Consider the following 121,896-nt stretch of genomic DNA (forward strand, 5'->3'; position numbering starts at 1 on the left):
TAAAATAGAAAATAATTTATCTAATTTTACAGGAGTATATAATTAAAAGAATAAAATAAAAAAGTTTGTAATTACTTTGCTATAACCAACTATAAAGAAAAACCAAACAACAGAACACTACTTGCATACATATAATATGTGTATGTATATATGTATATCAGAATTAAATAGAAGAAACATTAAAAATGTACAATTCGAACATTATGAAGGTAATTAAAAAATTGGTTCATATCAAAATAAAGAAAAGAAAGTTAAAAGTTTAAATAGAAAGAAAAGTTATTAAGAGTAGCTCTAAGAAATTTTTTAATTTTATTACAAAAATTTTTGATTAACGATCTTGAAAAATTAAATTTCGAAATTTTAGTATATGATATAGAAAAATTAAATAGAAAATAAGTATATTTTAGTTTTTTTAAAAGTAATTGGTATTGTTGGTTTTAAATGAATTCAAATGAAAGTTATTGATATTTTTTCTACTAGCAATATTTAATTTTATTAATTTTAGTTTATTTAAGCATACAATTGAATTAAAAACTATTAAAATTTTGCTACTCGTATTATATCATTCAAAGTTTATTTAAACGAAATAAATAGAATACACATAATCTGGCCCTGCTTATACTTATATTTTCTTTGATAAACAAAAATATATCGGAAACTTGCAAAATAATTAACAAATATTACAATAAATTGGCCCCTATTCCTAGTAAGAAATACTCGGAAAGTAGTAAATGCATGAAATAATATTAAAACATTTGCATTGCTTCTAAAAAGAGTCAGCTGATTACAATTGTAATTAAAAGTTGAATTAAAATTATTAAATCATAATACAATTGCTGACTAACATATTTTGATATGTGTGATATTAATTTTATTTATCTGATATTTTACACAATTATTTTTCATAAATCCATACTTTCAAAATTTAATCAGAAATATTAAATAATCATAAACGGAATCCGAGCCGATGGCATTTTTAATTAAAATAATTGAATAATATCATAAAAAAATCAAGTAATAGGGCCCATATTCTAATAAAATTTATTTGTATAGTTACATAAATTCTTATGTACAATAACTGTTATACAAATTTAAAAATAATTTTCTTATTCATATTATACCTGAAAAATTTTAAATACGCCACCAATAAACTATTAAAGTGTTAATTGGGAAAACATTTGTGTGGATATTAACAGAGGTGACACACTCGTCTGACTATCTTTTCTCGTTTTTTCAAAATTAAAATTAATTCTATTAATTATGAATATTTTGTGAAGAGCTATTTCAACAATGATAAGAATTTGTCCTATTTTTTCGAAAGCAAAGATTAAATTTATTTATTTATCGGTCTCTAATTTGTTAACTAAGTTAAAATTCTTCTCTAATAATATTATAATCCTTTATATCATTGTCTACATTTTCTTTCGAAAAGAAAATTAACAAAAAGAAGAACACAGGAGTGCTGGGCTGTTGTAAAAATTTTCTTTTATCGTTCATTTCTTTTTCTTCCTTTATTTTTTCCTTATATAAATTTCTTTTTCTACTTAATTTTTTTCTTTTTATTTAATCATGCCTTGTAATGGTTAATGGGAAACAATATTTGCCTTCATTTTTCTTTATATACCTACTGTACTACTTGGTAATTTTTATTTTTATTGTACTTTCTTATATAGTTTATTCTATAATTGTTTTTCTGTTTGTTTTCTTTTCTCATTTCTTTTATTTTTTATATCGTTTGTGCAAAATCACGCCTACCATTTTGCTGACACTCTAAATTAATTTTTATTGGTGGAATGATGTTTTATAAATTACAATGTAGTTAAAGTAGCTGCTAAAATCATCATCAATATCATCACTATTTAAAATGTTTGAATTTATTATGTATACAGTGTCGCATCTATCATATATGCACAGTAAGCCAGAAAACATATTCGCAATGAATGCCAGACAACAGGGCCAATATTAAAACTTAAAAAAAGGGCTAAATAAACATTTTTTCTAATTTAATTACCTGTTGTCCATAAATTGCATATTGTTAATTTATGTTTTTTGAAAACCTAGGGCGTCGAACAAGTCGAAGAAACGGACCTGTATGTATATAAGTGTAGATGTGTGTAATGTTGTTATGCATATATGATGGCGTGTGTATAAGAAATGATAACGATTTTTATCAAAATTTAATGTTTATTAAAGGATCTATACAGAGAAAAGATTTTTACTTGATGTTGAATCTTTAAAATTTGATGCCTTTCCAGTTCCTCTTTCTTTAGATGGAAAAATAATAATTATTTCAATGAAATTTTAATTTTTATGTTATTTTTTGACTAACAAAGTATTTGTGTTGCAGCCTTTTCTCTATTGAATGTTGTGTGTGTACATTGCAGAAGAAGAAGAAGTAGAGTAAAAAGCAACAATAAAAATAAAACAAAATTTTGGAAAAGTTGTAACAAACAAAATAAAATAAACAAAAATAATAAAAAAAAATTGTAAACATTTTATGAATTTTAGGAATTTTTATTTAAACTGAACTTTTTATTCTTGTTCATCCCAGACTCAACTCCGGCAAAAATAACAAAGAAATTCTTAAACGAAAAATGAGTTTAAATTCATGATGATATAAAATAAAACAAAAAAAAAAAAATAAAATTTCTGCACTTCTTTGCTCTTCTTTAATGCGTTTTCCTTTTTAGAATTATTAGAGAATGAAAATTGGCATGATTTTCGTAATTGTTTTTCCTCTTTTAAATTTTTTTTTGTTGTAAGTAGGTTTTACTTTATTGCATTGTTTAGCATTTTTATTAAAAAAAATTTAAAAGAAAATTAAAATAAAAATTTTTTGTGTATACTCGTACCTACATATAATGTAGAGGTATGCGAAATTAATAAAATAAACGGTGACAGTTCAAATAGCAACTAAAATTTTATTTTTTCGCAAACAGATGACAGATTAATACAGAAAGTTTAAATGTGTAAACGTTTTGAAGAAAACAAAAATTTCTTTTTCATGAAATTGTTGGCAGAAATTTAAAAAGTGTAAAAGTGTTGATAGAATACCTAATACTTGCAAGTTTTTCTCCTTAGCCGCCTCAAGATGCTTTAAACTTATCATTGATTTTTAATTCGAGCCAACTTATATTTTAATTTTCGCTAATTCCCAACTGATCGTTTATTAAATTAAAATGTTCTTAAACAAAATTTACTTTTGAGATTTTTTAAATAATTTCAAATTTTCCATTATTATTCCTGGTTTTGTTGTTAATGCTTCTAAAAATATAACTGAATTTTTGTAGCAAAATTTCCTGGCTGGGGACTCTTAATTCTCATTCAGTTAATTTCGATATTAATTCGCTTTCTATTATATAATTGTAAATAATACAAAAATTAATTTATTTTGATTAATAGGACCTCACGGCATTTTTGAATATTTGAAAAATATAACATCACCACCCACAACTGCTTTTTCAACCAATAACATCAAAATCATGATAACTCAAAATTTTTAATAAATGCAGTATAGCCCACTTAAAAGAATCTTCACTTTGCCATTCATTATGTTTCTCATTTACATACTATTAATTTAAACTGATTGTGAATTTTATTTTACTTAATTTTAATTCGGTTTTTGTCCAGGCTTATATGAGAGTGAATTTCTGTATAGCGTTAAGATTTTTGTTATTCACAATTATTGCCGCTTTTAAAATGTTTTTTCTTATAAGTTTTTATTGACTTTTGTGAATGAAAAAGTGTTTACTTAAAGTAGGGGTTTCTTATAAGTGAGTTATACTGTATTCACTTATTCAGCAAATAAATGTAAGGTAATAATCATAACTAAGAATTTAGGTATTCTTAATAATAAAATGATTGAATAAATAAATTATATTTTTAACACTAAGAAAATTAGTTATCCTTTGGATAGTGTTAATCATTCTCTAATAAACTTTTATATTTTTGTTAAAAAGTAAAGTTAATTATAGAATTCTACTCAATGTGAATCCTTAATCTAACCAGTTTTCGTTCTCTGAATTATATAATGTTTTTTAATTATTCATATATTGTATAACACTTACAAAATAAACTTGTGTATTTCTATGTCATTTTTAAATCCATTAACTCTATGTGTATATAAAATCTCTTAGAAAATTTCAATTATAAATTTTTATTTTAATTAAATTTATCAGGAATTAAAATTAATTATTAAAAAGTTTGGTTAAAATTTTCTTAGAAATTTTTTTTTAAACTAAAAGCATCTTCTTAAATAAATATTATACACACTTTGCCTATACTCTTTTCTTATGCTACGAGAGAAAATTATTATTGTATTCTAAAATGAGAATTATTTTTTAAGAGAAAAATTTTTTTTTAAATTTTCAAAAGAAACCAAAATTCTCTTGGGGGGAGAATTCATTTGCTTTTTATTATTTTTTTCTTCATTTCTATTTAGGAAAAATAAATATTATAATTAAAATTCAGTGAAAAAAATTTTTTTTTTTGGGATTTTAAATAACAAGAAATTTATTTGAATTTTAAAAATAATTAAAAGGTGGAATATTTAATTTAATTTTATTTTAATATGATTTGAAATAAAATAGAATTTTATATAAAAATGAAATGAAAACAAAGTATAACACAATTTTTTTTTCAACAGTTTATGGAATCCTTTTAATTATAAAAATTAGTTTTTCTGTGTGAAACTGAAATTTTCATATTGAATGTACATATTTGAGTGTACATTTGTACGAGTACATACATACATACTATGTGCATAGTTATATACAATTAATTTGTGTTGTATTAAAGGTCAAAACAGTAACCATAGTACTTATACTTAAACACTACAATAATATAACCTGTTATAATGTAATAAAAACAATTAGTTTAATGTAGGAGAAAGAGTATATCGTAAAGGTTATTAAATTATAGTAAAATTCCAGTTTTCAGGAAGAAGCGAAATAATTGGAGCCTACGTTTTGTTTTCATTTTAATTCTCTCTAGTAAACATTTTTATATAAAAGACATAATATTATTATGTAGCAGGTGTTAGAATAGCTACAATTTGTTAGAGTAGTTACAAAAATAGGTTGCAATAAATGTTCTATAAATATCCTCTTAGACATTGAACTACCAGAAAGCTACGAGTATTAGAGAATAAAATTTTAAAGAACATTCTAAACTTACCTTCATTATTTAATACCTATAACTTGTATTCTTTGAATTGCGTTTTACCTGTAAATGGAATACACCAATTTCAACAAATTATGGGTATACATACAAAAATTTGAAATAATTGAATAGCCATACAAATATTACTTCTATATTATTACAAGATTCAATCATGAGTTTAACACTCGATTTAGAAATAGTGTACGTATTGCGAGGAATCACACTTTATTATCCTCTCATAGAATTTCTGTTAGGGGGTCGAGATTGTGTTATAATTAGCTATACCTGAAAATATAAAAAAATTTACTTAATATAAAGGGCGCAGGAACAAAATTTTATGATTTATATAAAATGGAACTAATACTAAATAGAAAAGAAGTCAAAATACAGGTTCATTCAGAATTGTTTTTTTTAAACTTGAGTTTTTTCCATTTTAAATTTATTAAAATGATATTCGACTTTTTCTTTTTTATAAAAGAAAATATAACATTTTAAATAATATTATGAAAATTAACATTAAATCCTTTTTTTTTTCTATTTTTACTTACATTTTTATCTTACCATATAATTATGATCCTTTAAAAACATAAAAATACGTCATGAAAACAAAAAAAAAAAATCAAATAAAAATAAGAAATCTAACCTAAAATAATAAATTTTTATCTATTCCCATGCACAGAAAAAAATGAAATCACAATTGTTGTATGGGTACATATAAATATGTTTAATTTTATAGTATAATATATTATATAATAAAATCTTCATACACTTTAGTATATATAGACATTTTAGTTTTTTTTTTTTGTATATAAGCTTGTATTTGCATATTCATTAAATTAAAAATATTATATTATTTTTCTCTCTGTGTATATATGCGTATGTGAATGCATACATTATGTTTTTTATAACTTTTATATAATATACATTGTATATATATATGTGTATATTGTAAAATTATATGGTAATAAGTGTGTCAATTAAATGTTATTATATAGTTTATAGTGTAGTATAATAGTAATTATTATAGCAGCTAATGAGGTGGTACTTATCGTAATAAAAATAACTGCCGAAGCATAACGAAATTATCTAGTCAAGCATAAAAATTAACGGTATACACAAGTTTAATTGTTTCTATTCTAATTATATATATATATGTATATGTGAGCATGTGTATATATATTTTAATTATATTATCATAATTATACGATATGAACATATATTATAATACGGAGCAGTACCCATCTGAAAAAAAAAAAAAAATAGTAGAGAAATATGAGGTTTCTGGGAAATAGAAGTAGGAGAGAAATAGAATGAATTTGAAAGAAGCACATTTTTTATTAGATACGAAATAGTTTTTTTTTTGTTGGTTGTTTAATAAAACAACATAAAATGTACAATTTTTAATTAAAATATTGGACTAGATTTTGAAAGCAGTACTAGATTCAAATAGATTTTTAGTCATGTTGCAATTTCAAGCAGCTTAAAGAGGAATGAAAGTAAATAAAAAATAAGAGATTGTGGTTGAGTGTTTCAGTTGTACAATACTGTCTCCGTGAAAATGTACAAAAAGAATTAACAACATAATCTAGTACATTCCCTAAGCTTTTAATGTGTTTGCATGTAAAATAAAAACTAGTGTTTGAAAATTGTAAAGAGTAATTAATTAATCAATATAAATCCTTTTGTTTTTTTACTTTTTTGTATTTTTTTACTGGACCCGGTAGTATTATTTCCAAATCTCATTTACTGCCTTTTATTTTGTATAAAGAAACAGAAATCATGGATAAATAAATTCAGCCAATTATTATGTATTTGAGAATTGAAAATTTAAATGAATATTTGAATTGGAGCTCATTTACAGTCAGTTAATCATGAAAAATCATTGATATTAATTTTAAATTTAAAACCTTTTTAAAATTAAAGGGAAACGTCTAAAACATTATTTCGTGTATTACAATTTATTTTGTAAATTATTGTAAAGTCTAGTGTTAATATTTATAATAATTGGCACCCTATATATAATACGGTATATTGTATACTGCTTCCCTATACATTCATAAAATTTATATATATATTTTGTATATCTCAATAATTTTCGTATTTAAAATACACAAAAAAAAATTTTTAATATAATAATAATAATATATGAACAGAACATAAAAGTTTAATGTGTTATATGTATATATAAATACGAGTAGTAATATGTATAAAAAAAATATTATGCGTACCTGTGATATATAAAAATTTAATTTATTACACTTTATATTTTTATTATTTAAAATTTATTGTAGCTTTATAATGTTTCGTTTCTACTCTGTTGGTATATTTATGAATGTATACTTTTATGCGTACAATTTCTATATATATGTATATAATAATTCATGGGCAATTTATAGTTATACAGTATGTGCATTTAATGAAGACACTTTATTATATTATTTATTTTGATAACCATTTTCTTTTATATACATAATATTATGTATTTCATATACTAATAATTTTAAATTTTGGTACAATAATTTTTATTACATATAAATTAACACATCTGTTAAATATATGTATATGTATAAAAGTTTTAAGAACATAATTTATTTTAATATTTCAATTTATTTTATTTTATATTTAATGCATAGACTAAATCTAATGAGCCTAATTTTAAAATTTTGAAAGAAAGCCATGACACGTTCAATTTTTATTTATATAACACTTAAAAAGAGTAATATTCTTAAATGATGTTATTAAATTTGCCTATAACTCAGTGATAAATGAATTTGTTCGAACTCCACACATTTCGAACAGTTTTTTTTTCTTTTGAACAGACAAAATTGAACAATTTAATGTAGTTGTTTTCTTAATCGTTTTAGATAAGTTAATAATTTTTTTTGAAGTTGGAACTAGATCAGAAAATACTACCAATATAATTTCGAAAAATTAAAATATTACAATTTCTATATGATCCAAATTGACATTCGAAATGTGTCTGTTCTTATTAGATTTTTTTTTTTCAAAATTTACCTGGTTCAGCGTTACATCTGAAAATTAATCTTAAAGTTGGCCTTAAACTTGTAAAAGTTTAATAGTATGTACTTAATTTTGTGTATTTAAATATAATTTTTGTATAACACTTCATATAAATTTTGTTTTCTATTGTATTATAGGTTCTTTGTATTATGTTATGTAGTAACTTTTATTGTATAATTTGCAAAAATTATTTACAAAAAATTTTAAATATAAAATATTTTATATAATGCATTTATTTTTTTTTGCTTTTCTGCCATAAAATTTCTAAGTTAATGTTTGTTCATATATTAAATTTGAATATACAATGTCTGTATGTATGGGTAACGACTTCCTATATGAAATTGCAAATGCAATGAACGTAATGTAAATTTTGAAACTAAATAACTACAAGTAGTAAGTAAAAGAGTTTTTGTTGAAATTTTTTTTATTCAATAAATTCATACTTTTAATATATTGCATATTTCATGATTTTTTTGGGAATTTTCGCTCAGCTTTATTAAATAATTTTGATCGTAATTTAGATTGAATTGCCACAAGTAACGCCGCTTGAAATCATTTTAACTTAACGCAACTTTAATATTCTGCCCAATATTATACAAAGTAAGCATTTACATCGGTCGTCAGAAAGTTTAGTTTATAAAAAAAAAAACTAAATTTTAAAACATAAAAATATTTTCCAACTTTTTCTATTCTGTGTTTTCCAATTGAGGGGGAGAGATGGGGTAATTTTTGGGAAATCACGTTGAACGCCGAATAAGTTAGAACCGGAACTGTTGGGATATAAATAATATAATATAAATGTTATCTGAATTCTATGAAAACCATAATGATTTTACGAAGAAACCAGATAACAATGGAACTATCAATTATAAAAAGATTAAAATTCTTCATAATGGAAGTTAAGAAGGGTTTATTTTGAATTTTGTAGTCATAAATGTATATACACCACTACCACAACTAGTTTCTTATTTGAGTAAATTTATTAAACTTATAGAATTCAATTTTGAAAGTCAAGGATTCATCTATCATGGTCAACTGAAAGTTGATCAGAAAATTAAATAGAAAATTGAGCGAAATTAAGAATTCTTTAAAATTTGCTTATTTTCTCTATTGAGTTTTTCTATATAATTTGAAAACAATTATTGAATGCAATTCTTTTCACTTGCTAGTTTTGATACGAAAATCTTATCGTAATGCAATATTCTACAAATTCCACTGTAATCACGTAATTTTAATTTATTTTGTTTATATTTACTATTGTCATATCAGCATTTTTCCACGTTTTCAAAAAAAAAAAAAAAAATGAAATGATGTTCAGCGTGACGACACCATTAAAGTGATATGAAAAACGTTTAGTCAGTGGGAATATAGAAAACAAAAAGTGCTTCTACAATCTTTTGTTTATAACTGTATTACATATAATATGTATTTGATAAACCATATAACATGCTTATATGTTTGTTCCATAATGTTATTATTTTCTGTGTCAGACTTTGATATACTTACATATATATTATATGCTTATACATGTAAATTGTATTATAACAATCAATTGAATTTTAGTTTGAAACCTCTTTTTTTTTAAATTTTTCTAAACGATACAAGAGTTTTTGAACAAAAAAAAAAAATTTTTATTGAACAACATTATCTATATTAGAATAGAAAAGAAAAGCCATACAATATTCATTGTGTATGTTTAAATGTATGTCATTTTATGTGTATATAAGTAGACACTTGTGCATTGATGCAAAGAAAGGAAAAATGCAATCAATTCAATTAGTATTAAAATAAATCGCCTGCACTGTATATCCCCCACATTATAGAATATTTTATATGTGTATGCGTATTTAAGCATCTATATGTATATATATTTATTATTATTACAATTATTGTATGTATATGTATATAAGTATGTATTTAAATTCTATTGTTATTTTTATACAAAAAGAAAGCAGAAGAAAAAAACACTTAATTTGTTCACAATGCTCAACAAGACAAATCAATATAAAAATCAATGTTTTTTTTTACAAACACGCGTAGCCTACATAAGTATGTATAAATGTAATTTGAAGCGTTTTTGATGTGTAAGACATAAAATTTTCTTTTTGTATTGTTCGGGCTTTTAAAATTCAATTTCTCATACATTTGTATTATACTTGATACAATAGAGATCTTAATCTAATTTTCTAATTTTTTGTTCTACATGTTATTAATTTTGTAAAGCGACACCGGGTTGTAAGGGACGAGATATTCAATTTAGGAATATTAGAGTACAAAAATGTAATGTTGCTTTAAAATTTGAAAATTTGAACAAGAATTTATGCCACGGTTGACTAAATTAATGAAACGTACCACTATAGAAATGTTTAGGAAAGGCAAATAATTTTCCATTACATTTTGTTTTTTGGAGGTCAAATGTTTCTGAATTATTCAGTAAAATCGTATGTTTAATGGTGTCCACTTATATTTTAAAAAAATTTCCTAATTTTCCTTAAATTATTTTTATTGACCTATACTTATACAAGAACCTTGTATATGAATATCGTACAATTGAAGAACCTAGGAATTTCCTGTAAAAGTAGAATTCATTATGAATGCTTATTTTTTCCACTTCAAATAATTGGATTAAAAAGGAACATTTCTTCACAAACGTTATACAAAAAACTGTATAACAGATTTGAGTTTTTAAGCAAAGAACACTTTAGTTTCACCTATATAAGTTAAATATACATCTGTGTTATATAACCCTAACTATAAAGAGATAAAAATTGAGCCACTCTATATACGAGTATTATAATTCAATTCAAATATAACACAATGACTACAATACAAAATGACTAATTATTTTTATACAATATGACATCATTTTTTGATTATTGTAACTTAAAACTTGATATCATCACTCTAATTGGGAATTTACCATTTGTTCTTTTTATTTTTATAAAATTATTTTTTTCTGTACAACTTATTCAATTTGTTATTATTATAATGATGGCTGCCAATTTCATTATAAATAATAATAATTATGAAGATAACCATAAAAATTACTTTGATTTTTTAATAAAACTTTAATAAGTTGTGACATTAATAATACTGATTCAATGCTAAGTATACATATATCGAAGTTAGAAAATATACCAGTTATTATGGCACATTATAATTCGTAATGTGATTGTATGTGGTTTTTGTAAGCTTTAGATTTAAGAATTCTGAATTATTTTGTTTTTCTTAAAGAATATTATAATAAGACTATAGAAGTCTCCCTCAACTATAAAATCTCGTTATTTTACACGGTCCACACTAACAATTTTTAAAATTTTTGGAAAAAACGCTATGCAAAAACAATGAATACAAATTTTTTTCAAAATAAGAAATTTGCATATTCATTGTTGAGGCACACACGTATAACAATTTAATATACTAATATTTTGATTAAGGATGTGTGTAAAATATATACCAAAATACTGTTATATTGCTTGATAAATACTGAAATTTGAATCAATTAATAAATATGATGTCTGATTGAACTTATCAAAATTAAAGAGTAAATATTTTTTGAATCAAAAATCAATTCATTTTTGATTAAAATGTTATTGTTATAATTAGCACAGATTTCTGAACAGATATTTAAATTTTTACATGTTATTACATAGTAATAGCGTAATCGTATATATATATCTTGTAGATGGTTTTAAATATGTAAAAAAGTAAATAATTGATTTCAATTACAAAATTTATAATTCTAATTAATACATGAATGCTATTCATTACTGAATTTTATTTCAATTATTAAAATTTTTTACTGTACATAATATGTGTATATTCTATATAATTATACCAGCGGGAGTTCTTTACCAAAAATTTATAATATTTTATAGTAACTTTTATAATTAAATTATTTATTTTATTTTTATTTTTTAATTAAATGATATTTTAGTCTACTAATTAGCTTATTTTAATAATTGTTATATTCTATTTAATTCACATTATTTTTTTTATATAATAATAAATAGCTTTAATTTTAATTATACATAAATGATGCATATAATATACTTATAAATTAGTTGTATGCAAAATTGCATAAATATATTCATACATATTTAATATTAATTAGTATTATATAGATAGTTTAATTCGTAAGCTATAATATGTATAAGTATTTATATATCAACTTATTATAAGTAATACAGATATTTCTAATTGGTCGATAGCGAATTATGTATACGAACAAATTTTATATTATTTTTAAAATTATAGTGATAATTTTAATATGGAAAAAAAAAATGAAAATTGTGGTTTTAAAGTCTAAATTTAATTTTAATCTAAATTAAATATTTTAATTTTTAATTATAATATTATAATCGATTTTAATATATTATGATAATTGTTTTTAAGAATATTGTGTCGTTTTAAATTGCAATATTTTTTGTAATATGCATTTTTTTGTATACAATTATTGAAAAATTTTTCTAGAATTCAGATTATACTCAGAATAGAATAGTCAAGCATATTTTGGGACTTCACACTCGTCATAATACTTACGATATTTATTATTCTCATGGGTTGCTATCAATGAGAGCTATTCAACGTTATCAGGTATTGGTTGGTATCTATTGAATAATTAACAATTTCGGTCATAGTAATGTAGATTCTGTTAGGAGATTAAGTCATAATTTTAAAACCGATCTACCATTAAATTGTTACTTTTTTATTGATTGCTTTGTACCAAAAGCCAAATTTAAGTCTGCATTAAAATTACATTTACTCTCTTCTGATTAGCTGGACAATGTACTTTACAGTGTATAATTTTTGAATATATTATAGGGGTTATTACTACATATAAGTTATTTATTATATTACTTCTTTCAATCGTTTTTTTAAATTGAAATATTAGTTTTTAAAATGTCTAATGAATGACTGAAACGAACAAGACCTCTTGAATTACCCTCGAGTTCTGTGACAGCACTTTTGTGTCTTCGTTCACTGAATATAGATACAAATAATACGTTAGAACAAAACTAACCCATCCAGGTGCGTTTTAGGTTGGGTTAAAGTCCCCCACTATTGATAGATCTGTTTTGACTTTAAATTATTTATTTTAATTAATTATATAAATAACCATCATCGTTCATCACATTTAAAATTAAGTAAATTTTACAATGTGATGATCCTCTATGAGTGCTAAATGAATACCATATACCTACAACAATTTAATAATTTTTTATGATGTGTATTCAAAAAAAAAATGCTTATTTTTTAAATAATCTTTTATAAAATAATTCATATAAAATTTTCATTGAAATTTTGTCAAGGTATCGAAATAAAATTTTGTATATATTTGCGTATTTTTACGTAATATTATTAAAAAATAAAAAATATTTTCTTCACATCAAATTAATAATAGGCCGTATAAATAAAAGCACGAATGTATATGCATGCCTGTATATTAAATTGATCATACAAAGGGATGTGCGTACAATAATGGTATACAATAATTTTGCACTCACATAACGTATATACATATACATATACCTATAAATATATATATGTATATATTTATCTTTAATATTATGTATGATTAAAATAAAACATAATACAAAGCATTTTTTCGTAACTACTCGTATATTCATAAGCACACTATCATTATATTATTAATATCAGTATTAAATTATAAAATTTCAACCTTGTAAAAATTTTTGATCCCATCAGCAAATTTCAAAATTACTAATGAATCTCTTAAATACACTATATGTATATTGTGATAATAACAACCCATGTATGTATATTCTATTATTAAGTATAGTATAATGATGTCGCGTAAATTGATCTCATATTATTTAATAACACTTGTTAAAAAATGATATGTGAACATAAAAAATATAATAGATGATAGATATGTTTGTGTATATATGAAATTATGAAGATTGTATATTACAATGGTATATTATGAAAGTATTATCAACGTGATATATAAGAAATTATAACACTGTTAACTATAAGATATGCTTAAGAAATTTAAATTAGAAAATTTTTTTTTTACATTTATTTCTTTCTGAGTTCTTAATTTGACAGAACGTATTAAAAATTTCGTACAATATTTAAATGTTACTGTTTTCGGATAAAAGTATAAAGTCTCTCTCTTCTATTTGAATGTATGGTCATGTTGGAAACCAACCAAATAATATTATTTCGTTTGAGACTTTAAAAGTGACATATTGGTAATCGGAATAGAAAAATGGAGTTAATTGAAAATATTTACTAAATTTTTAATTTTATGTAATACGAGCAGTTAGTTTAGGTATTCAAGAATTCGTGGTAGTTTTCACTTCTTCACTGATTATTGACAAGTTCTATTTATTTACTGTTAAAAGAAGTTTTGTTCAAAATGTTAAAATAATTTATTTGAAAAATTGATTGACGACCAGCAATACAATTTCATTTAACCCATAAGTGTCTTTGTTACGTTAGACAAATAGTTTCAAAATAAATTTACAAAAACATTAATAAAAGAAGTGTGCCTATTAAATCACAATTATGTATTTAAAACATGATTTAATTATGCATTCTAGGCATACTTTACCAAGAAACTCATGCCATATTTATTTATATGTACATACATACATATAAATGTAAACACTTACTTTTGCATTTTTAATTATTATACTCTTATAATAAGCACAATGTAATTTTACACTCTTTTAAACGTAAACGAATGTCAAATTTAATTTTATCAAACTACAATTTTTTTGCCCCTATTGAAGAAATTTTTGCATTTACATACATAAATAAAACACCCACATGTACATATGTAAGTGTCTAGATACAATATGTAGATACATAGGCATACAGAAGTGTGCAGATTTGTTTATAAATGCAAAACATTTTAAAATTACTGGCATGGCAGACGCTTACAAAGGAGATTCACTTAAAAAAATTGTCAACTACTCAAATTTTTTTTTTCAGCTTATTTGCTGTTTTTCTTTTGATTGCTGTTATTTACTGTAATATTTTAATATATTTACAAAAAAAAAAAAAAAAAATTCAAATCAAGGTCGATTTTTAATCGGAGTATTTGGAATCCAAAAAAGTCACAAAAAAAAATTTTTTTTTTCTTTCATTTTGTTTCTTTTGTTTACTTTTGTTTTTTTTTTTTTTTCTTCTTTTCATATCTACACTTTGATTTTTATAATTTTTTGCAATTTATACATTTATGACATACTTTTTAGTTAAATTATTCATTTTCTTATATTTTGTTTTCTCTTTGTATATTTGTTTACTTTTTAATATGTTGTCAGGGCTAACCAGCCGTGTAATATGTTATTTTTGTGCATTGATGTGCACAGCAGCAAAATGTGTATACATATATAATATGAAATTACTATTGTAGTATGACCTTTAACTCTTCTTCATTAAAATTAAGTAATATATGTACATACGTAATGTTGTACACAATAAAAATGGTCAATTCAGCATAAAGCGATCTTTTATCTTATAACACGAAAATAAAATGTAAAAACGACAAAAAAAAATTAGCACCCTATCTTATTTTTACTAACATATGAATTTTTACATCAGCTCTTAAATAATAAACAATAAATATCTTTTCCTAATTGGTAAATTTAGAACAGTGTTTTCCAAAACGCCTAGTCAATTAAAATTATATTTGATTGATATTTAGCTAAAATTTAATTTGGGCTGAATTGGCATTTGCAGTTATAACAAAGATCTGCAATGGAAGATCATATTTTTATTCTATTATATTCAAAACTTCAGTTAGTAGAGAACTCCATTAGTAAAGAATATAAATCAAATTTTTTAACACCAGATTTTTTTAGTAGAACTTTTTTAGTAATTCAATTGCAGTGCAGTTTTAATCCATAAGATCTCGCAGTCAGAACTGCAAACGCGAATTCAACCTCGTCGGTCTTGTGCAGTGATTATTCATAAATTTCTCTTTAATACATTATGTATATTCATAGTTTCATGTTATAAGATGCACTTGACATGTCAGGGATATACTAAAAGATTGCCTACTTTACGTAATATGTGAAATAATTAGCCAAATACAAACTACTCGTAAGTAGTAGACATTAATAATAATAAGAAATGAATAACCATGATAAAATTTTATGAATGATAACAACTATTTCCAGTTAAAAAAACCAAAAACAATAAGACTACAAAATAAAATTCATAAATTTTATAAATGAATCTAATAATAACTTTTATCGTATAATAAACAACAAAAACATATGCAAACAAACAAATTAAAAAAAAAAAAAACTTTTTTTGTCTGATTTATGTAAAAAAAAATTTCGATGCATGCATAATTAATAAATTGTATTGCAAGCTTACGTGTGTGTGTGTGTTTTGTTTGAATGTCCATTTTGTACCCATTATCGTGCGAGCTTTTATAATTAAGACTCTTTTTTTTTTTGAGGTTATTCATCTGTTTAGAGTTTATAGTTTTTTGTATTTAACTGTTTTTTTTTTATTTGGCATTTTTTTTTCTATAAAATTATAAATTTATAGTATAATAAAAGTATTTAATATTGATTTTTATGATTTTTGGAGTCGAAACAAAAAATTTTTTTTTCTTTTTTTTTTCTTAATTTTTGTCATTTAATCAGCGACGGATCTACCATATGTATATGCAAAGTAGTAAGTATTTGCAATGACAGTCAGAAAATAAGGACCCATTTAAACTTTGTATTTACAGTTTACAATTAAATTGACAACATGTCCATGGACATACAAACATTGGAAAACAAAAAGCTGAACGTTTTATTCCAGGTTTGAATTCTATTGCATTTTGCATGATAAAGTTATAGGAAAGTGATTAATCATGCGCAACATGGAATATTTTATTGCGGTGGGAACAGTTTTTGAAAATCGCTTAGGGCACCGAACAAGTAACAACCGCACCTGCACTTAATATTTATATAAACATACTGTATAATATGTTAACAATAACTAACTCGTATACCAAATACATGCTTTTGTGCCTAAATGCTACTTTTGTACGTATGTATGTATGTGTACATATTTATACATGAAATAAACTTTGATGCATAAATTATTATGAATTTTATTAGTATTTTGATTTTGTTTTTATATTGATCTATATTTTGACAATGAAATTATAAAGAGCCGGTTTTATTATTTATAGTGGTATTGAATTATAAATTTATGGAAAATTTATTGGGAGAATAGGAAAAATATATATAATTGTACATAAATATATACTTATGTATTTGTAAATATGCGTATTTATATGTAATATATTATATGCGTTAAGTTAAATTTGTATTTCAAATCAATTTGTAATTTATTGACACTTTAAGTGATATCTGTCAAATAGAAAGTGGTAGAAAATTGAAGGTTTCGTGTTTTTTTTCCAAATCAAAAAAATATGGGTATACATTTAGGTATATTTGTATCTAGTATATACATATAATAAATATTATAAACCATGTACTTAGTTCATGAAAGATATCAATTTGTTTTTATATGAAATCCGTTTTCGGATTTAGATTCTTCGTGATGTCGTTTCCGAGGCAATAACATATAGTTAAATTGATTAGAAAAAAATTTTATTACCTGTTTTTTCTTTTGGGGGAATTTTTTTTCTCTTATTGGCTTCTGCGTGCTTCAATGAAACTATATGATTTTTGACAAAGATATTCTCTAAACGTGTAGCAATAAATGTTACTATGTACCATGTAAGGGATTCAGGTTCAAACTCTGGTCAGGTTGCTATGAAAATTATACTTAATACCTGTAAAGCTTAAAATGTATACCATATTATAAAATAAATGTTAATACCTACAAAATTAAAAAGTAATTGCCCAACAATTGAATACTTACAAAAGTAAAACAATAAAATATTAAAGATCTTCAATATTTAATATTGAGAAAAGAAAAACACAGCAAGGTGTTTACGGTGTAGATTAAATTAATGACCTCCGAAATTGATGTTTGACTCTAACGTTAAGTGGAATTAGGAGGTCCTAAAAGTTCCAAAAATTTATTCTTTCGATTTTTGAATAATTTGAAGAAATTATTTATACTTAATTCAGAAATTGAATAAATATTTTGATAAAGCGTTTTCCATAAATTCGGTTTGGATGTTCCATTTCTTTTAATTTAAAAACATATTGCAATTAATTCAAAAATATTATGTAATTTAATTGTAAATTTATTATAATCTGAAATTTTGCTGTTGTATGATTTTAAGGTGTATTGAAAATTCAATAAGAAAACACACAAATATGTACATGAATTTGAATGTAGACCAAATTTTTGCTTTATTAAAACATTATTGTATTATTTTTAAGAATTTAACTTAAGTATCTAACTGTAAATTCGAAGGATGAATTCTTGCAGCAGATAAATTTTTGCATATTTGTCATATCACAAATTTATCAGGAATAATATTAGCGAAATAATTACAAAATGATTGTAATAAAAAAATTTTATATCATTTTATTTTAAACTTAACTGTTATACATTTGTATGTATACCATTATATCAACAAAAAAATATAACTTTAACAAAAAAGGGAACAACATTAAATTTTCAAGAAAATTTTTATGTTTTTGATCCTTGTGAAAAATTATAATTTTTATTTTAAAGAGAAACAAAATAAAATGAAAACTAGTATGAATAATTGTTTATTACTAATGAAAAGAACATTCCAGTTTTATTAAACTTGTTTTTTTCTTACATATACGAAACAAAAGCAATAACAAAAGAAGAAAAAATTAAAACTTAAGAAGAGTGTATAAAATTGCATTTTTATTAAATGCATTTCATTTATCCTACCCTTCACTTTTTTCCCTCTTAATGTTTTTTTTTCCATTTTTTTTTTAACAACACGCCAATTATTTTACGACAGCAAAGTATACAATTTTTTTTTTATGATCTTTTGTATTCTTTTTCTATGTTCTTATCGTATTAAAACCCTCAACATTGTAGTGGATTTTTATATAGGTGAAGATGCTCTTTTATTATAATGGACCTCCCTTGAGGTCTCTCAGCTTTGTTAATGTCCAATTTTACTGAAAAATACAAAAAGAAAAAAATATAAGAGAAAACGAATAAAAAAAAACAAAACAAATTTATTATATACGAGTAACATAAAAATATTTTTATATTTTTTTTTTTCTTTTGGCAAATTCATAATTTCCCATAATAAATCAGCATGAGACTTTTAATATTTGAATATTAAGAGAATATTTATGTACGTTTGTATATATGTAGAAAAATATTTATAATTATGTGTGTAAAATGCAAAAAATAATTTAAACTATTGTTCTGTATAACCATAGCCTAGTCACATTGATTAAAACCGTTGTATAACAGTAGCGGAAGAATAAAATTTTTATTGCTAAATTCCTATTTTATTGCCTAATGAGCAAATAAATATTTTTTCAATGTGACAATTTTAAATTCTGGTTTTGAAAATAATAATTCTCATCAATTGATGATAATTTCTATTGAGGTTTAGCACTATGCCATTTTACTAAATTTTTTTTTTGGCAATCCTTAAGTATATTAAGGTATGAATTTAGCTTAAAGAAGTGAAACGATTTTTGGACACTAAGATTAAATTGTTGGAATAACTTAATACTAAAATTAAATTTTTGTCTATCTATGAAAGTGCACGCACGGAAAGAAACTCTCCTAATTTAGAGAATTTCAATTTTAAGAGAGGAAACAAAAGATTTTGTGACGGAGAAACGGAAACGATAATTCAATACGCTTCTTTTTGATTATTTTGCGAGAAAATGGCCGCCTTCCACTTTTGCATTGTATACAGATATTAATTGTTTTGAGTTAGGGAAATTTATGTAAATGCTTTGTGCCTTCAAGTGTGTATGGTAATTTAAAGGTCGTAGAAATTTTAAATAAAGAAATGCAAATACATCTTATGAAATTTCTTAATAATTCCTATGCAGCATGTCACCCGATATTTCACACATTCTCACGTAAATAATATTGTTTTATATAATTTTACCCACTTTGATATTGTTTTGGTTATATGCATGTTTGTAAGTATGCCATTCATAGTCGTTTACAGTTTTCATTTTTCTTTTTTTCAATTTTATTATATTTAATATTTATTATTTTTAATAGATTCCCACTAAGATACTTTTTACTTTAATGTAAAAAAAAATCAAAAAAAAAAATTCTCCACTTGTAGAATGAGTGGCATATTATTGTAGAAAAATTTTTTCTTTTATTCTTTTTTTGTTATTTTTTTTATATTATTTTACTGTTATTTGGATTTTTTCCAATGATCTTTGTTTTTTTTGTTTTTAATTTGTTATTCATTTTACCCATCATTGACATTCGAAATGTTTACGTTGTGTGAACGGTACTACGTTATATACTGTTATACGTGCTTGAATACAATTTTTGTGTGTCTATCGTAAATGTTGAATTTTTAAAAATTTTCGATAACAGCACTTAATGCATTACTTTTATTATTTGAATGATTTTATATAACAATGCATTTATGTTATTTTTTATTATTGCAATTAAGTACTTACTTTATTATGTATATGTACATACACATGTATATTTGTTATTTACATAATACGCACATTGTAAATTGTAGACTGTACAGGTTGCCTCATTTACTTGAATGCCCACATGTCCAGGCACCAATAACAGGTTGAATTTATCCAATTTGTTGGTACTGAAAATTAAATCAGCTCTGTGATGCAGACTAACTCTCCAACATACACACGTTGATTTGTATAATAAATTCATAATATACATATGTTTTGAAATACAATATTTGCTTTTTAATTGATTTAAATTTTTGATTTGAAATCATATATTAAACTTGTACCCAATGAGTTGCAACAAACCGTATGAATTTATTTGTTTACTTGTTGTTATTTTTTTTTTGTTTGTTTGACTTTTGTTGATTGTTGGTTTCATTAAAGACCCGCTAGATGATGTGATATAATATACATAATCCAATAATTTCATCGTCTCAGTGTATTATAACTCCAAATTCAAACATTTTGTTTTATTTTAAGAATTACAATCTTCAATCCTATCACAAATACATGTAAAATATTCATCTAGCCCTTTATCGAACGTTTGTTAGAGATCTTGAATATCAAATTTTTTTTTTTGATCATTTTGTATGGTATTTTATAAAAAATATTTAAATGCAAGCAAGTCAAATTAGAGAAACTGAATTACTACCACAAATTACGGATTATTTTGTTAGAATATTTTATTTAATATTCCTACGTGTACATAAGGAGTGAGTATTATATATATTTATAAATATACATAATTTCTATAATAACGTTCATATTTATATAATATAAGGTATATATACTTAATATGTACATATTTTTGTAAATTTTTTTTATTTATTGCATTTAACTATTTAAGTAAATACAATACCACCATTGTTTGGTTTGAGTCTTGGCTATTATACATTTTTATTTAATTTTTCATTTTATTCTTATTATTTTTGTGTTTATATTTTTGTCTTTTTTCTTCATTTTTTTTTTATTGTTATGACAATTTCAACAAAACTTCTTGATTTTCTACTAAGTTTTCTTTTCTTATTTTTTATGATCCTTTTTATTATTATTATTATTTTTATTGTTATTTTTTTTTTGTGCGAAAAAGTTGTAATAAATCTGATTTTCTCTCTCTCTATTTTTCTAATAAAATAATAAATAAATAATATAAAAAAAGTGGCAGTGAATAGAATGAAATAAAGAATAAAAACTCAACAATTGGGAAGTTTTTTTATTAAGGAACAAAAATAATAAGTAGAATAAAATAAGAATAAGAAAAAGTATAAACGAGAAAAAAAAATTAAACACGAATAACAAAAGAAAGAGCAAAAAAATAAAACCGAAAGGAAACGAAACGAAAGGAAAAGACGAAAAAAAAAAGAAAATTGTATAATCATTTTTCGTTTCTTCTTTTTCTTTATAACCATAATTCCCATAGAAAAATGGCACAAAATGAGAAAAATAAGAAAAAGAAAGAAAATAAGAAAAGAAACGAAACACAATAACTATGTACAAATGCCTTTTTTTATAGTGATTTACAAAAATGTCAAATAGGTCCTGAAATGAATAATTTCAAATCGTTTCGCTATATTTAGAACGAATATTGAAGAAAACAACAAGATCAACAAAAAAAAAAAAAGAAAAAATCTGCTTATTTTTTTTTTTCTAACTTTCTTCATTTTTATTTTTGTGCGAAAAAAGGTTTACGAACAACGTATACGTACTTGCGGCAAATAATAATATTATGGTGGAAATGGTGGAAAAACGGAAGGAAAAATCTGAATGAGAATAGGCAAAAAATGAACAAAAATTCATTGAATGTGCTGTAAAATACGTTTTCTTTTTTTATATTTTGTGTTTATATCCTTTTTATTCTCTTTTGTATATATAGATTTTGGGTATATACGTTGGTTACATATTTATTTATTATGTCCTTTTTTTTCGCTCTTCATCCTTTATTTTTTTTCTTGTTCCTTTCTTGATTTCCAAGTAGCATTATTTTTTTTTTGGTACGTTGTTCTAATGTTTTGTTTTTAGATTTTATTTTGACTTTTTGAATTCAGCGTTAATATATGCACTTGTAAGAATACAAAAGACTGGTAGTACCCTTAAAATTTCCCTCTATATGTATGCAATAATAATCCACAAACATATTTATTTAAATATATTTTTAATGTATATAAACACTTGTTATTATCGCTATTATTATTATTTTGCATTTTTTAAAACCTATTATGGGAAGCAGTTAGTATAGAAGAAATCGCAATAACTTAACCATTACAATTGTAAATATGTGTATGTGTGTATGTATGTTTAAGTATACGTGCACGTATATGTATATATGCGCGAAATAATAATAAAATTTGAGTTACATAAAAATGATTTAAAATCATATAAGTATTATGTGTTTTGCAATAAAATGTAAATTTTTATGACAAAAAAAAATTCTTAAAAAAAAAAATTGCCATTTTCATATTTTCTTTTTTCTACTTTATTTTTAAAGATTTTTTTTAGAATTTGTTCTGATTTTTCCGTATTTTTCCTCATTTCATTTTTTCTTTTTTTTTTTTTTGCAATAAATTCGTAAATCATCAAAATATAATACGAAAAGAATTTCTATTTTTTTTTTTATTATTTATAGGTACGCAATAATAAATGCTAAAGTTATGCTTGTATATATATATGTAGGTTACAATGAATGAGTCGTACACTTGTAAGTATGTATTAGGTATATACAGTACATATTCCATTGTATATACATATATATATATTTTACGTTGAGAAATTAATGCCCTGTCAAATAAATTATGGCGAGAATAAATGGGAATTGTAATAAAAAAATTTGTATAATTTTGTATATGAATAATCTCTATATACAAAATATATATATGTACTTGTATATAATAAAAATTATTGCACGTGTATGGGTATTAATCATATATATTATTATTTTAATAGGTAGTGATTTTTGAATTTTTGAAAATCATCTTAATTGTTGTTGTTATTCTGGGAGCCAAGCTTTTGTAGACATAATGTACTTCGGTTAGTTGAGTCAATTAAAATTGAATGCAATTGTAGATGAGTGCACTATAATTCTGTTATACAAAATATTGGTTAATTATAATTAAATATTTAACTTGAATTTATTAATAATATTATATATGTATTTAATTTTAAAAATAATTAAGTTATTGCTGATAATTCTTAAATCTTAAAGAATAAACGGTTGCGAAAGATGTAGAATAAACAGTTAATTTTCGATAGAAAACTAATTTCGTTTTATAAAATTTTTCAGATTGCGATAATATTTTTGATATTTAATTCTCGCTATGTATTATTTGTTTCATAGTTACACACCAAAAATCGATCAAGATTATCATCTAATATCGTTTCCGAGAATCTCTACTGATATCTTCAGTAATAATTATCAGATGACATTTTACCTACATATTTATGCAACCTGAAATATAGACCAATTATAATACACAGATCCAATATATGAGTCATAGTAGCTATTGTACAAAGCAATAAGCAGATCATTATACCCATGAAAATCATAATAGGTTCAACTATCTATAAAAAAAATATTCTTAGACAACGTTTAGTTATTGTTAGTCATATTAAAAAAAATATTATTAATAAAATTGTCATATCGCAATTTAAATTGGGTAATTTAAAAATATAAAATAATATCTAATATTATTAAAAATGATTTATTCAGTTCATAAACTTTAATATTAAGATATGAAAAGTTAGAAAGCCTTAAAAATTTAAAAATTTTATAGACTTATGTATATGAAATAAAAATTAATGTATAGTAAGAATTAAATAACCCGAAATTTATATACATATATAACAGTTTTCTTTTTATTAATTGACACATTTTAAATTTATAATTTTGCCATATTCAACTATAAAACTTTATGGTATGATATGACTTGGAAATCCTAGCTGTTAATTTTTTGTGTGACTGAGTTTAATATCAATATAATATGAAGTTAATTTGACTATTTTACTATTTTCACATTTATAATAGTTTTTGTCTTGTTAGATTTAACTGTCATATTAAAGCCAATTTAACGCAGTTCGTCATTTAAAATTCTATATGGTGAGCATTTGTTTTACAATGCTGATTCTTATATGTTCTATAATTTTGCAAGATTTTCTATACTGTCTAATTAAATATAATTTTTTTTTTAATAGAAAACTTTTATTATCTTGTTCATTTTAAAAATATATATATATGTAATTAAATTTATATTGATTGAAGAAAATACAATATATTGTCATATAAAATCAGAACGTAATCTAGAATTTCAATATAAATTTTATAGGTAAATGAATGAATATGTATAAGAATATAATGTAGTCAGGACATAAATTTAAATATATATGTACATACTATATGATATTAAATACCAGATGGCGCTTTTTGTTTGGTACGCTTATAAAAATCATATTATATTCAATATTATAGCCTTCAATATTAGAATATTGTAAAATAATACATTGATATTATAGGAAACAGGAAGAATGAAGGACAACGCAGCATATTATTTATATAAAATTCTTTTTTTATTATTATTTGATTTCTTTTTAATGGTTTTTTTGTTTGTTATATTTGTTTCCATTTTATTTTGTTATTTTTTTTTCTATACTTTAATACAAATTTTCTTATTCTGATTACTTATTTGTGATTTTCTTTTATACTATGTCATTATCCTTTTACATTAAAAAATACAATAATAAATAAATATTATGTAAGTTAGGAAAATTAGCTTTATAACAATAAAAAATGTTATACATATGTATATATAAGTATAAACATATAATATATAAGAATTAAACTTTTATTATCGAAATTCTAATAAAGAATAATAACAGAAAAAAAAAAAACATCAAAACTTGATAATGCTAATTATGTTGTTACTTGTTATGGCTGTCTCCTCCCTATTACTTAGAAAATTAGTGTATATAATGTAAGTGTAAATAATGCTGTAATATAAAAAGGTCAAAGTTTGATTAATTTAACAATATATTTCTATTTTTTAATATATTTTAATAATGTTATATAAATGTATTGTATAACAGATATCATATATATGCGCAAACAAAAGCAGAAGAAAATTTTATATAACACGGCAGGATTTTCGAAAAATTCTTAATGAGACAGGACGTGGTAGAACTTTCAAAATTATTTCCTAATGAGGTCACACTAAGATGGGATTCGACTGTAAAATTATTCTTTACCTTATTAATTAAGCGTATATGTACAAGAATATTTTTAATAATACAAGTTTCAATAAGTGAACAAGTCAACTCTATATTATTCCATATATTATTCCAAAAATTAAATCCTTTTAATATATTGTATTTTAAAATGTAAATTTATTCCAAAAATATTAACAATACAACATGAAATGGTCTTGTTCTTTTTTTTTTTGTTTCACCTGAAATTTTAAAATGCTAATAAATTTTATTGTTTAACATAAATGTTCGTACATAATATTATGTCCTTTGTATAATAGTCCACTTAATTTTCCTCTTTTTTAAATAATAGCAGTTAAATAGAGCAATCATAATATTCTATAGAGTATATTTGACATAAAATATATAGGCATGATATTTCAAATTTCCATTGCTAAAAAATATTACACTTAATTAAATATTTTCATGTATGTGTATATGTAGTTGTATCTTGTTCAATAGAGGCTCTTAACATTAATTTTAGTATCATAAATAATAAAGTGATTATTAATATTAATAATGTTTAAAATTCCATAATGTGATATTTTTGTTAATACACTTATATATACATATAAGTATGTTTTATGTAAATTATTATCCACAAATTATGACATCAATAATTATTTTATTATTAATAATAATTATTTATTTATTGTTCTTTTTTGATTGAAAAGACAAGCACTGAAATTATTTTAATTATGACATTGCAAATTATTCATGTACTTAAATCCATGTACTTGGAAGGAAAATATATACATATGTATATATGTATGGTAAAATAAAAAAATTAATTTCCATAAGGGAGATTACGAGTATGTACTGGAACCAGATTTTAAATGTAGAATTTTCAACTGGAATGCATTTCTCCGTTAGAGTGAAATGTAAATAATCTGTTTCTAGAGAGATGTCAGTCTGCAGATCTATGACTCCAATAGTGCATCTCAATTTCGGATATGAAATTTTTGATTCTTTATTCGGTAATATGACAATTTTTGATGAAAATTTATGTCGGATTTAAGATTAGTCATAATATCATAAATTGCTCAAATTTTGTTATATATTAGGGCTCAGAAACTTAGGGTCTAGTTTTTGATTAAAAATTATTAGGATGTAAAATGGAAAATTTTATTTTGCCTTAACCTTGAAATTAATTAACTTTTTATTACAATTCTCATTATTGTATGCAATAATGAAGCTACTCTGATCGCATTCAACTTCCACTGTCAAATTTATTTTTTCTGCATTAGAGAATTGTAATGAAACTACTTTTAATGTGAGATACCAGCCTCTCCGTTTTTTAGCAATACAGGTTGTGTTCCTCAATATTTACCGTAAATTTGATATTTGATCAATATTGATTTGATTATCAGCCGATGTTCGCCAATGTTACATTATTAAGCATATTTAACACAATAACTAAAGGATTTTTGTCTTAATTTTTGTAACACAAAACATTTGTTACACTGTTATAATTTTTTCGCCAGAGATGTAAATTTGTTCGGATATCATGTAAAAGTAATTTGGGAAATAGAAAATGGTCGATAACGTGTTATTCATATCGGATTTTTAATAAAATTTTTTTATCGCTAAATAAAAAATTAACCATAGTTTTTATATTTTGCGAATACTTACATGTATATTTGTTGTACAATATACATATATATACATATTGTATATACATTATACAATATACATATTAAAATACTCGTAATGCTATGTCAATTCTAAATTCGAGCTTGTTTTCGCTCGTGTATATGAAGAAAAAATTAATGGAGTGTAAACTTATCAATAATTGTATGAACCTTTTGAGTACTTATAAAAATTGTTAATGTTTAAAACAACAAGGGAATTGGCTGCTTGCGAAAACATAAACGTTCTTTTACAAACTACATACGTTTTAGATTAAATTTTACAATGATGTTTGCTGCAACTCTATTCCATTTAAATATTTTTTTTTCAAGTAGAATTCAGGTGATAAATTTATGATTTATTATATACAAGGTTATCTTATTGATTTTTTGCTTTTTTTTTTTGTTGTTGTTATATTTTGAAATAAATATTAATGAATGCGTTTATTTAATTTTTGTTATGTCGAATTTCTTGATTGCGTCTGAAAATACAAGCTACAACATTTAATTAAGTTTATATGTATATAACAAGGTAGACATATATTTTATATACTTATATTAATTTTTATTGTATAATATTATAAATGCGGGTAATTAGCATAGCATTTTGTATAACACATAAACAAATAAACTTATTTTAAAGTTTTCATTTAAATTTTTCCAGAAATGTAAGTGTACATACAAAGGCTCTGTTAGTAAAATTAATATTAAGAATTTTCGATTAAAATTTTTAAGTTCTCAAAAAACAAAAAATTATAAACACTAATTAAAATTTTTAAAACAAATATAATTAAAATTTCATTAAATTCATCGTAAAAAATTATTCACATCAAAAAATTAAAATGAAATCAATTAAAATACGGTAGATTTTAATAGAGCGAGATTTTTTATTGTTAGCGTAAGGATGCCAGAAAATTAATATCGGGGAAAGCTCGAATATAACACTATAAATAAAAGATTTAAGATTATGTTTTTCTCCAATTAAATGAAATATTGATGAAAAGAATTCATAAATTTGTTGGAAACTCAATTGTGAATAGTTTGAATGTAGAATGTCAGAAGATTCAAATTTTTGTCAAGCACAAAATGAAATCTGCTTTCAACAGAAATGAAAAATAAATGGCCAGCTTGATTTGTGTGCTATTTGTGTGCTACTGAGGAACTTTTAATATGTTAAACTTCATCAATTTTTAGTATCATTTTTTTTTTAAATATAATTTTAAATTTATTGTTAAGTTTTATTTTTTTGTTTTTTTTTTTCTATATTAAATTAAATTAATTTCATGCTCAATTATTTTAATTTATTCAAGGTTATTCAATGTTCACAAAAATGTTAAATTTATAAAATATAATATAAAAGTCACAAGGACATTTTGTTATATTGAATTTTTTTTTGCTTTTCTTCTTGTGTTATTATACCAAAAACTTTTTTTTTATATATAATTGACTTTTAATGAACTTCTATATTAATATGAAAAGATATAAATAAATAAAAAGCAAAAAAAAAAAGAACAACAACAAACAGAAGAGGAGAGAGAAAAAAAATATTTATGGCATAAAAGACGAATTTTTCTCAATATTTTTTATAACTTTTTTATTTAATGATCTGTGATATTATTTTACTGTTATCTAGTAATGAATTAAAACACAAAACTTTTATATTTAAAAAGAATATTTAAAAACCAAAAATAGTTAAACTAAAATTATAAAAACTTTAATTTAAATTGTGAAAAATTGTTGTGTTGTTCTCTTTTATTCTCCGTTTATAATTTATAAATATTTTTATTAAGTATAACAAATTAAAAATAAAAAAAAAATTCTTCTGGAGAATGAAATGTTTATGTAGGGCATAATATTAAATCCCAACAACAAAACAACTAAATAAATTTGAAAAAAATATAAAATTCAACAAGAAAAATAAATTAAGAAAACAAAAACAATTCCTGCATTTATTGAGAATAACAACAAATAAGTGATAAAAAAAAAAAAAAACAATAGCAACACACATTCTTTACGATTATCATAAAACAAGGACAACAATAATAAAAATTTTTTTACTATGTTTCGAGCATATGGTTCAATACCGAGTTGTGGTGGAAGTATAGGTGGTGGTGTAGGCAGTGGCGGTGGTGGTATTGGTAACATTGGTCTTAATTTAAATGATAGAACAACAAATAGTATTTTAAATAGTTCTATAGATGTTATGCCATGGATAACGGCAGCAACTACAACAACATCATCATCATCATCATCACCATCATCAACATTAATAAATCGATCTAATATTATAACAACAGCATTAAAAAATAATTTAAATGGAAATAATATTGATGGAATTTTTTTAGATCAAAAAAAGAAATCTTCAGCAATAATAAATTCAAGGACATTAACTGGAACAATTACAACCACAAATACAACAACAACAGCAACAGCAATAACAGATCATAATAATAAAAATAGTAATAATTTCAAAAATAATACTAATAACAAAACTAATAATAATAGTAGTACTAATATTACTGGTATTAGCAATAATAATAATAATCATAACAGTAGTAATAATGATATATTAAATGCAGCTATTATTAATTCAGCTGATAATGAAACATCATTATTATTGAGTACATTGGCTAAAGAATTTCAATTTCAATTTAATTGTGATAGTAATTATTGTAAGGAGATAAGTGCTATTATCGATAGTGATATATTTAAGGATGATGCTCTTAAAGGTAAGTGTTGGTTTTTTTTTTATGGTTATATCATTATGACGTTATATATACACATATATAAATAAATAAATAAATATGGAGAAAAATCAAAAAATTTTATTCAAATTTAATTGATTTTTTTTTTTTTGAAAATTTAATAATTATAATTCTATTTATCCGGATTATTCACACATTATAATATTATATTAATTTAGTAAAAATAATATTGAAAATTTAAAGGATTAAATATAACTTTAAATTTTATTTCACTTTTTTTTTTTGTTTTATAAAATTACTTCATGTTTATCAGATAATTTGATATGTTGTTATTTGTTCTGATTGTGCTGTTTTTTTTTTTATATATCATTGATATCCTGGAGTCATTACAATAATATACTTCTCCATATTGTATGAAAATGAATAATGAGTAGACATATACATAGTATACAACAAACAATTGGAATGATGCATTAAATTTGAAATATGAAGGATAATGTTGGAAGGATATATACTTCCAAGGAAAAAAAATTTCATTGTTATGAAAATTATTAGAGAGTAATTTATGTTAAATATTACTGTTACAGCCATATACAGTAGAACTGGGATAAGAGGTACCTGTATAAGAGGAAATTCTTTAAATGAAATTATTTTTTCCGGTTCCTAGAGGAATTGCTATGTTTTCTATAACTGCAATCGATTTCTTGAATTTTCGCTTTATTTCAGTACATTTTTACTTCGATAGGGGGAATATTTTTATGATTATCTCTTTCAGTGCAATTTTTATTTTTATTTTGCTTCTATTTAGTAAAAAATTGCTTCTAAATAGTAAAAAAGTATTCGTGTGAGTTTTGTTTTATTCAGCCAACAAAAAAAAAAAACAAGATATGAAAGGAAAACTGGAATAGGTTTCCTCTATAAGTGAAACAAAACTGTTCGGTCCATTGAAATTAATCTTATCCAGATTCAACTGTACACAAATATTCCGTTGATATATTCATTCCAAACTGTAAATAAACGCTTGTAATTCGTCGTTTGGAACAAGTTTTTGGATTAATGCAAGAAAAATAAAATTTTTAGTAATTGATGCTTTAATTTTAATTATTCGATTTTCGGTTTTTAAATTATGGTAAATTACTTAAATCAATAAATTGCTTAGGTTTCCAATACAACTATCCGATTAGAGGTTCTCTGATTCTCAATTCTTTCTATTATGTAGTTTATGAACAGATTACTAATTCTTGTATGCGTTTCAATTTCGCCGTTCCAAACGAAAAATTTTTGTTAATCTTTAATTTAAATTTCGTCAACAAAAATAGATGTATATAGGAGTACATGGTAGGGCGCCAGTTTTCAAAATAAATTTTAAATTTATTCGAACATAAAATTTTTTTCCCATATCTACTTTATTTTTTTTTTTTATAGAGCATAATTTGACATTTATTCATTTTTATCTGACTTCTAATAAAATTTGTAGAAAAGTTTTCTTGTTCATTATGCGAAGAAAAAACAAAAGGAGCAGATTTTCGCTGAAATAATTTAATATTTTTTTTTTTTATAGTTTTCCAAAAATCATAATTAACTACTTTTGAAAAAGGTATTTATTGGAATGAAATTCTCTCAACTTTTTTTTTGGAAAACTTTTTTTTTTTTATTGTTTTCAGTTAAATTTTCTCATTTTCCAGAAGGTTATAAAAGAAAAAGTTTTTCCTCTGCCAAAAACGAAAAACGAAAAAAAAAAACAGTTTTAGCATAAAAATTAATTAATAGTTAAATAGGTATGGAACACATACACATGCAGAGTATAAAATTAAAATGTCATGAATATGAATGATAATCCCGTTTTAGTAAAGTTTAATTAAAAAAAAAAAAGAAGAAGAGAAGAAAAAGAAAAAAAAAAATTGAATAAAAGTTATTTTGTAATTACTTGCATATTCAAAGTTAAAATTGATTAAATTTAAAGATAAAGTTAAATGAATATTATGTGGCATACATTATAATTATTTGTGTGAGTGGGAATGTGTGGGAATGTAGTACCTTGGAATATAACGAGTATATGTAGGTATCTGTATAAAGTGGTTTGAATTTTAATATAAGAAAAGTACTTGGTTGTTTTTCGGAAACCTTTTTTCATTTTATTCATTTTGGTTTTAATTTTTTTTTTTTTTTTTTGAGTAGGTAATGTTATTTATACTTTTTTGTTTAAAAATAATTTTGAGTTTTACCAGCAAAACCATTTAAACTTTTTATGAAAATTTTTGAAAATTTAGTCATTCCGGTCAAAGAGTTTTTGCTTTTTGTTTTTTGTTTTTGTTAACTTTTATTTTTTATATACGTAAGTTACTAACTTTTTTTTTGTATTACTTATATAAAAATTAAAATTTTATTCCATTTACTTTGAGCGATGTTAAAATAAAATGAGTAGTTTGGAGAAATTCGGATATTTTTGTGGTTTGTAAAATAAATTTTAAAATATGTACGTACTTACATTCTAATGTAATTTCATTATCTAGATTTTAGTAAAATTTTTCTTAAGAGGTTATAATTATGATATTACCTTTGATTCGACTTGCATTCTGGAATCTGAATTCGCTCTTAATCTAAAAAAAATAGGTTTTATGAGTTTTGTAGAATAAAACATTGTCGAATTGAATATATTGGTTTGAAACTTAGAAAATTAGTACTAAACCTAATAGTTTTAAAACTAATTACTTTGAATATAGTGGTTTGAGACTTGGAAAAATTAGTTTTAATTCTAAACTAAATTAGTTTTAATTTAGTTCTAGTCATCTTAATTTGTAAAATTTAAATAAGCCTGGATTGCCATGTGTATAAAAGTGATTTAAAATTTATATGCATAGGTTAAATTTCATTTAAATTCTTTTTATGTCATTCATTACAATTCGTAATATTTTCCAAACATTTAGAAAAAATGAAAGGAATAAATTTATTATGCACTTGAAAATTCATATATTTTTCTAGCTTTTCTTTTAATAATATGAACTGGAAAATTTTTACCGACAACATTGCATACAATACGAGAGGTTATGTGATGGTATTAAATTTCACATATCGAGGAAGCGTAACTAAACTACTTTTAGATAGATGTCTTTTGGTGTAATGATTTTTATGAAAATTTATATTTGTATTTATTCTGAGAATTCTTTCTGGAAATGGATCTTTGCTACAGGTCGATTTTATGCTTTTGATTATATATCTAAGAAAATAATCGGCGTATATTCCTGAAATTTTATACATAAAAGAGCTTCGTCTGATAGTATGAGAAGCCACGTAGCTTTTCAACGAAATCAAGTGATAGAAACTTGAATTTTACTAAGAGTCAAATTTACATTTTTACGAACATAAAGAAAAATAATCAGTCGATTTCCTTGAAAATATTTAAATTCAGAGTGTTGAAATAATGAAATTCTATAACTTTTGGGAATGTACCAGGGTTCGGAAATCGAAATAGTGACCAAATTTACATTTTTCAGCACATCTAAGAAAGTAATTAACGTAATTTTATTGATATTTAATATTTGAATTCTATTGTTATATTTTTCTGTAATGTAAACTAAAAGCTTACAATGCGGTCGGTTATGTGCTGACCACATCAAACTTTTTTTAATAAAATGTAAAATATTTGTACCTATGGAAAAAATGCAATAAATCTGAAAAAAAAAATATTTTTTTCCAAATTTTTGTAGAACACTAAATATTTGGAATGACCCAATTTTATAATAAAACGGAAGAATATAGGTGTATAATAACTTTTCCTGCGTAACTAATAATTAATTGGCTTTAAATATTAATAATAAAATATTTTAATTTTATGTCAATATTTTTTTTTTTTAATTTATGAACTCATAATGGCGCTATGCTGTTTTAGGAAAATGAACAAAATTCTAAATTATATTACTGAAATTGAGTAATTTTTTTGATAATTAATTTGAAAAGAAAAAATAATTAAAAGTTTATAAACCTCTTTAAAACTTTCCCATGTTTTTTTATTGTTTTCCGAGTTAATTATTGTTATTCATCATTATTATTGCTCTCTGAACTCGTTTTTCTTTTCATTAATTTCTATTGAATGATTTTCATCATACACAATTAGTTAATTCCGGTTTTTTTTCCATTAATAACTATTATAATTTTTTTTTATTTAATTTAATTTTTGAATAAAAAATTTTTTATCAGATAAATTTAAATACTTATGGGTAATTATTAATTTTTAAATTAAGTAACATGATATTGTTATAAATTTAAATTAAAGGTTAAAAAGGACGTCTGTGTCATTATTGTAAATTATTTGATTATTTATACAGATATATTGAGGATTTTTTTATATTTGTATCTACTAATTATACACGGACGAACGTGTGTTCGAAGGGTGTTATAAATTTGCTTTACTGTTTATAATACTCAGAAATAATGGTCTGACAAATAGAAATATATAGTGGTGTGCATTTTTGATTAGCTTCAAATTCTGAGTTGATTTCACCATGCCTGATTGAGGCAGTGGTTCGCGTAGGTGTCCTACAATTTTAAAATTTTTTTGGTTATATATCAGAAATTATTGAAGCTATTGGTATCAAAATTTGGCACAAGCAAATATTACATTTTAGCTGTTATGTGGTTCCTTATAGTAGCAGCCATACAACTTCCGTAGTTGTTCGATTATCTCATCTCATACAAATTACAGTTCTGAAAATTTAAATAATAATGGTTCATTATTTTCAGTATATGTCTTTCAGATGCGGTGACTTTATATGTTAACTTCCGTATAAAATAGCACTGTACGTATAAAAGCAGAAGGTCAGGTGAAACAGTATGGACTATTTGTATTATAAAGTTGACACGATTAACCCTATCTATTCTCATTTTTAAATATAAACTAAATATTGTTTTTAGTTTATTTTGCAATTCAAAATTTAAAGCATACGAGTAGAATCTGTTTTATAAACACAAAACTATTTTATGATTCAATCTATTTAATATTGTCAAATAATTTAATTTTAATTTTAAACACAGAAAATTAATTTAAATTTTAATATAAAATTTGTGATAAAAATCTCTGAATCCGTGATTTAACACAAATTTGAGTTCAAAATCTTTGAGTTTTAAATCAAACGATGTAAAGAAATTAAGAGTAAATTTACTTCAATTGGAACTATTTTAACATTGCCGAATTAAAACGATAAAATATTTGCCTAAATTCGAAAATTCTGTAATATTTTTTTTTTTTGGAAAAAATACAGCGGCGACTTTGAATATTTGGTCGAAAGAGACTCATAGTAAATTTTCTTAATCACTTGAAAAAATTAAATAAATTTTTAAATAAAATGCTAACTCTAATGAAAATGCTGAAGTCCAAAAACATATGATTTTAATTAAAGAACTTCATAATTTACCAGATTTTGATCTTCTGAACATTGTAGGAACATACTAAATTTTAGAAGCTGAGTACTAGAAATTATTAAATTTGACTTAACCAACTCTTGCAAAGAATAATAATGTCGTCTTTTAAATTTATTCTATATGAGTAATTCTACCTTTACATTACATTTAAACTTGATGTTCGAATCTATGAGTTGTAAAATAAAGATTATCCTGGATATATTTCAAATTATTGAAATCAAATGAAAATCATTTAAAATTTCAAATTTATTTTATTAATAGTGTAAAATTCTTAATTAATGTTAATATACAATTACTGTTATTTTTTCACGCCTTACTTTGGTTTCTTTCTGAAAAATTTAAAAGTCTAGAAAAATAAAACCAAAAACAAAAAAAAAGAAAAATTATCACATCAAATTATTTTCTCTCTTTAGAGAATTAAGAGAAACTTTATACGAGTACTTGTTTTTTTTTTCTTGTTTTCATTTTTTGTTCTTATGGAAAATCCTTTATTCTTGTATACTCTTTTTATTTATAATTTTTGTTTTTATTTTTTAATTTTATTTAAAAGTAAGGTTATAATTTTTTTTTATTTTTGTTATTATTTTTGTTTTTGCCTTGCTGGGTGTTGGTACATAAATCTGAATTTATAATGAGCTTGTTAGTGTTTTACTTATTTTAACATTTTTTTTTTATGGCTTGTGGGTGAAAAAAGAAAATAAAATTTTTGCACATTGCTCTACATATATTGTATACAATAATGTGTATATACATATTTTAATGTATGTATGTATGTATATAAAATGTGTTAAACGATTTTAACTTGAATTTCTTAAAAACCTATACAATTTTGCACTTGTTGTTTCGTTTTCATTTTATTTTGTTTTCTTTCATTATTTTTTGGGGGTAAAATTTTATTTTAGATTTATTTAATTAATGGAAAAAACTGATTTTTCTTGTTTTCTTGTTGCTTATTTTTCTTTTTGGGAAATGAGATGAAATTTAAAGGATTTATATCTAAAATTATATTATATGTATAATGGTTCAGAATTTAAGTAGTCTGTATGTTGGCAAATAATTTTTGAAAATTTAAAATTGTATAATAAAATTTTTTAAGAAAAAAATTAAAAGTAATTGGGAATGATAAAAATATCTGTCAAATATTAAATATTATAGGTAGAAATGAGTTATATGAGAAATTGCAATAAGAAATTTCCTTGAATCACGCTCGTATTTAATATCTAAATATAAAACAAATGAAAATGTATGGGAAAATATTATATTGAATTAGAAAATTAAATAATAGCAAAATAATATTTAAATTTTTTATGTTAATTCACACAATTGAGTGTTAAGACAAAAAAAAATATTGATTATGAGACAAGTCGCTCGTTCAGAATTTAATAGTTTAATACATGTTTAGTAATTCAATTGAACAATTAGTTATTCGCTATACAAGCAATTTGGGCAATTCGGTCTAATCACTTAAATAAAATTCATTAATTTGTTTTTTAAATTTGTAAACATTACTCTAATTTTTTATATGAGTAGGTAATTCATTATGGTTTTTGTATGTTTGATTGCATAATACGTCGAACCCATTGAATCTTACTTTAAAAGAATTAATTCTGATATTTGTTGCACCCCTAGTAAGGTAGTCAAGCACATAATTATTACGCACAATATTAGTTTTGCTGTTGATATTATTGGTTATGATTAAATGCACTTGATTTGCAGATTTACCTATTACGAGAAGTTTCAATTCTTGTAGTTTAAGTTCTTATCTTATATGCATACAAATTTTTGTTACGCTTTATTTTAATAAAGAAAATGGTTTTTTTTCTTTATTTGAATAAAGAAAATGATTTTTTGAAGTAGGTAATTATTGTTATTAAATTCATGTTTTTACACAAATTATTTCTAGTCTTTGAGGGCTCAATTAAAATTTATCAGCTGCTTATAAGTTTTTGAAGCGTTGAAATAAATTTGAATTGGCACATATTGGTTCTGTAAAAATTTATGAATTTTAATTTCTATAAATAATAACTTTCAGCCATTAAAATTATCAAATTTAAAAATTTCAACAATATTGTATTAAATTTTAAAAAAAATTATATTTAATATATTTGAAAAACAAGTTATTTTTCTAAATCCTGCAGTATAGAAAGGATAAAAATGTTTCTTAAGGTTTTTTAGTTTTTTTTTTTGCTTTTTTCTTTTTTTGAGCAAAGCCGAAAGATATAATCATTTGATTTTTTTTAATAATACCTGCAAAAATTCCATTTATTCTTCATATCTACTTACTTTTTAAATTTTATTAATTTTTTTATCCTTTTTATATTACAAAAGTAAATTCGTACAGAAAAAAGAAAACGAGAAAGTGAAAAGGAATGAAAAGGAAATCGTCTTTGATGTTTTACCGTTATTATTATTACATTTAATTCAATCTTGTGTATTTTATTTTTTTTTTATTTGTGTAACCTTAATATAAAATTTAATGTAACTACTTTCCTTACTTAGAGTTACTTACAAGAAGAAAAATAAATTTTTCATAAACAGAGAGGAAGAGACTGAGAAAAAGAGTATGTGAGATAGGGAGAGAGAAGTAGGCAGCGAAAGAAACTTTATTTGTACGTTTGCTGAATTCATGATTATGAAAAATTTCCCATCTGCTGTACTTGAAAATTTAAAAATTGATTATTAAAAAAGCAAAACCAAAAATAAATATTTTTTTTTTGTAAATAAGAGGAAGTGGTAAAAAAAAAAAACAAATTTTCATTAAAAATTTTTTTCTTTTTCTTTAAAACCATTTTTAACTGTTTATTGTTAAATTTAACACATCCTTATTAAAAATGATTGATGAATATTAAAACGGAAATGATTGTGTTTTTAAATTTTTGCCCTTTTAATTTTATTTTAAATTTAAGAACAAATTTTACAATCCGTAACACGTACTCGTATAATTTAAAATCGCACAAATCATACACCCCTCCCCCTCCCCACAACTCATATAACTCTATATATAGCAAAATTGTTAATATTCTTTACAGATTATGTAATTGAAGGAAGACGGCTTTAGAAATTGATATTTTTTGTAAATTTTGTTCATTTTTCACAATTTCAATGTAAAAATTAGAAAAATAAAAAAAAAACAGAAAATAAAAGATAAATTAAATTCTTATGTAAATTTTTTTTTAAGTGAAAATTCAAAATTAATTTTATTTAGAATTTTTTTTTTTTCTTAAAATTTTTTTATAGAGCAAAATATTTTATGAGTTATTATAAAAGATTTGCATTTAAATTCGAAAATTTGGTTATGTTCTTATTGTGCACGCAGGTATTCTCTCTAAAAATTTGTGAGAAAATTTTAATATTAAAATTAAATAAAAAAAAAAATTTTTGAATTCAATTTATTTATTGAATAAAATGTTTTTTAAATAGTGAGTGAGAGAAATTTTGCAATCAGTGACCTAGAAGTTGAAAATAAGTTTGAATAAATCATAGAGGCTTAATAATTTTTGCAGTAATATCGTGTACGGAAACGGAATACTACGGATGTACGGATATATACGAAATTTTTAATTAATATTTGAGTTTGACATTTGAAAGAGGAATTTTTATTTTAAATTTTAAAGTTAAAACAATCTTGTTTAAACTGGACACTTCTAACTGTACAGTATAATATAAAAGTGTTCAGTGAGATATTAATGAGGATTAAGTGTTGAGTGAGATCTACGTTGCAGTTAATGAAGATTTGTAATTTGTAACAAGGTCTAATATCAATTCAAATAAATTTATATTGAAAATTTTCTATACAGAAAATGGTACATGTAAATCACACACATACACACATTTTGGGCTTTTATATTGGTATCTGAAAAAGAATGTAATTGTTGCGTGAAATTTTCAACACAAATTTTACTTTTTTTTTCTCTAGAAATTTTTCTTAAAATGTACAAAAAATTTCGTGAAAATTTCATAAGGTTAAAATCGTGTTAAAGTCACAATAATTTTTTGTATTATTTTCTCTTGTGTTGCTGTGGCAAAAATCGGTATGTTTTATAAAAATCTCAAAGTCGAATTCAATAATGGTTTTTATGTTGATCTAGGTTATATAAGAATTATGGGTATATCATTGAAAATTTATAAATTTTTTGTTATAAATTATTTAATTTTTATATTGAATTTCTTTGGTATTAAAATTTAAATTATAAATAATTACTTTTTATTTTTACTTTAACAATAATTGACGCCTTAATATTTCTTTTTTCTAGTTATGATTATTCTGACTATGGTATTTGAAAAGAATAAAATAAACTTTAATTGCTTGTTGTTAACATGCTCTTTATTTATCCGTGCAAGGGTTTCATTTTACGCTTGCTTCATTTAATCAACCTCTTTCGTTAATTTTTGAAGATTACAATTATTATGATCTTAGGAAATTATAGTTTTAATTAGAGTTTTATATTCTTAAATAAAACAGCGGGCAGTTGTGATTTGATTTCATACCGAGTATTGTTAATGCTAATATCTTTACAATTAGTCACTGTTTGTTAATTGACGTGGCGGATGCAGCATGTCTACCGCAATCCCAATTAGCGCAAATGTCCTGTTTTGCTACAACTACCCTCCAATCATCTACAATCATTAACATACGATTGCAGACGGCCTATCTTAGCCAATCGATCCTCTTGAGGAATCTATTTAAATCCTCGATGTTAAAATTCAATATGTCGTCCAGCCCCGTCACACAAACTCTGCCCCATGTGACGAGTTTGGCCCCGCCTAGAGATAGTGAAAAATTATCTCCTTCTTAGTCATTCCGAAAGTTCACAGTAATCAATATATGATTGTAGTGCAGTAGTGCAGGTAACAATAATATTTATTGTTACCTGCACTACCACGGTAGACCTTTTATTTTAATGGGGGTGTAAACCCGTTGTAGAGTGACCTCAGTGAATTTTCAAAGCATTTTAAGAACATTTTTCACCTCTTCTTATACTTTATTATTATGTGAACAATAATTTAATTGTGTCTCTCCTGGATTCCTATAGTTAGAAAGGTGACTGTTGTCAATTTCTAAGGAAATTATATTATTAGCATTTTGTTTTTTTTATTCTTTTTTTGTTTAAATGATTAATGGAGGTTTTGGATTTTTTGTTCTTGTTTTTAATTTTCTTAAGAAAAAGACTTGTAGAACCAACCAAAAGGTGTTTTTCTTTGTAAAATAATAAATGAAAGAAAAAAGTAAAAAATAAAAATTAAAACTCAAAATACACAAAAAGAGGAAGCCTTTTGTGCTAATTTTTTTTTCTTAAAAAACTTTTCCTGTTTCGTTTTTTTTTTTTTTGAATTTTTTTTTGCTTTTCTCTTGTTAATTTCTTTTCTTATATTAAAGTAAATTATATTCTTGACTTATGTTCGTACACAAATTTTCCTATGAACCCATAAAAAATTGAAGCAAAAAATGGTTACCATAAAAAAAGAAAAAAAAACAACAAACAAACACAAAAAGACAATAAAAAAAAATTAAAAAAAAAAAATCTTGAAAATTAAGGAATCCATTTATCATTCTCATTCGACCATCCCTTCAAAAAAAAAAAGAAAAAACGAGGAATTCAAGCTTAATGTTGTTTAGGTGAAGGTTACTAAAATTGTCCTTGCAATTCTCTTCCTTTCATTTCTTATGTTCTTGATCTTGTTCTTTGGTTTTCGTTTAACTTTTTAACAGCTTTCCTATACATTTACGTTGTACATTTAAAATATTTTTTTTTTAAATAGGCAAAAATTATCATTCCTTTATAAATTGTTTATTTATTTTAAATTAAATATTTATATACATATATATATATAAATATATAAACCCGAGTGTTTATGGTGAAAAGAAAATGTTGCACATATATTTATATGTATATATATATGAATACATACACATATAATAATATTTATTTATGATTTCATTTAATCAGGATCTAAACGCAAAGTATCAAATACACACTAGAGAGTCCTTTTTTTTATTAGAAAATTCTATCATGTTATTTTATTTAATATAATATATGCATACATTATAGCGCATACGTATGCATACATATTCTACTATAATATAATATATAGTGTTTATAACATTATAGACCTATCTATACTTTGATATTCTGGAGGATAAATTAGAGATGGGAATACATTTTTATGATTTTTCTAACGTTTATATTATATTATTACGGTTTATATTCATATTTGCAATATGAATAAAATGTGTATATATATTTAAATAAATTATAGAGTGTTACATTTCAGGGAAGAATATACAGTGCTAAGGAAAATAATTTTCGAAAGAATTATATCTGGAACCAAAATATGGCTTGCATAAAATAAAAGAACAAAGAGAACAATTTTTGATTTTATGAAAGTATAATTTATTGTTCAAAAAGCTCGTCGCCTTCTTAATAAGACCAACGACGCAAGAATCATCTAGTTCATGGTTATCTACGATATCATGCACAAGCTACATACTTCTCCCAGGACAGGAGCGAAGTAGGATAACAAAACAAATATTTATATTACATGTTCTGATTTTCAATATTGAGCTGTTCAATGACAGCTGTTCAACTTGTTCGGCGACATAGACTCAATCCTAAATATTGTAAATATTACCGATATATATTTATTTGAACAGTATTTGAAGCATGCTGCAACAGTATGGAAAGACCTCCTTTCGGGCCGAAGAGAACTTTCATATAGTTCAGAGTAAAATGATTGTGATTAATACAAGAAACAACAGCTGATGTGTAGATAACATTGAAAAATTATAGTGTCTGATATATAACAGCTTGTGACCGAAAAGAATTTTAAACTTTTTTTACCCAGAATCATTTGGAATGCATCCTTAAATTTTCACATTAAAAAATCATATATAAAAGATTTTTTCAATTCTTATTCGCCGGAACCTTCAAATATCAGTTTTAGCGATCAATGAATTTAATCGGGCAAAATTAATTGAATTGAGAGTTTTATTACCATATATAGGTATATACATAATTGAAGATATAAGAAAATGGAAACACCCTGTTTAAATAATATAAATAAGAAAAAAAATTCATAATATTAGAACAGAATTTTTATAAAATATTAATATTTTATTTGTACACATATTATTATTCGTATATGCGTATGTATATTATATTTGCATTCTACACATATTATGTATAGACATACAATACTATAGTTATACATTATATTCGTATATATCATAGAAAAAGCTTAAATTTTAATATCTTGATTTAGTTTTTGCGTATATATGACAAATTAGAAAGAAAGAATTTTCTTTTCTCTTTTTTTTTTTTTTCCCCCCAAAGTTTTCTTTTCCGTCTTTTCTTCTCTATATATTTATTTTATTGTAATATTTTTCTTTGGTTCAATGTTAGAAATTATACAAATGGGAATTAGAGAAGGTTGAATATGGGCTTTCTTCAATAAATATATACTTATATGTGTGTATATATATTAGGGTATGTACGCCTAAAAGTATGTACAAATATTTATTTATTTTTCTTCCGTTGTCTTTTTTTTTTTCCTTTTTCCTCTCAGCTTTTAATATCCTGATATTTTAGAATAAGAAGAATTAAATTTTCAGTATATAAGAAGGTATTAAGGAATTTAGTACAAATAAAAAATGAATGAAAATAAAAAAAAAACAAGAAACAAAATAAAAACTAAAGTTTATTTTCTACATACGTTATATAGGAAGATGTTGATGTAGACTGTTCTACGTTATGGAGAGGAAAGTTAAGGAAGAAGAGAAGAAAAGAGAGTAAAGGAAAATGTTCTTTATGGTTTTTGTTTGTTTTTTTTTTCATGTTTTTTACGGAAAATTTTATTTTTCTTTTTAACTTATAAATTAGAAAGGAAAATGTTATTATAAGATTGGAAAGATCATAGGAAATGGAATACTCCTTAACATAAAAAAAAGGCAAAGTGAACAGTTGACATTTTGTCTTCATTTTTATTATATTTTTCGTAAAATATAAAATCTTAGCTAAATATAATTTTTTTTTTAAATTTTATTCATATGTGACAATATGTGTTATACAAATTTACACATACATATTTAATATATAATTATACATTCTTATACAAATAATTTAACTAATATTTTAAGAAAATAAAATTTTTGAAAGAATTAAAAGAATTATTTTAAGAGAATTAAAAAGAGAGTAGGGATATTTTTTTGGAAAACCATTTTAAACTCTATATATTATGTATACATACATATGTATATATATATGATGCTGTGTATATAAAGTTTAAAAATAAATTTTTCTGATTTTAAAAAAGATACTAGTAAGTTGCCTTATTCTGTCATTATTACTAATAATCATGATGCCTGACGTGTATAAGCTCCTGAATTGTGTCATGATAAATAAATTTTGTAAATGAAAAATGTTCAAAATTATTATAGATTTAGTTTAATTTTCAATCTAATTAATATTGTACACTTTTATTTCTTATTTTTATAACAGAAAATCAGGAAATAAAGAATCCAATTCTGTATGTTATTTCCTACTCTCCAGATGGGAAAAATACTGCTACTCGTGAGCAATATTCTCATAAAGCTAGTTTTTAAAAAAATTAGAAAAAATAATTTTTAAAATGTGGTCACTATGTTTTGGAAAATTATTACAATTAAAATTTGTTATATATATGGAGAAAATGGGAAATTAAAAGAAAGTAAATCTTATTAAGAAAGTTCAAAGAAAAATTTTAGTGTCTGCTGTGTATGCCAGAAATACAATTAAAAATATAAATTTGGAATAAGTTAATAAGCTTGCAAAATTCTTTATGATATGTACACACTACTTGTGATATAAAATGTAAATATAATATTGCAGAAACTAATTTAAATCATTGAAATAAAATATCCTTTGTTCTTCTCAGTATAGTCTCTGATTGAAGTGACATAGTGTTATAAAATTTTTTACATAATATTTTTTTTTTTTTTGCACTATTAGTTTTTATTCAAATGATGTATTGGCAGACAATTTTTTTAAATAATAATTTATATTAAATTATAATTTAAATTGTAATTAGTAGTTTTAACAAGTACTATAACAAGTCAATCAATAAAGGATTAAAATTTAATGTTCAGATTTTTTTTGTTGTATTGAAATTAATTGCATTTACTTAAGTGAATATAAATAATTTTCTATATGTAATAAATCATTATAATAAGAGTTAATAATCATCGTAATTTAATAATTTGAGTTTAAATTATAATTTGAATGTGTCGAAATTGCAATAAATCTCATAAATTTCAAATTTCAATTGCAATTATGTTTTATAAGTTTTGAAATAATTTTTGTAATACAAAAATATTGAATAAATCATAGTAACAATTGAAATATAGAAAATATTTTCAATAAATAATATATAATTCATAAATAAATTATTTTAACACGACTTCTGATTCCTAAACTAATAGTAGAATAAAATAGACCTCCTTCTGAATACTTTTTACGAAACGCCTTTGTGTGGAAGAGAATACGGCAAACTATAAGCAGCATAACTATTTTTCCCTTACTAAATTTAATGTAAAAATTTACTTTTCAATAAGTAAGGTTAGATCTATTAAAATTCCAATTTAAATCCTTCAATATAATTAAAACCGGAGCTTAAACTTTTTCGAAATAAAATATTTTATATGACATTTGAAATAATAATAAAATTGTATGTCATAAATTAAAATTAAAAAATAAAAATATAAAATTAATTACAAAATTAATCTGTTTCACATTTTCAAATTGCAATTTATATGAAATTTTTGTATTTTTCAACCCGCATATGTGTACGTAGATTTTGTGAAACTTCAAGGACGCCAATAATATTATTATCCACCAATAAATGAATCCATTTAAAAAAAAAATATTTTCCTCTTTACATTATCAAATTTTTTTATAACTGGGCTATTATTTTTAAAACCTTTATAATAAACATTAATTATTTTATTAACTGTACCGAAAAATGTGCTTTCCTATACGCACATAGTACATAAGCACTAAGTGTTTTATTTTATCGGAGTTTTAATGTTATATGAACAAAAAAAAATAGTACAATTAAAATGAGTGCATTAAATTTTTTTAATTTGAAAATTTTGCAGATTTTCAGGAGAAAATTTTCATTTAATTTTGAAAATTATATTGTGAATGAAAATTCTTCTGTAAATGAAATTCTATTAATCTTGTTGAATATAAAATTTTCACAAGACATATTGTAGTTTCTAAAGGTTCCATTTCTTAAACTGCTTTACATAGACGAAAATATTTATATACTTTTTTAAGACTATTGTCAGAATTCAAAATAATATTGAAATTGCTTTGAAAATAAAATTAATAACTTTCAGTTTTCCCTTAAATAAAAATTTTATTATTATAGCATAATAGGAGTTTAAAATGAACTTGGACCTTATATTTTGAATTAAAACTTCACCACTCACTAGTTTAGATTTTAACACAACTGAGCCTCTTCTAATTTGATGTTCAGTCTTCAAGGACTTAAGCGGACATTCATAATTTTATTTTCTTACGTTAAAATTTTATATTTCAATTACATGAGTCTTATTTTAAGCGCATATTTGAGAAAAATACTTAAAATACGAAAATAATTTTTATTGTTTCTTACAGTTTTACAGTTTAACTATTTTATTTTTACAACAATGAATTCAGTTTTAAACCTACATTCTACATATCTACATTGTAGTGGTAAAACTTTTGAATATGGGTCAAAATATATACTATTGTTTACTATTGTGGAAGGAATACTATTGTTTTTTATTTATATAATTATAACTTCTATTTTAACAACAATCTTAATAATTAAGAGAAAAGAAAATTTTCTTTTTTAAAGAAAATATACGCAGGCATGCCATTATAGGTCGAATATTCTTAAACTATAATTTTCTATATATTTTATTCATATGTATAAGTATAACAGTTGTATATATTTAATACATGATTGTATTTAATACATGTTATAAAACAATTGAAAAAATTTCTTTCAGAATCTTTTGAATTCTTTACAAATACAAGTTTGTTTATCGGGCACTAAAAAGAACCGGAATTTTGAAAGTTTTTCTTTCAAAAATAGAAAAAAAACCCAGAGAAAAAAATTAAATATTCTATAGAGAACATAATATGCTCATGTATATAAGTTGGTAATGAATGTATAAATCGCACATTTGAAAGAATAACGACACAACCCAAAAATATAATTTCAATTTCCGGAATTTAAAGCATTTCTAGCCCGGTCTAAATTACTATCAAATATTCTACAAGTATATGAAGAAATTTTCTGTATTATTTTGTTACAGAAAAGCTTTAGATATTAAAATATAATAGAAATAAAAGCAAATTTGCGACTCTGCATTTTGACTTATGCCATTGTTCTCGTAAATGTGCGAAATATGAAAATGTATGTGAAAATTTGTGTATACGTGTATTGTTATATATGTGAAATCTTAAAACTTTCATAAGAAAATCTGTATTTAATGACCATTTGTTTTTGCCTTGTTTTTTTAATATAAAAGAAAATATCTTAAAAATATTAAAAATAAATAATGAAGAAATGATTATAAAATATGAAAAATTACAACAACTATACATAGACACACATACATACACATAAATCAGAAAATGTATAAAAGTTAAGTTATGAATTCCAATTATTCAAGTATAAAAGGAAGGTGTTTTCCATAATTATTTTATGAGTTAAGAAAGAAAAAAAAATAGCAAAGAGGTTGAGAAAGTTTTAGTATTCTTCCTTTTTTGTCTTGAGAAAATTTATCTTTATTCTACTTGTTATTTTTTTCTCATAAGTATTGTTATTTTCAGAAAAACATTAAAACTTAATTTAAATATAAGGAATGAAAAAAAAAAAAGAAATGAAACTTTAATGTTTTATTTTTTGATTTGTTTTCTCTTCTAAAACAAAAATGGCAATGAAAAGGATAATTTTTTTTCTTAAAAACAAATTTATTCTATTTTTTTTCTTATATCCTTTTTATTTATTTTTATGTTTCTAAGAAGGTCTATATACTTTAATAATATTATATGATTTATGGCATTGTTATTCTACATAAAATAATAGGGCTATATATAAATAATCTAAGAGTCTCATACACAGAATGGTTCAAGATAAAATTCCAAATTTTCTGTTCAAATTACGAATTACAAATTATTTAGTATATGTAAAATTATGTAAGAATACTTTGATTTTAATTGAAATTAATTGTATGTAATTTGCTTTAGTATGAATGTAATGAATTTGGCGTTACGGCTCCCTGTTAGTGTTAATGAAATCAGTTGAATTTTATTCCAAAAATTTTTTTTCTAAAATTTTGCAGACTAATACTTTAATTAAAATTCAATTTTAATGATAATTTGTGAAAAAAAAAAAAATTGGTAAGTATAACAGATTTGAAATGTTATACAAAATGTATAACACATAAAAAATGTAATTTATAAATGTGAAGCACATTTGAAATATAAAATATTTCTAAATAAAATATTTCTACTATAGAAAATTTTCTAAGTCTTACATAAAATATAATGGGATGGTTTCATAACGTTGTAATATTAGTCTGGAATTGACAATAAGTAAGCGTTTACACATCAAACAAAGTTTGACCATTTTATTTGATTGTACCGAAATTTGATGGAAATTTAATGTGCAAACGTCCAGTCAAAATTATGAAAAATCGAACGAGAAAAATACAGTCTTGTCAAATTCTTTACATATTTTTGTAATAGAAATAAAAAGAGATCAACTGTTTATTGGGATCAGTTTAGTATTTTAAAATTAATTTTTTATAGATAGTTGAATTATTTTTTTAAAGTTTTTGTAAATTTATATTGAAAATATTTAAAATAAATGTAAACCACGAAATATATCTCGAAAAACAAATTTAATTTGACAGCATATTTGAACAAAATAAAGTTTGATGTGTAAAGAGAAATTCTTATCCAATTTTGTGGTTGTAAAATGCTATCCTAATATCTGAACTGGATCAGATTTAAAAATGGTATTTGTCTTCAATATGGAAGTCAAGAGTAAATCAAAATCTAAAACCGAAAGTTAAAAAACTGAAATTGGCAAATTAATTTGTTATGAGCAATTATGCTATGAGAGAATTTTTATTTTTTGAAAACGCGTAATTCCAGTACTTACAAGTAAACATTATCCTTTCAATGTTCTAATAATTTGCTTTTTAGAAAAACACCCAATATTTTGTATTTTTTTTTTTTCAAAATAAATTATAGGAAAGTGTAATAATTTCAATTTTATTTTATTATCTTATTATATGAGATGGGGATATTGCTGGTTTCCGTATAATAAAAGTAAAAATGATTTCTTGTTCAGTATTAAATATGTACAAGAGTGTTAAACGAAAAAAAAAAATTGAGCAACTAAATCTTTTATTTTATTAACACCAGAAAATACGTAATCAAATACATATGTATAATACACGCTTGTGTGTGTGTATATCTTCACACACATAGATAAATTTAGTATTTTTTTTTTCCTTTTTCTAAAATATTTACCATTTTATCTTAATTTATGTCACTTTCTTTTTTAAATTATTGTTAACATAACAGTAACAATTGGTATTAAAAAAGTAAAGACGGTAAAATATATTTTACCATTATGTTTGGAAATTTTCCATTTTTTTTTTTTGTTAATTATTTGGAAATTTATTTATTGCCTTATTTTTTTGTACTACAGAAAGAAATAAGTTTAGGGAAATTAGGTTTTTCTTGGAAATAATGTAAGGGATACGTACTCGATTAGGGAATAAATTTTTAATATCTTTTAATATAACGGATTATGATCTTAGAAATTGAAAGTATGCAAATCTTAAGTATGCTATGTATATGAACTTTATAGCATACATTTAAAGTTTAAGGAGCAAAAACATAAATGATGGTAATGTGTTGTCCTTACTGCCATAAGGTATTCTATACTTAAAGAAAATTTATAACATTTTTTATGATTTCTAATACAAGGTTTGCTCTCTGTCATTTATTTGTTCCTCTTAATGACTTGTAAGCGATTTGAGAGAAACTGCTTTAAGTTGCTTTTTCGTAAGAATAAATTTTCATTAGAAGTTTTAATTGGGAAGGATATGTAAATTACAAAATTTTACAAAAGTTTCGTATACAAAAAATTATATTTGGTTAGCGTTTGTTTCGGAAATTACTTACGTTTTCGCTCATTTATTTTTACATAATATTTTCTTTGAAATATTTAATTTATTGTATGACATCTTTGTTGAGATCATTAGATAAATCAGTTTGTGCTTTTTGTTTTCAATAATTTTCAATTTAAAAGATCACCTTACAGAATTCTTTTACAAATGTTCAAAGAATCTTATCAGTCATTGAAGTTGTTTTTCTTTGAAAACTCCAAAAATTTACAACTTCTTCCGAATAGTGCTACAGTTATAAATTGAAAGGAAATTGCATTCCTTTGATGCAGAAATGATTCTTTTAGTGTAGAGCAGCTTAAGCTATACAAGACCACTTAATCCGGAATGCAACTTTATTTCTTGGTCAGATCATTTGATGGCTTCAATTTGCAATAATGCTGTTATGCTACATTTACATACATATTGTTTGTATCTTGACTTAATGTGAACGAAAATAGTGTCCTATTTTCTTATTCTAAGTAAAAATAACATTGTACGGAAAAATTATTTTATTTTTGTTTAAAATAAAAAAAAACTCCTAAATGAAATCTCTAATATATTTGTTATTTCCGGCAAATTGATCCTCATTTCTTAATAATTAATTAAAAAAACAAAAAAAAAACGGAAAATAAAAAAAAAAAATTACATTTTCAAGTTTCATTTTTATGATGACATGCTATTAAATTAATTAAAATTTCACTTTAAATTAAGGATGACGGATTTTGTATAAAAGTAAGGGAAAAAACAAAAATAAAACAAAAAAGTTTTCCTTTCCGTTGACAATTTTTTTTTTTAAGAACATTCTAAGCTAAGAAGAACTAGATAAGTCACACCTTTAACTTTATATTTTGATTTTTTCCTCTGTCTTTCTTTAAGATCCTTAAAACGACCTGGATTTCATAATTTTATAAATTAAAAAAAAAAAATGAATACGGAAAGAAATATCAACTTGCTTGTTTATAACATAAAAAATTCTACATAAAACTTATATAAAATCTTTTTTGAGTAATTTTGAGTAAAAAAACAAAATTATTTTGTCAAAAAAATAATTTATAACTACAGATTGTTCCCCATGGCTGGTTTTTAAAATTTGTAAAATATTCGAGGAAAATCAATGTTATGTTATTGAAATCTGGTATATTTTTAATGACTTTCTACATAAGATTCTAATTCAATGGCTTCAAATAATACTTACAAATTAAAATTGTAAAATTCCATAAAAAATATTTACATGTAGAATGCGAAACGACGTCATATGGCTTGAATTTTCAAAAATTTATCAGTTTTAATGTAGACCCTATTTTCTAACTGTACGTATGTTTTCGTGGTATAATTCAAAGTAAGGTTATGAGGGTTGAAAAAATTGTACTTTACTTTCACTTGGTTCATCCTCTCTACGTGTCTCATACTAGATTATTCTACTAGAATTTTCATATTATTTTGGAATTAAATAAAAATGTACGGATTTTAGAAAACAAGCTTCTGCTAGATACTTCTTAGATAATGATTTGATTTTTAGGTATACAAGAAATTTTGACATAATATTCGTGGAAAAGTTCGATTAAGAGAAAAACTGATGGTGTTGCAATAAACACATATTTTTTTTTTAAACTCAATTTTGGTCTATTCAGAGTTAATGGCTTCAGTGTAGCTAGTTATATAATTCGTATTGATCGAAAGCTTCTTAATTGCCGTATGCACTGCTAATTTATTAAAAGATTACAATACTTTTCATCAAATCATTGGAAGAATAATTCTTTGATTTTAAATTCATTTAAGCATGGTGCACTCTGTAAAACAAAATCTCATCTTTAATTGTATCATATAGATTTGTATACGCTGTACCTGTATCCTTGTATTCTAAAAGTAAACTGATTCGCTTGTTATTTCTTACTTATTATTTTTTCCTTCATATTTTTTGTTTTTTGATATCTTTAATCTTAAATATTTTTTAGGATTTAAAGGAAAAAGGTGGTTTAGTTTTTATTTGACTCCATTTTTCTTTTTCATCTTCTTCCTTTTTAGCTGATTTCTTATTTTGTTTCTTGTCCTTTTTCTTTATTTTTACCTAATTTAAGCCATTATCGTTGTCACCATCATCACTCTCGAGCTCTTATAAAGTCTTTAAGGATAAATTTGAATTTTGTATATTTTTTAACTATCCGCTAATATGAACATATACTTTATATATATATTGCTATAAAAAGAAGAAGAAAACCAACGAAAATAAAATAGTGAAAAAAAGGACGAAAAATTTGTTCTAACTCATTATATTAAAATAGTTTAAATGAAAATAATAATAATAAAAAAAAAACAAGAAATAAGACAAAAATAATTTTAATATTTTTCTTCATTTTTGTGTAATTGCAGGATTTCTGAATTGCAACTCGAACACTTTGCAATCTCTGGCACATTTACATCATGGTAAGTACATAATAATTTTACCATTTTTCTAAAAATAAATTTGTAAAAAAAAAAATAAGAATCATAAGAAAAAATAAAATTATTAAAAGAGAATGGATAACGAAAAAAAAAATAAAAGGTTAAAAATTTTCCTTCTTTAAATGAAAAAAAAAATACAAACTACACAGATAAAAATATAAGAAAGAAAAAAAAGGGCATAAATCGCGAAGAAAAGAGTGAAAGGAAAGAAAAAATAAGAAAATTTTGTATTAAATTTTTCTTTTGCTTTTCTCCTTATTTTTTTTATATCTTGTTTTTCTGCTTTATAACAATTTTCTTTTTTTTTCTTGTCTCAATTTAACTCTTATTTTCTTGAATTGAATTGCTACCATTACTATATATATATATATATGTACAGTTGGCGTATACATGTATAGGTTCACAAGAGAGGAAAAAATCGCGATATAAATTTATTCCTAGAATTTCTTTTAATATAACGTTATTTTTACATCTTTATATAAAGTATAGAGCCACGTATATGATAGGGTTTTTGTTTACTAATTGTGTTGCGGACAAAATGATAAGATTCTATTCTTATAAAAGATGATATCATGAGGAATCAAAGAATTAAATACTAAAAACCCCGAAATACTACAGTGCAAACATTAAAAAGTTTTTTCGTTCTCCATGAAGTTCAATAATTATTATCAGTAAAATATTATTAAATATTAGAAATTGTGACGGTTTCTCAAGAAAACATGTAGTGAATCTGATGGGGATCTAAACGAGAAAGCATGCTTCTCGATTAGAATTGGCGTACCGTCATCGTAAATTTATCGTACCGTCGGTGTCGGCAAGTATAAAATTCTAGTTGTAGGTTGTGCCAAAATGATTAAACTATATAATTGGACTGGATAATGCATTTATCGGGGATTTAGATAAATTTCTTTAAAAAATTAGCAAAATAGAGCAATAGCAACTATAAACAATTATAGTGATTCTATTAATCATAAAATAATAATTAATTCGGCTAAAAAATTCAATTAAAGTTATTGATAAAATTTCAATTGAAAACTTAAGTTTTTCCTCATGTAATATCATACATTGAAATTCAAGGAAACCAATTGTCAAGCTTTGATATAAAATCGTAAATATACCACAGATATGAAAACTTTATTAAAATAATAGTTCAAATTCAATCTTGGAGCATTGTAATTCCATGAAATGCTGGTAACTCCTATAATAGCAAACCCAAATAATAACAATAGAAAAAAAAAAATATATTTTGATTCGTGATTTTCTTACAAGAAAATGATATTTTCATACCTTCAGGTAAATAGTTCAGTTTCGGTAGCAACAAAGAAATCATAAAATGAGTTTAGATAGAATTTTCTCGTTTATATTGCTCCCATGAATCATGTGTCTTCTATATATTATAATATTGCTATATGAAAAAATAAATAAGAGAAATTGTAAATAAAATTTTCTTCTTTTTCATATTATTATTTTATCATCATGGCCAAAATGATATATAAACTATTATTATTCAAATATTTTATTAAATATAAAATTGGAAAAATATCATTAAAAAACAAATTTAGATTTTATACTTAAATATTAAATTTCTATTTTTATTACTTTTTTTTTCCGGTATATGAAAATGAAAATTATATTTTTATATATATGTATGTATAAATGTATGTATATGAAAATTATAAAACTTTATAAAATTTATTTTAAATTATGCTTAAAAAATAATGATAGTTCAGGCAAAAATTTAGAGATTTATGGGTATTAATTGCATGTATAGGACAAATAAAACTAGTTTGAAATTGATATGCCGGATTTGTTTTCTTGACACGACTATTAAGTTAGGATTGTATTTATATTTCTTGCTACTAAACCCAATTAGGCAAAATTAAAAGAAAATTTTCATTGGGCTGCGATTCTCCTACTGAAGGCATTAAAAAAAGATGTAGGAAAGAATTTAAAAAATTGAATTGAATTCAAAAGAGCATGTCAGACCAGGCAATATTTTGTGATTCGGTTTATTGGAACTTCTTATATTGATTTAAGAAACTCACTAGGAGAAGTTTGAAAATTTTGAATTCTGTAAGGTCTCTGTTATAGGTTATTGAAAAAGAAATACTTTTCTTGAATCTTCTTGAAAACTCCATTAATTTCTTTTCCTTATTTGAGCGGAATTTTAAATTCCAAACACGAAAGCAAGGTAAGCACGCATAAAATCCAAAACAATCTTGTAAAATACTGTTTTCGACGCTTAAATGCCGATTTTTGCAAAATAATATTTTTTTCCTCATTTTGAATTTAATTTTATTTTCAAATTTATTACATTGTTTATGAAGATATCAGGTATTTAAGAATCAGAAAATTGATACTTTTACCCATTTCCAAGGACACCACCTGTAAGTTAAATCGAAATCTAAACAATCAAAGATATTTAAAGCAATATTTATACACAAACGTTTCAACTCCATTTCACATAAAATCTGAATCAATTTGAATATTATTATTAGAAAATTTATTTGAATATTTAAATTGAAATTTAAATTCAAATTTAATTTCATCTAAATTAACATCAAAGATATAAACTATTTCAAATTTAAATTTCCCTCACAAACTAAACTGAAAAAAAAAAATCAACAATTTATGTACATAGAGACGTAAAGAGTGTACAAGATCACTAATATTGTATGCATATACAAAAAAAAATGAACCATCTTATATACATGGAGCAATAACTAAAGAATAAAGACTAAGAAACCAAAGAAAAATAAAATTATTGTAAGAAAACAAAAAAAAAAGTACAAACTTTCTTCAACAAAATAAATTTAAAACACTTAAATTAAAATTGGTAAAAATATTTATTTATAAAAAAAAAAAAAACAATTCTGTTTTATTGAATGCGCAGCAATTGTGCAAAACTAAAAAAAAAAAAAAATAATATGAAAAACTTTTCTTTTTCCCTTTTTTTTCCCTACGTTGAAAAAATTCTTCTTTTCGTATAAATTTTAAGAATAATAATTTTCAAAAAAAATAAAGTTGGGTCAAACCAATGGTTTGTATTGTAGCACTTTTCCCTTCGCCAAGTGAAAATTCTGTTTTTAAATACAGTCTATGTATACCTATCACACTATTAAAATTTTTTTCATTCATATACAAAACTTTTTCTGGGATTGCATATATTTAGGATGAACGATTTATGCAGTATTTGAAATAGAGCAAAAATAATATAAAGAGGGGTTAACATAATGCTCGATTTTAAGGTTTAAATGTGTTAGTTAAGAAAAATAATTATATTTTTTAATGTCATGGAATTTACCGCTAACTTTTAGCGTTTATAGACATTTGAAAAAGCTTGCGGTTTCGGAAATATAGGGTGTCAAAAATTCAAATTTTACAAATTTCAAGGGGCGATAACTTGAAAGGGGGCGGAGATGGAAAAAAATTTTCTTCTAACGAAATGAACTATTTGGTAATGTCTAAGAGGCCCTAAAATTTCAAGCTTCTACAGGCTGGGGTCTAGAAGAAAAACGAAATCAAAAATTTGGAAAAAAAAGACTTTAGATAACGGTAAATTTGAACGGCCATTTTGTTTTTCTAAAGTTTAGCTATAGTATACCGTGCTAGAGGAAGCAAGCCATTGTCTTTCTGCGTTTGCAAAATTTCAAAAATGCTTATGGTTTCATTGCAACAAATAGTTAAAAAAGGCCGTTTTTAGGGTTTTGGGGGGGTATAACTTCTAGAGGGGGGGAGATAGGTAAAAATTTTGTTCTATGGAAATAAGTTTCTGGTAAAGATCTATGTACGTACAAAATTTCAGCTTTCTATCTTCAACGGTGTAGAAGTTTTGTAAACAGACACACGGACGGACGGACAGAGTGAAACTAATAAGCACTTTTTTTCAAAAATTTTTTGGAAAAGTGCTAAAAAAGAGAAAAAAGAGAGAAAAAAAATCTCTAGCGACATCTAACATTTAATACCATAAGTTCACCAACTAAAGAAGATTTACCATTGTTTGTACATTTCTTAAAATTTTATTTGCTTCTTCTCTTTTTTCCTTTTTTAACTGTATTTATAAAACTTCTTATTTTCTTCAACAAAAAAAAAAACGAAAATCGGAAAAATGGAAAATGAAAAATAAAATAAACAAGAAAAAAATAATTTTTTTTTTTTCTTTCCGTTTTACTCTTCTTTTCTATCCCAAAAGGTGAAAAACAAGTTGGAAAATAAAATGGAAAATAGCAAAAAAAAAATTGAAAACTTTTAAAAATTTTCTTTGGAAAATAACAAGTTTTTCTCGAAAGAAAAAAGAAAAAAAAAAAAACAAAAACTTCTGACCTCTTGTGATATTATTACTGGATATTGTTTAAAGCATAGTGGGGGCTGTGCTCTATCTAACAAATAAATAGAATAAAGAAAGTTTTACAGCGGAACGGAACCAAATATTGCACAATGACAACAAAAAATATTTAAAAAAAAAAAAACGGAACTGTGCAAATTGCAATGGGTGATACAACAAAAAAAAAAAAACAGAAAAAAAAATCCATTAACTTTAACTTCGAATTAATTTTCTGTTTTTCTATTTTAACAAATTTCTTAGAAAATAAAAGGGCAAAAACTTACTCAATTTTCTTTATTAGAAAGATTTTCAATGCTTAATCATATGACTTTTTAACTTCAATGGAATATTTTAAGTCACTTAAAATTTGTTTTTTAGTAGATACAGAAGTGCTTTCGAACTTCTTCAATATAATTGATAATATTTTAATGTTGCAAATTTTATATTTAAAATTTTGGAAGTCAATTGTCAGTATTGCATAATAATATCCACAAAAACTTCAAGAAAAATCGAGTTAAGTGAGACTTTACTAAAATAAAATAAAGTTTATACCAGAACATTATGGTTACAGCAAGCATTTAATATAGGAAAATAAATATTACATAGCCAGCAAGCGTTGCTGTCAGTAACCATAACTAAAATCCTCATTATGGAAAGGGAAAGGAAAGAGAAAAGAGAAGGAAAAAATAATATCAGTAGTATTAATAGGTAAATTAAAAATTAAATAGCTAAGACTAAACATATACAACTATTGTACGGCGAGTTGATAGAAAGCGTCATATAAATTAAGAGTAAAAATCAGAAACGCGCCTGAGGCTTATGCAACCCATAGTTCGTACTATATGCCGCGGAACATTGTAAAGTATGACCGACCATAAGTTACTGGGATTTTCCTTAAAGAAATGCGACCTAATAAAACAGGGATAACCACATTAATAGGAATAATGTTATGCTTAAAGCATAACATTAGAATTTTAAGTAATTTCCAAAAATTTTGAAAAAACTTCATAAAAGCCATTGACTTATTAGATAGATAAATATTAGAACAGATTGATAGTTAATATCTTAAAAATAAATAAGTCTATCGGTTATTTTCTGGCCACTGCCCACATTATATATTTTATATATACATATGTATTCAATATAGGTACCTTACAGGATTTATAAAGCTCTACATTATTTACTATAGGATTCGAAGTGTTGCCAACAAATGTCATTTTATTACGAGCAATATACTTCGAAAGCTGTTGCAATTCTCAAAAATTTTAGTTGAAATTATTTGAGTCTGCTTAACTATTGAAAAAATATAACATTTAAATCTAGAGTAAACAGCTATTGTAATAGGACCCCTAATTATCTAAAACCTTCTTATAATTTTATGTGTTTGTATGGTAGTTTTCGTTAAATTAAAAAAACAATTTTATTAAATCTCGAAAAACTCAGTTAAAAATTTTCGATATATGAGCAAAAATCCTTTAAAAGTAGTATATGAAAAATATCTGGGGACTTTTGAATTTTTTCTCATCCAAATTCAGTATAGAATAATTGTGAATCTATTACTGTACTCTAAGTAATCATTTTTTCTTTTATACTTGGCACTTGATTAATATCAAAATTTTATAAAATCTTCTTTCTCCTTTAATTTTTTTCAACCCGTATTTATAACAATAAGGATGTGTTTAATAACTTCCAATGAACGTCGCCTCTATCTTTTATATTTTCTTTTATAAAAGTCAAATTAATTTAACTTTAAAAGTCCTTAATATTTTTATATAGAAAATAATATTCTATTTCGATACATAAAAAAATTATTTCATGTGTACACATTTAAGGATTCTTATACAAATTAACAAAACTACCTACATAAAATCGAAAACAGGAAAACAAAAACGTAAGTTAAATGTAAAATTTTATTGATCATAGCACGTATTACATAATCATATACATTATATCAAATATTATTGATTATACATAATAATATATGCGTACACATATTTGAGTGTATTTCAATTCATATTTTCAACAGCATCAGTATCAATAATCAAATGCCCCAGATAATATCCTAGAGGCAAACGCAAGAAAACAAAAATTTCATAATATACAAGAATATTGGAATAGTTTTTTTTGTCTGTAAGATGTACATATAGGCATGTATGTAGCTCTGTATAATAAATAAGTACATACACAATGTATGTTCATGTACATGTCGAACATTTAAGTTTGTGTGTAATATTTTGTTCATTTTCATAGCTTAAAAAATATTTATATGGTTCATTTATGAAATTTTTTTTTGGTTTTGTACTTAATGTGTTACAAATAAAACAAAACAAGTAAGTCTATGAGTACATAAATTGTTCCCTCTATTTCTCTTTGTCTATATTGATAACGATCAAAATAATGATATTTTTTTTCTATTTTTATTTTTATTGACTACATTACCCAAAATATGAGAAATGTTATTTTCAATCCAAACCAATATTTGAAAGATAAAGAAAACGGAAAGCATTCACTGTTCCTTTTCCTAAAAAATATTTCTAAGAAGTATATTATTTAATATTGTATGTCTGTCCGTCGGATAGTCAAAATCGGATAAGTTTAAAATTCAATTAGTTAATCCTTAGAATTTTATATTTATAGCGGTCATTGGACTAAATTATAGATACAAAAATCTTGTACATTTTAGTGTTTAATTACTTGTTGTTCAACAGCTTTTTACTCCGGTTGATTATATGTCGCACCCATCGATTTTTCCTTGCCATTATCTAAAATTTTAACATATTGTTATGTGCACTTTAATATAGTACTTTTCTCATAATATTGTTGTATATACATTTAAACGGGATCTTATTTGAAAATATTTTACTGCTATTTTTATTCTGCTATTTTATATATTTCACATAATATTTTTAAATTTATTATTACAACAATCAGTAAGTAGTGGTAAATAAGGCGTTCTGTGCACTTATGTCTTATACACTTTTGGCTTTATGTACCATGCACAATACTTATATATGCAAGTATTTTATGTATGTATATTTTCCTCTATATAATAATAGTCTTCATTATATTTCACATTTAATTTATTTAAACATTAGTTTTATTTTTAAAGCATAAATTTTTTGACAAAAAATGAACTCTACATAATAACATATAAGGATCTAGTAGAGAAAAACTAAAATCGAAAAAAATTTATTTGGAAAATATTTATTTGACATTGGATGGAATATATGAACACATATAAAAATTTTTGTTAAATAAAATTATGTGGAAAATTTCTATATTTTTGTATAGGAGTAAGGGTGAATTAGGGAGATGTTATATGAAATTAGCATATGGTAGATTGAAAAAAGTGTTACATACAATATAATTGATGAAATAATTTTTATTTTTATGCTAATGACTTTTTAAAATATCATAGGTTTTTGCTTTGTTTATAAACAGGATGTTCAAGTAATAAACAACACCATATTGTTGGCGTTTCAAGCTCCAAAATACTTCAAGTGTAACATTCTACATAAAGTTTTTCAACACTTTCAACTGCTTTTCAAGATTAAATACGAACCTTTATTCTGTTAGAGGTTTCATTTTTTCATTCTAAGATTTCCATTGACTTAAACATAAATTCAGTTAAGAGTGTTATAATTCTTTAAAGAGGACACGAGCAATAAAATCCTTATTGTTAAACCATGAAAATAAAATTGTGGTAATTATAATACAATTACCGAATGAAAGCATATGACGGTTTAAAAGCTAGCTACATTAAAATGAATTATTTTATTAAATGTATAACAATTATCACAATTACTTGAATTCCCCTGCAGCACTGGAAAATGCTTGAAATTCCTCATTTCGTTTTAAATATTATCGTGTAAAAATTAACGATCTATTCATAATTACAAGCATATGTTCTTCAGATCATTCTAAAACCATTGAATTTTCCAATAGGTATCAAATGCTTTTTAATATTCCCATAATTGGAAAAATATAGTGTTCATTTTACATAAGGCTTTATAGTAATAAAGAAGGGCTTTACGTTTTATAATATTTCGTTTATGAATGCTTTTATGTATGAAAATTATTATTGCTATTGTTGGTTAAGATCATGTTAATTATTGTGTGCTCATATATGACAATTAGGTCATTGATTTTTTTCTCCAACTTTTTCCATTTTCATAAATGTTTCCTTTTTTATTTTTATTTCATTTTCTTTCTATTTTTTAGTTTTGATATTACAAATTATAAAATAAGGAGTAACACAAATGAAAAAAATAAAAAAATATATTGTGAGTATGGCATTTGACCTTAATTTATCTTTTATTCGAATTATTTGGTCCATACATGAATTTTTAATTTGCATATTGTATAAAATAGCATTTTTCTTTTTGTTGTTGGTGTATTTTTTTTTTTGCTACCCACATCACATCATTTTTTTTTAATACCCACTCACTCTTTTTATGTACAAGCTATGAAATTGTTTAGAGTTGTGTTTTTTTTTTTGTTTTTTTTAAAATTTTTCAATTGTATGAGAATGTGTGTGTGTGCATGTAAGTACATACATAAATTTTTTGATTTTATGAGAAATTTGAATAGAAAATGGATTTTCAATGTTTTCTCATTTTCCTAAGAATTAAAAATATGAGTACTCTTCTATATATGTACATATACATATATATTTTAATATATTATTTAAAAAAAAAAAATTATAATTGTAAAGAATATGTGAAAAAAAGTGAAAAATGCAGAAAAAACTGTAGATTACAACAAATATTAGAAAATTATTAAAGGCGTTAACTTTAAATTGCACTCTACAACACAAAATTGTATAGAATGAGAATTTATTTTTGAAAGATTTAACAATCGAATTCATATAATATATACACATATACACATAATACATGTATTTTTAATTGTTGTTATTTTGTGTACATATTGTAGAAATAGTAATTATAATATTGTGTTAGATTAAGGATTTTAAAGGACAAAATTTTAAGTTGATTTTGTATTTGCGGTTTATTTGGTTTTAATGATTTTTCATTACTATGCATTTTGTTAATTTTGTATAAAGCGGAAATGAACTAAAATTTAAAAGTTGTAAATTAACTTTAACCGTTAACATTCATTAAAATATTTCTGAATATTTTCTATATTTTCCTGAAAATTTTCGTAAATAAATTAAGTTCCATTGGTGTAATTTTACAAAAGGATCTTACATTAAAACGAAATAGTCAACTCAATATTGAAAAAAAATTTACTTTAAGTGGCAGAATGTGACCAGAGTGCCATGAGTTGTGTTTTTCGCCTTCAACTTTTGTTTAAAAATTTTCAATTTTAGTTCAATATGTAAAATACATATTGACTAAAGAAACGTATGTTCAAAGGATATTATAAATTTGCCTTACCATTTTGTAACTCTAAGAAATAATAGCCAGTGTCGAATTCTGAGTCGATTAAACAATGTCTGTCTTTCTGTCAGTCTGGTTATCCGTTGTTGGTCTCAACAATTACTAAAAGATAATTGAGCTAAGGTCACTTAATTTTAAATTACAAACTTTTTCAAGAACAACCCATTACGTCAAACGTCATGCGACTAAAAGAATATTGACGATAATATGGAATGATATGGGAAAAATTTTCAAATGCCACAACCTAACATTTAACCCAACACTAAAAAATTCTATACGTAACGAATAGATTGAATTCAACACATTGAAAATCAAAATGAGCATCTTCAATGTGAGAATTTCAGGAGTTGCTTCAATGAAATGCTCCAGTTCGATTTTAAGCTGTATTATATAAGAACAGTCTACACTTATTAAACACATCATTTTATTAGTTAAATAAAATCATTAAATATATCAAAATAAATCTTCAAAAAATAAAATAAGGAAATTTCAACATAAGATTAAAAGGATATTAAACAATATTTCTTTTAACAATAACGTGTTCAATCTTTTTTTAAATATAATTTTTATTTGAAATTAATTCCAAACATTCAACTAAATAACAAATTTACGATATAAATGCAATAATTTCACACATATTTTATAAGTATAAAGTATATAAGTACACGTATGAATACAAAGTATACAATATACATAAAAAAACAAAAAAAAAAAAATAATGGAAAACAAAAATTTTCCTCAATTTTCTTAATAAAAAATTATTGAATCCTTTTTCAATTTAGAAACAAGATAAATGAATGAAGGAATTCTATAATAAATTCAAAAAGAAAAATAAAAATAAACAAAATAAAAATTGAACCTGTTAACATTTTTAGAATAAATCAAAAAAGGAAAAATAAAAATATAAAAAACGTGAACAGAAATAAAAAAACTAGTCAATTTCCTTTTGTTTTTCATTCAATTCCATTCAAAATCATTTAACAAATCTGCAAAAAATCTTCATCACTCTAAATAGACACACATAGTGTATACCTACATAAATTATATTGAAAATTATTCATACATAATAATATAAGGATATAAAAATCTATATATATATATAGGTACCGTAATCCATAACTGTAAAAAAAATCAAAATGAGGGAAAAGTGATTGCTTCAAATGAAAAATTGAAATAACCGAATAAAATCACATATACAAACGGAAGAATGATAAAGACAAGTATATGGAATAATAATATATGTAGAGAGTATGTTGAAATAATATAGAAAGAGATAGAAAAAGAAAAGTATTTTCAATTAATCGTACTTAAAAATTGAACATAAACTTTTCAATAAAAAGTGATATGAAATACACGGAATCAATATTAGAAAAAAAAAAACATAAAAGGATAATGAAAAAAAAAAAAATTTGATTGGTATTCAAAAATGGTTTCATCATTTTCCACTATATGCATAAACATATGCAAACAAACCTTGTTCTGAATTAATATATATATTCATGCATACCTAGATACATATATGTAGACATATTTGCTGAACATACCAAAAAAAAAACGGATGAATAAGTTACACTATAAAATAATTTCTGCACCAAAAATTTCTTGCAGAAAATTCTAATCGTAAAATATAGATTTTTTTCCTATATTTTTCTTTCTTTTTTAATTTTTTTGCCTCTATATGAATATCTATTACCTATATATTCATTTCTAGACAATTTTATTCATCTATCAGTTAAAAAACAGTATAACACATTCATATTAAAAATATACATATAGATGATAAGATATATCGTATTTAAAAACGTAAAAAAAAAATTAGAAGAAATTACGTAAAAAATATCTACCTGTTTGAAAGGAAGTTGCCAACATAATCGGTCTTTATTCAAAAAAAATATTGTGACCTCTATATAAAACCCCTTTAATATATTGAGAATTGAATTGTAACCGGTTTGATTGGAGGCAAATCTCTTCTTCGTCGGGCCTGGTCCGAGCGTGGGCCATTCTATTAGATGTCATGATCAGGTGGTGACTGTCTGGGTGGAAAGACGCACTTCGGAGCTGTGGCGCTTCCGTACGGATCTGTCGCAGTCCAAAGACTTCTTCGGCCGACGGATCGTGGGCATTTCTGACATTGTAAGTTGGAGCCGCTCTTCACGGTGGGTGGAGCCGCTTCTATCACGGTTTGTCACTGGGCATGGGCCCTTTAACTTATATTTACAAAAAATTGCCAGATCAAATACGCAGCAATCTAGATTCTGCGACCAGGGCACGGAGGACTCTACTCAAGTCCTATTAGAATGTGATGGCTTGGCCTGCTCCAGATACAGATTTTTCGGGGTCTTGGACTTGATTTCTCATGAATCGTTTTGAATGGCGGGACTGTTAAAATTTATTGGGAGCCTGAATCTTGAGTTCTAATGATCTGATGCGGGGACGCCCAAAAGACCTGTATGGTCGAGGTGCTGATTAAAAATTCGCCTCATACATAACATAACATAACAACCGGTTTGATTTACGGCTGGTACCTATGAATTAATTTTGAAATTTTTACATTTTTAATCACAAAGTAATTATTATTAAATGGTAAAGTAATTATTATCCAACTACTATAGTTTCTCTTCAGTTATCGCTTATCTCTTTATCTCTCTTCAAATTTTCAATTCAAAGACTTATCAAATTTGAAATTTTTCGCGGAAAATTTGTGATTGGAAAATGAGTGAATATAAAAATTTTTCCATGAATTTTTGTTAATTGAGATCGATAATGAGTTTTCTTTCAATTATTATTTTTCCTGCTTCTAATTTATTTTGAATAATTGGCAATCCAAATTATTTTCACATACATATATGTAAATTAGTTCACATATAAATATAATATGCATATACATATATATATACATACATATTATATAGGAAATACTATAAGTATTTAAATTAACCTTATGCAGGGATAACTAAAATCTATTCACGTCATTTGAATACGTATAAATTCGCTGAATATATACGATAAATAAGGATAACGAATACGAAATTTTATTTATTTTTCATTTTGGTTTCTTGTTTTTTTTTTCTATTTAAAGCTTAAAATATACGACAACAAATTATAATACATACACGTCTCATACATATACATGTAGGGAAATTATACATAAGTATATGATAGGAGAAAAAAAAATAAAGAAAAATGTTGCTGTTGTGAAAAATTCAAATCAATCGTCGACATGGTTGAAGGCCATGCTAATAAAAAAAAAAAAGGATAATATTTTTTCTCAGGATTGCTTTTTTTTTTTATTTTTTGTTTTTTTTTTGTTCTTGTTTTGAATTTTTATATGAAAATTTATACGAAAAGTATTTTAATGCTTCCTTTTATACGTTCCTGATCGCATTCATACACATATACATTCAAATATATAGGTTTGGCAGATAATGTACGTGTTTGTGAAAATGTTTATATTTATTCGTAGAGTTTATATTCTTAGATTTTATTAATGTTAAAATGTTCTTTATTTATGCTTTTGCGCTTGAATTACGCTTTAGAAAATTGAAAGAAACGTGCTTTTTTTTTTGCGTAAAAGAAAATTGAATTTGTTCATTTACATTTTGCTCTTTTCGGTTTTCGTTTTTTTTTTGTTTTTGTATTTTGTGGTATTTATGCCGAAAAAATTTTATTCTTTAGATCTAACCTGTAATAGACTTTTTTTTTGAAGGGGTATTAATGAAATTTTATACTTAAAGTTTTAAGTAAGGTTAGATTAAAATAATCAAATGAAGAAAATCAATGGAAAAAAATGAGTTGATTCTAGTAGATTTTAAAGAAGATTAGGAAAATTTGCATTTGAAAACAAAATTTCTGTATATGATTTATAAATTTTATATTGCTTTAAACCTGTTGCTGTTAAAATGGCTCTTGAAATGGGAAAACAAATTTTAACCTGTTGCTCATTTACAATTCGTAATTAAGAAAAAAAAATACTCTAAATAGTTATGAATATAGTCCAGAAAGTAAAGGCAGATATTCTGTACAGAAAAACGGACAATAGAGCAATAGATTTGACCTCTGTTTGCCATTTAAAAAGGTGAAATTCAAAATCAGTTTGGGCTATACTCGTAATATAGACAATATATATTAAAATGAACTATAGTACACTAAATAATTTAGATTAAAAGAACGATAACAATAATAATAATTTTATTTACAATTACCGGGATCGCAAGGTAAATACACCAGTAATTTTAAATCATTTCCTCCTAACGATATGCAAAAATGACATGAAGAAATTTGATTCAACAAATTCTCTTGCATCATTCTTCCAAAAATTTTTTGAAATAATCTTTATTCTTAGAACACAATAAACTTCTAAACTAAGTAAATAATTTATTTACTCTTGTTTAATATAAAAAAAAAAATTATTTCTTCAGGTATATAAGGTAATCGCTCACAGTCACAAAAATTTTCAAATTTTTACAAGTTTTTCATTTAAATTTTCTTTTTATTTTTCAAAAAAAATTTCCAGGAAAAACAAAAACAAAACAGAAAACGTATTATGATTGTACCACCATATTCACACGTAAATTTTTTTTTTTTGCTCTTTTACTCTTTTACTCTTTTCATTCAATTTAACTTTTATATTTCATTTTGATTAGAAAATGGTTTAACTTTTTTTCATATTTTATGAAAACAAGAAAGAAAGAACGAAAACAAAAAAACTTCAAATTTGTAGCCTTCTCTTTCAACTTTTCATTTCAATTGTACCGCACTCATCCTCGGCCCCAAAATATTTTTGATCTTTTGAATAAATTTCCACAAGTCGTGCACAATATGTGTTGTGTATAGTAGAGGTTTTTCTGCTAAATATTTTACTTCCATTTTTGATTTATTTCATGTACATTTGGTTCTTTTTTTTTAACAGTTTGTTATCTCTCCAAAAGTTATGTATGAAAATAAAATAAGTGTATATAAATTTAGAATTTGGTGATTGTTGAAAAAAAAATTGTTTTGTTTTTTTTTTTTCGTCGTTGAAAATAAATTTTTGATTTGAATTAAATATAAATTGAATAAAATTTATTTAAATATGCCAAGCGAAAAAATGAAATTTAAAAAAATAACAAAAATGAAAAAAATAAGGTACTTGCAATCAATTTAGGATTTATTTTGTATACATTTGAAAAAAAATTGCATAACTTCAGGCGTAACAGATTTTTTTAAAATTGACATGCAAGTAATAGATGAAAATTTTCGGATGGAAATTCGATTTTTATTCCCCCCCCCTCCATTTTTTAATTGTCAATTATTGTCTAAATCACAGTCCGACGTTAGCTGTGTTTAATTTTTTTTTGTGTATAAATTAATTAAGTTATTGAAGCTAGTAGTAATTGAATAAATGTTCAAATGTGTTGAATTTACATTTCTGTTATCGAATGTGTTATCTGTTTTTTGGAAATATTTTTGTTTTGTTTCCGAAATTTCAGTTGCTCATATAAATTATTGCTCTTGCATAGTAGTAATTTTTGTGAGAGTAAATCTCGAACCAGTATGAAATACCGCTTTTTAAACGGATGATCTACCAAATGAGCTGCAAAGGTATGAAGAAATTGTCGGAAAAATTATTCTTTACATTGCTTTATAATATAATCTACATAATTATTAAGTATTGTTTACAAGGACAAAACACATAAGCAAAAGAACATATAAATAGGTATTGCACCTGTAATTTTTTCATATTTTTGTATTTCAGTTGGTAGAGTGGACTTGTTCGAGTCCAGTTTGAAGAAAATAAATTTTTCTACCCCGACTCGTTCTTTTGATTATGTATGCCATCTGTTCTGCAGTTGTATGAGGAAATTTGGATTAACTGAATATTCTTCTATTTTAACCTGATTACTAATTGTTGACTCTATATGAGAGAGATAAGAAGCACTCTACTTCAGGTTGACACTTTCACCTTAAGACATGTAGTCATAATATGTAGTTCGAAGTGAAAGCATATACCATTAAATTACACTTTACAATATCAATAAAATAGGCCAACTTCAAATTACAAAATCAATTTATTCACATATGTATTTAGCAATCCTCACAGGATTCTTGATTTAAAATTGTACATAATTATTGTAATTTTTGAGATTATTGTAAAATGTTTTGACTGCATTTTTCCCATTTTCTTGTTTTTTCAATTGTTCACAATTTTTTATAGACTATACACATATTTTTTTATTCATAATTATTACAAATATTTTATTCTATTTGTGATTTTAATTCCCTAATTGATATTTAATTTTAAATGTTCTTTTAAATTAAAATACCATACATACACTCTGACGATGACAGAGAATTAATTAAATCATTTTATTGTTCATTTAATTTTCACGTTTTATTTTTTTTATTTTTTAATTTAACAACAAAATTTTCAGCATAATATTTTTTTTAATTTTGTTAATGTGTATGAGGAGGTTGGTTTTTTGCATACACAAAAACAAGTACATTTTATATTTAAAATGGAAAAATCCAAAAAAAAAAATAATTTTGCATTGTTTTGTAATCACGTGGGAAATAAAAAATGTACTCTCCGTAAACAAAATATTATTGGTCCCAAGTAATTAATATTTACATATAAAATACGCGGCAATAATGGAAAGGTAAAAAAAAATAAATTAAAATTTAACTAAAATTAAATGTTCAATGAAATGATTCAAGTGAAAAAAATTATAATTAACCATGAAGAAACTTATGGTAATAATTAATACTCGTATATTGAAAAAAAATTTTATTTCCTTCATTTCATGGATAAAGTAATTATTAAAAATATTGCCTATTTGGGGCTTATCTTCGAAATTCAGTATATAAACACGACCATTGCCAAGTAGAAAACGCAAAATTACTCGAAGAAAACAAATTTAAATATCAGCATAAGCTTTCAACATATTGAATTGTTAGTGGACTAGTTGACCAAATACTTAAAGACTGGAACTGAAATAAGATTTAGGATTTAATTAACATATGTTTTATTCGTATTAAAGAAGTTGAATCGTACCCAAAATTATCCGAAATAAAAATTACTGGAAATTTTACACTGTCTGTATAGCATATAGTTTTACGCTGTTGCTTTTTTGATGTATAGCATCAAAAAAACCCCAGTTTCGGAGTAACCGCTTCTTGCTTGGCAATCCTGACTAAGACATTATTTGCAATTTCAGACTCTTATTAAAATGTTATGTATTCTATAATTTCCATATAAAATTTGGTAATACTTAATGCTAAGGCTTACAAGAACTTCACAGAATTTATTAAAAAGAATATAATACGAGTATTTTGAAGAAATCATAATAACATAACATCTATAAAGTTAATATAACTCAGAATGAGAAAACCAACGGTATGTTTATTAATTAACTCTATTGTTGAACGCAATACGGCGAGATAATAACTGCACAACACAATATTTCAAAAACATGACAACTTAATGAATATCTTTAATATTCTTAAATATTTTGTAAAAGCAAAACAGTTCATATAAATTTAAAATTGCGCTACTAATAAGAATTTCAATATATTGCTGACAATTTACTAATTTTTACGAACAATCTAGTTTGTTAACAACATTTTTGCTTATGCAAAATAATACAGCGCTGTTTTCATTACATGTCACGATATACTGTAGTTTTGAAAATTCCTATAATGTGGAACTTTTCCTATAATCTGTATTACAATTTAGCATTAAAAGATTCTAATCTTGAATTTTTAGAAATTTAAGTCATTTATATTTTCGAAGTGAGTTTTTAATATTAAATTTAATACTGGTTGAATTACCAACATTAATGCAATTGTGTATTGATCATATCTGCCTATTGGTGTAGTTGTAATGGCATCGGGCAATCGAAATATCTCGGGTTCAAACCCCTGTCAGGTTACTATAAAAATTATATTCAATATTATAGCTTAATATACAATATTTATAAAATAAGAAATTAGTATGCAAGTAATTTTTATATATCGTAGTATCCTACATTAAAAATTAAGAAAAGTATACAAAAAGTATTAATAATTTTAAATACTTAATATAAAGAAAAAACTACGGCAGGCTAGTCGCCTATTTGTTTAAAATTCTATGACGTAATGAAACTGGGGCATGACTATCTGTAATATCATGCACTAACCCTATGCTTTCCCTAGGAGTGAAGAAGGAAAAAAAATTGATCATAAAAGCAAACCACTACCGATATTAATTTTTTTCTATATTGTCTTACACCTAAACTAAGAACAAATTGAACTTAAGTGCTTTAATCGCTCATTTATGACATTTTTAATAATTAAAAACGTCTTAAAAATAAAATATTAATATTCAATAAAATTTTTTCTCTTTAACTTAACAAAAAAAAAATATTTCTTATCTTCATATTCGAATTTTTTTGTTGGCCTATACCAAAAAATAATTTAAATAAGTTAAGGGGGAAAAAAAAAACTATGTGAAAAGTTTGTATTAAAAATATTTCAAAACTATATTTTTCTCTTTTTTTTTATGTTTTTTTATTTTCTGCTTTTTTTTTCAAATTCTCAAACTTTCCAAACTTAATATAATCATAATGAAAACCAAATTTAACTTTAAATTTGAGAAAAAGCAAAAATTTTATCTAAAAATTTTTTTTTTTTTAACTACATTCGTACACTTTCCATACAATAAACATCCCCTGATTCCTAAGGATATTATTCATATTTTAAAAATACAATAAAAACAAAAAAAAAAAAATTACAAAAAAAAGAGAATTTTTTTTTTAGTATAAAAGAAAACTTTCTCTAAACCTAACAACCTAGTTATAAAAGTTTTATTCTCTCTTTATTATTCACAAAATGAAAACAGAAAAATTTTAAAAGAGTTGAACTACAAGTCAAGTCCGTAGGTGGTCTGAGCTCAAAATTGTTAATATTTGTGAACATAGTTGTGTATATTTTATAATATTATGTGATGTTTGTGTGCGGTTGCATTTAAAATATGTTGAAAAAAGAAAAACCGCAATGGTAAAGTGAGGAGAGCAAAAAAAAAAAATTAAAAAAAAAATAAATTTTTCTTTATTTTTTATGTTTTTTTGATTTTTTCTCATTTTAATTCAGTTTGAAAGGATTTCTCACAACAATTCGAATATACAAAATGCTCTTTTTTTTTTTGCAATAATGTGAAAATGCAATAGGTGTTAGTAAAGGCTTTCCATATTACTTATGGTTTCACTTTTATTTCTTATTGTGTTGTTTCGCATTATAAACAATTAGCAACTTAACAATGTTTTTCATCATACTTTTTTTACAATTGGCTTGGTTTGACTTTTTTTAAAATTTATTTTTTTCTTCTCAAATATTTTCTCCATTTCTTCTCTCTTTTTTTTTTATGATTTAAAAGTGTACTGTGTATAGGTGTACTTCAAATATTTTAGTGGTATTCAAGTTGCAGAAATAATGAATAATCATTATAAATGCCATTTAATATTATGAACAATTTTAAAGATTATGCTGAGTGCCAACATAATATACCTACTTACTAACATTACATGTGAATTTCTAGAGTATTAAGAGAGAACGAGAAAAATAGCAAAAAAAAAAAAAATGTAGAAGAGAAAAATTCTCAAGTTTTGATACCACAATATAATATTATATCTGCTAATAAAGAGGTCCGCCCCGGAATCATGGATTGTTAAAAATTTAATGACCGTATGGAGAATAAAATGAAAAGGAAAAAAAAAATGAAAAGAAAAATTACTTGTAATAAAATTTCCGACTATAATGGAAAATATTTGTTTCTTATAGTTAAAATTTAAGTGTAGGCTATAAACTTTAAAAATTTAAGAAGGTAGACAAGAATTTAGTATCGCAGCAAATAGAAAAAATAAGAGGAAAAATAAAGTTGGAAAATTCATTTGCGGGAATTTGTTGTTCTTTTTTCATTTTTCATTTTATATGCTGTAAAAACTTTTTTTTTTAATTGAATGAATAAAAAAATTTAAGTGAAAGTGTACATTTTAATTTTGAGCTCTATAGAATTTTATGAATAAAATGATTTTAATTAAGATTGTATGAGTAATTTAAATGCAATGATTATAATTTAAATTTAATGTTTATCATTAAAATTTAAATTAAAATTTAAGAAAGAGTATAGAAATTTGAAAATTGCAATTTATACAATCACATGCTGGTTTATTAAGTAATTTTGTTTTCAAACAATGGAGTTCTTCCTTGAGCTGTTTATGTAAGACACACCTTGGGCTTATTTTGAAGACAAAAATTTCATCAATAGTGTTTTGATACATTTTATATTCCGCCAGATTTAATCAGATTTTGTTCTAAGATACAAAAACGGAGCCTCAAAATAAAATTTTGGGGACCCTTAAAAAGACTTATTTTCACCTATATTTATAATACAACTGCCGAGAAATCACAAATATTATTGCTTAGAAAAATTTTTGGAATTATTAATAAATAATATGTAATATTGTGTAATAATATGTGTATTAAAAATTTCTAAAATTGTACCTAGAAAATTGTAAATTTGGCTTTTAGTAGAGTTTCGCCTTGCACCATCCGAATTTTGCTGAAAGTTCACCAGTTAATTTCGGTTATATCCAGAGCTCAAAAATTAAATTTCAAAAAATTCCATCAATTCAGTATAGATATGGTGAAAAATGTAAAATCGGTCTTTAGTTCGATTCCAAGGACTGATTTATTTAAAAAATTTATAAGCTCATTTTTTCCATACCCTGAATTTAATATTGGTTGATTATTTCTCTTTATATGCAAAAAAATGTAAATTTGGCCCGTAGGAAAGGTCCAATTATAGACTGCTGATTTCTTTAGGAAATAAAAGTTATGTGGTTTCTTATACTGTAAGATTAAGCTGATATAGGAAATTTCATCAAAATCGTTTTGGCTGAACTATTTAAAGTATTTCAAACTGAACTATACTGAAGTATTTCATACTTCAAATACAGTCAGCCCGTCAGATATTTCTCTAAAAATAGTTTATTTACGTTTTCTTAGCATGGAGAAACACATTTTCACCGCTAACTCCACTTTTGAAATTTGGTACCATCACATATAACTTGCTTATTGTATGCAATGCGGTCGATGATCAATAAAGATGAAAGATTATTATTAAATTTTACTTAGTAATTGGAAATATTATTGTGATTACAATTTCATTCATCTTAATTAATTAATTACATAGAATATAATTAATTTATTTGTTTAAATGGCTAGATTGTACCGCTGCTATCAGATTTTTTTTCTGAAAATACAATATGTACGCCATGGTTAAAATTAATTAGAATTGGTTAATATACAATTTTAAAATACACTTGATATAATTTTCTTATTTTGAAATATTATTTATTCTTTTATTGTTTTTCAACTAAAATTACATTATTTGGTCTTAATATTATATAATAAACAAATAAACATAATGTAAATAATAGAAAACTACCCCATGTTGTTGAATATAAAAAATTAAACCACCAATATGTATTTAATTCATATTCTTCAATAAAATCATTATTATTATAATCTGAATATACACATAATTTCCATAATTCTGTCATTGTTATATTTTCAATCATAACAATTATAAAATAACTAATATACCATAATTTAATACGTTTAAAACGTGTCTTAAATTCTATTAATACAAATATATAAACATATGCTAAAAATATATAAAATGGAAATTTTTTTAAATTTCTTTTAAAATTATCTATATCAATACATAAGAATATTAACATTAATATATAATGTCCCAATATTAAATAAATAAATTCAAATTGATAAAATACTGAAAAAACTGATAAGGATACCATACGCATATAAATGAACATAAACCAACCAAAAAATCCTGTACATTTACCAAAAAAATCATCTTGTTCTATACCATGTAACATTTTACGTCTACTTGGTAAAAAGAAATCAACCGTATCTTCTGATAATGGTATATTTTTGGTTATACTCGTATTTGGTGATTTTGAATTTTCTTGATTTTTCATTTCTATATCGGTGAATGATGTTGATGATGATGATGATGATGATGATGATGGTGTTGATAATGTTGTTGTTATTTGTTGTTCTTTTGTTATATGTAATTTATTAGGTGATGGAAATTTCTCTAATTTATACTTATTCATTGTAATTTTATCATTTTTCATATTTAAATCATTTATATTGGGATTTGCTGATGAATAATATGATTTTCTTCTTATTTCTTCAACTGATGTTCTCTTTGATTGTTCAACCCTATCACATATGAATTGTGGTGGATGTGGTACATTCTCTACAATATAATTTTCTGCATTATAAATCAGCATGTCCTTATAAATTGATAATTTTTCAAATGGATTTGAATTTCGTTTGTTATTTGAATTTTGTGTTTTCATAAAAGACAAATCAAATGGATTCAAATTATTATAAAAGTTTTTAGAGCTTGCTGTTGTTGATGGTGTTCTTGATGCTGCAGTAGGTGGTGGTGGTGGTGGTGGTGGACTTTCAGGTGGCTCATCTAAATAATGATAATCGATTTCTTCTGAAAATTTAATATTACGTAATTTTTGATGTTGATTCTGATGATATTTTTCATATTTTTTTAATTCATCTAAATTAAGATCTTCTTCTCCAATATGTTCAATGGTATTAGCTAATGTCCATATTGTATTATTATGTCCTTGAAATGAATTTCTTAATATTTTTTCTTTATTTATATTTTCAATCTCTTCATCATGTTTTCGTTGTTGTGGTTGTTCTTGTTGTTGCTGATGGTGTACTACATTTTGTGACATTGCAAGATTTTCAATATCGTTAAAATTTCCATTGTTTTGTTCTCCATTTGTTTTATTAACATTGTTGGATAATGCTTCTGTGGCCACTGAACCATATAATTTATTTCTATTTTCAATTAATTTTACATTTTCCTCATTTAGTTCTTCTTCATGTGACTGAGAAAGTTTTCTTTGATTTCTTTCATTATTGTTATTATTATTATTGCTGCCAATATTACTACTACTGCTACCACTACTATTTTCATTATTATTTTTTTGGCAATTTTTCAATTTTTCATCATCAGTTACATTTAAGGTATCTTTAGAAATTGGGTCAATGCAGTTGGATGAAGCCAAAAAATTTTCTTTATTTTTATCCAAAAGTGTCAAATATTCTTCATGAGATTTTGTTGCATTTGTTGTTGTTGCTGCTGAAACGATTTCATTATTACTGCTGCTTGTTTTTTGTCCCACTGATGTTCTTTTCAATTTTTCATTTTTATTTTTATTATATTCTTCTTTATTATTAGTTTCATTTATTTTTAGATGTTGATGATTATTGATTTTACCATCAATATCAATATTATCGACATCATCATCACTATAATTTTCAGTATAAAAAGGATGATTCCTTTGAGAACTTCTACTATCAAAGTCATAGTGTTGTTCATTATCGAAATTGAAAAAATTTTTATTTTTTTTCGTTGGTAGTATCGTTTCTATTGGGGATGATTCTGAATGTAATGATGATATTTCTATATCTTTGTTATTATCATCATTTAATTGTAACCTTTGTAAAATTTTATCATTTTCTGGAAAATAATCGCTTTTTCGTTGTTGTCGACTTTTATTATTTTTAAGTGATTGTTGTCGGCTCATATCTGTAACGCTTGTTGAATGTCGAAATTTTTCTTTATGTTTTTGTATTTGATTAAATGTTGCCCATGGGTAATGACGACCAACAATTTTTTGACTTTCAAAACGTTGATATGTTGATGTAATAAATGCCATATTAATAATTGAAAATACAATACTTAAAACTTGAAGATTAGCTAAAATTATAAAAAGAAACAATAAATTAAATGGATTTTTTTTTTCATGGAAATTATAATAATGGAAATTTTAATTAATTAACTTGCTTAATTAAACCTGGTAATTAGGGATTTTGCTAATAAGATTGATTAAATTTTATTTTTAAAATCCTAGATTAGATACAATCAAAGAAAATTTTGATTTGCCATGCAAAAATTCAGCAATTTTAAAATTGCTTTTTTATTTGTGTTAATGCGAATATGCCTTTGGCTTTGTGTGTTGGAAATTTTTGCTATAGTTTGAACTCCATTAATTCTGGATGTGATCGAAAGGATCATATTCAGAAATTATGGAGTGTAAGCCGTTCCTTTTGAAAAATAATTTAGAATAATTTTAATTTATATACAATCAAATAAAATCAAATAAAAATTGCTGACGTAGATACTGTAATTCCTTCATATTAAGGAAGAACTGATAAATAATCTTTCAGAAACAAAAACGATTGTTATTAAAAATTTGATTTTTAATATTCAAAACTTATTTTGAAGGTATAAAAAACATATTGTATATTCTTGAGTATTATGTGGGCGTAAAGAATTAAGAAAAGCTATAAAATTTTATTTCTTTAATCATTTTTCAAAAATTTCCAGATACAATCCACAAGCCTACACAATTTTGCCAACCTACACAATATTGAAGAGCGTTTTTGCTGGTTTTAATAAGATTTTTGTTTTTTAAGAATAAAAAAAATATGTGAAATCAAACATTTTTAAACTATTGACAAAAAAAAAAATGGAAAAATTTGAAATTAACAAACGCATTTTTTATTATTTTTTTTTCCTTTGCAAAAAAAATCTCAGTTAAAAAATTTTCAATTTTTATCTTTTGCTCTATTTGCCTTTTGTTTGTTTTCATTTTTTTTTTTAAATTTTAATTGTGTTTCATTCTGCAATGCGGTTTTTTTTATACTTTTATATTTTATGTTTTTTTTTGCAAAATAAGGCAACAAATACGATATAAGAGAGAAAAGAGCCTTTCAATAATAATGTATGAGAATATATAAAAATCAAGCAACACCAAAGCGAAAAATAAGGAAGAAAATAATAAAAAAATAAGGAAAATAACAAGGAAATTACGTCATTTCCCTCTTTTACATCAATACTCATATGCTCATATTATTGTTTTATTATGACATCTAACATAATAATATTATACAGAGTGTATCATAAAAGAAATTTCGTCGGTCAAGTAATTAAAAGCAGTATTAATTAAAGAGTAGGTTGTGCAATAATGATCAACATTTTTCAGTTTTGTGCCACAAGCTCTTTGTTCCAAAAATTGTCTTAAACAAATTTTATTCTTTTACAAAATTTATGCCAAATTTAAATTTTTTTTTTTAAATATAGCTGGCGTATATTTAAAAGTTATGAATGAAAATTGTAAAAAACTGCAACTTTTGTTTAAGAATTTAATTTAGAATTTTGAAGTTTACTGAAATGATGATATCTCAGTCATAGAATTCGATCGTATTATGTAACGATATCTATTTCTTTCATTCGTATAACACGTTAATTCGTAACAATAATCAACAGTTTTTTTGTAGCTCTCATTGCATAGGACACGATTGAGACATTGATTATCAAATCAGGATTGAGACATGAAATATTACTAATTACTAATACAACGTGTATAATTGTTTATTTTCATTATTGATTCTTATAAGAATAACAAATTAATAGAAATTACTTCGTATAACTCTAGAACAGATAGACGACGATGAAAGTTTTTCTCCTCGAACTGGATTTCATCCAGTGAACAACTGCTTTCTAGGTGGAGGTTCTACTAACTGTCCTCGAGTCCATTTCGAAGATAAAACTTTGCTAATATTTCTGCATCGCCTCGTTCATTTGATTATGTCATCCATCTGTTGTATTAAGTAATTTCCGTTAGTTATTCTTATATGAAATATTATTAATGAAGTTTGTTTGAATAAAAATTTGGATGGCATTCTATTTTTTTCCGATCAAATGAAATTCCATTAAATTTAAATCAAAATTATATCCATTAAGAAAATCAAATTTAATACAATTCATTTTGTCTTATACAGAGCTGGTTTTAAAGCCCTTAAGACAGAATTTTTCTCTGGAATAGTTTACAATTATAAATTTTATAAGTTTAACTGTTTTGTCTTAAATTAAACCATAAGATAATTTTCATCCTGACACGTCACCCATATTATTGTTCATGAAAATTTTCGTTTCCTTTTATATTCTCCACATATAGTCAAAGTCATGGAATCCCTTTAAGGTGACAACTTATATAAGTATTCATAAAAAATAAGAAAAAAATAAAATAAATCTTGAAAAGTACACAAACTAGATAACAATATTATGTTTTTTACTTACAAGCAAAAATATTATGTTTGTATGTGTATACAGTTGATATTTTGTTAAAAAATGTATGCATTAAATAAATTTTCTAAGTTATAAAATGAAAAATACAAGTTAAAAGAACGAAAAGAAAAACAAACAGATTCTATAAATTTAGTAAATCTTTTTTTTTTAAATGAAAATATCATATAATAATGTATAAAGACCGTAAGGATGTCTATGATATTTTAAGGATAACAATGACATCCCATCTCATGTTAAAACAATTATTTTTAGTTGGAAAAATTTTTGTGATTCTGTAATTTGGTTTTTATTATTATTTTTTTTTTCTTCTTTTTCTTTCTTTTCTTATTTATGTTATGTAATTTTTGGTACCGAGTGCTGCTTTTTTATATTTTTTTTTTTTTTGCTGAATAAAGTTCAATATAAATATTAAATAAAGTGACAGAATAACATGAGAAATAAAAATGAAAGAAAAAAAAAATGTTGAAAATAAAAAGGACAGCGAATAAAATCAGAAAACTATAAAGCACAAAAAAAAAGAGAATAAAATTTTATATGTGCAGATACTCGTACATACGGTCATGGTGTTCTCTAATATATACAAAACATAAATATATAGAAAATATTTATGTATATATGAAAATTTATTGTCACTTTTGTCACATACACAGTTGAACACATAATTTTTATCGAAATTCTTGTAAAAAATTTTTATTGTAATTCTTGTAAAGCCGGATTAAGTTAAAAAATTTTTTTATTTAGACAAACACCTTAAACTGCTGTCGAAAAATATTACCATCATATATAATAGAGAAGACACAAACCTTCGTGTATCCTACAATATTTCTTGAGTTCAATTTGAATTGTTCGAGTTGAGAGTATATTGTGGGTTTTTTTCATACGAAATGCTCCTCTGTATTATAAAACGTATGATTAAATATCACATATTTGATTTTCCTATAAATCGCATCTATCGAGAAAAATATGTACAATTACTTTGTTATTCAGGCTGTGTTTAAATAGAACCAATTCTCTTCAATTACTGATTTTGCCGGTGAGAATATAAGGAGTGCCACGTAACCTTAAAAAACGTGGTTAATATTATTTGCATAGTAATCAGGTTATACTTAGTTTTCGTTTTTTTTTCTCAGAATAAATAATAGGGTAATGTTAAATCTTGAAATATCTATTATTCATTAATTTTTATAATCATTTAGAACAAATTGCATATAAACAAATGAGTATTATTAAGTTCGTTTAATAATGAGTCTACTGTAAATATGTCACGTATACGTATACTGTATACATACACATAAAATACGTATACAAAAATATGACATTTTAAATTTCATTTCACGATTTTCTCATAAATTTGTATTTAATTTAAGATCCATATGACCCCATAAAATGGACATGAGGAAGTGACATATATTTCCTCTTTTATGTTTTTCAATATCCTTTTCTTATATATATATGTATATATTTTATATAAATGTGTACGTAATATTATACAAATTTTTGTTTGTGTTCAATTGTTTTCGTTTTATGAATTTTCATATTTGTATAATTGTATGTGTTTAATATTTATTAAATTATACAATATGAAATTTGTTCAAAATTTGTTATTTGTGAACCAGTGTAACATTTTAATAATAATTTTAATATTATCGATATTCAAATATTAATAATGGCTATAAAATCAATATTTTTCATTTGAAAGTAATTAATAAATTCTTAATTGAGACATATGGTACGGAAAAATGTTGTTTCTAAAATTATTGTCACAATTTTTAACGAACATAAAATTTTATAATATCTTTTTGTTTGTAAACAAATTCAAACCATGAAGTAGGTGGTAATTATTATGAGAATAACAAAGTAACATAGGACAGTATTGAACACAATAGTGACTGGAACATTGTTGAGAAAACATGGGTTTCAAAAAATTTTATTAAATTCTTGGTTAAAAACCTATTAATAATTTTGTTGAAATCAGGACTTCTATAGTTAATAATATGCGAGGAACGTTTTCTAGATTTATATTATTAAAGTACATAATTTTACTAATACTACTGTGGCTGTCCGAATATTAAATAAAACCGAATATTATAATATTTTTTTTAAAAACTCTACAAATTAAAATTTAATATTTCATAAACGTATATACAGATTATTTATTCTAATTACATTAAGCCTATAAATTTTATATTCATTTAAATAAAATTTGTGTAGAACAATATTTGAATACAATATTGTGATACTAAAATGTTACGAAATATAATGATTTACTCTCATTTCTTTATCAATTCAACAATTGATCACCATTGCATTGAATTCTATTCCTTTTTTTTTGTCCAGTAAAATTTATTTTCAATTTATAATTGCAATAATATCTCCTTTTTAATCTAATAAAAAGCTTTTAAGAATTGAAAATATAATAATCAATTATTTTGAAAATATTTTGAATTCCTAAGTTTCTCATAATACTTAATACTACATTTCTATATATATATATATATATATAAAATGTGAATATACACCTTGTTAATTCATTTAGAAAGTAATTTATTTGAATTATATTATAGTTCGTATAACCAAAATGTAAGTACCTACCTAATATACAAAAATTATGTCCCTAAATATATGTGGTAATTATACTAATGAATCACATAGCTATTATTCACTATTAGAGAACAAAAGTACTCTATATATATATAATTGAATTTATTAGAACTGCACTACTGTATAACAATACTTCTTTTTTTTAAAATATAAAATGTTCATTATATTAATGTACATATATATGTATATATTATTCTTTTCTAATCACTTTTAATACTCTCCTGATATACTTTCGTAAATTAGAAGATTATAACTTAAATGAAATACTGTGGAATAAAAAAAAATTTTTTTTCGAAATTATAAACCATAATAATTTTGTTACATGCAAAAATATATACACATTTTATGTATATAATATTATGTATGCATCTATCTATATAATATATACACATATATTTCAGTCATATTTATCTTTTACCTTTACTAAAAATTTAAGTATCACATTATATTTGGTATACTCGTACTTTATAAACAGGCGTATATTGTAATATTTGTATGCAGGGTGTAGCCTTTAATTTTTACATGCATTATACAATTTCATACATACATACATACATACAAATATAAATATAGAAGAAATTGAAATAAAAATACTTACTTGTTTCATAATTTCGGAATATGTCCTGCCTCAGAATAATATACATTTGTAAAATAATTTGTGGTGCTGACTGAGCATACGGTTGCACAAAATAATACAATTCAAATATAGAAGTTTTACAGGCATTTGCAATACTGTCATAATGTTCATATGTACCATTATCATGAAAAAGTGCTTCAATCGACCAAAAGATTTTATGGGAAAATCTGCTTGCAAAAAAAAAAAAATATAAGGAAAAACAAGAAAGAAAATGAAAAATCTTTTTTGAAACTTTTTTAATATTTTTTGTTTTTTTTTTATTATTATTATTGTTGGTAGTGTTATTCTTATTGTCTTTTAAATAAACATATGTTAGCTTTGTTTTTTTTTGTCTTCTGTTTTGTTATTTTGTTTTTTAATGTTTTATTCACAATGAAGTGACTGTGGCGATGGTAATGGTAAGCATTGGTATTAAAAGATGATGGTATGTAAAATCACAATATGCGCTTATAAATAGTATATTGTGTATTGTGGTAAACAAAATAAGAAAAAACCAAGAAGAAAAAAAATTTAAAATATAAAATACGAAATTTAATTGGGTGGTTCCGAAAAAAAAACACAAAAAAAAAAAAAGAAATAGAAAATGAAAATTGAATTTTATTTAAAATGAACGCAAATAATTTTGCAAATGCAGAATTTTAATAGAGCATCGAATAATTTTTTTTATTATTTTATTGTTTTGGATGTCAAATAAAATTCAAATACATTTTTTAGGTTTTTCGACTTTAAATTTTTATTTTTCAATTTGTGTTTCTTTTTGGTTTCTAAATTTTTATTTTTAACATTGAAGTAGAAATGCACCATTTGTCAGTAAGATTTTTCGGTGGTTTAATAATGGTAAATATGGAAATTAACCGAATAGAAAGCTAATTTTTTTTTTCTTCCTGTAGCACATGAAAAACCACACTCTATTATAATAATATATTTTGTCATCAGTATGTTGCTTTAATCCTTAAATGATATTGAATTAATAAAGTTTTGTGACTGCATTTTTTATGAAAATAAATGAGATTTTTTTTTCTGGATTAAAATGGTCGTTTTTTATAAGTTTAACATGTCAATTCAAAAATTTATATTTCCGCAATTGTATATTATTATTGCATAAATCATATTTCTTGCTTTGTCTGTATATTGCCATATAAATGGAGTTTTACCTTAACATACAGTAAATTTGACATTAACAAACAGATTTTGATGGTTTTCTACAGGATCTTTGAATCGTGAGTTTAATGCTACAACTAGATAACTCGCAATTATTGGTTTAGAGATATTAACTTTTAAATATACAAAATTTAGCAAGAACAAATAATTTATCATGAAATTTTAGCCTTATCATTTTCAGATATTTAAGAATAATTTTTTAAGCTTAGATATTTGTCGCAGATGAAAGAGCATACAATTTTATGACATCTAGGTTAATTATCTAAAAATATAAAATTTTCATGTTATCTAGTTGTGTAGTATTAAACTCACGAAATATCATGTTGAGTAAATAATAGTAATTACGTCATATAGTGTGTGCTCAATTAATTTGTATATAAACTTTAATAATAATGATTTTAAGTTTTTCTATAGAAATTATTGTCTTACTGTTATGGTTAATAAAGCCCCGGCATTAAATTACTGTTATAATTAATAAAGATCTGGCTACTAAGCTTATAGTTAATAAAGTCCTAAAATAAATAAGTGCATTTATATTTGTACGAATTTATTGCATTCATTTTTAATATTCAAAGAGAGTTTTGATCGTATTAAAAAAATTCAAATTTTTAAAGAATTTCCATTAAAGCTTATTTTATAAAATTAGTAAAGAATAGAAACAATTAACCCCAATGTCCCTAATAAAAATATTTTCCTAATGAAATTAGTTTTATATAACATTTTCCAGTGTGCGATTTTTAAAAATAAATCTAAATTTTTTTTAGTGATTTGTGTAGAATAGCCTAAAACAAGAACGAATATTACAAAAAAATTACCAAAATAAATTTCTAAATAAAAAACAAAAAAAAAAACAACCAAAAGGCGAAATTTTTTTTCTTCTCTGATTTTATTCAAATATTTTTTTTTGTGTATATTTTAAGTGTCCCCTAGAGTGGGGCTCTCACCAATATTGTGTTTGTTTTTTCTTGGTGTCTATATATATATAAGAATTTTGTGTACATGTCATGTAGGGGTGTGCGTATATTATGTGGATTTTGTTTTTTGAGGGCTACAATTCAACAACAAAAAAACAAAAAAAATGTAACGAATAAAGTGAAATAAACTTTTTGTATTTTTAATGTTTTAACTTGTCTTATTACGCGAATATATACGAGAACGTGATTTTATAACGTATTCAGGGGTGACACGCATTTTTTATATTATAAAAATTTCATTTTGTATGGTTGTAAGTTGTGACATTCTTTTGTGGTTTGGTTTTTTTGTTTTTTTATAATTTTTTTTTTTTTTTTTATCTTTTAAAACTTTATTCATATCCCAACGCATACATAAAAGTTTAAATATGGAAAATAATAAGAAAAACAAAAAATATGTTTTTTTTTTTTGTTTTGTTCTTATAGGAGAAAGAGATAGGAAATCGCAGAAGCAAAAATAAAACTAATTACTTTTCCGATTGACGCTTTTTGAATGCTTTCCTTTTTTTTCTTGTTATTATTTTTTCTTATAATTTTGGTTACATGCTTGTGGTTAGAATTTTTTTTTCTTATCAGGATATTTTTGTACTCCTTTTTGTTTTGTTACTTTTTCAAGAAAGTAATTTTATAAAAATTATATAAGTATAAATATTTAAGAAGTTTTCCATGAAAAGAAACGAGTGGAAATTTTTTTTTTATGAAAAAAAAAAACAAAAAGTGAAAATTCAAAGAAACAATATTTTTTTTTTGTTTTATTTAAACGCATGTTGAATTGAAATTTTCATAAAATTAGAAATATGAAAAATTACTCTGCTGAATGAGAAAAAGAAAAGGGAAATTAAATTGAAGGGAATGGTGAAAAAAAGATTTTGAGAGCGGGGATTGCAGAGAGAGAGAGAAAGAGAGAAAGAAGTGGATTGTTTTTGCATTTAATATTTTATTGTACGATAATGTAAAAATTTGTTCCCCCCTTTCTGTTTTTTGCTTCTTTTTTTTTTGGTTTGTTATTTGAGACTTATAAATATCATGTTTGTGTACAATATTTTAAATTTATATTATTATTCTGTTAAAATCAAGTCATAAGTCGAGTAATAAGTGCTAATATGATATTGTGATTCCGTATATGTGCTTTGTATTGTAGATGAGAGAATAATCTATAAATATGTATATAATTATTAAAGCGGCTATATTATGATCATTTTTACAATTACTTAAAGAGTACTAGCTACATTTGGTTAGTTATGTAAAATTTAAAGATGCTTTAAAATTTTGCTGTGACTATAAAATTTGCGGTATTCATTTTCATAATATGTACTAAATAATACTTCTTGTTTCTATTACCTTGATATATATATCATTAAAAAAATTGCCATTATAACTACAAAAAATTGAATGTAGAAATAATACTAATAAATAATCTAAGCAAAAGCTTGGGAAATTTGATTTGGATGATCACAATAAACTCGAATGTTATACAAGTTCTTCAAAAATATTAAGTATGCAAATATTATTCATATTTTTTATTTCTAATAATTTTTTCAATGTTTGGATTTTAAAATTTTCCTCTATAAGTTAAGGCTATAAGTCTGTAAAGTGTATTTTAATCCTAGTTAAAAAAAATAAAGGAAAAAATAAAGGAATTCGTTTTGATTACAGGCACATTTCCGGATGGCTTTTTTTACCCAACTGCTTTAATTTTAATATCTTTGAATTTTCAGTACAATATGTGATATTTGAACAAACTTCTGACTTTATATTTTTGTTTTGGCAACTATCGTAATTATTTTTTTCATTTCAAATACTTCTTTTACGTTATTAATTAAGATTACTGAATGAAATATTTAATTTTGACGACTAATAATTTAAAAATAACTAAATCATTAAATATAACAGCATTACAAAAAAAATATTTTATAAAATTTCATAGTTTTATATTTTAAAATTTACGAAAGAATTTTATTCGAAGAATAAAATGTCTGGAAGGGTTATAAATTACCAAATAAATAATGATATTGCACTTTTCTAATCAAAACTCAAACATGAAAAATATTGCAATACAAGGAGTAAAAAAAATAAGGTAAAAATATTTATTTTTGACAAGGCACACGATATTGAATTGATTACAAATAATGGATTCGCGATTCATAAATATTTTTTTGGATGTTTCCTACATATACATGAGACATCAAATGATAATAAATTTACGGATATAGTGTAGATATAATGTATAACAAAACTTATCTATTTTATATTTCCACATAATAAATAATACTATATATATGTATAACTGTTACACTATTTTTATATTTTTCTATTTATTTTTTTAAATTTCCGTCAAACATTATTAATCATTTCATATCTTCAAAAGCATTTATGTATATGTATGTATACATAGCATACCTATTTTTCAGGTAAAATTTCTAAAACTGATAACAATATATTTCAACCTGCTTACTTTGAACACGTTATCTATTGTGTAATGTACACATGTATTTCTATAGGAAATGAATGTTGGTGTTTGTATTGTATTGTATATATATCTGTACATAAAATGCAAACATATATTTTATAATAATGAAAAATAATCAATGTTGTGTGAAAAATAACCAATATTATTAATGTACAGTATGATTTTGAAATTAGTATACACGCCTAAAATTGTGTGAAAATTGCGAAAATTGAGGAAATCAGAATAAATGAAAAAAAAAAATTAATAAAAAACCGTTGATTGGAAAAATGTGAATTGCAAAAAAAAAAAATTTAAAAAATGTAATTATTAATTTTATACTGTTCGTCTGTCCGTTTGTTCGTTCGTCCGCCTTTCCGCCCGTTCATTCATTCATGTATTTGTTTAGAAAATTTCTACCTCAGTACAATATGTAATTCAGTACTCAGTAATAAACACAAACCTGAAATTTTATTTTACAAATTGATTTTCTCTAAGAAAAATTTTTTACCCATTTCCTCCTCTAAAAGTTAGAGGCCCTACAAGTACTAAAAATGCCGTCCCACCTTCCGAATAAATTGCTCACCGATATTCATATATTTGAATTTTCAACCCCTTATATTTTCGAAACAGCAAGCATTTTAAGAGCATTATCTTAATCATAAATTATATTAACATTTATTAATTATTTTTTCTCATCCTAAATGTATGCAATAATTTAAAATTCATCCTAAATGTATGCAATAATTTAAAATGCTTTGATATTTTAATGGTAAAAATTTCAGTAGCTAGTAGATTGATTTTCACAAAAAGCATTTTTCACTTGTACATACAGGAAACCTTTCCAAACCATTGGTTTGAGCCGAACTTATTTTTTGATTCATATTGTCTCCCATAGTACGAAAGTTGCAACAAATGTAATGTAATACAACTTAAAATTTTTAAAACTTAAAATTACACAAATCGCCAAATTTTTCAATTACCTAATTTGTTTGGAGAGCGTTTCTATTTTACCCTTGGATCTGAAATAAGAATTTTAATTATTTTCAAATCTCTACACTATGATATTATAACATTGCTTTTCATTTCATTTCTTAAACACCCTGCGTACTTACAAAAATTTTGATCATATACTCGTATAATATATTGATTTGGCGAATTTGAAACACGTACGAAATTTGTAAATTGCATTGATTCGATGATAACACAATAGCTACTATGAAGTTTGAAAATAATATTTTTATTTATTCTTGTATTGTAAAATTCAACACGAAAAATTTTTTTTCATTCTAATTTTTGATTTTCTTTGGTAGCCTCAACAAAAACTAATATTATTCAATATTAACATCTAACTAATTATTTTAAAATTTTCACAAATAAAGGTACACAGTGTTGTATTATACACACATACATATATATACAATAGATACAGGTTTCATATGAAATTTTGTTAATATATTTAAGGTTAGAATTTCCTACATATAGAAAAATTATCGAAAAATCAAAATTAGAGGAACAAAAACAAAATATGTCGAAAATACAAAACCTTTTATAAGAATTACATTATTCAATAAAAGTCAAAAAGTCTGCATATTGTGTATTGTTGTACGTGTTTGTATCGTGTACTCGCGAATTTATTTACAAAATATAATATGGTCTGAACAATTTATAAAATTTATTCAATATTTTATTTTTCATTTTGCATATCATTATTTATTTGTTGTTGTATTATTTTTATTTTTGGGCACAGGTCACGCAGGATATTCGATATAACGATATCGATTCTAATTAAATTAATTCTCTTTTTCATATTTTATTAATGTAAATGCATATACATACACACACATAATGTATGAGTATTTACAAATATACGTGAGTTGTGCATGTTGAATCGAATTTGTTTTAATACAGGAAAACGTATTTTTTTTTTGTTCCTTAGAATGAGAATGTACGTGAAATTTATTTTAATAAAAGATAATGTAATTGTGTACCTATACCCATATAAACCCATACCTATACTCACATCTATATATTTTAATAAATAATAAAATCATGTATGTGAAATGAAAATTCATATTGTTTTCTATAAGGTGCTTCAATTGATTTAAAGCAGTTTTTTATATGCAACAATCTTGTTAAAATATACGAGAGAATATTTACAGTAAAACGATCCATTGGTAAATAATAATAATCATACATTTTGTATGAATCATTTTAAATTTTATTAACAAAAGTAGGTATCCATACTAAAATTATCTTATCTGATATTGTTTGTTCGCATAATTATGCTCGCATACATGTATATGAGCAAATATTTTTGGATTAATTTTCAAATTATGTACAGTATTTTAGAACAATTTTTGAATATTAGGAAAATATATATGTTAGATAATTGGAATTTAAAAAATTTTATATTTTTGTAGCATACAACATTCGTTATTGTTCGGAATGAGTTGTTATACAAAATATATTATTTTAAATCATTGTATGAGATAAATTTTCTTGTATATATAATAACCATTTTATTTATGAAAATGTTATAGTCTTTTTAAACAGCTAAGATACATAAGTGATGAAATTTATAAATTTGGCGTTTGTACATTCAAATTTTTGTTTGTAATGTAAAACATCTAATTTCATTTCATACACAATTCAAACCTGTATGATTATACAAAAAATTTTTGTACAAGTATAAAATCAATCACGAACAATATATTTTAAAATTTATGAATTTTTAAAAAAAATTTTTTTAATTGTACCTACATATATAACTTATTTGAATTGACATTTTGAATTCCCTAAATTCTTAACCACGCATGCATTCATACAAAATTTTATAATTCAATCGGAATAACATTTTATGAGAAAAAAAGTATTACTAAAACGTTCACATAACACAATTCAATTGAAATTTCAATTGAAGAATGAATTTATATAATATGAAATTATACACATACGGATTGTGTTATACAAATTATATTCAAATAAAAATATAATATACATCGGCACCCGTATATAGTTGCACATATGAGCAAAATGATATTATTTCCAAAATCATGTTAAATGCATTCCTGAATTTTCTTGATTTCCATGAGTAAAATGCAAATGCAATTTTTGTAAAAATATTTTAAAATATTGTTTAATATCAAAAATGTTATACAACTTTTTTATAAGTAAAATAATAATTTTTTTTTTTAAATTATTCTCCTGTAAAGTTTAATTTTTGCTATTTTCAATGATTATGCACTATGGTGTCAATATAAATGCATTCTTATGTAAATATTTGTGCAAATGCTATATACATATAAATTTATAATACATACTTATATACTATATATTTATGTAGTTTTAATAAATTTTACCTTTGAATTGCAGCAAACGGAAATATTATTAAATTGAGCAATAATTTACCAAAAAATTTATATTTTTCTTTTTCTGTAAATTTTTGACAAAAATTTCCAATATTATCAATGAATAATATTTTCATTTTATCAATATTTTTTGATTTTGTTTGTATTGGAATTGTATATGGCCATTGAGCAGGTGATAATAAAATTAATAAAAACCAAATAAATGCTGGTAAACATACAAATAGTAAAGTTAATCCACCATACAATGAATTTTTATCATAAAAATGTTGGTAGCTTAATGCAAAATCTCCTGTCATATGAATAATATACGCCAATAATTCTAGACATGTTGGTATAATGCAGTAAAATATTATTCTTGTACGTCCTGCAGTTTCAATATTATAACCAAGTAAATGTGATGGTATATGATGTTCTGTAAGTAAAGGATCGCGATCCATTTTTACCGTTTTTGTAAAATTTTTACCGCAATATTAAATACAAGTATGGTTATAACCACACAGGAAAAACAAAAAAACGGAGAATTAAAGAAAAACTTTTCGTTTTCGTTTGTTTACGTTTCGTTTTTATTTGTTTACAAATATGGCGGCAATATACGGTTATTAAAACAATACGGTATTCAATTATTCTTTTACTTAAATTTATAATTTTCTTTTATTTTTGTACTTTTGGTTATTTTCTTTTCGATATCCTTATATTTTCTTCGGTAAATCAATATTTCATTTCTATCCATAATTGAAGTCTGGGTACAACTGACAAGTAATATGATGTAGGGTAAAAAATATTTTTGGATTTTTTATTGAAAAAAAAAGAGTCATAAAAAATGAAAAAACGCCCATTTATCAATGAATAACAATTATTATTACCTTTTGTATTAATTCTTTTCATACATATATAGGTTTGTGACTCAGATATCGTAATATCTTATCAGTTGTATAGATTGTATTAATGGTAAGATAAGCATTATGTAGATATTCTTTAATGTACACTGATAACTGTGGTTAAACTGGCAGTTCTAATAGCACCTATTTTTATAAGAGCTTTAACTGAACAAATTGCGATCACACACAATTTGTATATGTATGTAATCATGCACATATTTTGTATATAACACTTTGTTTATTTAAACTATTTTGACTTTTCAGCAAAAAAAAAGTTTATGTGATATTTTGAAATTCATAATGTATGCGTGTATGCCTTAAAAACAAAAATACCTACATTGAAGGAAAAATAACATAAAAATTTATTTGTTTTGTTTCCTTCTTGAACTTATTACGGAAAAATATTTTGAAATTTTAAATTTAATGTTTTTTTCATGTAAGTAATATTAGGTAAACTACTTTGTTCTTAAAATTTATGGTATGTAAGTGTATAAATTAAAAGAATCCATTAAATTATATTTGAATATGAAAATTTGCAGAAGCATTTCAAAACTTGTATATTTCCTCTAAATCATATTGATTTTTTTTGCGATAAAAATGGTAAAGGTTTTTTCTATTAATTTTTAAATTTTATGAATTTATTTTGTATCGGGTTTGGTAAAATACAGCAATATACTCTAAATTTGACGGAAAAAATTAATTTTATTAAAGGAATATAAAGCGCACTTCTGTCTGAAATTCATATAAGCTAAAAAGCAAGACCGTATACAAATATATAGAATAATGATGTACAGAATCGATAATAGATAATAATATAGGGTAATTTTAACATATGAGTTATCGTCAGTTATTGAACAATAATAGGAAAAATTTCATATATACTATTCCTTAATCTTTTGACTGCTTTTACGTATCCTTCTTTAAGTTATTTCAAGGCAGTATCTAGTCCGTATCTTTACGATTGAGTGCTACATTCTTATGACACTTTATAACAGAAATTGTGTGACCTATAAGTTGTATTTTAAGTGTAAAATTTTACCATACGCTTCTAACTAACGAAAAATTATTGATTTTATAGTAGGCAACAACATTCTTAATATTACAACTGCAATTACATAATGAAATATTAGAATTTTAAATAAATTGGAAAAAAAATGAAAGTTATTTTACCAAAAAAAGGCAACATTACCCACTGTAACAATATCTAAATCGAAATAAAAATTTGATTTTTCTAATAACACTATTAAACTTGTCATATCGCTTTTGTCATTCATTACAAATGTTGGTTTATTAACAAGCTATCATTATTAGCTGGTCACTGGGCTTACCATCCAAAAAAAGTATTGATAATTATTTTCAATATTCAATTCCATGCGTTGTACCGCTTGGCCCACTTGCGTCGTACTCATTTCCTGCTTATTTCCAATATATTAAGATTATAGCTCCCATTTGTAAAATTTTGACTTTCCGAAAACAACACTATTTAATTATATTTTTTAAAAATTATATGAAATTTTTAATGATCAAATTTTCTAAACAAATTTATTTACAAAAAATTGTTTGTAATCTTATAGCACTTATAGCCATAAATCTAATTTTATAGTATCAAATATTGCATACCAAAAGGCGTCGAAAAATCAAAGATAAATAATAATATAAAAATAAAGAAAAAAGGGTAAAATGTAAAACTACACATATGTATAGGCTTGGCTAAATTTGAATTAAAATCAAAATCACAACCTAAAATAATGTTTATTGGGTCCAATATTAAAAAATTTATAAATGCATAATATATTATTATGGGTAGAGAAGCAGCTATGTTGACAAAATAAAAATGTTAAAATTTACGAAAAGCCAAAGATTTTACTTAATATACTCATAATACGGAATACTGAAATCCTTATCCTTGTGTGGGGATGTGGATATATGTTGATATGTATATTATGTACGTATGTATGTATAATGTTAAATTGGATTTTTTTTTTTACTTTATTTTTAAGGCCAATAAAAATAAACAACTTTGTTGCCGAAATTAAATACTCCTTTAAGGTGAAAGCCTTTAGATATTAGTTCTCAAAGGAAAAAAACAAAAAACAACAACAGAAAGAAAAACAATAGAAAATTTTATATAGTAGGGTTAGAGGCAAAAAATAAAGTTTTTTTTTTCCTGTTTTCGTCTCTTTCATACTTTTTACATTTCAACTCTCGATTTCCTTTCAGACATGCCATATCGAATGTAAAAAATAACATCATATATAAAATGTTATTCTTGTTTTTCTTAGTAGCTATTTTTGTTTTTTAACAAATTTCAAAAATATTTAAATGAAATGATGTTACTAATATACACAGACATACACACATAAATATTTTAATATAAACTTATATAATTTATACATTCTATTCTGTATTGAGGAAATTGACAATTGTTGGGTAAATAAAGTTAGGGATTAGTGATTGTTTTTTCTCTCTCCTTTTCATTCTTGCATACATATATATGTACATACATATATGATTGTATCTTCTTTAACGACGATTATTTTACGGTAACAAAACAAAAGTTAAAAAACAGAGAGATACAATGATTGGGATCGGAAATTTAAATGTAATAACATATAACATGTATGGATTGAAAATTATAGAAGAGTAAAGGATTACAAAAAAGGGTTTACGTAATAATGTATACGAAATCATGGAATTTTATTTAAACTTTATATGTAATTTATTCAATTGAATATAAATTCAATATAAAAAAATATCAGAGGATATTCCCAAAAAAAAAAAAAAATGTTATATGCTTGTTTAATACTTGTTCCTCTTTTATTACGTATAACATGTATACAAGAATATATGCGTACAGTCAACTCTCTTTTTAAACGGCTGTTTTTTTTTCCGCTATGCCTATTGGTACGATGAATAGAGAATAGGCGAAATTGCAGTACAATTTTGTAAAATTATTGCCTTATTGTGTGCAGTGCTCAAATTTTCCCATAATTTAAATGATTATAGTTTGTGTTACATAAATTGACATTTACATTGAAAGGAAATTCATGTTTTACATAGTTTTGATAGTCAAATAAAACACTTACATGCATAATGTTCATTTGTATACATAGTATATTTTGAGGTATTCTGCCCATAAAATTTTCAAAGTTTTTTGGTTATAAAATAGAAACTATTGCAATTACAGTACATTAATTTTGCTAAAACAAATGTGGCAATATAGTCATTATTTTCGGTAAAAATTTTTGAGATAGAACGAGTTTATATTGTATGGTAAACAAGCGTTATACAAGAAAACGAAAAGTATGAATCAGTGTAATATTTTTAATGCAACTCTTAAAATTATTCATTCATATGATTACCATACTGAATTTACACGATCAATTCAATCTTTTCTCATTTGAAATGAAATATTTGTTATAAGTATCTAGTAGTACAGAAAACTATTTCAACGCGTTAAAAGAAACTTTACTGTATGTTACACACTCATCCATACACATATTCACGTACAATCTTTATGCGAGGATATAATCTAAATTGATTCATTTTAGCCTTTTAGTAGCAAATAAAAAAAAGGGGGAAAAAATGAATAATTTTGAATTTATGAAAGGAAATCAAAAGTTACAAAAACAAAAAAAACAAGAAGAAGTAAAAAAATAAAGATAATGTCATGAAATTGCCAATAGCAATAATAGTATATGTATAGTAGTTTTGTGATGAAAATAAGCGATGAAAAATAATATTTGCGTACATATCATACTAGTACTCGCATACAATTGTACTTAATGTTTTTGCCGACGAAATATTGTATAACGGCATATAGAAAGTATATGTATGTAGATAGAGGAAGTTTTGGTCAAATTAAATTTTCAAAATATTTTCTTATATTATTACGTCACATATTAAGAATATGAAAATAATAAAAAAATTTAATGTATACTTGTAACTGTATTACATTTGAAGAAAAATATACTAGTGCTCGTTTATTTTTTTAGAGCTTCATATTTAAAAAAATAAATTTAATATTGAAAATAAGGGAGAATTCATTCTCCCGGTAGTAGATAAATAATTGCCAACCTTAATCTTCAGCTTACACGCTCGTATTATTCTTGTATACAGGGTTTAAGTCCCATTTATGCGGCCTTTAATTTTCGTTCGAGAAATTGATCATGGATCACATATGTATTTTAAAATTTCCCAACCTTTTATCGAATTCAATTTTAATTCTCATCATATTCATTTAAAAAATGAATAAAAAAAATTTTTTATACTACACGAAATACTAATTATAAGAAATTCAAAAAAATTCTTAAAAAACTTTTATAATAATTTTCAATAATGAAACAGGAAACCTTATTGCATCGGTTTTTCTACTCGAAAACATCAATTAAATAAAAGTTTCCTTTCCAAAAATGCAAATAAATTTTTTTTAAAATTCTTCACATAAACTATAATATAAGAAACATTTTTATTTTCCATATTTTATTTTTTATTATTAATAAATATAGAGAAAACCAAGAACCAAGTCAGTTTCCTTTCAATGTCATAATACTTTGGTTTCATTAAAAAAAATAGCAAGCAAACATTAAAAAAAAAAAACTTTTATATGAAAAAATAACTTGTTGTTGTTGCTCCACATTTTTTTTTCTGTGTGCTAAATTTACTAAAAATTAAATTAATATTTTGTAAGTCTCTACCAATTTGTGCAGAAATAAAAAAGAGAAAAAACTTTCTTGAAACTGCCTTTTAACAATATTGTCACGTAAACACTTTGCCCCATAAATCTACTAAACTTTCTCATAAATAAAAGTTTTTATCCTGTGAAAATAACAAAAAAAAGGAAAGCATAACGAAAAACAAATAAATAAGAGAGAAAAAAAATAGTTGTTTCACTTACAAAAAAAAAAGAAATATGTAATTTGTAGAAAACATGTTGAAAATTTGCTATTTATTAAAACATAAAAATATAAAAGTTAGCCTCAATAAATAAAAATGTGAAAATAAATACTGTGATATGGGAAGTTGAACTCATTTATTACATTTTGCGAAATATAAAATGTTTTTTTTTTTCGTTTTTTACGTAAATGTGTAAATAATGTAAATTAAATGTTTTTTTTTTCCATATTATTTTAAATAATTAATTTTTTGCCAAAAATATAGAAATAATTTTGGAGGTTGCACTATCTATACGAAATTTTATTATTAAATAGTTGGTCTATTAATGGTAAGTTTGTATAAGGGAGACTTACATTTGATTTGCTCTAAATTTATTTCAATTTGAATATCAAAGATTAATTTGAATCAATAGAATTTGAATAGTAAAATAAATATCAGGCTATCAAGCTCAGAGAGCAAATTAAAAATAAATTCCAAATTTATGTGGAGTTTAAATGGAAGGTGTTTCGAAATTTATTTGTGGGAAGGAATATGATCATAATTTTTGGCTCTACTGATTCTACATATTTTTTTGAAATTTAAAATTTAAATTTCAAAAAAATTGCTTGGTAAACTCCATCTGAAAAATGCATTTAAAAAAAAAATTGCAATTTTTAGCGCAGACAACCTTTCTTGTCTTCCAAATGTATTATATGTATAATAATTATTATCGAGAGGTTTTTAAAACCTAGAGATTTTTAAAACTATACTAAATAAAATGAAATTCATAAAGAATACTCAAAAAATTCACAAAATAAATAAAAAAATATTTCAATCGGCACACTCCGAAAACATAAAACATTAAGTATTTATTTCCGATTCAAAATTTCGGAAAATATTTTCAGTTCGGGGGCCTGATAGATATAATATGGCATTATAAAAAGTATTCCACAATGTCATTATAACAACAATAATATAAATATACTCTCCCATTATTAATAATCTCTTGTTAAAAATATAATTTTGTTCTAATATTATTGTTTCTGTATTATCAAATTTTTATTTACTACTCTTCTTAAATGCAATGTAGTGAGTATGTTTTCACTAAATGCGAGCTAATTACCCGTATTAAGTCCCAAAAGAGTAGAGAGTATAATTCGTTTAAGATTAAAACCATTTGGAGGGTAGTAGAAATGACTATTGGTAGGGAAAATTATGTAAAAATTAAAAGAAAATATTACTTTTTATACAAAAAAAAAAATGAAATTTATAATGCGTTCAGAATGCAATGTGAAAATCTATAACTCTTAAGCAAGAAGTACTTCAATCATTTTCATAGTATATAGGTTTTCAGAAAATGGTTTTTTCTTTATAATTTGTTTTTTATGGTATTTACTTGTAATAATTGTATAGAAATGCACTCCAATTTTTTTCTGTACATTAATCATTAATTCGACTCAGTTGTAATCCTTAAGTCAAACTCGAAAATGTAAGTTTTAGAAAGATTATATTGTTCACTAAAATTAACAAGGAATTTTTCATAGAAAATAAAAAATCAAAGACATTGCTATAAAAAATAAAAAATTTCAGATTTTTGACTTAAATACTTTTTCCCTGAGTAATCAGGATCGCAGAAATATAATATTACTTTCTACATGAGTTGCTACTACGTCTTGTGATAATTATCCAATGTATTAAGATTGTATTAAGATATCATTTTCATTCATATATTGACTTATATATTGACACATACACTTCAATAAAATATTTAGAAAAAAATATGAACGTTGTAGTTATAAAAAACCAGTATGATTGTAACAAAAATTTAGATGCGTTACAAGTACTTGAACTTGTGTATGCGTGTAATCATCCTATTTAGGAATGCTTCTTATTTCGTCAGTGTTCAATATTTTTCAAAATAAAATTTAAAATGGTATGTTCATTTTTCATTAATTTTAAATTATCCTTTTTCTCTCATAATTAAATTCAAAAAAATTTAATTTTTTTAATGAGCATTACATAGAAACCATTTTTAATCGAATATTACACTTTCATTAAAATTTTTATTTTACCCACCTGAAAAATTTTTTACAGAAAAAGAGAGAAACAACATTTTTTTTTTTGAGTTTTCTATTTCAATTTGAATTCCTTACTTTTTGACATTTTAACTTGTTTATAACACTTCATTATAACTCAAAATATTATGTAACAAATTATTGACATTTTAACCTTTGATTTGTAAAACAAAAAAACAAAAGAGTACATTTTTAATTGATTTTTCGCCCTCATGCAGCAATTCAAGAGTAAAAAAATATTGAAACCCGAAATGAAATTTTGTGTTTTTGTTATTGTTGTTCTTTTTCTACTACTTCATTTTCTTTTCAATTCAATGTCCTCTTAATGACAAGAAAAAAAAACAAAGCAGAAAAAAAAAATTCTTTTGGTTTTATTTTTTAATTTTATTTTTGTTTTTCTACTTTTCTCTTTTATTTTTTGTGTATACTCTTTTGAAATGGAAAAGTGATTTTTTTTTCATGTTGTCCTTATTTTTTTTTTGAGAATTTATGCGATACGAACTCGAAAAAAAAGCGATCTGTTTTTGTTTAAGACCTTTTAATTTAAAAATTTTATTACCTTTAATTAAAATTCGGAAAATCAAAGTAAAAAAGAAGAAAATGAGAAAAAAAAACAGAAAAATCAAAGGCAAAATGCAAAAATTACAAAATAAAAAAAAATTATTGAAAGTTTTTATGTATGGGAATTTTTTTTTTGTTTTTGTTTTTTTTTTTTTATTTCTGTAAGCACGATAATTAATCAAGCGAAGTAAAGTTTTTTTTTTCACCCGAAGTTTTTATGGTTTTGTTGTTGTTGTTGTCTTTTCAACGTAACGAGTATAGTTTAATTTGATCTTTTCCCAGAGAACATGATGCCAACCAATATTATACAATATAAACTTAAACACACGCACAATAAAATATAAAAAAAAATTGGTTAAGAGGGAAAAATAAATAAATAAATAAAAAAATTCTTGTAATATTGTAAAAAATGGTAAATGAACCTCTTGAGCTTCGAATCTTTTATTTTTCCTGGCTTTTTTTTTTTATTTTTTTGCATTTATTTTATAACTAGAAAATTTATTTGCTCCATGAAATTGTATATGAAATAAATTACTCTATTTTAAGCTCAGTTTGTGTTTTTTCTTTTCTTGTTGTATTTTTCGAAAAAAAAGAAAAATCCCAAAAATTAACCCTCGAATGAGAAAGGAAACCTCCCTTGAGGATCATTAATTTTAAACAAATTAAACTTTCTCTTTTTGTTTTTTCTCTCATTCTTGTTTTCTGCTTTCTGTTCCAAAGGAAATAAACCCGGAGAAATGCTTTTTTTTTTTTTTATTTTAACAAATTTATTTTTTAATACCTCGCATAATAGCAACAAAAAACAACAATAAACAAAAAAATGTATAAGAAAATGGTCAAAATCAGTTCTCAGTGTTTTTTGGTGAATTATTTCATTGTCAGGAACAAATTTATTCTTCTATAAAAAAAAAAATGCTCGACGCTAAAGCAACAGAACAAAACGAAATAAAATTAAAAATAAAAAAATTAACAAAAAAGCCTAAAAAACTGGACTAAAATGTCAAAATAAAAAAAAAAAAACAAGAAAAAACAAAAATGGAATTAAAAATCAAATAAAAAAAATGGCAGCAAATTAAAAAGAATAAAAGAATTGCTTATCTGGCTCAGTTATTCACTTAAGCAGGACACAAAATAAAACACGACCAAAAATACACAAATAATTTTGTATTGCTGTGTGGATGTGCACATGAAAATTAAAACAATAAGATATAAACATAAAAAGAAACAAAAATTAAAAAATGGGGACTAATTATGACCTAATTGCAAAACATAAGAAAAAAAAACAATATGACCAGCGTCCGATTACAAAAACAAAAAAAAAAACAAAAAGAAGTAACACAAATCTAAATTTAATTTTAAAGAAAACTTAACTGACATTTTTATTTCAACTGTTTGGCAGTACTGTTGTATGTATGAGTGCATGTACAAGCCAATTCTCTCTTGTCGGGCAATAAGTACAATAATATTCACTCGTACACAATATTTTACTCGTAACAATATTTCCAAAAATTTTTCTTTTAACAATTTTTAATGGTCTGTGAATTTCATTTTGGTTTTTTTTTTCTGTTTGGTCTCATTTTTCTTCGTCTATGTCTACCGTCCTGTTTTTCAGATTTTTTTTTTTTTTAACAAAATAGCCTAAATAAACAATAAAATTTAAAATTTGTATTTAATATTAATAATAACAATAAATGAACAAAATAAGAAAAAATAAAAAATAAATTTAAAAATTCTTGCATAAATTTTAAAAGTCTGATTCTTAAAAAAAAAGGAGTAAGAACAGGAGCAAAACAAAAAAAAAAGAGAAAACGTTAAAAGCAAAAAATGAAAACGATGAAAAATAAACCACAGTCATTCTTTAATTTTTCGCTATTGTTATTTTTCTATTGTGTTGGCAACAATGCAATACAACAGAAAAAAAAAGCAAACAAAAAAGGAAAATATTGTATAAACGAACACTTTGTTAAAAACAAGATGGAATGAAACTTTTCAAAATGAGTGAGAGTAAAATGAGAAACAAAATGAGACAAAAAAAAAAAAACGAACAAGAGGGATGAAAGGGAAATTTTTATTTTTGGTTCCCTTTTTTCTTGTTGTTTTTTTTTTTTATGAAAATGCAATTTAATTTTTTATGGTGACAAAAATGTCATTGTGTATAAAAAATAAGAGTTGAAGAAGTTTTCAATTTCATTTTGAAAAACTAGTATGACATTTTTTATGAGACCATCTATATAATGCAGTTAGTCATAAAAACAATGTTATGTTGGACCTGGTTTATTCTTTTTTAATAAGGTTAATGAATTTGTGGGGAAAAACAAAACAAAATTCTTGTAATAAATTTCTAAACATTTGAAAATGTTGCGGTAACTTTAAGAAATTTGAAATTTGAAATAGTTGTTTCATATTCAAGAAATTGTAAAGCCTTTAAAAAAATCTGTTACTAGTAATTAATGGTACCTATACATATATACTATAGCTGGGATAACAATTGTGAGAGCTATTAGAAAATTAAAGCTATGTGTTATAAATTTTTATTTTAATGCTTATCATGGAATTTTATTGAAAATTAAGTAAGTACTTTCACGTTATTGCGATCTCTTTTAAAAAAATGTTTAATTTCTAATTTTCTAATTACATAATATTCTTCTTTCTTTTACTATTAATTTAGCTCATATCATTAAAAATATATTGATATGCATGTATCTTATCAGATAATGACTGATTCTTTAATATCGCTTTGTCAATGCAAAAATATTTCGTTATTTTTCATTGTTAAATGACAATGTCATACAAGGAATAAAAGTTATTAATTTTTATATACATTACAATTTATCCAAGGCTATATTAATTTTGGTATATAGAGTTTTGTAAGCACTTCCAAGAATTTAGTCTTGATCAGGATAAAATTAATTTCGTCTTGAAAGCAACGGCGTTGTTGCCAATCCGCCCATTCATCCGGAAAATTAGAGCAAGCAAGTACTACAAACTTTCAGAAATTGAAAAATGTTTCTTTTCAGCTAAAAATGTCTGCTATTGTAATTGGATCAATTCGAACAATGTGTTCGGGTAGCTGCCATACAAACCAAAAAAGATTATTTGAATGTGAATTTCAAAACGTATAGCTGTTCGGATAGTTGCCTTACAACCATGGAAATTAAATATAAATATATGAGAAACTATTTCTTATGATGAAATGGTTTTACTTACTTATGAATAAATTTGTAATTCCTTATATGAAATTTCCATAATCCTGTAAATAAAATTAAATAATTTTATTAAAAAAACTTTTCGCTTTTCAATAAATTACGAAATGAGTGAAATAGATATAAACGTATAAATGTAAAAATAACTTTAAGTATTTAATTTTTAGACTAAAATTTTGATTTTGCAGGTTAACGTGTATAACCGTATCTACTGTATTATGTAATATAATTTTCTTATATAAATATCTATGTGATTTAAAAAAAAAATACCATATTAACCCTATGAACAAAAATATAATATCTATATTACATAACAGATTTACATGAACATAAAGCAAAATTTTCATAATACATAGAAAAATTTCGAAAAGTAAAATTTTCATGTGTATGTGCATACTATTATGTAGAAAATACCGTCATATATAAAATAGTTCGCGTGATTGAATTCATTATTTTCAATTTATTTTAATTTGTATGCTAATATCAATGTTTATTTAATATTTTTTTTTTAGAAAAGACTACTCCCGCCCCTACATATTTCACAAAATAAATCTAAATCAATGAATACAAGATAGACAATATTTTCGTATATACTCGTATAATATTGTTATTATAATTTTTATTCAAAAATTACCTATAGAAAGAATTCTATATAGAAGTAAAATTATTTTAAAAGTAAAAAAAGAATTTGGGCCATATAGAAAGAAGAGTAGTAACCCAAACTCGAATGGAAAAAATAATGATATAACAAACGATACGTAATTAAAATTATATAAACACTGTCATAACAATTACTATTATGGTATTAAAAGTAACCATTATATAATATTTGATATTTATTCACTCTGTTATTATTTTGTGAAAGTAATAACGCAAAAAAGAATTCTATACACACATACATACATTTATTTGTACTGTAAATGTTGGTGTATAGGTGCATGTTCTGTTCTGTAAATAAAATTATATAAGAGCAAAATATTATTTTATTCATTTTCATTATTTTATTCCAAATACGTGAAGGTAGCACATAACAATGTAAAGGCGAACAGGCAAGCAGGCAGGCAGGCATAAAATTATGACGCGAAAATATAATTTATCAAAATTATTATATGTATCTATATATTTATGTAAGTATATTATTGTATACATTCACATAGGTACATGTACGAACATGATTAATAAGAAATGGCGAATCATGATGACAAGTTGTATGCTTTTTTTATTTTTAAATGCTGGTTTTCACAAAAAGCAAAAAAAAAGAGCTTAATGTTCAGGTTCAGGTTCGAGTATTGTAATTATTATGTTATACTTCTATAGAGTGTTATTTTTTTTCCTCAATTTCCATTCTTTATGTTTTTCTTTTATACAGTATGCCATTAATGGAGTTCATTCTTTGTTATTTTTACATTTATTCGCTATTATTATAATGTGACTATTACTATCACTTTTTACTATTCTTTTGGTTACTGTTTATAAAACAGTTTTACTACTGTACAAAGGCTACAAAAAATTTGAGATATCTATATGTATATTATATGTGTATATATAGCTCCCTATACATATAGAATGACACTCATAGAGAAAACATATCAGAAAACTAAAATTGTTTTGAGAAAAGGACCTTTAAATTTTCAACATTAATTTCTTTTTTTTCTCTTAATTTTCATTTTTTATTCAATTTAAGCCCAATTATTGCATAAGACATTCAAAATATTAACCAAAAAAGAGAAAAAAGAACTATAAACACAAAAACCAAGTATAAATAAAAATATGGTGGTGATGAGGAAATGAAATTTAAAAGTAAATGTAAAGAAAAGAGAAGTCAAGGAATAAATTTACCAACTCATTAAAAAAAAAAAAACAAGAAAAGTTAAAGAAAAATATTAAAATAAATAAATACAAATAAAATATATATGCGTGTTTAAGTGTGCGAATGTGTATGTTTAATTAGGATAAAACGGGGGTTTATGAAGTTATTTTAGCACAGGAATATACCCAACACGAATATTGTAATATATAAAAGGCTGTTCTAGACAATCTTGAAGAAAGCATATACAAAGTAGGACTTCTTTTATGTTAAACCATTCTTGATGTCAAGTTGGTAGAGATTTGACTAAGCAGAGTTTAACCGACCCTGTATACCAGTCCATTATTTTGGCAAAATTTGGCGACCTAGAACCTCATATGTTAATTTTTTAAAAAAGTTGTCAAACAAAATGTGTAGAGTTTTTCAAGATTTTTTTTTGTAGAGATTTTCAAGATTTTCGCAACGATATATAGCATAAGGATTATATTATTCTAATTTTTTTAAAAGCAATTCTCAGGACCTGGGATATTAGAGAGCCCTTGTTCGAAAAATTATTTTCAGTACTAAATATTTTTTAAATATTTCAGTACTATGTATGGGAATTACCAGTTCCAGTGAGCTTTCTTATGTTAATAAATTTTTGTTCACAAGGAAATTTGCACATAATTTTCATCAATAAGTTTTATTCAACAATTGTTCCAAAAAATCTACAACCCATTTTACCTTAAACACGAAAGGAAAATTGCGCCTTCAATTATGTGAAAGAAGAATATGTGTGTGTATATTAAGGAAATCATAACTGTATACAATTCATAACTGTTATATTATTATATACGTGTACATAATAAGTACTGAGGTATGCAAAAATGAAAAGGAAGAACTACCAAAATTTCTTTGGTTGTTTTTTGAATTATGCTTACTAAAGGTTTATAGTTAAGAAATACAAAAACAGAACCAAAAAAAAAACACTAAAATATCCGATAAATTTTCTTCTTTTCTTCGTTTTGTATACCTTGAATACTTCATAAATTACAGTGTGTGGGAAAAGTTAGAGCAAAAAAAAAAAGGAAATGATTTCTTTCTTTCGGAAAAAAGAGAGAAAAAAAAAAATCGAGTTTCTGTTTTTCTTACTCCCACTTTAATTTCTCACCTGCTTTATGGATAACTGCAGGAAGATACGTTTATCGTTTGTATTATTCTTTGCTTCTTTGCTTGGATTTCATATTTTGGTTAACCGAAAAAAGGTGATTATTACATTATTTTCTATGTTTATTTTTTGTTTTTTGTTGTGTGCTTTTCAAAAACATGAAAAACTGAAATTAATAACTTTTTCATTTTTTTTTTTTTTCGTAAGTCGGGGGAGATCGGATTTTTACTTTTATTTTTTTTTGGTTTATGGCTTATTTCTATGGTTTATAGTTTGAAAAATGAGAATTTTCCAATGATTATCATGTTTTTCTAATTTGTTTTCCTCTTTTTCTTGTTGGTTGTTCTCTTCTTTTGTTGTATTTAAAGTTTTATGGTTATTTTTAGTAAACTAAAATTTTACCTTTTTTTATAATTTTTTATAACTATATTTTTTTGTGTCGATTTTTACTTTATTTTCCTGTTATTTTTTATTTTGTATCCCTTTCCATCTTTCTTTGAAAAATATTTTTTGGTATAAGTTATAAATCGTTTATTTTTATGTATTAATTGTGTATATAAGTAAAGAATTGAAATTTATTCATAATTTTAGATAGAAAATCGATTGTGTGTTCTTTGTACCTTGTAATTTGTAATCTCAATAATGAATTACTACCAAAATCAACAATAAATTATTACGGGAGATTTAAGTAAATCATTAAAAATTTTCAATTTATTTAAGAAGAACTGATGTTGATGAGCCATAATAATTGACGAACTGAATTTTGTTCTTAAATGATAATAAAATATGATTGATGTTAAATTAATAAAAAGGAGTTCTGAAATTGACTCCATTTTGGATAAACAACAAAATTAAATAAATCAATAAAATTTTTGTATGAAAACATATAAGGTGTGTATTGAAATTAAAGCATTTTAATGCATATTAAAGCAACAAGAAATTGAGTTGAGTAAAAAATTTAACATGAAAATGGAATGATTTGTTTGTGTATTTGTTTGAGATCAAATACACGTATGAAAAGGAATTCAAAAAGAAATATTAATTCTGTCGTACAAAAATTGGTCTTAAACTATAGACAGAATTAATTTTCTTAGGGAATAGATTCCGCTAGATCAACTGCGCAGAAAATATTATAAAATCAGAAAACTGTGGTGTATTATGGCCTATAACGCATATTCTAAAATTTAAAATATCTCAAGTAATTTTGATGATTAAATGCTTGGAACATAATTACAAAGTGCTGCAGTTATAGTTTTCCTAAAGTAAAATTTTTGGAAAAATTTAGTTGTGTTATATTGTTTTGAGTGTTTGGCTTATAACTCTTATTGATTCTTCATTTCTTACACATACATACATAAATAAAAAATATGCCCTAATAATAAATCTTAGCATCTAAGGTTGAAAGAGCCGCAAAATATTTTATTTATTGCAGAAATTTTGTATATTATTTGATTTGTACAATTTTTATAAAGTGTTCTAACTATTTCCCCGCTAAAATTATATTAAGATTTCTACTATACCAACAATAATAATAAATAATATGAAAATAACTGTAATGAAAATGAAAATAATAACAACGGAATTATGAAAATTAAATCTCAATTAGTCTAGCAACTAACTGTTCATATGTGAATTTTTTTCTTTTTTTTTTTAAGAGAAAGGGGTTGTATTAAATTTTATTTGACCTTTGTGATTTGTATTATTTGTACATATAAATAAAATTTATTTATAAGTAGTAGGTATGAGAAGGACCAACACAATGGATTTGTGGGAATATTGTCTATCTCTAAAAATTGTTATAACTTTTAGCATTTAAATTTTGAAAGCAATGTTTTTAAAATTTTGAGTATTTGGCTTATAACACTTATACATAGATATTTATATACACATGTAGGTATTTTCTAATAATTATTATAATATGTAAAGTTCAAAAATCGTTATTTGTTAGGGTTCAGACAGACACGCAGTTACAGCTTATAAAATCGTTGCGGGCACATCTAATCAACTAAACGATTACATCAATTCAAATCGAATGCGTTAAATAAAAATTGCAATCAGTTTGTGAAAAACTATAAGTTGTGTGATTGTTTAATTGCATGCGACCGTACAGTTGCATATGTACAAATGATTAATGAAGCCGCTACAAAACTAAATACGGTCGGTAAAAAAGGAATGCTTATCTAGGCGTCTAATAGTATACGTAGTGTATTTGTTATATTTCTGTATAACAAAAAGTAATTTGAAAAACATTCTGTATATTACATTGTAAACAATATTAATGGGTAAGCACCATTTTTAAATACTACGTAATTGGTTTCCTTATCTCTGAACAGCATTTGATAAAACATTTGCTACTTTACTTTCAAGCACTTTTACTTTACAATCTTCCGTAATTTTTTCCGATTAAAAATATGTTCTCTGAATAATACAAAATGAAACAAAAAAAAATTTTTCGGAGTAGTATTTCGTTTTCAAGTTGTTCCATAGTGCATTTCACATTTCTTAACAATATTTTTCTGATGAATTTCTTAGACAAAAAATTCTGATAATTTTTGAACAGAAAAATTTAGAAACATTTTGATGGAGTTTTTAAGCTTGCTATTTTTAACAAGTTTTAATAAAAACCTGATATATTTTAATTATTTATTATTCAGTTGTTTAACGTATAAACTTTTGTGTCAGATATAATGAACTCGCAGCAAACATTTAAAGAGAACGATTGAAACAATATGGAAGAGCATTTTGAGTGTTTGAGTACTGTTAACTTAACAAAGCAAAAGTCGTCTATCTCACCACATACAGATTATTGAATTGAAATAATTGAATGATTGAAAATGATTGAAAGCAAAAATTACCAAAATTTTGTTTACATACATATTTCATAAAAAAATACATTTTGACATTAGTAATTCACAATAGTTGAAAATTAACGTTATTTACAAAATATGTGCAAAATATGTATGAAATATATAAGAAAAAAATTTAAAATTCACCATAGCAACTATAAGCAATTTAAAAAATTCAAATTTAGTAATCAAATAAAAAAATTCCAGCAACGATTCATTTGTCAATTTACTGTCATCTTATAAATTTTTGTAAGTTTTTCATTTTTAAATTTTTCTAATATCAACATACATATACGTAGATGTTATTTTTTCATTTTCAAATTTTTAAAAATAATTTTTTTATAATATTAGAAAAAGTTCAAAAGTGAAATAGTTCTTAGAATTTTCTTAATTACTTATAATATAATTAAAAACTTGAGAAAATCTATTTCATTTCAACAATTTGACTGGAAAAAAAGCCACGAAGAATATAAGAATGGATTTCTTAAATGATCGTTTATTCAATTATTTAAAAGAATTGAGAATTAGAGGATTACGTAAGTTTACAAAATTTATATTAAATTTTTAACAAAAAAAAATTTTTGGTCCCTCTCCGCTCAGAATTGTAGAGAAATAATCTTGTTATATTTTGGTCAGATTAAAAATAAAAATCTTATCCATTATCTTTTAACCAAATTTTTCTTTTTAAAGAAAAGCCGAGAGAAAATAAATGCAAAAAAAAAAACAAAATTTAAATTGAATGACCACAAAAATATTAAAAAAAAAATTTCATCCTTTTCAATTATTTACTTATATATATATATATTTTTTTGTGTTCCAGGTAAACCCTATTTTGATGATCACATTACTGAAGAAACAGGCGCCTTTGTTGATGGCAATAATTTAACTTTGAATTCACCATCTCGTTCATCACCCCATTCTCAAGGATCTGAAGTAACTGAAAGATATTCAAGAAAAGTTTTTGTTGGAGGATTACCACCTGACATTGATGAAGGTATGATTATGCATCGTTTATAATAATATGTTGATTTTTATGCTTATACATATATATATGTACATATATAATATTCTATTTCCACTTTTAATTTATTATAAATATATTTGTGTGCAAAAAAAAAAATTTTTTTTCATAAACCTTTATTCATAATACATTAGATATTAATATTTTATTGTGTATATATATATATATATATATATATATATATATGTACTTATGTATACATATACTCAGAAAAAAAAATAACTAAATCTGCCATAGTTTTGCATGCTCCTAGTGATAAAAACTGCTAGAAATCGGGATAGTACGAAAAAATAATATTTTCTGCCATGTTTTATTGCACTGCGCTCTTCACACGTTAAGTGCTATGCTATTTGGTTTCTTATTCTCCTAAAAAATACAAGCCATATATTATTTACAAATTCAGCATAAAATTTTAATGTTTTCCCAATTATTTATTTCAGTCAAGACTGTGTATAGCTTGACTTAAGAATTCTCTTTCCAGATTTTATATAATAGAAATAGATAGCTATATAAATTGACCAAATTTTCAGCACATATTTTAGTTTATTACAGCAATATTTTATTACTGCACAAATAAGAAATATTACAGTGAGATTTGTAACTCTGAGTGAATTATGTTCTTTTGCAGAAACACTCATAGTATTTAATGTAATTTTAGAAATTTTTTGATTGCCTTAAAAACTACAAGAAGCTCAAAGAACAAGAATTGAATATGTAGTCATAAAATCTAGCTCTATGTTTTATATGTCACAAGTCAACTATGTATATCATTGCAAAATAAATATGTATTTAACATGGCGGCAGAAATATTTCTAATTTTCGTAATTTTTCTTATAGCAACATCAGATATGAAGTTGTAGTTATGTTTTTTAACTACCAAAATAGTGACCATTTCTTTCAGTGTATGATGTAGGTTTAATATACTATAGAGACATATTGAAATTTATTCTTGCCCACGCTTATATACATTATGTACATATACATATACGTGGATTTAAATGGCATATTAAAAAAAGAAAATTTATTTAAATGATTGAAAATTTTAGGTTTTTTTAAAATAATTCATGGTAACACAATATTTTGAATATATTACGTATTTATTAATACATATTTACATACACACATATATGTACATACATGTTAAATACTTGTTAGCAATATTTACTTAAAAAATCTTTTAAGGCAGTCACTAATTTATCAAACATAGTTTCAAATTATAGAAATAGTTTGCCTTATTTAAATTAATTAGAAATAAACAAAAGAAATTTTGTTATTTATTCTAATAAATTTTAGGAACTCATGTTTCAAAACTAAATTTCTGTACCCTATGTTTATTTAGGTATTTGTTTTTTTTTTGAATATCAAAAAAATAAATTTTGTTTTCTACAATAATTGGCATTTAAATGCAAATATGTAAAAGAAAATTGAAAATTTACGTTATTCGATTTTTCTTATTTTGATATTAAAAGCATAGCTGTTAAATTTTAGGCTTTGCAAAACATCATTTATAAATTAGATTGTAATTGGCTGTTTTCTATATTTAAATTGATTTCCATGAGGCTTGTTTCCCAAAATCTGATTTTTAATGCGTATTGTAGCTGCAAATATTTTACGTTTTGTATTGTAATTGCCGCCGCTACTTTATATGTTTGCAAACATTTAAATTTAATTTTAAATTTCAAATACAATAGTAAGCTTTATTAGACGTCCAACAAACATTAAAAAAAACTAACATTTTGACAAATACAATTTCTTTTTGATGAGTTTTTGTTTTGTATCGTAGTTGTATTAATATAGAAACAGATACATATAGTATAACATGCACCAAATGTTCCAAGCACAACAAGAACTAATAGAATTTTAAATAGTTTAGCTTATTTTGAGAGGCAAATATTACAACAAAATTTCTTAGTATTAGAAAAAATTCGGGTTTAGCAGTATGGAAAGTGAAATACCAATTAATAATTTTCTAAACTCATTTAATTGTACACATAAATTGGTTTTTCATAGACTCGTATCCTGCAAATCAAAAATTTCGTGTTAAAGAGATTGTTTTTAACTAAAATTGTTTAGTTTTGAAAAAAATCTCGATTCAAAGAGAATTTGAATTTCCCAACTGACATAAAAACGATATTGTTCGTGTTAAGTACTATTTAAAACTATATTTACAATCAAACAAAATGTGCTTGATACGTAAAAATTTAATATTTTTTTTGCATTCATATCAAAATTCTAACAAAAATAAAAATCAGCGGATTATTGGTCAAAACTCCAACAGAAAATTAATTGTCGCCATGTAACTTTTAAAATCTCTGACAGGATAAGTCTGCTATCAGACCAATTCGGATATCAAATAGAAAACAACAACTTGGAGAGTATTTCATCTAACGTAATATTTGGTTTACGGTATGACTGTAATTAAACGTAATTTTCGATTAACTGAGAGTTAGATTACAAAAATATCTGGGTAGGTTTACTCATGTATATGCTATTACTGTCTCTCTCTCTCTCATTGGAAAAATTACTCTCTTGTTTAAGTAGTAGAACTTAATTGTATCGTACTTTAGCGCTCACGACTTTATTTAATAATATTGATTTTTAGAGAAATATGAGGACAATTAAATTTAAATTTGAGCAATAATGGACTAGATATGTAGTTAGAACAAATTTCAAATATTTTATAATATTAAGCATGTTTTAGAAGTTTTATTTTATTAATCTAAAAAGATTAATTATTAGTATTGAAATTTAAAATCATTTTATTAAAAAATAAAATGATTTTAAATATTTCAATACTAAAATAAATTATTCTTGAATACTCCTGTGAATCAAAAATATTCAGAAATTATTTTCACTTAAATTTTTTAATAACATTTTTAATTTATTAAATATAATACAGATGATAAATTAATGATAATCCTTAAAAAAAAATAAAATAAGGTCAATTTAACTTTTTGATTTTATTAAAAATTATTCGATTTTTATTATATTGCAATAAATTTATTACCGACCGCATTGTGTACACAATTATGTAGGTTGTGTATCAGGCCTCGGGAATTGCTCTTTTTAGCGGGCCTGTTTTACATTTTTGATCAATATTAAAATAATTTCAGCAGAATTTCTTAAAATTTCGTATATAAGATTCGCTCGTCTGTCCGCGAAATCTCCTAACTTTTGGAAGAAATCAGGCGTTAGCAACTGGACGTTTACTACGTGCCAAATATACATTTTTGCGTATATAAAGAGAAATAATCAACCGATTTAATTAAAATTTAATATTTAAATTCTTCATATTAAAGCAATGAACATATAAATTTTTTGAAAAAATCAGGGCCCTGGATTTATGGGGCCGATTTTACATTTTTTAATTATATCTACGGAACGAATTGATGGAATTTCTTGAAATTTGATATTTGAGTTCTGTTTGTTACCGAAACTAACTGACGAGCATTTCAGTCAATTCGAATAGCACAAAGCGAAACTCTACTAAGAGGTAACTTTACATTTTTTTAGGTATGTTAACTATAAGCTTACTAATGCCCTTAAAAATTGAAAAGAAGTATTTAACAGACATTTTTATAATATTCTGTAAACATTTTCACTTAACTAGATAATACACATTGAGGTCGGTTATGTGCTGACCACATCAGATTTTTTATATTTTATAACCATATTAACATTTATATGCTAAAATATACATAATTTTTCTCTCTTTTATTTAAAATTAATAAAAAAATACATGTATTATTGTATTTTTTTATTGATTTCTATTAAAAAATATTATGCAAATAAATTTTTTTATATCTATGTATATATTTTAAATAATTTTGATTTCATTTTGATTTCCAGATGAAATAACAACATCCTTCCGTCGTTTCGGTCCATTAGTTGTTGACTGGCCACATAAAGCTGAATCAAAATCATATTTTCCACCAAAAGGATATGCTTTTCTCTTATTTCAGGTAATTTTTAATCATTTATACAAGCTATTTAAACGATTAACAAAATTTAATTAATTGGAAGATATAAATTCAATATGGAATAATTTTATAGAGAGAGAGAGAAAAAAAGAAAACCATGTTAAACACAATATTTATTTTTAAATAATTATTTTTATTACCTTGTAATAAAAATAATTATTATAGTATAGTCCTTCGCGTACCTCGCTCTTTTCATCTCACTTTTTGTTTACTATCACATCAGGAATTTTCCATTTTTCTAAGGAATATTTAATTTTTTCAATAACATTACTCATTTCATCTGAAAGTATCGACTTCATCTGAAATTGTAAACACAAAGTGAATAAATTTTGTATAGATTTCAGAAAAAAACGAGATACGCAATTACGAACATTTCTTCTTACTTAAAAATTACATTATACAAATATATAATAGTTATTCACTTTCTTCCCACTTGCTGAGTATAATAACGAGATAGATGATCAGGCTCTCTAAGATTTCGATACGCAAGTGTTTAATAATGCATGATTTTAAGTAATTATACGTCAAGTGTATATCATAATTGAGCACACTAATCTAAAAATTTTTGTTTTAATTTTACTATTCATTAATTAAGCGGAAAATTTTACAGTACTTCCAAAGTCTCAGTTGGAACTTCAACTAAAATTAAAGACATGTTAAACAATTATTGCTTATTTAATAAATTCTGAAAGTTAAAGTTAAAAAGGCTCTAATTCTCAATCTAATAATTTAAACGGCAAAATAGTTGCTTTAATCTTTATAATCAATTTTTTTCAAATTAATTTTTTTAGGATGAAAGTAGCGTTCAACAATTAATTGAAGCTTGTATAACTGATGAAGAAAAATTATATTTATGTGTCTCATCACCAACAATTAAAGATAAACCAGTTCAAATCAGACCATGGCGTTTAGCTGATGCTGATTTTGTATTGGATGCTTCTATGCCATTAGATCCAAGAAAAACTGTATTTGTTGGTGGAGTTCCCAGGCCACTTAAAGCTGGTATGTGTGCTTTTAAATAAAAAAATTTTATAACATTCTCCTTAAAGTTTTTAAACACTCATATAAATTTTTATTAAAAAACAATTTTAGTTGAGTTGGCTATGATAATGGATCGTTTATATGGTGGTGTCTGTTATGCTGGTATTGATACTGATCCAGAATTAAAATATCCTAAGGTAAAAAAGAAATTCATATTTAAAAAATGAGAATGATTTTCAACATGTTTTTTTTTTTTACATTTGTAATTTATTTGTAGGGTGCTGGTCGTGTTGCTTTTGCAAATCAACAAAGTTATATTGCAGCAATATCAGCACGTTTTGTTCAATTACAACATGGTGATATTGATAAACGTGTTGAAGTTAAACCATATGTTCTTGATGATCAAATGTGTGATGAATGTCAAGGTCAAAGATGTGGCGGAAAATTTGCTCCATTCTTTTGTGCAAATGTCACTTGCCTTCAGGTTTGTTAATTGCAAAAAATATATATATATAAACATATAAAAAATATTAGATATTGATTCTCTGTGATAAAATGGTAAGATATTATAAAAATAAATTTTTAATTAATAAATTCAAGCTGCTTACACTATGAAAATAAGTTCCAAATGAAACCGATTGTAACTTGATTATGAGAGGAAATCGTCTGTTATAATTCAATTTTTTTGCTTCATTTTTCTTAAAAATTTTCACTACATTTTTATAATTTAAATACAAAAATATTTTTTTTTTTTTAATTATTTTAAAAATTTAATTAATAACTTTAAAATTTATATTATATTTTAGTATTACTGCGAGCATTGCTGGGCAGCCATTCATTCACGTCCAGGCCGTGAATATCATAAACCTCTAGTCAAGGAGGGTGCCGATAGACCAAGAGCTGTACCATTTCGTTGGTGTTAACGTAGAATATAATTTCGTTCAAAATAAATAAAAATTAAAAAACGAAATCAGAAAATATTGCAGAAAAGCTGCTGCTTTAATGAAAAATTTAAATGAAAAGAAAAACCAAACCATAATAACAAATAAAAAAGAAAATGCTATGAAATAAAAAAAAAATTAAAATTAATGAACAACATTAAAATAATAATGATATATATATATATATATATATATAATTACCACCCCCACCATCATCGTCACCGCTCCGAATGATAATAATTAAATTAAAAAGAAAAAGCAAAATAGAAAAATAAAAAAAAAACCAAAACAAAAAAGAATCATAGATTTTTCTTCGTTTTTCTTTTTTTTTTTCAAATTAATTTTTTTTTGTTTTTCTATAATAAATTGTAACAAAATATTGAAATTGAACCAAAAAAAAATAAATAAAATAAATTGTAGATGAAATATAAAAAATAATTAAATTAAATTAAAAATAATTTAATTAAAGAATATTAAAAAAAAAATCGAAAACCCATGATCTGTTAGAAAAAAACAAAAACAATGTTGTTAATTTTAATATTTTTTAGTTTTCTTTTTCTAATTCAACTATTTTTTTATTACTAAATATTTACTATAATTCAAATTTTTTTATTTAAAAATAATAATTACAAAAAATTATAAAAAAAATTTAATTAATTAATATTAAAAAAAAAAATTACAAAAATACCAAATATTTTTATTCATAAAATAAATAAAAAGCAAAAAAAAATAATTTAAAATTATTAAAAAAAAAAAAAACAAAAATTGTATAAGAAGACAAGAACCTCATGAAAAACTGAATTAAATTTTAAATTAATTAAAAAAAAAATTAGATATGCAAAAGATAAAATGATGATTAAAATATCGAGAAAAAAAATATGAGAAGACATTTAAAATGATGAAATAAATTAAAGATAAAAAATTAAATAAATTATATTTTTAGTTAAAATATTGTATTAAATAAAATATTGCAAAAAAAAAAAAACATAAGAAATGGAAATAATGTAAACTTGTAAAAAAAAAATAAATGGAAAAAGTCTTAGTCAAATAATTTATAATATTATAAAAGCTGTGAAAAGAGAATAAATAGAGATGTGGAGCGTCTTTATAGTTAAGAATTCAAAAAGAAAACCAAAAATGATAAAGAAAATTAAATGCAAAAATTGCAACAATTGCAAAAAAAAAAAAACAAATTGAATGACTTCTAATGTAGTAGATTAAATTTAGTCAATCATTGTATTAATTAAATTCAATTGTATAACACTTGAGTAGTGAATATAGTAATACCGTCTTTATAATTCTTATTAAGCAATCCATAATAATATGGTGAAGTTGAATTTGATTTAAAAACAAAAAAAAAAAAACAAAAACATATTGGCACTGCCTTAAATAATTCGAGATATCAATCGTGTACTTTCGTAATTAAAATTAAAAACTATATTCAAAAGTTATTTCAATAAACAAAAATTATTATTAATAGTCAAAAACTATTATATTATATAACAATAATCAAAATTCAAGAAACAAAAATTAATATTAATAATTTAATTATTAATTTACTTTTTATTATATTGCAATATTAATTTCAATTTATATATACAATTTTAAGCCCTAACAATTGAAACATGAACAATATGAGTTCATTGTTTAGGCATAGCTTCCTTTGAAAATTATTAATGAAATTAATATTAAAAAATTCAATTAAAATAAATAATTTTAGAATAATTTCAAATAATTTTTGTTTTGTAATTTCCTTAATTATATTATTTGAATTGTCTTATGATTAATTAATTTCATTTACTTAATATTTTTACACTCAAATCATGATTTTATTAAAATGAAAGAAACTTTTTCTTAATGTATATATATATATTTTTTTCAGTATTGATTAATAAATTCGAATTTAAATTTAAATGAAAGATATTTGAAAATATTTCTTGAAAAACAAAAATTTTTATTATTAAATTATTTATAAGACTAGCAATACAATAGTCCGAAATTGAATTTGATATATATTCCAATGAATTACATGCAAATTTTAAAATATAATACAATATAACAATATTATACAAATTTTATGAAAAATTTTTCTAATTTCAATTAAATTTTAATATTTAATTCAACATAAATCAAAATAATTTTATCACTTACATAATATTTCATATAACAAATGAAAAAATTTCTGTTCAAATATTTTAATTTTCAAATATTCTATCAGTTTTTTTTTTATTATACTTGCTTACGCCTTATAATTACTTCTCACCACAAAATCAAAATTCTAATTACAATTGTAATTATGTAATCAACTCCTCAACAATTGTAACAACAACAATGTTGTATAATAATAAAAAATATTGAATGAAAATAATTTAAAAACTCATATGTACTTATGTATATAAAAATAAATAATTATTATGTATTAAATATACAAACATAAAATTTAACTATATAAATATACATAATTATAAAATCGAAACATTAGAAGTCAATCAATCATAATATTATAAGAATTTTAGTAAAAATTTGAAAAACAAACTATAATATTAATTCAATCAAAAAAAAAAAAAAAGAAATTCATTTCAATAAATGAAATAAATATTAAAAATATATTGAAAATAATGTGCAATTTACATATTAAAAACAAAAAATTAAAATAAATACTAAAAATATAGATAATCAAAGATAATTAAAAAAAAAAAAAATTGAAAGTTGGTTATCATAGCTACACAATATATACAATATATTCAAAATATCATATGATAATGATAATAATAAACAAAAACAAAAAAAAAATATAATAATTAATAATAATGATATTTCATTATTTTTGTCCATTTAAAACAAATTTAAAATTAAAAAACAAACAAAAAAAAAAAATTATTAGAACATTTTCTATATTATGTTAAAAAAACAATATTTTATAAATAGTATAAACTGTTATACTTAAAATATTGTTAATTAATAATAATAAAATATGATAAATAAATAAATATCGTCAAATTTCTCATAATTAAATTATAATTAAATAAAGAAAAATTTTTATTATATTAGGCGATTTATCGAAAAACACAAAAAAAAAAAAACAAAAATCATATGATATTTTTTATGGTAACCATTTCTAGAACACATGAAGCATGTAATATTTTTTTTTTTACTTTATTTTACTTGTTTCTTATTTTTCTAAGTTATTTTTTTAATATATAATAAAAACCAAAAAAAAAAAAATTAAAAAAAAAAATTTTAAATACACTTCATAATTATTATTAAAAAAAAAAAAAAATTTTTTTTTTTTTTTTTTAACTTTAAATCTAAATGAAATGAAAAAAAAAAAAAACAAAAAACTTTGTAAATGGGGGGGATATAGAAATTGATTTTTTTTTTTTTTAAATAATTAATAATAAATACCTAGTAGTTATATTACAAACATATATATATATACACATAATATATATGTATATATATATGTATATATATAAATGACTTTTTAGTACTGTTTTTTATTAATATTTTTGTATTGTTGATTTTTTATTGTACGTTTTTGTTATTTATATTATTCCTAGAAAGTTTTTTTTTTTTCTATTTTTAAAATTAAAAAACAAATTATCAAAAAAAAAACCAAAAAAAAAAAATAAATTAAATTGAATAAATTGAAAAAAAAAAAAATTATTTAAAAATAATTTTATAAAAAAAAAAAAAAAAAATTGTATTAAACCACACACACACATACACCTACGAAAAATTAATTTTTTTTTTTTATTTTTTTTTTTTGTATGTAAAAAAAACCGAATAAATAAATATTTTTTTTTTTTTTTTTTGCAAATAAAAGAAAAAAAAATAATTGTGTACACTTGATTTTAAATATAAAGAAAAAGAGAAAAAAAAAAAAAAAAAAACAAAATTTTTTTTTGAAAATGGTCTTTGTGTAGATGAAAAAAAAAAACATTAATTTTCTTTTTATTATTTTTTTTTTTTTTTCTTTTGTATAACAAATAAAATTTTAACGATGAAAATAGAAAAAAATTTTTATTTTATTTTTTATTTTTAACTTTAATTTTCTTTTTTACTTTTATTTTTATAAAATCTTTTCAACTACTACTCGTACAGAAACCTTCCTTAAAATAATTAATTTCTGTGGTTTTTTTTTTTTTTTTGGAAGAACAATATTTGCAATTTAAAAATTATACTGAAAAATTTGCTTTTCAAATGAAAAAATTTAATAATTTCATTTTAATTTCCAAGAAAATTTGATTCCAATATTTTGCAAAAAATTTTTTATTATACAAAAGTCTTATTTTACTTGACGACGTGCGCGCATATAAGAATATGTGAGGTGACAGATTTGATCTCCTAAAGGCGCATCTCAATTTTTGTCACAAAAATCGTTCATAAATGTTATTCTTACTAGATGCATTTTTTGAAAATGACCACATTTTTTTGTAACATTTAGTAGCGTATATTTTATTGTCGACCAGAGATATAAAAATTGCTGAAAAATAAAATTTAAAGAAAATGGAAAAAATGTAATTATGTAATTAGATATTTAAATAGCAACATTGAGTAATTTTATTAATTCCAGTTCAAAAGTAAACAATCTTGATTTTCTTCATCACTACTTCTCTACTTTTACCCAAAAACCAAAGAAAGTTCGAAAACATCTTTCTCTAACTTACTTAAATATTTATTATTTAATTTTTTTCTGTCACCAGTTTATTTAAAAACAATTTTTTATTTTCTTAACATTCGAGTCTTTAAAATTTATTTTGTCGCTTCTCGATTTGACTTTTTAAAATTTCGAGTACATTCTTCTTCTGGTACATTACATTTTGCGTCTAGTAGAATACCAAAAATATGACGCGTCTCGCAGAACAAGTCTTTGCTTTTTCTTTGATTTATCTTTGCTTTGAATTTTTTTTTTGAAAAGTAAAACAGCATTTGAAAAGTACATACACATTTACTTTTCTAAGAAACTGGAAAAGTTAATAAGAATTAGTAAAAATTTCTAAAAATATTTATACCTGATATTTGGCTAACAAAATATTTGGAAATCGAAAATTAAATTAGAAATTTCTTCAAATACTGAATATTTTGCAAATTGGAATTTGTTCTGTAAAAATACCATAATATGTTTCTGTATTGTAGGTGTCAAACACAAAATTATATTATCTATAGTAAAGTCCAAAACCTTTTATGAATAAAAAAAAATTTTTGTTTGGGTTCGCCTAAATATATGCAATATTTTATTTTTTTAAGTTGAATAAATTTTTGAATTACATATTGGAAATCTCATCCAATAATAATTCTATGGTGAATAAAGAGATTAAAACTTATACTGAAATTAATTAAATAGTTTACATAGAATTACATGGAAAATGAATTAAATAAGTAATTGGAAAAAAATAAATTGCTAGTTATGTAATTTTAAATGATAACTCTATTATTTGCCAAATTATTATCTATATTATCTTATTTTGTTGAATCAAATGAGATTAATTGAAAATTTTATATTTAGTTTGAAAATTTATTATAATCACTATTTTAGTAATACATGCAAAGTCTAGGATATGTTAGAATATAATATTGGATTAAAAACCTTAATAAAATAAATTTTTTTTATTTTTTATTCCATATTCATTTAAATAATATGAAATATGGGCAGCATATACTCTTATTAAATGTATTAATAGCCCCTTACTATACTCGTATAACAGTAACAGCCTTACGTTTTTATTGTGTTTGACACCAAGGCATCTGTAAATTTTCTATTGCAAATTATTTAATTACCAATTTTTCAAATAATTTTTTTTTTTTTTGAAAAGGTGTTATTATAATTATACATAGACTAAGGCATACAGACTATGCCATAACATTCTAGTTCATTTAATTATATAATTTTTAATTATATTATAAAATTCTTAATAGTAAAATTAATTAAAATATAAAAATAAAAAAAAAAGAAAGATTTTTAAAATAATTAGTATAAATTATGTGTAAAAGTACCTATTTTCGGAAAAAAAAAAACAAACAAACAAAAGAAAAAAATGTAAATGAATATTTCGAGCCGATAATTATCAAAATTTTGAAAGAAGAAATTCAAAAACCAAAAAAAAAAAAACAAACAAAAACACAAAAATAAGAATAATTTAATGAAGAAATAAAAATTTTCAAAATGTTAGTTCAAAAATTAAAAAATAGAAAAATTTTTTTTTCATTTTTTGTCCTCTTCTTTGTTATAAACAAATTAAAAAATAAAAAAATTAAAAAAAAAAAAACTAAAAAATTAATAAAAAAAAAATATATATATAAAAAAATATTTTTTAAAGCCTTTTTAAATAAAATAATTAAAACAAAAACATCTAAATGTGATAAAGTAAATCCCTTTAATATTTACCTTTAAAAATTTTTAGTTCTAAAGTTCGTAACGTTTTAAAACAAAAATGCTAATTGAATTTTCTAATTAAAAATTACTAACAACACTTAGATATAATAATAAAATTATTAGAAAAAGAAACAAAAAACAAAAAAAAAACAAAAAATTATTTTTGAAAATTTAATTTTTTTTTTTGTTTCCAATAGTTCATTTTTCATTTTCCCTTCTGTTACTTGTTTAGCATATACTTTTGTGTTAGAACTAGTATACAAGTCTTCTATCATTATACTTTATTCGATGATCTCTTATACTTCATTTTATATTTTATATGCTGAGCTATAATCTTTATTATTCATTGTAATGAACATTATAGACTGTTGCATGAATATTTTAATGGACATAGTAAAATTATTGACTGAATCTAATTATTAAAAGTTTTTTTTTTTTAGAAAAATTATCAAAATTAAATTAATAAGAATTCAATTTGAATAAATTTTACAAATTAATTTCGTATTTAGAACCTTAACAAGATCGTATATGAGATTTAATATAATGATCATATGTATATTAATTTTTTAAATATTTGATATTCACTCTTGACACAAAATAATTCATTATTGCAGGTTTTGGGAAAATTTTAAAAAAAATTTCAAGTTAATTATGAAACGATACAAATTTTCATATTATTTAAGAAGGAATGATGGAATTCATTATGTACATAACTAAAAACTATATACGATAGAGTTTCATTTGAAATTCGAAACGAATTTTTCAAGGGAATTTATTATGAGCGATTGTGGTTTATTCTGGCGCCCTACTATGAAATTCGATTTTCGTAAAACGACTTTTGTATTCTGGAAAGTGGTAAGGTAGTACCAATCAATTTGTATGGTACTACCTTTCTATTTTTGCAAATACAAAAATCGTTTCACGAATTTAATAGTAATAAAAACCGAATTACATTAAAAAGCCCGTGTACAAAATATTTTTTATATTATATCGAAATAATTATGTATATTTACAATTTCCACAACAAAAAAAAAAAAAAATATTTTGTTTTCAACTATTATCAGCTCCTAATACACGTATATTAATGAAATTATTTTGAGCTTAAAATAGCATATGAAATATTTAAAATAAACGCAAACTTTAGTACCAATCTAAATTATTTATTCCTTTAACAACAAATTATTTTAATTACTAAAATATTTAAAGTAAAATTTAAATTTTATTAAGATATTCGCTCTTACTTTATATTAATAATAAATTTCCTAAAAAGCATCGTTCTATTAAAAACATAATAGCGCTATGTAGCTATTTAAAAAAAAAATTATTTTTGATCTCCTAAAGTTATGCAATTTTTTCAAAACATTGCTATTGTACTGTTAGCATTGCTTTTATTGTACATAATATTAGAAACAAAATTCATTAAATGAAAATGAAAGAACCAGTAACGAAAAATAATAAAATAAAATAATGAAATCACAAATAAATATCAAAAAAAAAAAACTAATAAATTAACTAAATTTAAATATTTTTTTTTTTGTTATATAAAAATATATCTATAAAGTGTAAAATGTACTCTAGACACTTGAAATTAAAATATATCATGACAATTAGAAATGAAAAATACATAAAAACGGCATTAAAATTTAAAAAAAGTAAAAAATTATTAAATTTTTTTACAAA

The 121,896-nt window shown here is 23.4% G+C and overlaps 1 protein-coding gene across 1 annotated transcript; it reads left to right on the plus strand.

The window, feature by feature from the left end:
• Positions 1–28,987: 28,987 nt before the first annotated feature.
• Positions 28,988–114,139, plus strand: LOC129612076 (translational regulator orb2). Its single transcript, XM_055525554.1, has 8 exons — positions 28,988–30,339; positions 52,316–52,369; positions 107,738–107,911; positions 111,788–111,900; positions 112,710–112,920; positions 113,011–113,096; positions 113,177–113,383; positions 113,706–114,139. The coding sequence occupies exons 1-8, from the start codon at positions 29,670–29,672 to the stop codon at positions 113,820–113,822; spliced, it is 1,632 nt and encodes a 543-aa protein (XP_055381529.1). The 5' UTR covers positions 28,988–29,669; the 3' UTR covers positions 113,823–114,139.
• The last annotated feature ends 7,757 nt before the right edge of the window (positions 114,140–121,896 follow it).

This window comes from Condylostylus longicornis, unplaced genomic scaffold (assembly GCF_029603195.1).
Source record: "Condylostylus longicornis isolate FDR11 unplaced genomic scaffold, ASM2960319v2 ptg000055l, whole genome shotgun sequence".
Lineage (NCBI taxonomy): Eukaryota > Metazoa > Arthropoda > Insecta > Diptera > Dolichopodidae > Condylostylus > Condylostylus longicornis.

Bases quoted from the DNA above. Each gene is read 5' to 3' on its own strand.
- LOC129612076 (XM_055525554.1), top strand. From the start codon at position 29,670: ATGTTTCGAGCATATGGTTCAATACCGAGTTGTGGTGGAAGTATAGGT. The intron at 52,370-107,737 runs GTAAGTACATAA...TTTGTGTTCCAG, and splicing joins TCTGGCACATTTACATCATG to GTAAACCCTATTTTGATGAT. The intron at 107,912-111,787 runs GTATGATTATGC...TTTGATTTCCAG, and splicing joins ACCACCTGACATTGATGAAG to ATGAAATAACAACATCCTTC.